Source organism: Barbus barbus (genome assembly GCF_936440315.1).
Source record: "Barbus barbus genome assembly, chromosome: 11".
Classification (NCBI taxonomy): domain Eukaryota; kingdom Metazoa; phylum Chordata; class Actinopteri; order Cypriniformes; family Cyprinidae; genus Barbus; species Barbus barbus.
Window position 1 is genome coordinate 3,517,049 of NC_136739.1, and position 124,832 is coordinate 3,641,880.

The 124,832-nt window shown below is 37.6% G+C and overlaps 2 protein-coding genes across 2 annotated transcripts; one reads left to right on the plus strand and one right to left on the minus strand.

Annotated features, from left to right (window-relative positions):
• Window positions 1-2,583: 2,583 nt before the first annotated feature.
• LOC306876898 (cytoplasmic protein NCK2-like) lies at window positions 2,584-58,462 on the plus strand. Its single transcript, XM_079428347.1, has 4 exons — window positions 2,584-2,795; window positions 45,415-45,656; window positions 53,182-53,972; window positions 56,916-58,462. The coding sequence occupies exons 2-4, from the start codon at window positions 45,431-45,433 to the stop codon at window positions 57,108-57,110; spliced, it is 1,212 nt and encodes a 403-aa protein (XP_079284473.1). The 5' UTR covers window positions 2,584-2,795; window positions 45,415-45,430; the 3' UTR covers window positions 57,111-58,462.
• A 5,840-nt stretch (window positions 58,463-64,302) lies between these two features.
• On the minus strand, window positions 64,303-118,494 carry LOC306877403 (UDP-glucuronic acid decarboxylase 1-like). Its single transcript, XM_079429173.1, has 15 exons — window positions 117,844-118,494; window positions 105,287-105,314; window positions 104,341-104,389; window positions 101,667-101,710; window positions 99,556-99,616; window positions 98,818-98,998; window positions 92,848-92,952; window positions 87,988-88,047; window positions 80,169-80,290; window positions 73,832-73,951; window positions 73,080-73,123; window positions 67,980-68,040; window positions 66,385-66,442; window positions 66,198-66,301; window positions 64,303-65,021 (listed from the first exon to the last, which is right to left on the minus strand). Exons 1-15 carry the CDS (start codon window positions 117,923-117,925, stop codon window positions 64,890-64,892), a joined length of 1,251 nt encoding a protein of 416 aa, XP_079285299.1. The 5' UTR covers window positions 117,926-118,494; the 3' UTR covers window positions 64,303-64,889.
• Window positions 118,495-124,832: the final 6,338 nt, after the last annotated feature.

Below are 124,832 nucleotides of genomic sequence, written 5' to 3' on the forward strand. Positions count from 1 at the left end.
TTGCCATCAGTTTTCTTAGACTCACCCATATTTGCTGAAACAGCACATATAAGCAGGCTAGTATAATAAATATGACTTGCAAAGCTGTTGTAGTTCTGATGCAGCTGTGCCCTACTACTTCTTTCTTTTTTCTTTTTTAAATACTAAGTGAAAGAGTAGGTATTATAAAATAGCAGTTATTTCAAACAGGCATTGTTACATGGCCTCAAATGATTTGTAATCATTTCTGTAATTTATAATGATCAGATTAGAATCTGAATAGGTCTTGTTGAGTCGGTTTTGCCATAGACTGTCTAAATTGATAATCTGAAATATTGTGATACACTGTGTGTAGCTTTACCATGTGAAATTATAATGTGCCAGGAACAAATCCATGATTGGAACGGGCCATTATCCATGTTTTCAGTCCATTACATGCAGAGGATCACAATGCTGTTCCTCAAACACCGGATTGGGCCTGATGCCCGTTGTGAGAATACAGAACACAGAAGGCCGGCTCAGTTCATGGAGATACTGAGACGTGGATACTGAATGTAAATACATTGGTTTAGATAGATGCCAATATGGACTACACTACACAGCACAATATGGACTGTCTAATTTGATTCTGCTAAACGGTAGATGATTTTGCATATCATTTTGACTAATTTTTGGATCACAATCCACCAGAACCACTGTGTAACTCGAGTATTAATTCCTGGATATTGCAATCATTTTAGTCAGTTCTCTAAATTTGTCTAAACTGTGTTGGCATCTGTGGTTCCATGAAGAACCTTTAACATCCATGCAGTTTTTCTATTGTTCAAGTTTCTTTACAGCAGAAAAAGGTTCTTTAGATTATTACAATGTTTTTCGTGGATCTTTTAAGAACTGTTCCCTGGCAGTTGTTTTAGGCCCAAAATGGTTCTTTAATGGCATTGCTGTGAAAACCCCCTTTTTGGAAACTTTATTTTAAGAGTGCAGTTTAAAATGCAATGAACTTTTGCCTTCTTAGCCCATTCTCACAGCAATCGCTTGTTTTATACATGATTTAATCCACTAAAGGGAAGAAGCATGATTAAATTACCGCAGTACTCTGTAGATAACTATTCAGATGAAAGCACTCTTGGTCATTGCATTGCATGCACTTATTGAGCCAATAAAACATCGTTCTTCAGCCTGAGAGAAACCTTCTTCAAAATCCAATAAATATGTGTGGGTTTTTTCCCCTTCATCTCCTGAAACTATAAAAATCTCAGTGGCAAATCAGATTTACTCTGTCTTTCATGTGACAACGACGGGATGACATTCTACAGTGTAGTCTGCAGTTCCAGTCAGGTTTTGGCAGCAGACACGATAGTCCCATGTGAATAAAAATGTTCAGTGCAGTGATACATTGCTGAAAACATTTACAGCTTTCACTAAAAGCTAGAAGGAAATCAGAAGAAGGATATGGCATATCTGGCATATAAAACGGGAATATTTGTAGCAATAGCCCACAATACATTGTATGGGTCAAAATGATTGCTTTTTTAATGCCAACACTCATCAGGATATTAAGTAAAGGTCATATTCCATGAAGGTATTTTATAAATTGCATACCGTAAATATATAAAAACATAATTTTTGATTAGTAATATGCATTGCTTAGAACTTCATTTGGACAACTTTAAAGGCGATTTTCACAATATTTTGATTTAGATTTTTTTTTTTTGCACCCTCAGATTCCAGATTTTTAAATAGTTGTATCTTGGCCAAATATTGTCCTTTCCTATACATCAATGGAAAGCTTATTTATTCGGCTTTCAGATGATGTAGAAATCTAAAAAAAAAAAAAAAAAAATTATCCTTATGACTGGTATACTACAATAAATCTGAGATTTCTGTTTTGCTTAGATAGCAAAATATATTTTTTCAAAATTGATAGTAGGCCTATTGCTGCAAATACAATATATACAGTTCCACTGTAGTACTGTTTCATAAAAAATGTATATTTATTTATTTTTTCATTAATTTAAAAATTAAACAAAACATTTATTACAACATTTAAAACTTTAATACTTTTTAATTAAATTAATTGCTTTAAAAATACTAATTTATTTAAGAAGATTATTAATATATATATATATATATATATATATATATATATATATATATATATTAAGATTTATTTTTGGCATTTTCGCCTTACTGAGGACTGATCAGAACAGACAGGAAGTGAAGTGGGAGAGAGATAGGGGCGGGATCAGGAAATTTCCTCGAGTTAGATTCGAACTCGGGACGGCGCTGACGGCTGTACTATATTTTTGTCAAATATTTTTGTATTATATAGTTGGGGAATAATTTATTTTTGTAGAGAAGATAATATAAGTCACGCCATTCAACTGTATTATTAATAATTTTTATTTAACTGTAGTAAGCATGCATCTTTCAGTTAAAATGTACTGCAATTTATTAGACAAGTGCATGAAGTAACTTACACATGTTTCTAAACTTTACCATACTTCATTAGTATATTATACACTCTAAAAAGTAGAAAGTGATTTAATATCTGAGAAGCCCCAACAACATCATCATCATCAGAGCTCTCGCGCGCGCTGTGCCATGGCAGCGGTGACGTCACCCGTGCATTGACTCGCGCTGGCTGAGAGCGAGAGCGTGAACAGACCGAGAGAGCAGCAGCTGCCTGGGCCCACGGACAAAAACTCGCCGAAAAGGATTTACATTCGCTACGTATCGTCCCACCAATCCAAGTCTGCAAAGAGAGTGTGTTTTTCTGCTTTCCTAAAGCCCGATCTGTCAGGAGTTACAGCAAGGTAAGAAGAACAACACAGTAAAATAGAGTAATAAAGGCTCGCTTAAAGTTGCCTTGGTGTGCTTTCCGAGCAAAAACTGTGATCACTATCGCGTCTGTATTCATTTAGCTTCTATATCGAGAGGATCTGTGTTCATGGTGCAATGCAAAATGAGAAAGAAACAGGAGCACTTTGAGTGATTGTCTCTCTCGCGTGCGCCTTTTGTCTTTAACAGCTCTGTTGATACAATAGAGACCACAGCCGCCTCCTTAAGTTGCTGGATTTGACACATATTCGTGTAACAGTGTCGATCGATATAGTTTAAATTCCGCTTTTGGTTTGTCTTTGTTTTAATGCATCTTATTAGAGAAAGAATGAGATGATGGCTGCTGAGAATATCCATTGTCATGGAGTCTGTACAACAACATATATCCAGTGCCAAGGGATAACTGTATGTAGCGGAGTTTACTGTTTATATAAAAATGTTTTTGACTGAGGTGAGAGTGTTATGCATGAATTAGCATGGCAAGAAGTGAATATTACTTTACTGGAAGTGAATGAAACTTGTATTTTGATGTAAAGTGAGATTGGCTTAAACGGTATTGAACCCTCATGTTGTATTTTAAATGCTCAAACATACTTCCCATTTACTTTATGACTTTTAATATCTTATGAGAACTGCAAACTAAATTTAGCTAAACTTAATGACATGCTTTACACATCCTCAATGGAAAAAAAAAAAAAAAAAAAAGACTTTCTGTTTTGGGTCCCAGAAATCCCTTGTTCAGGTGAATTGGTATACAGTATATTGCATTTTTATACAATATGTTTGTACTGGAATGAAATTGACACTAAACAGTGTTTTTTTGTTTTACTGTATTAAGTCACACTTTGTAGAATGTGTGGTTAAAGTTCAATAAAGTACTATCTGTTTTGGGTTTTTATTTGATGATTCTTATGCTTTCATCAGAACATGAAGACTTTAAATGATGGCAAATGAATGAGCTAAATACAGTTAAAGATACTCATCTGAAAAGTTGGGTCCCAGAGAAAGATTTATTGCATTTAATACACTGTCTGATTGCTGTTATTATTTTAAAATGGTTTCTTTCATGCTCAAAGTAAACATGGCACGTCTTGTGATTTACAGTTCTTGTGGTTTTTCTACATTTATGGTCAGGTTGATACTATTCCTTTCCATCTCCCTTTCACAGACTCTTGGTTGTTGCATACTTCCCAGCATTATGATAATTGAATTTTACACCAGTCGGGATTTCGCCTGCTTGGCTTAGTAAGTGGCTCATGGGCTACTTTGAAGACAATAATCCTATTTTTATAGTTTCTCATAAAACGTCCTTGGAGGATTGGAAAAGCTAACCTGCTTATACTTACTACACAACGCTGGCACTTGTATTCCCATCACATTTACAAAACTCCCAAACCCATATGCATTTCAACATATTTTGGATTTCTTGTTTGAGTTATGTATCGATTAGAATGCGTGATATGTCTAATTTCAGTTTCGATTGATTTAAAGTTTCACTCTGAGCACACCCATTACTGACATTTCTTTCATGAGTCGTGATCTGGAGCATTTCTGCCTTACTTTGACAGGTATGTGGAATCTTAGGCATGATGACTGAACATGGTAACAACTCACTTGCACTTTTTGTTATGAAACTCGTATGTAAGTGTCTGTCATTGCACACAAGACAACATAACTGAGTTTACGTAATGCACCAGGCACATTCTGCCATAAACAGGATCCCAGTGGCAAGGAAAACCTGGAAATGTTAGGGAATTTTAAAAGTGTGATTTTTCAGGAATGCAGATGTTATGGAAATTTTCTAGATGTTTCTAAAGCTTTTTATCGGTGCAAATTTTATAAAATGATCTTTAAAGCGATAGTTTGCACAAAATTGTCATTTACTTACCCTCATGTTGTTCCAAACTAGTATGAGTTTTTTTCTTCTGTTGAACACAAAAGAAGATATTTTGAAGAATGTGTTGGTAACCAAACAGTTGCTAGTAGTCATTTATTCCATAATAGGGAAAATGACTATTATGGAAGACCAGCAACTGTTTGGTTACCAACATTCTTCAAAAAATATTCTTTTGTGTTCAACAGAAGAAAGAAATTCATACAGGTTTGGAACAATTTGAGAAGCATTCAATGCTGACGGAATTTTCATTTTGGGGTGAATTATCTCATTTACTAACAATTGTAAAAGGTTTTGAAATGTACTTATTACGTTAAATTTGAATACAACACTGCCATCACAGTGTGCTCCTCCTTTTATCCCTGTGGCATAAGAAAGGAATCTGAAGACTCCTTTAGTCCTGAAATAATCCAAAAATGTCCCGAGTGCTCTTGTTACTGATCTCATTTACAAATGTGCTGTTTTCTGGACCAGGGCTCTGTAATGTGCTGTGCACACGGTGCTCTCCCAGTACCAGCCACCAGTCCACAAACAAAAGACTGTTCAGTCAAAGTGTTTCTCTCCGTTTGAGCTTTGCCATCTCTAGCACATGGCCAAAACTTTCAGTGTAAGCTCACTGGTATGTCCACAGTCTCCGAATGACGGAATCTTCTATCTTTTATGCAGTTTTTGTGTGTTATTAAGTTATAGTCTGTAAAGATTTAAATCTATTAGTGCTGTCATCCCTCTTTCAGAAATGCTGTATTTGGTGATTTACAGATGAGTCAGTCAATTAGAGACATGTTTGGTTTTGCAGTTCCAGACATGATTTGTTTGAAATTATAGTGCAAGTTTGTTGATAATTGTGTCCGGCTTAGAAATCTTGCAAGGCATGTGTTTTCTGCATCTCTCAGCTGGTTTACGCCAACATCTCTGCAACTGGCTCCCTCAGAACTTTGACCTAAATGTATTTTAACTTTTCTATAAAAGGCTGTAATTATAGCGTTTATGGATTTGGCAGGGTCATGCAAGTATTCAGCATCACCGCAGATAGTTTGTGGTTTAGTATTTTGTAAATGTATTGATTTATCACATACTGGTGGTTATAGCTACCCGTTTTCCCTCGCTGGGTGGATGTCCACTAAAAATGTTGTCAGTTTGTATAGTTGATGTTCATGGTGCTCATATTTTTGTGAAATTACTCTATTTTAAACTCTTGATGTAAAATGGATTTTTGGATGGTATGAACAAACATCCCACGTATCATCGTCCCATAAATTTAGATCGTGTGGGGAGAGAAAGGCTCGCATCTGCAACATCACGTCACAGTGGAGTTTGTGGCTTGGAGCTGGAAATTGCTTTTTTTGTGACGTGCCATCTTGCAGCAAATTTTAATCTTTCCCAACATAAGAGAGAGAAGGCCCAGATTGCCAGCCCCTGAGACAGACGTCCCTGTCTAATAGAGCGCACAGATGACGGTTAAAGGTCAGGCCGGAGTTTTGTTATTTTTACCATAATCATTTGTAATCTGGAGCGGCCATTATGCATGCAGCTGATTTAGCAGTGATGGAACTGAATTGGTCAACGTGCCTCTGGTGAGAAAAAGGATTTGTCCTGTGCAGCACGCGGCGCTCCTGAAATGTGTTATTCCTCTGGTTGGATGGGATTGAAAGGCCATGTTTGTTTTTTTTTCTCTTTAGTACTGTTTTTTTATAGGTCATATGTGGAGAGATTTGCTTCATTTCCAGCGATATCGTCGACCTGATTGCAAAGACACTATTTAAACTTATTGACACATTATTTTCCTTTTTTGATATTGTGCAGTTGCTTTGACACAATTTGCATTGTAAAAAGCGCTATATAAATAAAGGTGACTTGACTGTGAAAGTGATCATGGACCAATACATGGACCTTACATGACAGTGTATGAAGATCTCATATAGGCATGATTTCAACTCCATCTTACAGAAAAAGATAACTATTTTATGAGATGGAGATTTGGTATGAATTTGTACAATGTAAATGGTGTGAAAATTAACTATTTTTAGAAACACCCCTAAACATAATGGTCACTGGAGTGTAAGCAGATCGTATGAAAACAAATTCATACGAATTAGCCTCCAATTCTTCAAAACATAAAATAATTTTGAATTACCATGAGGTTGTGTTAGATTTTTAGAACATTTAGTGTAGAATGCACAATATTGGATTTTTGCCGATATCCGATATGCCGATATTTTTCAACTCTTTTTGGCCGTTATCGATACTGATATATGTGACCCGTGCTGGCAAAATGAGTTGGAATGCGCAAATTTATATTTTTGTTTATATTTTTATATTTTCACATTCTCCATTAAAATACCTTCAAAATTATATATGACTTGTTGGAATCGGACAAAAAAAAATGACTGAGCTACAGCCGTTTGAAGGCAATGGAGGCAGCAGATCTGATTTTGAGGAAAATCGAGTTAAAGATTCCAAAGCAAAATCCCATGCGTTCTCTGGATCATCCAGATGGTCTTTGGCAAACTTCAAACTTCAGACGGGCCTGGACATGGGCTGGCTTGATCAGGGGGAGCTTGCGCGCAGGATTTTAATCCATGACGGTGTAGTGTGTTACTAATGGTAACCGTTGAGACTGTGGTCCCAGCTCTCTTCAGGTCATTGAACAGGTCCTCCCGTGTAGTCCTAGGCTGATCCCTCACCTTTCTCAGGATCATTGATACTCCTAGGTGAGATCTTGCATGGAGCCCCAGTCCGAGGGAGATTGACAGTCATCTTGAATTTCTTCCATTTTCTAATAATTGCGCCAACAGTTGTTGCCTTCTCACCAAGCTGTTTGCTTATTGTCCTGTAGCCCATCCCAGCCTTGTGCAGGTCTACAATTTTGTCCCTAGTGTCCTTGGACAGCTCTTTGGTCTTGCCCATAGTGGAGAGGTTGGAGTCTGATTGATTGAGTGTGTGAACAGGTGTCTTTTAAACAGGTAATGAGTGGAGGATAGGAGGGCTTCTTAAAGACAAACTAACAGGTCTGTGAGAGCCAGAATTTTTGCTGGTTGGTAGGTGATCAAATGCTTAATTAACTTCCATTTCATTGCATATTTATTTTAGCAGTCTCGGTCCGCTTGTTTGGTTCGGATTGGCTCTGTGTATTAAATGCCGCTACATCTGAAAGCACGTGATGGAGATTACTTACTGACAAGATGCGCATGACAATCGCATGCGATTTATTGTGCAGCCCTAGTTTGGATGGTAGTGTTCATACTTACTCAAATGAACCGCACTAACAGGGCAATCGCACTAGAGTTTGTTTTAATCGAACCAAACAAGTGTGTACACACCCTTAGACTGTGGTTTTCTGGCTTGTAGACATGACAATATGATTATGACAAGATGTTAAATGTGATAAAATATCTCAACAAAAGACAAAGTTTATGGCTCATCGTCAGTCTTTTATTCATGTTTGCACAAAAGCCTCCTTTAGCTTTGTTTTCCATGCAGACTTTGTTTGTGTGGGTTACGATCTGGGCGTTCAGTGCCGTTGCGGTGGCATCCGTTTAGAAAGGGCAATTTATTTAACGAGGGCATTGCTTTCTTAATTGTGTTTTTCATTAAGAGAACAAGGTTTGTTGACCATGGGGAATGTTCTCATGAGTAACTATTAGCAGTTAAGGAGATTTTTACAGAGGCGCTCTACATCGTGTGAAAACTCACTGGGAAATTGAACTAGACTTTGTCCCTTGGCTGAACCTCTTTCTTTCACAAGCTTTCCAGGGACTATCACAGACTTATATAGCTGCATAGAGCATCTTTCTCTTTCTGACTTTGTTCTGTCTTGGATTACAGTCCTGGCTGCTTCTTCCATCCATCCTCTGATCACTCTTTTTACTGTCAGACCTCCTCTAGCCAGATCTATGACCTACAAGTACCTACAAAGTATGTATCTATGACCTACAAGACCTATAAAGTTTGGTTTTTAATGCAGGTTTTTGTAAACCCCCCCCCCCCCCCCCCCCCCCCCCACTTAGACAGGAAGAAACTATTTTGACTGATAAGATGGCAAATCACGGTTTTGTTTATTAATTTCAATACTTTTTTTTTTTCATGACGCTACAACCTGGGCTAACCTTGCCAATAAAACTTAATGACCTTGAGACAAAGTCATGAGGATCTACAGTGGTCCTCTCCATGTTATTTTCTCTATTAGACCTATATAATTTGATAACTATAATTAATTAATAAAAAATATATTAGTTGAGAGATTTTTTGTTTTGTTTGTTTTTTAGAAAATTTGGCATGCACTGTACCTGAGAGAGAGAGAGATATATATATATATATATATATATATATATATATATATATATATATATATATCTCCAAAATAATTGATATAGAATCAAATCAAATTGATATCCGAATCGCAAGCTTGTGAATGAGAATCGAATTGTGAAATTTGTCAAAACCCAGCCCTAATTGACATTCTATTGTTTCCTGGCAGACCGATAAATCATTCTGCACCCTGGCTTTCGGAAATTCTAGTGCTGTCCAATCTGATTGGAACCTGCGATCTTTGCAAGTGCTTTCCAGTTTTCTGAGCAATATGCGTCAGGAAGCCAGTGAACCGAATCCGTGGCCATGCCAACTAAGACTAACTCTTCTCTATTTGTTCTGTCTATAACCTCTATCATGTCGCTCCATCAGCTGGTCTAGCAAGGTGATTGTGTTTTCTCATACTAGCAGATATCAGACCTAATCTTCCTTATGAAAGGTTCTGTCATCTCCCTGTGAAATATATATGCTCTTTCTTCTGCACACACACACATACGCATTCTTAAAGGTTCACAGACACATCCCTTCTGCTTGGGAAAAGGATAATCAGACACAATATGTTTAGCCTTTCTCTTTAGCACCCTATTGCCATTTACACCGAATGGATCATTAATTCATTTCCCAGTCATAAACACCCTAGGAAGGGCTTCTTGAGCTGTAATTAAGGGTCGCCTGCTCTTAACTGCATTGCTGGTTTTGAATTTCCTCAGCGAAATGGCCATTCTGGACTGTGGTGCAGGACAGGAGTGTGAAATTCAACACCACCTCTAAGTGCTTCATTGCAGCTCGGAGTGAGCAGCAGATTTGGGCCCTGCTGGCCCCTCTCCTCTGCTGATTCAGAGCCTTCTCCTGCCCTCCCCCTCGGTCACACAGGCCCATGCTGAAGAACAGAACACAGCCTCAGGTGTAGCTAGAAGTCATGGGAATTTGAGTTTCTTTGTCGTTCTAATGAAGATAGCTGTTGCATAACTGATATAAGATCTGCATACTTCCAACAATAAAATAAAAATTGTGCCATCATTCACTCACTCTCATGCCATTCCAAACCTGTATGTGACTTTGTTTCTTCAGTGGAACACAAAGTAACATCTTTTAAAGCAAATATCTTGTTTTTGTTCATGCGGTGAAAGCCAATGGGCTCCAAAAGTTTCAAGCGCCATTAAAGTAATCCATACAAATTCAGTGGTTTAATCCACATCTTCTGAAGTGATATGATTACTTTGTATGATGAATATAAATGTTTATTAAAAACATATAAATACACTGATCAGCTCATGTATACTACCCTGACAGACATCTTTGTATATCAAGTGTTTTAGGAGCTAGTCTTGAAATGGATGTGTTGACCACAGCCATATGTTGGAGACAGTGAGGCTAATTGTCTGTGAATAGGTAACCAGGGGCTGTGTGTGTGTTTGTGTGTGAATATCTGTGACTGCTTCAGAGCTCCACAGCCCAAGGCCTGACCACTTGCAGTCAGCCTCTGAGATAAAGGTCATGACCACAAATTTGCGCTGTCAACCACATAGAAGAAGAGACAGGAGATTGAGCTAGAGGGAGGGGAGGAAGAAACAGAGGAAGAACGGAGGAGTTCACATAAGAAATTCACACACCAAACAAAGATGTACCAGAGGGACGGAGCGCGAGAGGCAGGAAGTTGAGCTCTATGTGCTGTCACTGTCAAGTTTGATTCTGTTGGTGCGGTAAATGTTTGCTGCTTTGTTTTGTCAGAGGGTTTGTTTGGAGAGGTGTGCTGATGGCTGTTGCTCCAGTTATTTGAGTTAACTTGGTTTTCTGCTTGTTTGAATCCAATTGTGTAAAAGTGTTTGGCATCTCTAAATCAGTGGTTCCCAACCTGGGGGGCGCCAGAGATCTCAGCTGGGGCGTAGTTTGCTGACAAGCTACGCAATATAGCGTTCATAATCGCAGATGAATCACATTCCATTATGAACACGATATTGCGTAGCTTGTCAGCGAACTACGGCTCTGTGTATTAAATGCCGCTACATCTGAAAGCACGTGATGGAGATTACTTACTGACAAGATGCGCATGACAATCGCATGCGATTTTATTGTGCAGCCCTAGTTTGGATGGTAGTGTTCATACTTACTCAAATGAACCGCACTAACAGGGCAATCGCACTAGAGTTCGTTTTAAAACGAAAACCATAGTAAACTTTCTGAGGATACCTGAATCCCTTCTGGGAAGCCAGAGTAAATGAATTTGATACCCTGAAATCTTTCCTTATGTGCATTTTTCTCTCAGTTCAGGGAACGGATGTAGAGTAGGACCCAGTGTAAGTTATCATTAAGCTGTGTTTATATCGAGAGTTATGTGATCCTACCTGCTCTCCATCTCCAGACCTGTTCCCTCTCGTAAATGAACTTTGAGGTTGTAATCGCTTCAGCAGTGCCACCAGTTTCAGTGAAATTTCTCCTTTCTTTAGGAAGACAAAACAGCTTGAACTCTTACCCAGTTTCTTAGAAACTGTGACAGGGTCAACTGTGATAGACAATCCCTTTATCCCTTCTTTTATCTTTCTTCTCCCCCACTGCTTTTTTTTTCTTCACTCCTTTTCCCCTCTTTCCCTTTATATCTTTTTACCTTCTGGGAGCCTGTCATAAATCTCTGTTCTGACCAAACCACATTCATGCCGTAATCTGCAGGGTCACTCTTGCTTGGAAACTGCTTTTTAAAGCTTAACATTGTTGACCCAGCAGTAGAATTTAGATATACTTTTTTGATGCTCCAGATTGTACCATCAGAACCTCTGTTTATTATGTGAAGTTTAGTTGGCTGCTTCTAGCTTATCAGCATGTATCCAAAAATCCCTCATGCATGACCTTTGTAGTCAGACTTTGACTATTGGCATAAGGGTTGGTCCACTTTGCAACATATTCTGCAAACCATCGATTTACACTTTAATCAAGTTCATAGCTCATCAATGATACCACAATTATAGACAGTGGAAAAAAACTTCCTACAAAACTCAGATTAAGGCCCTGATATACTAATGGCAAAGTTCTTTTTTGTTTTTCACATATGGAAGTGCTCTCAATAAAAGAAATAAACAACAAAAATGACAGCGGTGAGAAAACAGCAGTTAAGAAAGCATGTGATCATAATGTGGAAATGTTATGCGTGCGATGGATTGCTTTACAGTATAAAACATGGTAAAAAGTCTTAGTGCCCTTTTCAATGCGAATTATAACATTAATTTCTACTATAAAGCAGCTCTTCGGTGTGTTCATGTTTGTATTTTCCGATGACCTCGACAGACTGTACAGCATGAATGAACTGGAGAAGATTTCCACCTCAAAGAAGGAGGAGCCTCAGAGCCACACCCACCTGTTACGTAATCACCAGGGACCAATGACAGTTCGAAGGTGTTTACCAGCCAGAGTCAACTTTTCCGGAAAGCCATTTCAAACTCAAAAGGCATTAGTTAATTCTTTGATTTTCCTAGAAGTTTATCGGGCCTTTAAAGATTTAGCCTGGCAAATTTTTATTTTTAATTTTTTCCTCAGAAGCCCTGCTAGATGAAATTTAGTTTCCAGAGTATTTGTAGTAATTCAGGCAGCTCTTTCCATTTTGTGTGCAGTATGCATCAGTTACCGGACTGCGTGTGGTCCATAAGTGTGCTGTCTTAGAATGTCTGGAGATTGTGTGTGTCTGATCTGGGCTAAACTGTTAAGACTCCCCTTCGTCCATGTCCCAGTGGTAGATCCCATCAGCCCACCGCTTTGTGTAAGTACCCTGCACTCTCTCTCTGGTGTGTTCACTGGCCTTGCCCTGCGTGTGCTGCAGTGTGAATTGCATGTCGGCTGAGTGTGCAAAACACTTCTTCTTTATTCATGAAGGGAATGGAGTCCTACAGAGAAAGAGAACACACACACACTTTCCCTTTCACGGCACTCTCTCATGAAAGCACATGAAGGTATTTGCTGATGAAGCTGTGGCTTGTGTTTGTTGGGTCGATGCCACGAATGTGCCTCTAGGCATAGGTCAGGCTAGTTGACTAGTTGTCCATCAACCAGTCGACTAAGAGAATAAAAGCACTCAAGAGAGTCCTCAGATTTTAGGCAGTTAGCATGGTATAAAACCCTTTCTGAAAGTCATCAAAGGACCTTTTTTGTAATCAGAGAAATTATATAGACAGGACCCCTGTAGACCCTCATGACTGTGTTTTTATGACGAAGCCAGATCAGTTTAGGTTGTTCAAAAAGTCATGTGGTGCGACTCTCTAAAGATGTAATAATATTTCCAAATTTATAAATTGTAAATTGTGCCTAAACTTAAAGTATACACTACAGTTCAAAAGTTCAGGGCCAGTAAAGTTAAGTTAAGCAACACCCATTAAATGAAAATGAAAGCAAAGACATTTATTATTTTACAAAATATTTCTGTTTCAAATAAATGCTATAGATTTTTTTAACTCTCTATTCAGAAATGTACCACAAAAATATTAAGCAGCTCAACTTGTTTCATGAAATTGATTACTGGAGCAATGGCTACTGAAAATTCAGCTTTGCCATCACAGGAATAAATAATAAAATAAAATAAAAATAATTACTTTTTAAAAACAATTACTTTATATTGAAGTAATATTTGACAGTATTACTGTCTTACTGTATTTTTATTCAAATAAATGCAGTCTTGGTGAGCATAAGACACTTTTCATAAATATTTAAAAATCTTACCAAACCCAAACTTTAATATTGTAGTTTATTTTTAAATCTGTACACTAACCTTAATCAAGATATAAGGGTAATATGTGATTACGTTTTACATAATGTTACACCACATGACATTTTCACAATAATAAATTGACTTTTTTTTTTTCTTTAAATGCTGTAAAAGTTTTTAAAAATCATTTGAAACCAAAAGATTGAATATCTAGAAACTTGGGACATGTTTTTTAAGTGAGATTTTTAAAAGATGTTATCTTTTCTTTATCATGGACACACTTGTACTGTATTTCATTGAACCGTGTAGATTTGCACAACTGTAATTTCCTCACACTCTGGCCTTTTGCCTCAAATGGAGAATCCAGCTTGTGTTGTTGTTGGTGGGAATTTTCTTTGATATTCTACAAGGGGAAAAAGACATGCATCAGTGCTGTTTATAGATTTATGATGAGAAGTTTTCCTATGGTGTTTTCAGACAGCTTAGCACTGCAGTTCTAGTCTTGGAGATTAAACAGCACAGCATCAAACCTGGATCTGTTCAGCTGTGAATGTGAGGATGGGCCGCAGCTTTGATGGATGTAACAGATTGGAAGCCGAGGGGTTAATCTCTGTGAACCTTGGTGCTGTACGTATAAATGAGAATGGAAAAAATGAGTGTGAATGGGACAGAAATGACCTGACCTGAACCTGCACTTTGGAGACGAGAGTCTTGGGCTGTTGCCAACTCTCCTGTTGTTTTGTTTGACTGGAGCCTGTGCGGTGTGGTATGTTAGCGTATTATTTATTTGTACACGCAGTCGTGGCTTAGTGGATAGAGAGTTGGACTTGTAACCTGAAGGTCATGGGTTTGAGTCTCAGGTCCGGCAGGGATTGTAGGTGGGGGAGTGAATAACCAACACACTCTCCACCCCTCAATACCACGACTGAGATGAGACCCTTGAGCAAGGCACCGAACTCCCAACTGCTCCCCGGGCGCCCTAGCAATTGCTGCCCACTGCTCCGGGTGTATGTTCACTACTGTGTGTACACTTGGATGAGTTAAATGCAGAGCACAAATTGGTGTACAAAAATGCAGAGCACAAATTGGCAACACACCACTTCCCCCTTTCCCTTTAAAAGTGTGGACAAGCACAGGTTAATCAGTAAAGCTTGTATGGCAAACATAGGCATGCTGCCATTTATTAAGCATTGTTGCTAACATGCCTTAGCTTTTGTATTAGATTTTTTTGTGCTTATATGATGCAAATTACATGTCACATTGTTTCTGAACTATTCATTTTTTCCTTTTCAGTCAGCCAACCAATACACGTAACCCTGATTATGCATTTACATTTATTCATTTAGCTGATGCTTTTATCCAAAGCGACTTGCAATTGCTATATATGTCAGAGGTCGCACGCCTCTGGAGCAACTAGGGGTTAAGTGTCTTGCTCAGGGACACATTGGTGTCTCACAGTGGATTCGAACCCGGGTCTCTCACACCAAAGGCATGTGTCTTATCCACTGCGCCATCACCACCCCCATTATGCATTATTCACTCCATCAGAAAATATTATTACAACATACATTCATAACATTGCATATTCTGACTGCAGGTTACATCATTTTCAGGGCTCACACTCATTTTGCACCATAAAGTTGAACAACTAATTATTCAATATACATTGTTTAGGTTATGCCAGTCTTTCCATAGCTGTGGACATTGGTTTTGGTCAATGACATCAGAGTTAGGTCCACAGTATGTAATATGCACCAAGGGACCATTGAAAACAAAACTAGCCATTTGAAGAGAAAGATCTGAAGAAAAAGTCTCCAGTACAAATCAGCATTCAAAATCATAATTAATAATTCCATGATGCAGTTTTTTCGAGGCTGTGGTAATATTATCCCACACAATTAATATCCCCATTAATATCAAATTGCATAAGTTCATGGTCTTACATAAGCTGCCAATTAAGAAAGGTTTGTATAAGAACATTCCAGTATTTCATCTTATAATTTGGAGACCGTTGACCTTTTGTTTATTTTGAGTAAAGACTTCATAAAGCAGACGGAGAGCTAGTTTGGTTCCCCAAGGTGAAATATTTTCTTCTGAGACATGATAGACTAAAGAAACTGGGCTGATTTTCAGGCTGCATCATTAGATTTGTTTGCCAGAAAGAATCCCCTTTGCAAATCACAAACCTACTTTTTCCAATTGCTCTCCATCACATTCTGTAAGCCATTGCTGAAATGCATCCCTCTGTTTACAGAGGAAATGATGTGCGCTCTGACCTCACCATTTCCTGTACAAGAGTGTGTTTGTCCATTTGCTTGAGTGTGGCATTCCCGTGCTGGATTTGGCAGTGTGAGCGTGAGCTGTAATTATTTCCCCAGGTCTTTAATCTCTTTTCTTGCCCTTTTATATTATGTTGTTGTCAGACTCCAAAATGAAATATTACATTCACATTAATGCTTTGGCAGGTAAAAAAAAAGTAGAAGGTAATTTTATTAGGAAGTGTGACATAATTCACACTTTACATGAAACTGTAAGGATGAAAGTCTGATCCTCACTAATGTAAGCGACACAAGCAATTAAAATAAAAAACAAACAGACCATACCACAAAAATCTGCTGTGAATCACATATTCTTTAATAATGTTTCCTATTGTTTTTTTTATTCTCCAGAATTCCATGTGACAACACATTTGGAATGCTCTTTGTGTGAAGCACAATATACAGTATGTGTTTATGACAGAAGCAGATTTACAGAGACTGAGACTAGCTTGTGTATGATGCAATGACACCGTGAAATACACTTTTCGACACAGATAAAAAGGTTAAATAATTCCATTGTCAAAAAAGAACTAAAATATACTTCCGTTCAAAGGTTTGGAGTTGATAAGATTTTTTTTTTATGTTTTTTGAAAAAAAGAAAAGAGAAAATCTTAATTGAATTTGAAGTGATGTGTGACCAAGTATGGTGACCCATACTCGGAATTTGTGCTCTGCATTGAACCCATCCAAGTGCGCACACAGTAGTGAACATACACCCAGAGCAGTGGGCAGCCAATGCTGCGGTGCCCGGGGAGCAGTTGGGGGGTCGGTGCCTTGCTCAAGGGTCTCACCTCGTGGTATTGAAGGGGGAGAGAGAGCGCTTGTTATTCACACAATTCCTGCCGGACCCGAGACTCAAACCCGCAACCTCGGGTTACAAGTCCGATGCTCGATCCATTAGGCCACGACTGCCCTTAAACTTACAGTAAAAAAACAGTAATATTTAGAAATATCATTAAAATGTGAAATATTTGCTTTCTATTTAAATATATTTTAAAAAGTAATTTATTCCTGTGATGCAAAGCAGTCTTTACTCCATTCTTCAGTGTCACATGATTCTTCAGATTCAGGCTATGCTGATTCTTTGCTCAAGAAACATTTTATTGCCTTATTTTTATTTTTTAAAACTGTGGTACATACAATTTTAGGAAACATTTTAAATGTTTTATGTTACTTTGGATCAATTTAATGGGTCTTCCTGAATAAGGGTATTCATTTCTTAAGAAAAAAAACCAAACATCGTACTGACCCAAAACATTTGAACGCTAGTATATCATTTTAATAATAATGCAAAATATAATTTCATGGCTGTTAAATTTCCCTAAGTCATTGACCTTGTTCCAAGGCAAAACACATTTGGATGCTGATGATAGTGTTTTAAAACTGAAGAGGTGGCTCTTTAACTTTTATTGAAAGCACCCTGAAATGAGTGTTTTGTGTTAAGTTAATAAACTGTGATGCATATATTAAGTTTTAGGCTAACCTAAGCTTGCAAATGTTGAGCGTCACCTGGGTTTGAGTCATCTGCATGCTAACAATGGTGGGCTCTTTACAGATCTCCTGGTGGGCTAATTGGATGACACATTAATTGCTCGGGCCGGTACTCAGTGAAGTGGAATGGTAATTATGGGGTGCTGCTTTTAATAAAAAGACTCCCTCACCCATCACAGACATTTGGTTGGCAGAGGGTTTTTTATATAGAGATTTTTGCATTACTGGCTTATTAGGCAATGGGAATAGAGGCCTGTGACAGCTGCAATGCGCCCCCAAGCTGAGCGGGAAATGTTGAAGGGGGGGCACAGCGAATAATCATAGAGCGAGTGTCCTCGCTGCCCCAGAACCTCTCGGGCCAAACCAGATGAGTGTGTAATTGAAGTTCTGTTTCATTGGCTAAGCCATGGCTGTGCTGAGTGTATGTCAACAGAAGAGGACATACAGGGAACAGAGGGATGTGTGAATACTTGTTAGTGCTCCATGTTCCAAAATCCCACAATCCTGTCCCTTGCCAGCCCTTGTTTAGCTGGCACATGGCTTTACAATGACATCATCTTCGGGGAGATAAAGATGGAAATTGAGACCCAGAAGGAGAGCCAGCATAAACCAAGGACAGACTCTCATACTGATAGACAGAGAGAGCGAGGGATGAGCGATAGATGAAGTTGGATGAATATTTTTGCGAGGCTCTAGACTGCAACAGAAATCCCAGAAGGGAAAATCAAAACAAAATGAAGTTAAAACTTGTTTTGAACAACTTCTTTGTCATCGGCAGATTGATTTTAAGTAGGGGAGAAAAAATTGATTTAAATCGTAAATCGGATTTTTTGTAAAGCACTGAGTGAGTCACGTAATTTGCAAACAAATGCCTCTTATAAAACATTCAGAGCTGTTTCTGAGTTATAATCTGTCTGGACCATTAATATATATTATATATGAATTGAATACATACTATAATTTATTATCTCCTTCAGAAAATAATAAGACACATAACTAATATTTAGTGCTGAAACCAATGATTATTTTTCAGTTGATTAATCTATCAGTTATTTTTCAGATAAATCTAGTAATTATTTTATGATTTTGCATTTACATTTGCATTTATGCATTTAGCAGACGCTTTTATCCAAAGCGACTTACATTGCATTCAAGTTACATTTTTTACATTTTATCAGCTTTTGCTTTCCCTGAGAATCGAACCCTTGACCTTGGCGTTGCTAGCGCCATGCTCTACTATTTGAGCTACAGGAAAGCCTTCTATGATTAGTTGATTAATCAATAACTTTTGCCATTTTAATGTTTTATTCAATGAGAATGAGGCTGTGAGTCCTGAACATTTACAGGTGTCAGTTTTGTTGTATACTGTATGAGCACATCTGTATTAAACAAAATTTTGGGAAAAGATCTCAATTTTTAGCATGCCGGGCCGGGAGCCAGAGCCACCAAAATCATGGATGAGCATAAACGGTGCAGCGCAATGACGCATTCCAGGCAGATGTATTATTTCGTAATCAGTGTCATTTATTATGTTTATTACACTACAAATAACTACATAAATATTTTGTGTAGTTTATAAAATCTATGTCCTGGAATTGGTTATTGTCTGTTAATATTGAAAGGATTAACTAAGAAGCACTTCCGAACAACTTTTTTGACTCGTAGAAGTTGGTCATTTATTTTAGTTTGCAGCTCTGTTCTGGTTGAGTTATTGAGTGATGGATGGATGGAAAGGTAGATGGATGGCGGAGGAGGTAGAGGGAGGTGCAGGATGTGTTTTCTGCTGTCTCAGCCGTAAGTTGTGTTTTGACTCGCCGTGACATATGCTGTGCATGGACACGCTGCCAGGCTCTGCCCTTCAGGAGCCCAGAACACGATCTGCTCTTAGGGAGAAGCTTCCTGTCTTTCCTCTGGACCCTAACCTCTCTCTCCAGAACCGCCTGCTCTGTCACGATAACGCATAAGGCTTACGTAATGAACCACCACCCCTTTAAGCTTGTCCCCCGTCGGTCAGTGTGGAAGGGCCAGAGTGACACACAAATGCACTGTTGCATTGTGGGATGCAGTAGTCCCCCGCCAGCTTCTGTGATTTAGCCTTTTCTCTGCCACTGTGCTAAATGCATTGCCAATGCGTTGACCTTCAAGCATTAGCTAGACGACACCATTAACTTTTGCCCTCTGCCCCCTCACTTTCCTGACTGCTCATATTGTGGACTAATTTACCTTGGAAACATCAAGCTCTTGTGATCTGAAACTGTAGTGCTCTGTAGGGCCAAAATGAATAGTTGGCCATGTCAACAATAATAAAAGATGTATAAATAATAGTTTTAGTAGAGTTATTGGTTGGGGGCAGTCAGGCTTAAAAAATGACAAAAAGTAGCATGACTCTTCTGAAGTCATGCTATAGCTTACTATTTCAATATTTTTTTATTTTTTTTATATAATTTTATACTGTAAAAACTATTATTTGGGCAAAAACTTTAAATTGTTAACTGTAAGCTCCTTTGTTCGATATGAAAAAAAAATACATCTAATACATTTCATGTAATTTGAGTTTTTGGAAGTGAAAAAGATGTCGTCATATTATTTTCAGTAGAAAAATTGGTTTCAATTAGTCTTTTATAGCTTGCACATGCCTAATACAACTTAAACTCAAGGCAAACGCCGAATATTTGGATATAGAATACAATAAATATGATGCACTGTAAAAAGAAATGATTAGGTACAGGTGCAAACAAAAATAACTCAATAACTCTGATTTGTGTGCAATGCATGCACAAATAAGTACAATTTATACTCTAAAATGATGCAGTGTGCAAAACAGCAGAAATCTCTTTGCACTAGTGAAAATATTAAAAATAGGCTGTGATGATACTGATATGCACGTAAACATAGGCCTTAAAGTGCACCAGGGGAGGAATATGCTTACTCTACAGATGTTTATTGAGCAGCTGGACAGCTGTTGGGAAGAAACTGTTCTTTAATCAGGAAGTTTTAGCTTTATTGCTCCCAGGTGTCTGAGGAGAGCAGCTGAAACCAGTTATGCGCTGGGTGAGATGGTTCCTCAGTGATCTGCTGAACACGTGTGATGCTGCTGCAGAAGATGAAAAAGATGCTTTAAGAGCCGCTGATTATTCCTTGTGTTAAATAGTTGATTAATTACTCTAGAAGGCATTCTTATCAGAAGATCAATATGATTGTTAGTTACAGTCTTTGTCCTTTGTAGATAAGCATTATGGCTCTTTACCAAGTGATGTCTTATTTAGGACAGACACTCGCTGCATCTGTCACCGTGAATGCTTCTCACTGATGGCTACTGGGTAAGTGCTGCGTTATTCACTTAACGGCATCTCATCTCTGACAAGTGCACATATCTCAGCTGTGCTTTTTGAAGTCCTATCTTCTTTGTCACAGTGGAGCTTAGAAAACAGATTTCATTTAAGACTGTTTATCTCTGTGATAACTTCACAGTACTTCGGTTTCTAAATATACCTCTGCATTCTTTCACTGGTGTCTCTGGTTCATATTTAAATGCGTTTTTTAGCGCACCTTCTCTTGTTTTAGATCTAATTGCCTCATTCCCTTTGCAGCATGCTGTCATCCTAGTTCTTGTAAAAAGGAACTGTTCTATTTTTGGACGAGGGCTGTATTGTAGTGGAGGTAGCGGAGAGAAGATACGCTGGGCAGGTGAGGAGGGGTTCGCTTTTAAAAGGTTTGTGAATGCCAGTAATTTTTTCACGAGTTGCCGTTTCACTGGGTGAGTGAGTTTTCCGAGTCTCTGCCTACTTCCCCTGTGATTTGCTCAATCAAGGAAAAATGAAGGGGAAAAACTCTATTTCGTTCAGAGCGGAGCTGTCATGTAGCCGATAGCTGTAAATGGAGGAATATGTGCCTTCTGTCTGCTTTTGAGGAGACTAAAGACTCTTTTATTTGTCTACTCATACTTGCTACTGATTTCAATTAGTTTTTTTACGTAATGTGATAATCATTAGCATTAAACAGCACAACGTCGAAAGCTTGTCATGAAAGAAATCACCCATTCACACTGTTTGCAAATATTTGCATGCATCTGCTTGTGTTGGAAGGTGTGGTAGAGCTTTGATGGAGTCAAGTGAAAAGGACTTGATGGGATAGTTCAGAAAAAAACAAAAGTTCTGTCATTTACTCACCCTCATGTTATCCAAACCCATATGACTTTATTTCTTCCATGTTGGAGATGTCTAAAGGAGATGTTTAGCACAGTGACAGCATTAGTCATCTTTCACTTTCATTATACTGATAAAAGGTGCAATGAATGTGAAGGTGACTGAAACTGTCAGATTCTAACCTTGTTACACAAAGGAAAGAAAGTCATCTGCTTTTGAAAAACGTGAGGGTAAGTTACTGACAACAAAATAAGAAATTATAATTAAGAAAAAAATAATTAACTTGCCACAAAACCTGCCAGTCCTAAATAATAATTCAAATTATTATATAATATATTATTATTATTTAATAAGATATTTTTGTAGTATATATTTTAAAAAATGTCTTTTCCTGAACATTCATCTCATCTGCCATTGGTCAAAAACATAAAAAAATTTTTTTCAAACCTTATGAATGGATTATTTTTAGTTGACTCTGCACATCAAATTGGGAGAAAAGTTTGTAAAGGGACTGGTTCACACAAAAATGGAAAATCATTTTGCTCACCTCATGTCATTACCAGTGTTGGGTGTAACGCGATACTAAGTAACGCGTTACTGTAATTAAATTACTTATCCACTGAAAAAGTAAAGTAAGGGATTACTGTTCATTTTTAGGTAATTTAATTACAGTTACTTATAAAGTACTTGCATTACATACAGTAAATAATTTCAACAGTTCTAAAAGCAATATTGAATTTGAAATCTAAATTTACCGTCTAAAGATATTGAATGCAGCGGCTTTAACCCTCCGCGTGCGGGTGCGTTCACTTTCAGATTTTCCTGATTCACAGAGAAACCTTAAATACTCAAATCAGGGCCGGCATCAAGAGGGGGCATTCGCGGGCAGAGTTACGGTGCCCCCCACTTTCCATCCTCTCCCCTTCTTGCTGAACCTGATCGTTTCGAAAGCGAAAGTGAAACCGGTAAAACAGCGCACATAAGAAAGCGATTGCACGCTTTAGCGAGCGTCAGAAACTGCACGCAATCACAGATTGCACGCTTCCCATCCCACCCTGACCCCCCCACCCCACACACACACAACGCGATCTGACATTATTCAGCAGAGAAGATCATTTCTGTAATTTATTCTTACCTACACTAGTTAACGTGTTATTTTGACATAAACCTGTACAGATTTTACTAGTTGGGCTTTTCCTGAACATCTTGCCAAACTGAAATGTATATATTGTTTAACTTTTAAGCCTTTTTGTTATTCAGATATTTTGCAGAGTATTTCTATTTGTTAACCAAAGGTGGTTACATTTTTTTCATAAAAATGTTTAAGTATTACAGTTGTTTTAAAGCTAAAAGGCTAAACTATTCTATGTTTGACTCGAATTGAAATAATATAGAGTTTAATTTCTATTAAGGTTTATAGGGATTTTAAGATAGCCTAATTAGCGATTTGAATAATTAAGTTACTTATTGAGTAACTAAGTTACTTTTCAGATAGAGTAATTAGTAAAGTAATTTAAATACAATATTGATTAAGTAATTAGTAACTGTAATTAATTACTTTTTGAAAGTAACTTACCCAACACTGGTCATTACAAACCTGTATTTCATCTGCAGAACACAAAAGAAGGAATTTCAGTTTTTTGTCCTTAAGAAAAAGTCAGTAATCACCAAAATGGTTTACATTTTTGGTTGACCTGTCTCTTAAATGGGTTGGGAATAAAAAAGGATCCTGCAATGCATCACAATTCTCTCTTCATCAATTCTGAATCGATTCAATGCTTAGTTTTTATTGGCATAAACACAATGACATTTATATGTGCTAGAGTTTTTGATTTATTCATTTTTATTTATTTTTAAAAGTACTCGTATATGTAATTTAATAAAAATGCACAAATTAAAAAAACGTGTATATCAAGACACATTTTAGAATCTTATTGGTTTGCAAGAGGCCTAAATATTCACACTCCTACCTTTAACATTACAAAAACACCACACTTCCACTTTAAAGCCGTTTGATGTCAGTTGTGATTTTTAGGAAGTATGTGCTCAAGACTGATCTAAAATACACATTGAGACTGTAAATGCCCTTGAAGGCTTGGTAAACATTAATCATGGTCAAGTGATGTGCTCATTCACTGATGTGAGCACATGATTCAGAGATGAGGACCCTGAGGTCTAACCGTGAAAAGGGAAGAGAGGCCCGTGGCAGGTCTGCAAACTCTATGTATATGTATGTGTGGGTGTTTAGGTGCATCAAAGAGAATAATTCAGCAGTGAACAGAGAGGGAGCTCTATAGTACAAAGGGAAGGTGAAGGACACACTCAGTGAGAGTAAACAGCAGTTCTCATCGGACGGCTCATTAAGGTCTGCTCCGTATGCACATCTGTAGAGAGTTGTGTTTGTACATGAGACCCTTACACTATTGACATTCTACTGTATCTACAAAAACTGTCCTGTGGTTATTTGCTGGTTTCTTTTTTGAGATCTTCCATCTGTATTAGTGTCCTAAGAATCTTTAGTAGTTTGTGCATTAACCACAGGCGAAGAAGAGCTCCTCCTTTTTTACTTTCCACCTGGGAAGAAACTCCCAATCGCCACAGAGTCAGGACATCTTTGGAATTCATCACTCTTCAACCCAGAAGAATGGGATTGCGAGTCCAAAACCTTGAAACCATTAAGACTTTCATCCGAGACTGCATCTGGGCACTCGTCAACGACAAAGGCAATGCAAGTATCGTACATTTAACTAAACGAAACAGAGGTTTAGTATGAGCTATATGCCCCATTATAAACGGCGCTAATGGTTTTACTCAGGTGGTTAACTGACTCTTTTCATAGCTTCATTCTCTGGTTTCCTGATGGTTTCATCCATCAACTCTCATTTGCCCTTTCCCTTTGTATGAGTGATTGTATGTTTGTTAGACTAGTTTGTGTTAGTGTTTAGTTAATAAAACTCTTGTGCACAAATTACATGAGTTTCTGTTAGTGCTGGCAGCTGATATAAATAATTGTAATTAATCATAATCAATTGTAATTATTTATATACAATTCCCTTTTGAGCTAATTTGCAGAAAAAAGAAAAAAGCATGCATGCAACGTTGCTTTGCATTTTTTAAAAGTAGTAATCTAGTGAACGGTAACAAAGTAAGAAAGTTGCTTGTTATTGTAACTGTTTTAAAGTAAAAAAGTTAAAATAAATTAATACTTCTGTATAGCATAAAAAAATACATGTTCTATAGATAAAAAATATAAAAGTGGTTTTATGAGCAAGAAAGCCACCAGAGTACTGTGCATCGCATACATTTACATTACATGCATTTTTTTCTAGCCAATAACCCGCGTTAAAGTGATCGCATTAATAAATTATAGAGTGATTTGATTAATCCTTCACATCCAGTTATTAGGAAAACATGAATATTCCATCGTCCTTGCCATCCTCTGGTTCAGTCTCTATGCATACTGATGATGTTTGAGGGTTATTGTGGTGGCTCTCTCTGGATTACCCTATGAGCGGGAGGGAGGTGTAAAACCCAGGCTAACCTATTAAAGAAATTACCCACATGTCTGCTTACACTCTGGGATTATGCCCGACACGCTCCAACGGGGGTGTTCGGTACATGGAATAATGAGGAAGAGAGGAAGACGGAGAGAGACCCTCCATATGGACGTCACAGAGGGACTGTGATGGAATGAAATCGAGCAGATATGTACTGCTGTCCATACTGTGTGCCATAAGAGACCTGCATATGGAGCGAAGATGAAGGGAGAGCCAAACCCAGCGGTTCAAGGGGGTTTATGGTACCACTGATCATATCACAAAGGGGTTTAATTGGGCAGAGGCCAAGCAGAACAGCTGCGGTACACCACACACAAGTCATCAGAAAGCTCATGCCTGAGTGCTTTATCTTGGAAATGGTAGATCTGAAGGGATTCCTCAACGCCTTTGAATTTCACACTGATTCTGGTTAAGCTTTATTTACTGTGAACTTAATAGGTTTTCAGAGGGGTGGGCGGTATGAAAATCTTACAGCATATGTCACAGCATTGCATATAACAATAGTTATTTTTGCTGAAATTTCAATTAAAAAAAATCAATCCAAAATGAAAATGGTCCATAATTACTCACCCTTGTGTTGTTCCAAACCCGTAAGACATTCATTTAGATATTTTTGATGAAATCCGAGAGCTTTCAGACCCTGCATAGACAGCAACGCAACCAACACATTCAAGGCCCAGAAAGGTAGTAAGGACATTGTTAAAATATTCCATGCGACTAGTTTAATTAATTATTTAAATAAAGTAAATTTTTGTTTTCTTTGTGCACAAAAAGTATTCTCGTAGCTTCAAGAAAATAAGGTTGAACCACTGATATCGAACATTTATCGAACTCTTGTTAATCAATGAAATTTATATTGTGCGATAATTATTGTTATATATTTATCGCCCAGCCCTACTTGACCGTGTAAGTTGCGTTGGTGGAGGGTCTACTAGGGAGGGTCTTGGCTCTTGGATTTCATCAAAAAAATATTAATTTGTGTTCCAAATATGAATTAAGGTCTTACGGGTTTGGAACGACATGAGGGTGAGTAATTAATAACCTAATTTTCATTTTGATGTGAACCATCCCTTTAAAAATGTTTCCTAATTTAGAAAATATCATTCCTAATGTGTTTATGCATATTTTTCAAAAATCCAATGAATTAAATACAAAATTAAAACATGCACTACTGTTCCAAATTTTGGGGTTAGATTTTTTTAAAGTCTCTTATACTCACCATGAAAGAATTTATTTGATCAGAAACGGTAAAACGGCAATATTGTGAAATATTATTGCAATTTATAATAATTATTTTCTATTTTAAAATTATTTTTTTTCCTGTTATGTTAAATCTAAATGTGTCATTCTTCAGTAATCAAGCTAATGTGCTGATTTGCTGCTCAAGATACATTTATCAATGTTGAAAATTGTACCGCCTAATATTTTTTTATAGTAGTAGGATTCTTTGATGAACAGAAAGGACAGCATTTATTTGACATAGAAATCTTTTGCAACATCATTAATGTCTTCACTGTCACTTCTGATTAATTGAATGTTTCCTTGCTGAACAAAAGTGTTAATTTCTTTCAAAAACTCTTTTGATCGATCAGCTACGTTCAGCTAAATGTACTCATGAGTGAGTAAAACAGGTGATTGGCTCTACTAATGGTACAGTACTTCAATTTCCTACAGCTGACATGTTAAGTGTTGTGCTTTCTCTCATTTATTTTAATACAAGTGGTCAATTTTCTCCTTTTTATAATTGGTTTGCAGATTTGCAGTATGCCCATGTCTTGCTTCCCGAAGACTCGCAGTGTAACGTAATGTAGATGTATCTGTGTGTGTGTATGTGTGTGTGTAGCGCTGCTGTTAGATATAGATTGAGATTTATGGCTGTAGGCCTATTACTGCACTGCCATGATCGCGCCAGGCTCTGGAAAACATCCTCTCCTCTCTTATTCCTGACAATCCCCTTTCAGCCAGAAGACTCATGTTCACAAGCCCTTTTTCATTACCTCAGCCAGAGAGAGATATGCCTTCAATCTTCGTGAATGAATTCTTCTCCGGCTCTCGCAGCTGCGGGCTCTCGTTCGTCTCCATCCCCAGAGCGTGTGCTCATAATCTTGTGCTCGATTTGAAGCCCCATGTTTGATCAGGACTGTCTGTTTAGCTGCCATCTCCCCGCTCGTCCGCACACAGAGAAATGAGATGGAATCTGTAGACATGTGTCTCTTTAGATGCTTGCTCCTGCTCCAGCTTTGGACCGTAGGTACGTATAATAGACCACAGGCCTTTTTAGTGTGTGTGGGTAGACTCACGTCTGTTCTGATTTAGAGCTGTGAGAGAGATATGTTTGTTTTAGCTTGTGTGTGGGAGCATATATTATCTGCGTATCCGTGAGAGCTGGATGTAAGCATGCAGTGGATACATCACCGCCGGGGCACAGAGTGAGTCATTAGTTGTCCCAGTGGAAGCAGCTGGATGACACACACACACACACACACACACACTGAGAGCCTGAAATATATTTTGGGCCAGTCTAGTTATGGCTGCCTGCCATACAGTTAGATTCATTAGCATCTCATTTGTGTCTGTCTAAGTCTTAGTTTGAAACTTGTTCTTGTAATCCCAAGATCATTGCAGTCTGGGGCCAAAGGTCATAGAGAATTCTGGGATTGGTGGTTTCTAAAGCTTCAGAGAAAAACATTGCTTCGATCCATTTCTGATGCTCATTTCCATCACATTAGATGTTGCAAAAAAGATAGATAGATAGATAGTTCCTGTACTCCACTGTAGATCTCAAATCAAACATTGTTTGGCAACTCACAACTGAAACTTGAGTATGTTCCCCACACAAGCTGTTGCATAGCTTCAGAATACTTTGAATATGACTTGCCATATGGACATTTTTACAATACTTTTATGGTGATTTATATATTTATATAATTTTTTTTTGTCAGTTTGGAGCTTGCCAGCAACCATTGACTCTCATTTTATATATAATTTTAAAATTGTTGAACAGACTGCAGAATCATTTGAAAAAGCCATACTATTAATCTATAGGGCCTTTCGCACCGCGGGAACCTTTTCATAGTACCCAAACTAATTGTGGAACTACCCACTTTCTGGCGTGTTCGCACCGCGGGAACTAGAAGAACATGCTACTTCAGAGTAGGGTCTAAAACAGTTCTAGGAACTATCCGTGACGTAAGTGTACGCTGATTGGCTAAACGTGTACGAAAACGCCCTCACCCGCCATGATTTAAAACACTGTGTAAACATATACTGTGTAAACATTATATCATACTCAGAGCATTTATAAACGGCATTTATCTGAAGACTTCGTCTACGGCGTTTTGTGCTTCTATCAGCCTCAATGAAATGTAACACTGCAAATTGTCGTTGGAGATTCTTTACGTATACGTCGAAATTCCATGTCCATTATTGTGAAACCCACGAGAAACAACAAAAACACAGCTCCGATCACCGCATCCTCAATCCTCCTGCTGTAAACGTTGTTCTTCTTTTTTTACGTTGTTGAATGCCGCGTCCAAATGACATCGCTGTCGACCGGCTTACGCCACCTCTTAGTACCCACTGTCGGTGCGAATTCAACCACCAAGTGTGTTCTGGTTAAATTATTTTTATTTATTTATTTTTTGCTAAGGTTTGCATATGGTGGTGTGTTCTTAATGACCGCTTTCCTAAAAAATATATATCTTATTCCTAAAATAAGACACATCCCAATATATCGCCTTGCTTACAGTATCGCAATGTATCGCAATATATCGTATCGCAACCCCTGTATCGTGATATGTATCGTATCGCCAGATTCTTGCCAATACACAGCCCTAATGTGCACTAGACACTTTACACACACTGCTGCGTGTACACAATCCCACAAAAGACTCAGCAATATATGCGTTTACATGCTCATGCACTACAAATCATCCTGCACTGTTCCCCAACCAGCTGCTTGACTCAAAATGTTTCTCTTTGCACATGTACAGTATTTATGTGAAGCATTCGTATAGTTTATTTTTTATCTTTTATTTTTTTAGTTTGTATAGGGTAAATATTTATAGTATACTTAGTTAAAATCTGTCAGTAGGTTAGTTGTGTATAGGTTTATAGTGTTTTTTTACTTCGTTGTTGTATGTCTGTATTTATGTAGCACCGTGGTCCTGCGAGGCACGCCATTTCGTTCCACTGTATGTCCCCACATGTAGCAGAATGACAATAAAGCTGAGAGTCAAGCTGAGCATTTGTGAACAGTAAAGTGGCCTAATTTGGTGGGCAGGCTTGAATGTCTCCTAAAAGAATTCATTGTGCTGCTTGACTGAGTTCTCTTTTGGTTTGACTCAGCGGACATGTGTGCCGGGCATGTTTGTTTTGACAGGTGCTGAAGCCCTTCTGTATAGCACTGCATTTGTGCATTGTAACTGTAGCTGAGAGCCATGCGAGTTAGCGAACGATGGTCAGCCTCGGTTTGCCTCTGGAGCAGTGGAAGTCACAAAGAGAGCTTGTCATAGGCCTGGCCTGTAGCAGAGGCAAGGTCAAACCCCTGCACAAGGGATATGAGCCCGTAATGAGACACCAGAAACCTGTGACATCCTGCCCTTTCCGTAAGTGGCTCACTTTGCTGAAGGGCTTTTTGTATTTTTGTCCGTACCTGTTTTGTGATGACAACGTATGTGAGTAAACGGTATGACTAGTACATGCGCTGTTCAACATGTCTGTTTATTATGCATGCCCTGCTGTAGGGCATTGTTGGCGTGCTTGGTGCCCCACATATACTTTTGATCACAGCAAGTTTACTTGGAGATTGTTTCTTGAATATTTGCAGCACTTCAGTTTGGTATGGTGTGATTTGCTGCAGGCGTATGATAAACAAAAGACCTTCCCAACTGTAACTGCTGAAGGATTTTGATCATTCTCTTAGAGAATTCATCAACCTAGGTATTGTGTGTGGTAGATACACACTAGACAAAACTCCCGTGGCGCATTTTACTGTAAAGAATGAGTAAGATTTGATTTGATGTGGAACGAAATGGAGCACTACTGAACCCGCATACAGTTCATCAGTGTATGCTTAAAGGAGTTCATTGCTTGCAAGATCTGTCTGTGCACTAGAAATGCAACCACAAAAAAAGGAAAATTAAAATAAACGTCTGTTACATGACAAGAGAAAACCCCATAACGCACTTTTGATTTTGGCGGCATCCCTCTGTAGATATGACTGTCCATTGGCGGAATAAAAAAAATGTGAAAATCTGTAGTTTAAAAAAAAAAAAAAAAATCAATTAGCCAATCAGCATCAAGTATTCACTTTCAGCGCTGAGGAGTGTTGAGAAAAAAACCTCGCAAGGGAGGTATATTAACCAATCATCACAGAGACGTAAATTACGTGATATTAGTTTGAACGTCTCCCGCCACGTTGAATGTACCAAGTACTTATGATGAGTAGCGATATTGAATACTTGATTGCCAACAGATTTACCAAGCTGTCATTCAAACCGTATATATACAAATTAAAAATAAAGGAAGAACACGTCTTAGCTGGATATAGGCTACAGCAGTCACGGCTTAATTGGCACAACAGGCAGTTAACAGACTTTTGAGAAGGGATGGAAGTTTGCTTCAAGTGATAGGCCAGGTAAGTGAAATTACATTATCTTGTTGTATGTGTGTCGTTTTCTGTCTAAAAGCAACCAAAATGTTTTTTTTAAAGTGGTTAAGCAAATAATAATTGGCAGGCATCCCTAGACCAATACAATTAGTGTGCCGCCTCTATTTTAAAACCCATGAGCCGCCACTGCTTCAAACTAAGAAAAAAAAGTAATTATTTTAAGAACTGTTCTCTGAAAGGTTTTTTGGGGAACCAAAAATGGTTCTTCTATGGCATCGCTGCAAAAAACTCCTTTGAAACATTTGTTTTTAAGAGTGTAAAACAGGAAATGATGTCATATAAAGAATACAGAGCCTCTCAAGGTTTTGTTGAAAATGATTAAAATGTTTATATTTGGTTACACCACATGACATTTTAGTGTCATTAAATTTAGTCTACAACAAATGTAAAGACAAAGAGTATATATTTCTGAGATATTTGTACATGTTTTTGAAACTACATTTTTGAAAGATTTTGTGTTGTCTTTTATCATGGATGGATTGTCAATAAGCCATAGTTCATTCTTAAAGTTATACCTGCCACTTCTTGGTCAATGGATTATTTTGTCTCTGCATGTTGCAGCAAGTTAGAATTTACTCAACATTGAGTCGCAGGCCTGAATGCTCACAAACTTCTTTTTTCCTCTGTCCTTGTAATGCACCATCCCCTTTGAAATCAATGGATTCTTAGTGTTCTTTGATGCAGTGTAAACTCTTAGCTTTGTACGTTAAACTATGATTTTAATTTTGTTTTGGCAGCACTTGTTTTTCACCCTTGTGAAATGTCTGTGTTCAACTTTGTCTTTGTCTAAGGCAACAGCTGTTCTCAGACTGATGGATTCCGTTCAGATTCACATGGAAAACACCCTGGGGCGATGCATCGGGATGAGATTTGATTAGCGACTTTAAACTACTGAGGAAACAAACACCACAGGGAGGGAAGAATCTCTGAGCTGAATTTGTAATACATGCCGAATGCTGTACTGAAAGCATGTTTAATGTAGCTTGAGCACAGTTGGTTTTCTAGATCAGTTAAAGCTAACTGAAGCAAATATCCAAACTATAGATTGTTAATTTGTTTTGTAGTTCACCCACATTTTATAATAGATAAAGAATGCATGTCAGCATTGAGTTGTAGAACAGGATGGTCTTGTAGATCTTAGACAATATCCAGTCTGTTGAGTGATATGTGACCCCAGTAGTGGAGCTGAAGGAGATGACGTGCCATAGAGCAAGTGTTCCCACAAATATGGGCTTTGACCTCTCTGTGACATTTTCTGTGAATAAGCCATACTTAAAGATACACAACTCTGTTTCTTTAGGGAGAACACAGACATCAGAATTGGGTTATTCAAAGCTTTTGTTCTCAATATATCACTGCTTTCTGAATTATTATTAGTATTGGGAATATTGCTGAGCTCACAAACAGGAAAAGAAAAGAAATAACCTCACTCTCAGGAGCAAACAAGCAGCATGAGAGAATTATGAGTCGTTTGAAGGAAGTGCAGGAATCTCAGAGCAAAACCAATAGAGCGTATTGAGACAAGAAGCAGAATAAGGGGAAGGGAGTGTAATCTTATCTTGTTTTAAAGCATGGTAGCCTATATACAACTTTTCTCAAATTTATTTTAGAAAATAATACTTATTTAGCAAGGATGCGTTAAATTGATTGAAAGTGACAAAGACATTTATAAGATTTCTATTTCAAATAAATGCTGTTATTTTAAATGTACTTTCTATTAAAATGTATCACTGTTTCTAAAGCAGTACAACTGTTTCTAACATTGGTAATAATTAGAGCAAATCAGCATATTAGAATGATTGCTGAAGGATCATGTGACACTGAAGAACTGGAGTGATGATGCTGAAAATTCAGCTTTGCATCAAAGGAATAAATTATATTTTACCATATATTAAAATAGAAAATGGTTCTTTGGGAAGTCGTGGTCTAATGGTTAGAGATTCAGACTCGTAGTCCAAAGGTTGCGGGTTCGAGTCTCAGGCCGGCAGGGATTGTAGGTGGGGGGAGTGAATGTCCAGCGCTCTCTCCACCCTCAATACCACGACTGAGGTGCCCTTGAGCAAGGCACCGAACCCCCAACTGCTCCCCGGGCGCTGCAGCATAAATGGCTGCCCACTGCTCCAGGTGTATGTTCACGGTGTGTGTGTGTTCACTGCTGTGTGTGTGCATTCTGGATGGGTTAAATGCAGAGCACAAATTCCGAGTATGGGTCACCATACTTGGCCGTATGTCACATCACGTATGACCAAATTGAAATAATATTTCAGATTATTACTGTTTTTTTTCTCCGTATTTGTGATCAAATAAATGCAGCCTTTGGGAGCATAAGAGACTTCTTTAAAAAAAATTCACTGACGCCAATATTTTGAACCGTAGAGTATATCTACCATTTAATTCAATTATACTGTGATCTATTGCCTGCCAATACTATCATATGAAATCACTTAATTTTTCAAGGCTCAGATAAGAAAATAAACAAGTAACAGTATTCCTCATTTTTACAGACTGAGCAATCTTTTTGCTCACACAAAAATGCGATTTGCCATTCTGGACCACCTGTTCAGTGCATCTCTGGTGTGCTGGGCATGGTAAACCCTTTTGTTTCAGTTTATGTAGGCTCAGACTCCTCTCTCTGTTCAGCTCCAAACACCCGTCTGCCTGTCTGTCCCTCGCTTCAGAGAGGGTTTGGCCACTGCAGCCATGGAAACCAGCAAACAATGGCCTTTACTCTTAAGGAAAGAGGGAAGAAAGGAAAAGGCTAAGTGAGAATGCTCAGCGCGGGAAAGGAGATCCGTGTTGCGTGGTAATCTGTTCTGGGGAGATGAGCGTGAGAGCTGTCAGACCTATGACATAGATGGAGGTTACCCACATTCCTGTGTGATGTAATAAAAGGCAGTGTTCACATGTTTCCCGGGAAACTAGTGATGGATGTTTAAATGTCATCGTAATCTTTCCAATTTCTCTATTAAGGTGCGGTCACGGTCCTTTACCTTTATTCAGCGTATTTTTGTGGGTAAAATCCAGTCATTCCAATAGGAATTCACACAGTCTGGAAATTTGTGTGCAGATTTTGCAGCGGATTCACATCGGTCATACGAACTCACCACACTTACCAACAGAAAGTTACTTGTACTGGACGTGACTTCTGTGTGAGGTCTGGTTGAAACATATTGTTTAGTAACAGTGATCAATGGACCTTTGCCCATGAAATTTCACCAATTCAGCAGCTTCATTGAGCCTTTATGTTTTTGTATCATAATCCTACATTTGCCACATGGGTCATACAAGCAGTTAGTATCATTATATTAGTCCAACATTTTTTGGCCATAAGGAATGGGTCAAGATCAACTAGTTGTCCAAAAACTGACTAGTTGATTTGTGAGGTTGATTAGTTTTAGATATTTTGGAGATGGGGCCTTAATTAGCATTGTTTATTAGCTTTTTACATATTTTAATTGCCTTGTCAAGTTTAAATTGTTTAATTTTGAATAAAAATTCATGTAGACCCTTACATTGTGAAAACTCTGTCTTCTCATTTGGGTCCTAATTGTTTAGTTTCTTTAGGACGTAGTAGTCAAGTGGTCATTCAGAAAACCCACCAGCTGGAAGGTATTGAAAAGGTCATTTTGTACACCCATTGCATAATATTTCTATCATGACAACTCTCTGAAGATTTTAGCTTGTAATGGATATGATAATGTGCGATACATAATACACACAGAGATACGGTGCTGTGAGTATTTCAGACATGCTGCTGCTGTACAAATAGCATTTATAATAACCTTTTTCAGATCTATACAGGTGGAGCTGGGGAAGGTGGAGGGTTTTTAGAGAAACTCTGAAAGCGTGCTGCGAACAGCTCTGCTGAATGCTAACCAGCCATTTAAATGTAAAGCAGCAAGCTCATTGGCTGCATATGCAACATGAACCAATCCACTTGTGCTGTGAATATCATCAGTTTAGGTTAAGTACCCATCAATCTGTGCCATCTAGAGTTTCATGACAGAACTTGGCTTCTTGGCTTCAGAATTAACTTCATTAATAGATGTTGAGTAAATGAGATGAATGACTTCAGTAGTATTCAAATGAAAATGAAGATTTTCTTTTGACTGGTGCATATTTGTGTGGGTTCTTTTCTTTATATGTCAGGGTTCAGGGGTCATTTCAGGATCAGGGGGTTCTTTAGATTATTACTCAGAGGTCTGAGATGCATGTTGAACAATGGGAATATTGTTTGCTGAACAATGCTGAATTGATTTGTGGAAAAGCACTGCTGGAATAACGTTGAGGACTGACATCAAAGACGAACTAGCTTTCCGTGTTTTTTCACTGCACTCAAAGTCTTAATTCAGATCGTTCTCATTATGCAAAGCGATGACAGAAACAGTCGTGATTTGCTTGACACAAACAAGGTTGTTGTTTGTAAGAAAAAATGTTGCATGCAATCACATCACCTCGGGATTTGCTGAAAGTCATTCGCGGTGGCTTTTTAAAGGTTTGCTCTGTAATGTGGTTCAATCAGTCACTGATTTTTTTTTTTTTTTTTTTTTTCCATTGTGATCAAATGTTTATAAGGAAAGCAGGACCTCAGTTGAAATCTGTTCACCATTAGCCATATGCTTTAATGCCAGTCATGTGAAGGCTTCTTGGGTGGCGTCACCAAGCAGTCAAACAGTCATTAATTTTTTTTTATTGCTTACTGAAGAGGAGCAACTGCTAACCTCATCAGAGACATTACAGGATGCGTCACCGCAAGCCCAGCCCACTGTACTGTAGTTTGGACTTTAGGACGCTGTTGTTTGCTTTGGATATCAGTTGATACAATAAATGTGACGTGTTTTTGGTGAGTCATAGATATTAATGTGGCACCAAGAAATGTGAGACCTTATATTGATCAGATCAACATGGAAATTTTTAACTATTTTACATTTTGGCAAATTGGATCATGTGTATACATACATTTTTGTACAATCTGCTTATGCCCCACTGAGATAGGGTTAGAGCTAGACCTTCATGTTTACTTTGTTCTAAAATATATATATTTTGTATAAATTGCAGCATATAAATTCACATGAAATAAACTTGTAAAATATTTTCTTTTCTCATGAGTTTTGAGCCCCTTGCATATCTTTATTGCCATGTTACAGCAAAATACCCTAAAATTACAGAAAAAAATCTATTTGGTAAAGTATTAGAAGTGGAATATATTGGCAGAAAACTCAATAATCATCGTGCTCCAATGGGAACTCGTCAACAGCATGAGGGATCAACTTCACTCAAAAACAGGATAAATATCTCCAAAAGTCTTACAGTGACAGATCATTGCAATGATTTATTTGCCATGATGTGTTGTCATCTCACAAATCAGTTATAATTAATATTGTGAGAAGGTTGTGTTCAGAGGTGGAAAGCCCAGGTTCAGAAAGTAAAAGTCCTCCTCAGTATTATGTTTCAATCACCTGGATTTGCTAATTAGCACAGTTTTTCAGCCAGGAGGTAGAACTAATTAGTGAAATAAGCTGGCTGAGTTCATGAGTGGAATAAACATATGGAAGGACTTTTACTTTCTGACGCCTGGACTTTCCACCTCTGGTTGTGTTGGTGTCATAGTCAAACTGTTATTGCCGTTACATGCTCATGTCATGATGAATGACTCTCATTAATGTTGTTTGTCACAGACTAGTTTTGGTGAGCAACACAAAGAGCATAAATTGGTATTTTATTAAACAAATTTATTAACCATAATTCTTTTGGTAAAATATGTAGCAATTGTTTATTTTATATGCTGTGTGCAGGGACCAGAGTCATTTTAATATCATTGATTTACTGTACAATTATTTTAATGAGATTTTATTTTATGCTTTTCATTTTCATTTAAATATTTTAAATATTTTGCTTTTGTCATTTTATTATTATTTTTTAAATGTCTGTATAGTTTCATTTAGTTTTAGCATTTATTTATTTATTTAAATACTTCAACTTGAGCTTAATGAAAATGAGAAATGTTGTTTTTTTTGAGTGGCCTTTTATTGTGGCCAGCCTAAGGCACACCTGTGCAATAATCATGCTGTCCAATCAGCATCTTGATATGCCACACCTGTGAGGTGGATGGATTGTCTCGGCAAAGGAGAAGTGCTCACTAACACAGATTTAGACAGATTTGTGAACAATATTTGAGAGAAATAGGCCTTTTGTGTACATAGAAAAAGTCTTAGATCTTAGCTCAGTTCATGAAAAATGGGGGCAAAAACAAGTGTTGCGTTTATAATTTTGTTCAGTGTGTGTATATATATATATATATATATATATATATATATATATATATATATATATATATATATATATATATATATATATATATATATATATATATATATATATATATATATATATATAATTTTTTTTTTTTCTAGATTTAGTTAGTGTACACAGTAAAGCTGATATTTAGCTTCTTAGATTGTGTAATTTAACAGGACAGCATTTATCAATCAGCATCAATGATTACATCTGTGTTTTATAATATTATTTATGAAAAGCACAATTCCTATAGCACACCGTGTGGATGTGTTCTTGGTGGCAGTTACTGTAAATCTCACAAATATTATACATTTTCACCTTTAATTCTTTGACATTTTGAACACAGATTCATGCAGTTGCTTTGTCCCTATGTAAAATGAGTAAAGCCATTCTTTAGTGTAACTGGTGTTGACAGTCCACCGCCATTTCATCATCTTCCTAGTCTCTCATTTTCACAAATAACCGGCTTGAAACCGGTCTCGCCATGTCACTGTCTAACTTGATTCCTTCTCCCCACTTTCGGTTTTCAGCTGCTTATCCATTTCTCAGTCTTGTATGATGTAATATCTTGTGTTTCTGAGATCAGAGCAGCCTGGTCGGCGTGTGTGAGAGTTCATTCGTGGGAGGCGTGCGATGGGTGGACTGCTAGTTTAGACTAATCATTAACACCAGCAATGGGAAAGTACATGTCTCTGTCTATTAAAGGCCCTGACCTGATTTCTCTAACGCTTTCACATTGGGCCAAATTTACTCTGTCCCCCTGCTCCACACTCCACCACATTAGCTTAATTCTCAAGCGTGTTTGAATGGTTCTGAATGCGTCTGTATTAGTGCCAGGAGATGTTTGCTGAATGGAGATGAATGTGGAAGTCCACTGTTGCTACAGACATGACAGAAATCCAAAAGAGGCCAGGAAAGCATAAAAGAGATGACTGGTAGATTCGTTCTTAACCTCTGTACTGAAGAATCTGGTGGGACCTCTGTATTCCTTTCTCTCTTTCTTTGTGCTCCCTCTTTTCCCCTCGTCCCGGTGTTTTTGTGCTGGGTAAGGAGCTCCAGAGAGGCTCTATAGAGTGCTGATGCAGCTGGAGAGAAGCCTTTCTTAAAGTCCCACTCAAAATTCCCACTTGAGGGGGAAGGCTAGACTATGCATTTTGGGGAAGCAAGGGTGCATCTTAAACCCAGTCTTTCTTGATTTATTTTGTGCTTGCTGGTTTCTTCTTTTCTTCTCAGGATCCTGTAGCAAATTACATTAAAGAGATTGAAGAGAAATGAATTTACTATGACTTTTATTTATTTGTATAGCAACAGTACAACAAGTTTTTAGTAAAAAAAAAAAAAAAAATGGATTGTACATAGAGATTATAGCACATGCTAATTCACATTATTACTAATAAATTAATTTGCCATTAATTCGTGTCACATGATGCTGCAGAAATCATTCTTTGCATATTTGGTGCTCAATTATTAATAATGGTTTTTACTGCTTAATATTTTTGTTGAATTTTAATTAATAGGAAGTTATGAGTTTTGATAAAGGAAATCTTTTGTGACATTATAAATGTCAATGTGTAATTTAATGTGACCTTGCTGAATAAAGTTTTTTTTTTTTTTTTTTTAATGGAAGTATATCACAGCTTCCATAAAAATATGTATCAGCTCTACTGTTATTTATCAACATTGATAAAAATATTTCTTGAGCAGCAAATCAGCATATTAGAATGATTTCTGAAGGATTATGCAACACTGAAGACTGAAGTAATGGATGCTGAAAAATTAAGCTTTGCGTCGCAAGAATAAATAAATCACATTTTAATAGAAATATATTCAAATAGAGAACAGTTCTTCTAAATGGTAATATTGTTTTTATTAAATACCGGTAAATGCAGCCCTGGTGAGCATTTGATTTGAAAACAATAAAAAAAAAAATCTCAATCTTCCAAACTTTTGACCAGTATTATATAAAGCATAATTAAAGTCAAAAGTGCAGATCTAATTGGTAAATTGTAAAAAAAAAAAAATGAGTGAGTACAATTCTGGTTTCTTTTAAACCAGCCCTTCACAATCACTAATAAAGAATGTAAATCTTGGATTCATTTAATTTAATTTGGAAACACATTAAGAGTTTATTTGAATGGAGTTACATTGATATAACACATGAATTGTTATGTAATCGGCACATTTAAGCAGATATTTGGCAACTGCTTTGCGTGCGAGACGTTTAGTTGGGTTAAGCGAATGTGAGCTGGACATTTGCCTAGCGGATGTATTAGTCGTATTAAATGCTTTTAGTCCCTCGAGAGCAGGGCTCAGAGTTCTAAGTGCATCTGGACTATGGGAGCACATCTTGGCCGAGGATAGATCAATTCAAGGTCAGAGAGTGGCTTCCTTCTGTTCTTGTCTTCACAAACATTGTAACACCAGTCATCATGGCCGCCGAATGTAAAACAGACTCTGTTTGCAAGTGTGAACCATTTATATGAAGTGGAGTAGGCCTACGACTGTGGTGAGAAATGTTTATAACCCGGCTAATTGTCTCGGTTAAAAGGCTTCTCCCATCGCACGTGTAAGTGAGCATAAGCTGACAGTGAGCCGGGTAAGATTGATCATTACCAAGCAGCTTTCCGGCGTCTGAGCGAACGCTGAGCCTTGAGGATTGATCTGCTTTCCCGCGGCAGAGCCATCGGTCTTCTTAACAGCCTTGACTATTAAGGAGGTGGGCTAAGCTGTGTGGATATTACAGGGGGCGGGGCTCCGATTAGCGAAATGAGTGTCATCTATCACCGCGCTGCCGGGACAGAAACCTCCTCGATTCTCTGAAGAGGACAGAGAGGAAGGAGATGGACGGCGACCTTTAACAGCGTCCTCTGACACAATGACCACGATTCTGTCCTGATCCGCTGAACCAATGAGTGATGATAGCAATGTAGTGCTTAATTAGTTGACGTACGATTATATCAGATGCTGATATCCATCATTGTTGATCTGATCTCAGCAGATTGTATTGCAAACATCATCTCAAGTTATCGTTCTCTGTGCTTAATTTTTCCATTTCAGTGCCGTTTTGAAGATGAATGTGGCAGTTGTTCTGATATCTGTTCTTACTGTAGTAGAAAATTGCATGCAGTGTCATTTAGTCTTGCACATTTAGTTTTTTCTAGACATTTAGTTTTTTTTCTTAGAATTTCTTCATAAAGTATTGAAAGATGGTTTGAGAATCGTGTATATATATATATATATATATATATATATATATATATATATATATATATATATATACATACACACACACACATATATACACTCTTCTTCAACAAAGTGTTCAGTGACAAGCTTTGGCCTGCTCTCCCCACCTTTTTCTCCCTTAGAGAATCTCATTTAGCAGCTCCTTGTTCTCCATGGCTCTCTTTCCCACCCTGTACCGAAACAGTGAGTGGGGTCACACGCTTCAGGTAATGAATGAACCCGAAGCTCGCAGCCAGCAGAGTGGAATGACTGATTTAAAGCACAGGAACATTTCTATCCAGCTGCTGCGCTGTCTTGGCCAGCCTCTTTCCTAATTGAACTGTCATTTAACGACTGCTTTTAAAGAAAACCAGCTCTGCCTTTGAGCTGCCATATTTGCATTTATGAAATACAGCCCAGCGTGGATACTCATCTCCCCAGAGGTAATGAAATCCTTTATGTGGTGTAATTGTGTGTGGGAGGCATCTCTTGAGTTGTGTGCTCCGGTGTGATGGATGTTAATATTAAAATTGTCGCCTCATTAAAGACATAAAACAGGCAAAAGATGCTGAAATGTGTCTGCTCTGTCCTCTGTAAATCAATTTATGGTGTGTTTATCTGCATTTGAGTTTAAAGCCCATAATTCACAGGTCAGATTAGTCTTTTGTAACCAGACGTAGACATAAGGTCTGGTCCACACTGCAGCTCATTCTGGCCAAGAAGCTCTTATTTAGATAGAAAGTGACCATCTTTCTATCTAAATAAGCCACAGTTAATCTGTAGATTTCAGTCCTGGCCACAGTTTTTGTTTTTATTTGCGTTTTGATAGTGCTTGCCAGTTTTATGTGCAATATGCATCGGTCAGTGGACATACAGTGGGCGGTCCGCTGGTGTACTGCCGGAGGCTGAGTCTAGGGTAATATTGCTTTCATGAAGACCCAGTAAAAGTTCCAAGAAAATAACATTAGCTGGGTTTCCATCCAAAGTTAAGAATTTAACTTGTGCCGTGCGCAAGATTGGAATGTCGTATAAAACATTTGCGAATAACCACCGTTTCCATCCAACTAGTCAAAGAGAATAAAATTGTCACTTCCTGATAAACCGCCACTAAATATGATATCACTAAGAAAAGTGGGAGAAGTCACTGAATATAATAATCTTCATATAGGCCTATAATAAATTGCTTGGAGACAATATTCCAGAAATCCCTTAATTTACAAAAAAAAGCTTTTACGCTTGCTTAAGGTGTTTTTTGTCATGTGCGAAGAAGGGTTAATGCGAATAATGGGAGATGGAAATGCATTTTCCAAATCAATTCCCCCATGCGTATCAAAAAGTCATGTGATTTGCACGATGGGACGGCATAACTTGACTATCCAGCAGACCTATCTCATTGCACAGCATCTGAAATGTTATGGTCATTCTTAAATGCCAGAGTAAAGTCTGTCATCAAGGTTTTTCTGTATAATTGCCTCTAGAGTTCTCTTACACGAATGTGTTCCCAAACAGCAGGCATCCACCTCCGAAAGCAATGACCATTTATCAAGCTTCGTCTTCTCACTCTGAGGTGCAAGTAGACTTTTTTGATGTGCATGGAGGAATTTATTTGGCAAATTCATTTCCATCTCCCATTATTCGCATTAACCCTTTTTCACCCAAGACAAAAACCACCAAATTCACTTTACAAGTTGTTTGAACATAAATGTGTGTTGGAAGTGTGTGTACACATCCATCCTATAATGATAAAAATCCACCCAGTGTTTTTTTTTTTTAAGTCCCTATTTTAAAAACCCCTTTCTCAAATCAGGCTGTTCTGAGATTCATGACGTAGCTCTGCACAGGCCGCTCCCATGATTGATTGACAAGGCCGTCTTACCTTAGACCCGCCCTGAGTGAGCTGTCATCATCAGTCCGCTATTGTATCGACTCCGGTGCAGGGGAAGACAACATGTCTCCAATTAAGTGATTGAGGTGCTTTGTTGTTGGATGTAATAATGAACATAGCAGTCGTCATTTACTCCCGATATCTGAGCTGCTGAAGATGCAGAGGATTAACGTTACTTTCATTCTGAAGGGAATGCGCTGATCCCCGATCTACATAAATGCGTCTGCTCGCGCAAATCATACGTGATCCAGCTTCATCTACAGAAGAAGTGAGTATAAGGGTTTTATTTTATGAATCTGTGCACATCGCCTTTCCTAATAATGAGCTAGTTAGCCAGTTTCACGGCTGAAATTTACAGTCTGCTCGTCACCCCACAGAAGAGAGGGGCGGGGTCAGCAGAGCTCATTAGCATTTAAAGCAACATCGACTAGAATGGCTTGCTGAAAACAGAGCTGATTTTGACGGGGTAAAAAAAGGTGTTTTTTACACTACCTTTGAGAAATTTTAACCAAAGTATGTTATATACTTTTCATTAAGACTCTAAAGAATCATATCAACTTGTAGAAAATAGGTATCCGATGACCCCTTTAAGGGATTTTTTTCCCACAATTTGGCATTTCCATCACTCGTTTCTCACTCGATACTTCAAAATGCGCATTAAAACAGAGTGATGGAAACAGCTACAGACACACAAACATAAGGAGTGGTAAAACAATTCTATTAAAAGTGTAGTAAAGAATAGAGTCACTACAACATTCAGAAACCAGAAATCTATGCATATGGGATCTGCAACACATGTGCATTGTAGGCAAAGTGTGAAATGAAAGCTGTTGCTCACGCATACACACCCACATGCGCATACCCTCTCAGACTCACTAGGTCTGCCCTTCTCTTCTAATGGCTGTGCATTTGACTTAGTAGCCATGCCTAAAGCCTCTCTCAGCAGGAGCACAGAGCTTTAAGTGCGCTTGCCTGAAACACCATCAATACTTAATCAGTCCATTACTATTCAGTGCATATTTAATCCTTCAGCAGCTTGCTCTCACATCTCGGGCTAGGCGTTTAAAATCGGCCATGCCAATAAACCCGCCTACTTACTCATTTATGGGTTTAGCAATTGCCTACTATCATTTCTGTCATTTTGCTCGGAGGAACAAGAGTGCTTCGTGTATTTTGAAAACTTCCGCTCAGCCTTTGACAGTCCCAGTCATTTTTAATGGCTTTTCTGTCCGAAGGTTTGGCTGTTTATTTAATGAGACCAGTGGCATGGATTAAGTGGCTTATCCATTGCGAAAATGCTTTTCTGCCTCAATTGCGTTTTATTGCTCATACTCTCTTACAAAATCTTCAGATTCATTGTTTGCTTTGTTTCTTAGGCTTGTTGGTGCTGTTGTCAGCTATATTTAGATGCATCCGGTCTCACTGTTTAATGGAATGAGGATGTTTATATCAGTTTTAGTGGTTAGCCAATATGGGTTTTTAATGGCCAGGACTGAAATCTACAGAACTGGTCGATATAATGTCATAATGCGATGTAATACAGATTAAATTGTTGGAACCAAATCAAAATTTACTCAAAAATGACACTAAAAATTAGGCAAGAGGAGCCAAATATCCAAGCAGATTATTGTCCACTGATCTAAATATGATCAAATATCGTCCTAAGCAACATATCAGTCTATCTCAGTTTATCAACATCATCATCTAATTTGCTTCGTTGTTAGTCAACTATGATTGCAGGCTCCATTAGTAGCAACAAAGTTCAACTATTTGTCATTTTCTGAAATCATAGTTCCAATGAACATTCGCAAACTGCATCTCAGTGTTGTGTGGTCAGAACTACAGCTCTTAATCTGTGGTTAGTTTCTTGTTAGTTTAACATGTAGGCTTAAACAGATCATGCTCTTGAGCAAAATAAGCAAGATAACACTCAGTGCAGTCTATAGGTGAGACCCAATTCACATTCTTGCATTCTGTTCTATTCAATGCCAATTTATAGTATAAATAGTATGAGCAGTGTGTTCTCACTAAAAATGCCAAAAGAAGCACACTTCAAATACCCAGGGAAAAAAAGACATCAATTAACAAAAAATGAAATTTGGAATGTTGGATATCTCATGCACTAAACTGTCAAAGCTTTCTTAATGTAGCAGAAGAAAAGGGATATCAAACTGTGATATTGGATGACAAACATAACCTTATAATTTTCATACACTTGACGGTAGAGTTCATAATGCAGGGGTTCTCAACTCTAGCTGTTGAGGTCCACTTTCCTGCAGAGTTTAGCTACAACCTTGATCAAACTCTCCTGTCTGTGACTTTCTAGTAATTCCCAAGACTTTGATTAGCTTGTTCAGGTGTATTTGATTAGGGTTGTTGCTAAACTCTGCAGGAAAGTGAACCTCGAGGGCCATAGTTTAAGTGCATCATTTGGAATGCAACATCTTTCATTCAATATAGATACAAATGTAATTTTACGTTTGAGAAGAGAACCTGGTTTAAATGGCTGGTTCAAAGTTACTGTGGTTTCAGTTACAGTTAATTTCACCAACGATACATTTAACATTATTGAGTTACATTATTGTACAGGGAACACACCTCTTCAGACAAACAGCAATGTTTTGATAGCACTACAGAGCCAAGTGTTTACATTTTTCTGGGAAATGAACCTGTGAATGGCTTACTATTATCACCTGTAAGCTGTTGAATGAAATATTACTGTATCATCCTCCAAACTTATTTTTGTTTCTTGACTCCTACAGAGTCACACATTCTCCTGCTATGTTCTTCCTCCCTCTGGTAAATGGGTTGGGTGGAGGGAGTGTGATCTCACCTGCCGATCAAGATGTGTTAAATAGAGCATATGTAATCATGTCTGTCTCTCGTCTGAGTCATGCATTTGTCATAGACGCTTGACTTAATGTCTTATTAAAGGAGAAGGTCCAGACCTTCATTTAAGGCAATTTTCAGTCTGATCTCTACACTTTCCTTGGAACTTAACAAATGATATAGTTGGTTAGTTTGTCATTTATTAAACTATTTAGGTTCTCTCCAATTTCTTAATGGAGATTATGTTCTTCTATTTCATATCATTTGTTCTTTCTCTCTTCTGACAGTGGGACTCGATGAAAGATGACAGAGGAGGTGATTGTTATAGCCAAGTGGGACTACACAGCTCAGCAAGACCAGGAACTGGACATCCGGAAGAACGAGCGCCTGTGGTTGCTGGATGATTCCAAGACCTGGTGGAGAGTCCGCAACACATCCAACCGCACGGGCTACGTCCCCTCTAATTATGTTGAGCGCAAAAACAGTCTGAAGAAAACCTCACTAGTGAAGAACCTGAAAGACACTCTCGGTAAGAAGTCTCACAGCTCAGTGAAGCATTCCACCAATTCACAGTCCTGCCAAACTAGAAAAGTCCTTTTAAGGCAAGTCGGTTTATTTAGCAGGCATCTTGGCAACACCATCGGGAAGCTAGTTGATATGTAGGCAAATAGAATATCTACTGGGGAGAAAAACTAAATCATGCCATGCTTGCTCTCCTTTTTCGTTCAATTTTCAATTTGACAACAGGCCTTTTCATGGCCTCAGCTTTTGCAAAGTAAACCAGTCAGATTTAAGGTTAAGAATAGTTGAGTCATTAAATAAATTGTGCTGTTTTGATCTAAATGTCATACTGAAGAATCTGTGCAGGTCTAGACCTCATCCTCCTTCAGTAGATGATGTGTATGAAACGCCCTCGCAGTTGCCATGCCCTACTTCCCCCATACGCCTCCGGAGCGGCATGCCTTTAGCGTTCAATCTGTCATCTCAAAGCACTAAGGAAGACTCTTGGGACTGTCGTTTTTTTGCAGCGAGTTGTATACAAGCCAATAACACAAAACAAACAGTGGGATTTAGGAAGGAGCTGAAGTTCCTTTGATTGCATGTGTTATGCTTTATAAAAAATGATTGAATTTATTGTTGAGATACTGACGTAAAGTCACCCTCCCTCATTCATTCATAATAAAACATCTTAATGTTACAGTATCTGTCAAAACACCAAAAGCAGGTGAAGCATATGAACACTTACGTTTTTGAGGGCATTGTTTTGTTAGGACGGGATTCATGGGATTTTTTTATTGAAAATGGATACTGTTTAAAAATGTATCTCATGTTCATAAGATTGGTGTGGCCCTGTGGACTGAAACTGGTAGTCAGGTGCCCCCTGCTGTTCATTAGCATATCCACCAATATCCTATATGTTGTACTGTTTGATGATTTTTATATTTTCTGTGGTCTCTTGCTAAACAGTTATTTATCCTTAAAAGAGTGCAGAATCACATTTGCCATAGCTGGCAAATAAATATGTTCCACAAGTGCAAGGTATCAGTCAGTTCTCCCACGGGCCGTCTCGGGACCTACAAGTAAGACACTACAGGTGTGAGGATTAATGGATTTCTAGCTCCAGTGCATCCCAATTTCTGACCTTTTCATGAAATGCCTACGTTCTAGGCCAGAGCGTTTCCATTTCCATGTGCAGCAGATGGAGAAAAAGAATCCATGGGTACTGGTTGAGAATGTAACCTGGAAAGTTTGGAAAGAGAATATGGAAACCTTAAAAAGATCTTGCATTGTCAGACCAGAATTTCATTGGATTCTGTTTTATCTAAAATGCTAACCACATCACACTGACCAATGTATTTTTAAATCTGTCTAAATCATTAGTATCCCTAGATGAGAGCATGCTTATCCCTGTTTATGTGTTTTTTTGTCCCATATGTGATTACCATGAGTTAATGAGCTCTAAATGACATTTTGTTATTTTGTTAATGAGCTCTGAACAACAGGAAGCAGTGAATCGAAAATGCCTCCTCTGCTGTGGGGGGTAGAGACATGGAGAGGTTTAATAGCTACTGAAGTTGTTAAATGCAAAGCATTTTCCCCATGCAGGTCCCTGAGACAGCCGATGAAATAAGAGTAGGCTTTCATTCAGATTTCATAAAAACGGTGTTACATTTTACCTGCTTCCTTTCCATTGTGTTCCATTGTTTGTGAGTGAATGTGTGTGAATTCCAAGCAGTTTAAGTGAAGCATTGTTAAAGCAGGTTAGACAGGTGTTGAAATGAGACTCCTCATTCAAATTTAATCTGTCCATCCACAGCAAAGCCTTCAGGTTTTGGGATAATGAACAGTAGGAATGGATCAGCGCAGTGTGGCTGACTTTTGTTTGTTGATTTTTAATTTGTGAAATTACTTGGAGTTCTAGTTATTCCCTAATAATATGTGGAACAAAGATAACAGAGGCCCATTTACTTTTATACCAAGAGGTAGGTCATGAATATACGTCAGTGACCTTCTAAACTAATTCTGGATTGGGAATTAATTCCCACTGAGAGGCCACAGGGGACCTCTGATTGGTGGTTGTCACGGATACCTGCACTCAAGCCCTCCCTCCATCCTGTTGAGCTCAAAAGCTGTCACTCTTTGAAGATCAGAGGATCTTGCAAAAGAACTGTCAGCGTATACACTTGCACACTTCTTCTTGGCATCTCTGAGCTCCAGTACTCTCACACACTTACTATCATTCCACTTGCATCTCACACGAGTTGGCATTTCCTTATAAGCCGTTCCATCAAGAGAACAAAAAAGTGCAAAGAATGTGGTTCTGTGGTGCTAGTAGCTGCTTATTTGGGTATCCCGACCAGCCCAATTAGCAAAATCAGCCTCACTGAGAAGGTCTATCCTTCAAAAGAAGTTCCTCCGCTTTTGAATGGCTGTCAATGGAGAAAGATGCTTTTAAACAAAGTACCTGTGATGGTGTCTGTACAACATCAATTTTGTCTTGTTGGTCTACTGTTTGTCAAACCAGTGGCAGATATTTTGAAACATAACTTTTGTTTAAGCGTCTCTTATTATTGACTTGTGCTTTGTCTACTGTGGAGTCCACAAAATGATGCATCAAGGGTGCAAAGTGGCCTCAAACAGGCACTTCATGACTGGCTTTATGACAAATGGGACACCCTATGGTCTCATGGATTTCAAATAGTAAAGTTCAGCATTTGAGCAACCAACTGTTTACATTAAAACCACATTAAAAAAGGCCATTTTGACACAAAAATACATTTGATTGTTTACACGTGCAATATGACAGCTTGATTGCTCTTCACATTATGTGCACACATACATGTGATTGTTCAAAAGCAAAAAAAAAAAAAAAATCCTAGTATTGATTTTATAATGTACTACTTTTGACATGAGTCCTGCCTTTTTTATTTTCCTATATTTATTTTATCTTGTTCCTTTGACTGATACTATTGGGGGTTTTGTCACCTTCTAAAATACAAGCACCTCAATATGTGGACCATGAGGTGTAGGATAGAAACAGTCTCCCTCTCTGAAAACGTTCGGAATGTGCAACATCGTATTTCCCTAATAGAGGCAGGGCTCAATGAAAGACAAATGGAGCCTTCAGCTTTACTGTGGGTTAAGTTCCAAGCTAATCATATAGATGGGGAGTTAACTGAATGAAGGGATATTTGGGTATTATTGTGGTATGGAGCTTAATGGACAGAATAATGGTGGGGGAGCGCCATTATTGTAGCTTTGATGGTTGGATGATTTTGCCTGTTAACAAGTCAGTTTTATATTTGACATAAGAAGACATAGGTAAACTGTAAGTGTAAAGGTTAAGGAGAAAGGACTGATTGCTTTCCGGAAATGTGAGCTAATGAACGGTTACATTGCCAGCTTGTGGGTGTGCAGTTGTGTGAGTGCCTTTGTGGAACTGTGTATGAAAATGAGTGTCTGGCTGCATTGGAATGAATGTGCCGGAACAGCCATGAGGGAGTTTCCGTTATTGTATTGCTTGTAGTAGTTTGGTGTGCCATGTTTTGGTCACTTGAGATGGGCCAAATCTCCTCTGCTCAAGTCAACAGCTTCATCCCTCTAAATGACAAAAAGAGGTAAAAGAGGCTTCACATTGTGTCATCTCAAAGACTTCTTGCACGTGGTTTTCATAGATGTTTCTATCTTCATTCTCCTTTTTAAAGCCTTCTCAGGCGTTCGTCTCACGTATTTGTCACTGGTGGTGGAACGTGCTTCTATTTCTAGATTTCCCAGAAGGTCTTTGTTCTGTTTGTGTTGCAGTGTTCAGTCCCTGTCAGCTGAGCCTCAGAAGTACACACCAGTTCCAGAATAGGGAAAAAGTTTCTGCTTCCGTTGAACTGGAAAATTGACTGTTAACTCTTTTTGTTTGCAGTCCAAGTCACTCCCACATCACAGAGTTTTGAGTGCTGGTACAACTCCAGACAACAAGTCGATGTGTAGAGCACTAATGCTAACATAGACCCACCGGCCACTTTATTAGGTATACCTGTTCAATTGCTTGGTAACACAAATTGCTAATCAGCCAATCACATAGCAGCAACTCAATGCATTTAGGCATCTAGATGTCGCGAAGACGACTTGCTGAAGTTCAAACCGAGCATCAGAATAGGGAAGAAAGGGGATTTAAGTGACTTTGAGTGTGGCATGGTTGTTGGTGCCAGACGGGCTGGTCTGAGTATTTCAAAAACTGTTGATCTACTGGGATTTTCACGCACAACCATCTCTAGGGTTTACAGAGAATGGTCCGAAAAAGAGAAAATATTCAGTGAGTGGCAGTAGTGTGGACGAAAATGCTTTGATGTCAGAGGGCAGAGGAGAATGGGCAGACTGGTTAGAGATGATAGAAAGGCAACAGTAACTCAAATAACCACTCGTTACAACCAAGGTATGCGGAATACCATCTCTGAACGCACAACACGTCGAACCCTGAAGCAGATGGGCTACAGCAGCAGAAGACCACACCGGGTGCCGCTCCTGTCAGCTAAGAACAGGAAACGGAGGCTACAATTCGCACAGGCTCACCAAAATTGGACAATAGAAGATTGGAAAAACATTGCCTGGTCTGATGAGTCTCGATTTCTGCTGTGACATTCAGATGGTAGGCTCAGAATTTGGCGTAAAGAACATGAAAGCATGGATCCAGCCTGCCTTGTCTCAACGGTTCAGGCTGGTGGTGGTGGTGGTGTAATGGTTTGGGGGATATTTTCTTGGCACACTTTGGGCCCCTTAGTACCAACTGAGCATCGTTTAAACGCCACAGCCTACCTGAGTATTGATGTTGACCATGTCCATCCCTTTATGACTACAGTGTACCCATCTTCTGATGGCTACTTCCAGCAGGATAATACACCATGTCACAAAGCTCAAATCATCTCAGACTGGTTTCTTGAACATGACAATGAGTTCACTTTAGTCAACTGGCCTCCACAGTCACCAGATCTCAATCCAATAGAGCACCTTTGGGATGTGGTGGAACGGGAGATTCGCATCATGGATGTGCAGCTGATAAATCTGCAGCAACTGCGTGATGCTATCATGTCAATATGGACCAGAATCTCTGAGGAATGTTTCCAACACTTTGTTGAATCTATGCCACGAAGAATTAAGGCCGTTCTGAAGGCAAAAGGGGGTCCAACCCAGTACTAGCAAGGTGTACCTAATAAAGTGGCCGGTGAGTGTATATATAATCACCTACATTTGCTTTATATCATGAATGATCATTGGAGTCACTTTGACTACTTCTTCAGGTACACAAGCCCATCCCTACCTTCCAGACTGCAAAGGGTCGATATCTTAGTCTGAAGTCAGGAATGGTTTCAGATTAATTCACACCTCAGAAAGCCTTAGAGGTATTTCCAGGTTAATGTGCAGTGTGGTGTGAGACTGACAATCCCTAGGGGAAGTACCTGTTAAGTGTACTTCAGTGATCAAGCACCCAGGAGTTGAAGACTGATGGAAAATGGCCTTCTTTTTTGTCTTCACACATATCTATTAGAGTCTAAGAATGCTGCTGGCATGCAAGAGATGCTTGTGTGTGCAAGCACACATGGATGCATGTGAGAAAGCTTTGCAGATCATTTGGTAGGCTCCTAGAGATTTGTGACAGACATCAAATGTTCTCTTGCATTCCCACAGCTCTGTTATTCTGTGCATCACTTCCCAAATTGACTTCTCTTTCTCCTGTCAGTTCATGTCAGATTGAGTTTTTTTTTTTTTTTTTAAACTTCTCATCCTTTTTTTTTAAACTTCTTCACCTCCCCTTGCACCTTTTCCATTCATATTAATATGAAGCAGCTCCAGCATACTGCCCCTGTTGCCTGGGAGGCCTACTGCGTTTGAATTGCTCACAGAGAGCTGGGGTTTGGAGTCAGCAAGGAGTTACCAGGCCTCAGCTCAATTTCCACACCTCACTACACTTTCTGTGTACTCTGTTCGCAGTGACAGCACACCGAGCGTGCATATGCACACATAAAGCATCTGATTGTGTGCTGTATGTGTCCACATGGGATCAGTACAGGAGGCAGGAACATTGGCAGTGGCAGATCTCCTCTGTTACCTGGGAACAAGTGAGAGGGCTTATTTTTGGCTGCCTGTCAAGACACTGAAATGCAAACTGGGGTCCTACTTAGGATACGACGAGGGTACCTGTCAGTTTTACTGGCATTTAGTTGAAGAATGTGTTTACATGTACAACGAAATGCTGGTAACTGTCAAAAATGCAGCTCATTATAAAAACCCACCAAGAAGATTTTGAAACATAAGGTTTTTCTCTGGTTTTGTTGCCAAAATGTGAAGAAGACATACATACATTGAATAAGCCACCAGAATGCTGGCAAAGGTCTTTTCATACATGACAAAATTGGAGTTATGGACAATGACATATGGATACTGAAGTCTTTGGCCTGTTTCCTATGTAAGAAAACCAGGTTTTTGTTTTTGACACTCATAAAGAATAATTTTTTACTATGTTTCTGTATTTATGATTTGGATGTTTCTGTGCTCAAACCATTGTATGTTCCTTTGTTAGATAACCAGATCAGAGTAATCCCACCTCTCTTTAAAGCTGAATTCGAAAGTCTTCAATCCTTAACCTCTCTTTTCTTCTCAGTTCCCAATGCACCCCTAGGACTCAAGTGTTTACTTTTTTGCCCTCTAACACAGTCTGCTCTGTCACATCACTAGTCTTGAGTAGATCAGCTTCTATTTGCCCAGAAGTGGTGGCAATTTTGTATAGTAGGAGAAAATGTAATGCTTTAAGACATCAGTGAACTTAAGGGTACTTTGCAGTCTGTTTCATTAAAGAGTGAATGGGAATCGAGAGGAATTTAGTGCGTCAAAACCGTCATTTCTGTGCCGCTTACATCACCAAATTTGTCCCCTTTGGCATTAAAGCAACAAATGTTGTTTCTGTCTTTTTTACCGATTCGTTAAAAAAGCATTGTGTCATTGTGGTCACACTGTATGTTTGTTGTTGCATGTGCAATCAGTGAGTACATTGCGATAGAAAGGCATGTCATCTATTTCTTGTCAGTGTATTAGTTTTTTGGTACCCAGTTTTTGCCTCTCCTTACATTCAGTTAAGACTACAACCTCACAACAGTTTTGCCGTGGCACTTTAGATTTAGTATTGAAAATATTATCATGAAGTATTTTATGGTTTTAGATATAGTGTGAGTATAGTGTTATTGTTATGACTATGCATTGACAGAAGAATGCAGATGTTCAAGAACAAATGAACACTGTTAAACGAACAGTGTCATAGAAAAATGATTCCCAAGGTTACCAACCCCCCAAAATCTTCTAATCTATGAAGCCTGGGCTCACCTATTTAATTTATACAACTATTAAGCACTGGTAAAAGCTCTTCCTTGGAAATGTTAGACTAATTGATTTAGTGATTCATTGGTTTAACGATCTATCAAGGCTCAATCAATCAGTCGTTATTTCTGTTTTGACAGCTTTCTTCCAGATTTCTACTTCCTTACTGTTTTGCGTCTCTCTATTCCACTTAGGCCTTGGAAAAACGAAAAGGAAGACTAGTGCTCGTGATCCATCTCCCACACCTAGCACAGAGGCAGAGTACCCATCCAATGGCAGCGCAGGAGGAGGTGGAGTGGGCGGGGCCGAGCGGATCTATGACCTGAACATTCCCGCACTGGTGAAGTTTTCTTATGCAGCTGAGCGTGAAGATGAACTAAGCCTCATAAAAGGGGAGAGGGTGGTCGTGATGGAAAAGTGCAGCGACGGCTGGTGGAGGGGTAGACATGCCGGCGGTGTCGGTTGGTTCCCATCCAACTATGTCCAAGAGGAGGTGGGATACGCAGACCATGATGCCGTTTTTGAGGACTCGTTGGAGGGCTTCCGCTCCTTGAAGGTGGGGCAAGGGGCGGCGACGACCAACGGCCGGCCGGGAGGCTCTGGGAGCTCCGTTCTGCATGTGGTCCAGACTCTGTACCCCTTCAGCTCAGTCACAGAGGAGGAACTGAACTTTGAGAAAGGGGAGACGATGGAAGTTTTGGAAAAGCCAGAGAATGACCCAGAGTGGTGGAGGTGTAAAAACAGTCGTGGCATGGTCGGTCTTGTGCCCAAGAACTATGTGGTAGTGCTCAGTGATGGGTCAATAGCGAAGGGTTTAGGGTCAAGTCACGGCTCCCCTCACATCAGTCACACAGTTCCCTCGCGTACAGGCAAATTTGCTGGAAAGGATTGGTACTATGGCAGTGTGACACGCCACCAAGCTGAGAGTGCACTTAATGAGAGAGGAGTGGAAGGGGACTTTCTGATACGGGACAGTGAGTCATCGGTAAGTTGAACTGACTTTCCTCACATCTGCATCAATGTTCCCTCTAAGCTGCGCGTGTGCGCAGCCACGTAGAAGAAATAATGTGCCGCGCACGCGCAAAAATGAGTTGAGAGAGCCATTCGATTAAATTCTAGTAAAAGCAAGTGAATTGCAATGCTCGGGTAAACCGCTATAGAGTTGGTGCCGCTATAGAATTAGACCCGGTGAATGCGGTTTACAGGTGTCATAGAAAGAGAATGATGTGCGCCAAATGAGTCGCTGTAGAAACCAAATATTTTAATGGTTGCAGACGAAATAGCTCAAATCGAGAGCCAATGCAAACGCAATGATATGTGAAATAAAACATCATCATGTATTAAAGAAGAGTGGCTTGATAAAGTGCTGGATGATGGACACAGAATGGTAACAAAACTCAGAGACATCACACACAGGTGTATTGTGCGCACTGTAGGCCTGGATGTTCAGATAACTATAGAAAAATTCACATGTTCACTTTTTTTAATATTTAACTTACAGATCTCCGTTTAAATGCTTCAGTTTGTTTTGATATTATATTATATTATGTTAGGCCTATATTATAAACCTAATAAATAATTGACCTTGTTTTAAACAGAGTCTCTTATGCTCATCAAGGATTTATTTATTTGATCAAAAAGCAGTAATAACGTGAAACATTATTGCAATTTCTAATGTTGGTTTCCTATTTTAATATACTTTAAAATAGAATTTATTCCTGTGAAGCAAAGCTGAATTTTCAACATCATTACTCCAGTCTTCAGTGTCACATGATCCTTTAGAAATCATTCTTATACGCTGATTTATTATCAATGTTGAAACTGTTGTTCTGCTTAATATTTTATTGGAACCTGTGATACTGTTTTCTCTGATTTAATAAAAAGTTCAAAAGAGCGTTTATTTTAAAGAGAAATCTTTTCTAACAATGTAAGTCTTTACTGTCACTTTTTATCCATTTACATTTACATTTATTCATTTAGCTGACGCTTTTATCCAAAGCGACTTACAATTGCTATATATGTCAGAGGTCGCACGCCTCTGGAGCAACTAGGGGTTAAGTGTCTTGCTCAGGGACACATTGGTGTCTCACAGTGGATTCGAACCCGGGTCTCTCACACCAAAGGCATGCGTCTTATCCACTGCGCCATCTCCACCCCTAGTAAAAGGAACACATCCTTGCTGAATAAAAGTATTGATTTCTTTAAAAAAACGAAGAAACAAATGACTGACCCCAAACATTTGAACAGTAGTGTATATTGTAACACAAAATTTCTATTTTGAATAAACACTGTTTTTTTTTACTTTTATCAAAGAATCCTGAAAAAATATCACACGTCCCAAAAAATATTAATCAGCACAACTGTTTCCAACATTGATAATAAATCAGCATATTAAAATGATTTCTGAATGATCATGTGAAGACTGAAGACAGGAGTAATGATTCAGAAAATTGCTTTGCTTCATAGGAATAAATATATTTAAAAAAGTATATTAAAATAGGAAAGTTTTATTTTAAATTGCAATATTTCACAATATTATTTTGTGAAATAATATTCAGGATTTTTGATCAAACAGATACAGCCTTGATGAGCAGAAGAAACTTATTTAATAAACTTTACTGATCCCAAACCTTTGAACAACAGTGTATTATACTGTAAAAAAATAAAAAATAAAGTTTTCTCAGGTAACCTAAAATGTACATCATTTAGTCAAGGGTCAAATCAAATATAAATAGCACATTAAAGTTAAAAGCTACACACTTTGTGTGTGTGCGCTGTACAGGTATGGTATAAAGAATGTTTCTGCTCAGGTGACCGAAATGTCTGCCCAATAGAGAAAAGTTTTGCTCAGCAAGAATAAGAATTAGAGGGAGCATTGATCTGCATGCCAGATTACCTACTGCAGCAACCTGCCCATATAGTTATGCAGCCCTTGTTGAGTTATGTAATGTACTGTATTGGAACCCAAAGTGGGTAGAAACTGCACTAGCCAACTGAACTGCACAGTGTGAACCAATTATTTGTGCAACCCACTGGATGGTGGATCAGTTTACATGCACAACCCACTGACTGTACTGTGTGACAGACTAATTTGGGCAGTGTTGAATAAACCATGAAACTTGCAAAACTTATTTGAATTGCAATGAGAATATGACTTCCCATAGTGCTGTTTAGAATGGGGCGGTATGGCCAAAATCGTCCAAAGGTAATGTTTTATCACATATTACATATACATAGTAATGCAATATATGCATGCTACGTATTACAAAATTTGGCTGGAAATTAATTCCAAAAATACTTAATATTACATAATTTCAATAATGGGGTGAAATACTTCAAGAATTAAAGGTACTTAATTTTGATATTATTATAATTTTTTGTGGAAGTTTGAATAGTTACAGAATATGTACCAATTATAATTAACCAGACAGTAAACTGCTTTCAATATTTGACATGTTTTTCTGAATAGTGTGGGATTTTTTAAATCATGCCGTGGTATATGGTAAAGTAGATTCTCCACTGGTTGACATTTCTACATCACGCAATATACGCTCATATCACCCACCCCTTTCGTCTTGTAGTCTTTACAGTTAAAAGAAAGATGGATATGATGCATGAAAAAGCTTGCAGACCCTCATGAAGGATCATAAGAATTCAATCAGAGATCTTAGAAGGATAAAACCTGAAAATAACAAAGAACAATTCTTGATTTTTTTTTTTCTTTAGTTCAACACAGAAATGTTGGATGAAGTTGTACTGCCCCAGAAGGCTATGTCCTCTCTTGGCTGCTGTGTGGCTTGGTGTCAGGCTTTATTTTGTTTGAGTCAATGCTGCCATCTGGTGGTTAGATATGGAAAAGCAGCAGCAACAACGTCCCATGCATTTATCTCTCCATGTCTTTTTTATTAATTTTTTTTTTTTTTTCCAGCCCAGCGATTTCTCAATTTCTCTGAAGGCTGTGGGGAAGAACAAGCACTTCAAGGTGCAGCAGCAGGACGGAGTATACTGCATCGGTCAGCGGCGTTTTAGCAGTATGGATGAGCTTGTAGAGCACTACAAGAAAGCACCCATCTTCACCAGTGAGCAAGGAGACAAACTCTATCTTGTCAAGCCCCTTGCCTGAATTTGTTGCAGGCGTTACCTCTCCACCTGTGCACCTCTGTTCCCTTCTTCCCTTCTTTTTTTCTCTTGCTCCTTTCAGAAGCAACTTCAAGGACTATTTGACATTTCAAAGCCCAACAATGCCTCCACTCCTGTAGAGAGCAGTAGCAACTTAACATTCTTTTAAACAGAGATGTCCGTCCTTGATGTACGTGCCCTGCTTTTTTTTTATTGATTTACAGTCATTTTGGAAGTTTTGGTAAAGAAAAACAGAATGGCATTTCACTGAGCAACATCTGTTGAACTCTCTCCCGGCCTTTGGACAGCTTTGGACAACCTGTTGCTGGTTAATCCACAACCTCAACCCACATTATATTGGTTTACGCTTCTCTGCACAAAAGAGCATTCCAGTATGTAAATTTGTAGCTCTTGTACTGAATTAGCAGAGGAGAATAGATTAATGTGCATGACTTAACCTTGATCCTTGATAAAGATTGAAGAGTGTGATTTGGTTCCCTACAGATGGTGTCTCCATTCATAAAGCTCATCCGAAGGCCATGCAACTTCTCTATTTATGTTCACACTGCAGCTGCCTATCACATAACACTGTCTGAATCTGAATCCAAACTGATAATTGAGATGACAGTCAGATTTAACCTGAAATAAAGCGGTGCTGTCCCATCCTCTGAGCCTTTACAAACACTGATTTTGCATCTACAGTCCCATCCCGCATACACTAAGGCTTGGACTTCTCTGTTCCTACAATGCGAACATTTACAGTTTTCCAGGTATTTCTCTTGGATCTGAGTCACTTCAGGGTTTCTTCAGAATCAGGGTACTTCATAAAGGGAGATAAATGCCACAGTTATGACAGGCGTTAAAATAAATGTGGGTAAAGAGAGATTGTAGCTATTAAGAGAGAGTAGATTCTGTAGACACGGAGAAAGTTTGAATGTGTGTCCTTTCAACCAAATGTGCCATCCACTTCCAGTTCTGCTACTATTGATGTCTTATTGCACCTCACCAACACGTCTGCTCTGTTACACATAGTTGATTGTGAACACTAATTCAAGAAAAACAAAATATGATTTTATTTCTTTACTTTTGTCAATTACTCCAAATCTGTTTACCAATAAGCGTGTTGGTCAAGGGGTTTTCAGAATTTTTTTTTTTATCTATTTGTCTGAATGTTATTGAGCAATGTTATTTAATTCCTCTTTCCACTGTATGTTCATATATATATATATAAAAAATAAAGATATGGTGCATATATGAATCGTTTAGATCCAGCATTATGGTACTGTATTGAGGACAGTGTGGTGAGAATTGAAATACTTTTGTTCAATAAAAGTTTTGCAAAATAACTTAAAATGACCTTCTATGTTGTTGCCTGTGCTTTCTTTTCTTCTGAAGAGAATGAATGTATCGGTTCATCACAACACCTCATGACTGACATTTTAAAATAAGTCATATTTTTACAAAATCTGCATGTTGTGAGTGCAGTTCACCAGTGGATGTCACTATCAGACAGCTCTAGAGTAAAACAGAAACCTTCCCAGGTTTTTCAGACCGTACTATTTAACCTATTGTCAACGATAATGTTAGATGAAGAGTCAAGCGCCATCTTATCAAAACAGTAATAAACAATCATATTACTTACTGCAATAAGCAATATGACAATACAATATCAACAACATAATACAAATTTGTCGAACTTAATCCGTTTGATACCCTTATAATTGGTGATCATCTATTCACAATATTTATGAGATATTTAAAAAGTCATTTTATTACAGTCAGTAATCTTTTTGGAATGCAAGATGATGGCATTTAGCCTAGCTATTGTGAATAGCCTAGATAAGAGAGTAAATGCACATTCAGGCCAAGAACGTCTTTTTTGCCTGATTTTTTGCCTGATCCTGTACAGAACAAAACAATGTAGTGCAAAAATAAAGGAACTTTTGTTCTTTTGAATTTGGATCAACCTTGGATTCTTTTTATCATATAAAAACTATCTGCAATCCTCATTCACATGCACTGTTTGTATAGATGTGTGATTGACAGTGTTTTCTCAGACAGGACGATCGTTGTGCTGATGAATGCAATGAGGATGTGAAGGTAAGACAAAGAAGGTTCAGTCTTTGTCTCTGTCTGCAGACGGCATATGGTTTTCACTCCCACTCCTGAAATCTGTCACGTCAATAAAATCTTGTATAAACATGAATGACATTGTGACCGGTAAATGTACCACTGAGCTGTTTTTCTTCTACTTCTGCTTGTCTACCTGGATGTTTCTTCTGTCGGTGCAATCACAAACGGTCCCTCACCGCTGAAGTAACATGGACATGTTGATTCTGGCTTAGAGGGAGAATGTGATGGCATCTTTTCTGGCAAAAAGCAAAGCACTCTTCATGTTATTTTGCTGGTCAGTAGCACTTATTTGAGAAGGACAGACAAGCTCAGTTTTCAGAGTTTAGACTCACTCTTGCAGGCTTTTCTCTGCTTCTAGGTAAGTTTCCTCTCATGGATCTGACAGCATCATTTCAAAAACTGATATTTTTATACAGCAAGATTGATTACAATTACAGTAAAGATGTTTATAGCCATTTCTATTTCTAATAAATGCTTTCTAGCAGTCACATTAAGATAGGAATCTGGTGTTTTTACTTGGTTTCTGCTGAAGGTCCATTAGGTGTGACTGGCTTGTAGCTCAACACCTCAAAGTGATTCAGCCATCCATTAAATTAGTTTCAAATATACAGTTCAGTCTTTGTTTGTTTGCCCATTCTACACTTTAACAGTTCAATAAAGCTCCCAGTTGAGTCTGTTAAACTAGAGAAGAGTCTCTGTTTTTGTCCACAGGGTTTGCATTATTAGATGAATTTTGCTTTTTTCTTTCAAAAAAAGGAACCACTAGCCTTCGCCTGTCAAAAGAATATTAGACTAGAGACCTTAGAAAAAGTCATATTGAAAAAGTTTTTTGGAAACCAAAATTGGAGAGCTGAAAAAGTACACTTACTGTAGGTTTTGCCTGCAGAGCCTATTTAGCTAATAGGAGCTTATTCGTTTTGTTGTGTGATGCTTATCATAAACCTAATTGAGTATAGTTTTTGCAATTATTCTGTCCCATGATCAGGGTGACGTGATGTCTCATATTCGTGTGTTTGCGCTTCTCTGCACCTTTTTGCTGATTTGTTTCTGTGAAGCAGGTAAGATCTTAGTTCTCTCCCATCTGTTGATGGGATTAACTGTTCTTAAGTATTTATTTTATTGCTGCTTATTTAGCATGTCCTGGTCTGTTTCAGCTTTAGCCAGACCCATTAACACCACCAGACTAAACGGTCCAAACATTTGGCCAGCAAGTCTGGCTCAGTAGCATTATAGTCGCTAATTACACAGGCTTTTTGCCAATAAAGACTTTAAAAACGAACCGTGGAACTTATCGAACGTTATGTAAGAGTGCTCTATCAGTCATAACAGCACATACTTCACTGCATTGAAATGGTTTCTTGTCTGTTCCACTGTAGTTGAGAAAGAGGGAGATATCTTCTATCAGATGAGTGATATTCTTGTGGAATTATTTGCTTTGTTTGCCAAGGGTCTTAAATATTTGAGATTCTCTCACTGATGAGAAATGTCTAATAAGCATCTTGATATGCCACACCTGTGAGGTGGATGGATCATCTCGGCAAAGGAGAAGTGCTCACTAACACAGATTTAGACAGATTTGTGAACAATATTTGAGAGAAATAGGCCTTTTGTGTACATAGAAAAAGTCTTAGATCTTTGAGTTCAGCTCATGAAAAATGGGGACAAAAACAAAAGTGTTGCGTTTATAATTTTATTCAGTGTATATTATATGAATGAGGCACACCATTGTAATTATTAAACATGCTTGTTTTAAATAATATCCATTTTCAAGTTTTCAGCTATAACTGAAACGTACTGTGCTTCAAGGAAATACAGTAAGATAGCACTAATAGCTTTAAAACGTCAAACGCACAGCACTTAAGGCAAAAGGAACTAAGACTTCTTTAGATGATTTGCCATTACTGTAATACAAAATTGTCTCCTCACAAGCCTGTAGTCTCAAATTGTGATTTACACCCATGCTGAGGGAAGAGCTTATTTGTGGAGGATTTAAATGACATCGTTTTACATGGTGTGCTCTGCTGACTGATTTCATGTTTCTTCAGCTCCATGTTTGTAGGTTTGATTTCTTTTTCTCGTCAGGCTCTGAACATCCGGCTCAGAGTTCTTTCCAGTGAGTCAGCTTTTAATCACTTTCTCACCATTTAGTCATCAACTGCAAAATATCATCATTTAAATCAAACATTCCTGAGGTTTAGATGGACATGAGGGTGAGTAAATGATGACACTATTAGCATGTCATGTGTGTGCTTTTTCCCCTCAAAATAAAAAAATCAGTTTTGGCATGAAGCAACACAAATCTAAGACTGTTATTTGAAATTAGTGAAATATTCTAAATATCACGCTTTGCTTCACTCGGTTTCTCAGAAAAACTGTTTCATTGTGAAAATAGAATGCCGGACATTTTTTGGAATATTTCACAAAAAATGTGAGCAAGTCAGAACTGTTTCTCACTCAAAAATGTGTTCTGTTACTCGGTTTAACCCTTCATACATAAGATTCAATGGAGTATACAGTTCTTTAAAAGTCATTTTTGGGTGGGCAATGATCTGTCCCAATATTCAGTATGACTTTCCTCTTTATACGTTATTGTTTTCTTTGATTATTTTTACTGAACAGACAAATTTGACATGGCTGATGAAAGTAAATTCTGTTGTGTACTTTTTCTTTATTCAAATTATTTCTGTTATCCTTGTGGACTGGACTATTTTCCTTCATTCAATCATGTAACGCCTAATAGCCAAAGCAAATCTCTGGTAAATACTACTGAAAACTACTGGTTTTTACAGGAATGTCAGCACTGAATACATTTTCGTCAATCTGCACAAACTCTTTGTGCAAAATAAGGCAACCTTGCACACCAGAAATAGACTGATGAATATCTATTGGAATGTTGTCCATGCTGTGAAGTGCAGGCAATTCAGTTTGTGAAATAAAAATGATTACTTTTCCTTCTGAGCAGAGTGGTGCTCTTTCTGCCCATCCGGAATTCGTGTTTCCGTTTATTGGACTGATGCTATTCTGAAAGTCACAAAGTAAACCCTGCATGGACACAAAGATTTAAACGATTTACATTCTGAGAATAACCGACTATGAACCAACCAAACATTCACTTATGCAGAGTTCGAGTCTTTCTAATTTGAATAAGTAGTTTGCGTCTGCCAGTGAAGCATTGAAGCAACAGCTCTGCTCATCTCTTCTCAAAAAAAAGTACACGGCAGTTGCTTGATATTACATTTCTAACATTAATTTTCAAGTGTAACAATCCTGTAATACTATACTCACTATGGCAATATTTCATATGAAACATCATCATGTCAAAGTACAAATGCCGAATAGATGGCCTCAAAATAGAGTGCTAGAAGGAAGACAACAGCTTTGAGAAGGAAATTATAATAAAAACAGGCAGTATTACACTCCAAATTATCAAAATCCAAATTTCAACCATTTTATCTTTTAATTTAAAAAGCGTTGGAAGGAAATGACTAACAGTGATTCATCAGATACACAATACTCATAAATCCATGCATATTCACAATCACTTATGTAAGCACTCAAACAGAGCAAGAGCACTCCATGATGCCAAATACTCTTCACTGCATCAAAATCATCAGGAATAACAATACTATGAAAGTGTTTGCCCAATCACAAACTCTAGCTTGTCTTTCCTTTGATCTGCTGGAAGGTGAACATCAGTAAAGCAGAGCCAAATACATACGAGCATCATCACTGTGTCTGGCACACGACTCTGTTCCCCTTTTGGGATAAAGGAAAATTATCTTTAAATATAACAATAAATAACTCAATACGTTTGATGCTCAGATATCAGTTACTGAAATATAAGTAATATGCTATTTTAACTTAAGTTGAAACAATTTCCATAAAGATATGGTTTATACAACACTGTATATTTCACTTTTCTATTTTCACGGATCTGGCCTACTGGATGGACCCCTACCGATCCAGCGATCAGGGTCGCCAGCATCTATGATGAAAACTCTCCCATGGGGCCTCACAGCGCCGGCTCATATAGGCACGGGGCAAATGTCAATTATGACTATAAACACCAAAGACATAACCGCTCTTATTTACCACACAGTGATGTCAGCTTGCTTCTTCCTTCCGTAGCTTGTACTCATTTTGTGCTTTCTTTTGTAAATGGAAATAACAGAAAAAATCTATTTCAATACTTCACACATAAATGAAGAATGTTCATCATTTAATTGAAAATGACAACTTATTAGAAAAATATCATAAAGGTAGTCTATAGAGATAAGAACCACTGCTATATACAGTTGAAGTCAAAAGTTTACACCCCCCTTTCAGAATCTGCAAAATGTTAATTATTTTACCAAAATAAGAGGGATCATACAAAATGCATGTTATTGTTTATTTAGTACTGACTAGTATAGTCCACAAGAGAAAATAATAGTTGAATTTATAAAAAAATGACCCCGTTCAAAAGTTTACATAGCTTTGGATCGTTAGGGTAATCAAGTGTGTTTTTTTGTTTAGTGATAGTTGTTCACGAGTCCCTTGTTTCTCCTGAACAGTTAAACTGCCTGCTGTTCTTCAGAAAAATCCTTCAGGCCCCACAAATTTTCCAGCATTTTTGTGTATTTGAACCCTTTCCAACAATGACTGTATGATTTTGAGATTAATCTTTCCACACTGAGGACGACTGAGGGACTCATTTGCAACTATTACAGAAGGTTCAAGCGCTCACTGATGCTCCAGAAGGAAAATCTATGAATTAAGAGCCGGGGCGTGAACAGAATGAAGATGAGTAATATTGAGTTAAATTTACCTTGATCTTCAAATTCAAAATGTTTTCACGCCCCGGCTCTTAATGTATGGCTTTTCCTTCTGGAGCATCAGTGAGCGCTTGAACTTTCTGTAATAGTTGCAAATGAGTGAATGAAAAATCAGTGGCGAACAGAGAAAATAAAAAAAGAGAGAACTGGATTTATAAATGGGAATGCAGAGATAAAAGCACAAAAAAATGTGAAATTCAGCCATTAAGCAGAAGGACAGAGAAAGTGAGATTAAAAATAGAATACAGTCAAAGTCACAGTAAACATTTTATTAAAATATCCTTTTCACCTGAAATAAATTATAGGTTCAAAGTTCTGTATGAAGTTTCACAAAGGTAACAACAGATTTTGCTCAAAATCATCACAAAGTTTAAATCAGAAAGAATTTTCCAAAGCTTTTCCTTGTCCTCAAACATCTTGGCAGAGCTGGATGTGGTTTCCTGCTCCAGACCAGACATTCAAGAAGATCTTTAAATAGTTAGCAATTGCTAATTTCCATAATTTTCTGCAGGTGTCCATTTAACAATAACACACCGCTAGCTTTAACAAATATAAAAAAATAGATCACATCAATTAAAACGGCACAGAATGTAAACACACAACAAAAAATGCACATGAAGACCTAAGCTTAAATAACAAACAGACGACTGACAAACCAAAGTGCAAGGCAAAGTCTGTAAATCGGATATCTTTGAGGCACATTTGACTGAAAACAAACTCTTTAGAGACAGCTCTCTGCTTGAGCTGCTTTTCAAAGGGGAACCCACTCCATAAAACGGCTGCTGGATGTCTAGGGTCTTTCAGTATCCCAGCATCCCTGAGGTCAACACAATTCATCAGTTGTGTCTGGGTCTTCCTTTTTTCATCCGTGCAGCCTTGGGTTTGGGTATATACTGATTGTTGGCTTGATGCTCCAGCTCTCTGCTGAAGTACTGGATGGTTTTGTTCAAGCCTTCCTCCAGTGGCACCTGCAAACATACAAATCACATCTTATTAAAACAGACTGTTCTAAATACTGAATCAACAATAACTGAGACTGTCGTCAAAAATAACTAAACACACACCAGTGACTGCACACATACTATGTAAATGTGCCTACAGATTAGGGATGCTCATTTCGGTTCATTTTCCTGACCGACAACCGCTGCTCGTTATCTGAACAATAACCGTTTACTGATAAAATAGAAATACAATGGACAAGCATCTGTGATGATACATTAAAAATACTAAAATTTTAACGTGCAAACGGCAGCATATAGTTCAACCGCAAAACCCGGAATCACACATCCTCAAATGATCATGCACAAGCGGCGCTTCTGAGAAAAATTCATTCAATAAAGATGACAAAACTAAAACACACACTGAATCCTTCTATACGCTCGTGGTGATTTCAGCGTCTGCCGTACATAAACACATGAACAACATCTCCAGAACTGCTCTGAGAGTCACTTCATAAGCATTTTACCGTTTGATTTGAGTAAACCTAGCTTCATATCATATACACACAGAACTGTAAGGTATTCACGGCAACCCGTCAAAATAAAAGTTCAGTTTAACTTGGAAGACACTGCGGCAGAATTATATTACTATTGTAATACAATTTAAAGATAAATGAAATTAATGTTTTATGCCTTCTTTTGAAAACCAGATACAGAACACATAATTTCAGATTTTTGGGGAAAAATAAAACTAAGGCTATTTTAAGAATAAATCTGAATAAACTAAGTTGTTTTTATGCATTCAAATAATTAGACCTACTACACCAGAATTTAATAACAATAAAACATATGGTGAAAGAAAATAAAACACCCACTTATGAAAGTGGATAAAGATTTGTAATTTCTTGAAGTCTTTAACAGCCTAGAATAAATGAATAGAAATGATTCTGTCTGAGCTATGCTGTTTAAAACAAACACACATTAGTGTAAATGTAGCCTAACAGATGTATAAACTGAAAACTATTTGAACTTTATTAAAATTATTTGCGCTGATTTATTGTGTTGGATATATTTTGTTCCTTTGTGCAGTGGCTTTAATCTATTTTTAAAACCTATAAACGAAAAGTCTATACATGCATACAGTTTTATGCTTCAGGATTTTGAATAGATGGCCCTAATATTCATGATGCTCAGATCATAACTCACCACAGGTTCCCAGCCCAGAAGCATTTTGGCCTTGCGGATGTCTGGCCGTCTTCTCTGTGGATCATCTTGTGCTTCTGGAAGGAATTGAATATGACTGCGGCTCACTGAGGAGAAAATCAGCGGTGAGCTGTTAATTTAATCATAGTTAATATACCTCATCTGAAATTTTATAGAATTTTCTCCTTACCAACTAGACTCTTAATAAGCTGCGCAAACTCTAGTATGGTGTGTTCCTCTGGATTGCCCTAGAAGAGAAGAGGAGAGGAGAGGAGAGGAGAGGAGAGGAGGAGAAGAGGAGAGGAGGAGGAGGAGAAGAGGAGAGGAGAGGAGGAGAAGAGGAGGAGGAGGAGAGGAGAGGAGAGGAGAGGAGAGGAGAGGAGGAGAGGCGAGGAGAGAGGAGAGGAGAGGAGGAGGAGGAGAGGCGAGGAGAGGAGGAGGAGGAGGAGGAGGAGGAGGAGAGGCGAGGAGAGGAGAGGAGGAGGAGAGGCGAGGAGAGGAGAGGAGGAGGAGAGGCGAGGAGAGGAGAGGAGGAGGAGAGGCGAGGAGAGGGGGAGGAGGAGAAGAGGCGAGGAGAGGAGGAGGAGAGGAGAGGCGAGGAGAGGAGGAGGAGGAGGAGAGGAGAGGCGAGGAGAGGAGGAGGAGGAGGAGAGGAGAGGAGGAGGAGAAGAGGAGAAGAGGAGGAGGAGAGAAGAGGAGAGGAGGAGGAGAGGAGGAGGAGAGGCGGAGGAGGAGGAGAGGCGAGGAGAGGAGGGGCGAGGCGGAGGAGGAGGAGAGGAGAGGAGAGGAGAGGAGAGGAGAGGAGAGGAGAGGCGAGGCGAGGAGAGGAGAGGAGAGGCGAGGAGAGGAGAGGAGGATGAGAAGAGGAGGAGGAGAAGAGAAGAGGAGGAGGAGAAGAGAAGAGGAGGAGGAGAAGAGGAGAGGAGGAGAAGAGAAGAGGAGAGGAGGAGGAGAGGAGGAGAGGAGGAGGAGGAGGAGAGGAGGAGGAGAGGCGAGGCGAGGAGAGGAGGAGGAGGAGGAGAAGAGGAGAGGAGGAGGAGAGGCGAGGAGAGGAGAGGAGGAGGAGAGGAGAGGAGAGAAAAAATAGTCTGTTTTTGTGTTTTGGTTAATATTACTTACTACATATACATATGCTAATATATTTTTAACATTTCAAGTTGAATGATTTATTAATATATCATAAACAAACATTAACTGACAATGATCAATAGTGTATGTGTAAATCAACACTAGATTATTAAATACTGTAAAAAAAAATCTAGTGGTGAATCGTTTAAAACGATTTGCACAGGTTTCTGTAAATTGATCGATTATGATTCATTTTAAAGTTCTAGAAATTTTATTGATTTTCACCTTTTTAAATAAATTATTTAATTTTATTATATAATTATTTCAGTTTTTGTTTTATTTATTTTAGCACATCAAGCTAAACTAAATGAAAATTAGAAATGTTTCCTTGCTAGCTAGCTGGAAAAAAGCTATTTTTTATTTCACTTTATTTTAAATAAAATCTTTTTGTTTTCTGGTTTGTTTTAGTTAACTATAATAAACCTGTACTGATGCATCAGTTTGTATTATTTTCCTCAATTTCTCAGGATAAAACGATAACGAGCCATTCAACATTACAGTACAATTGAAAGCCAGGCCTAAACTGCAAAGTACTGAATTGTTTCTATTTAACATTTATTAACAGAGTTTTATTACAGAGTATTTAAAAATATATATACAGTATATTATAAAAACTCGATGTGTGAATAGCGCCTGAAGGCAAAATGCTAAACTCACCAGGTTAACTGGACTACTGATGTTACTGTTCATCAGGGACACCAGGCCGTTCACCAGATCACTGGGAAGAAAAGAAAGAACTAAACCAGAGTATGTGGCATCTTGACCAAGCACAGTGAAAGAACGATGCAGATGCGATCATCTGAAGGGACGAGCAAATGAACTAAACAGAAATAAAATGATAAACCTATTTACACTAATAGAGGCCTTTGGCAAAATGCAAATCTGGCTGTATGAATAAGTCACAGTTCATTTTCTCTTCAGGGTGTTCAGGCATATGTGAATTCCTTCAGTGTGTGTGGGCATGAACACAGCGGGGCAGCAGAGATGTGTGCAACATTCAAACATTCAGACATTCATTCAGTAACAGATTTTCAATTCAAAGTAAGATTTTCAGAACACATCCAGTCCATTCAGTCTCAGAGGTGACGGCATAATTTTACTGTTACTTACTTTTAGTCATTTAGCAGACGCTTTTATCCAAAGCGACTTACAAATAAGAAAAAGTAACTAAAACTAAAAATTAACCCTCTGTAAATACTCTATACACACCCATTTAAGAAAATACAGAAATGAAATAAAATTGACAAATGCATACAACAACATTTCAATAGTAAACATATAAAGGAAAAAAAATGATGGTAAGACCATTAATAACAGCCTCAAGTGCTGTCATCTACACCTCCACAAGGACAAAAGAACCAAACCAACCCTGCTAGTGTTGTTCAGGCTTAAGAGCTTTTCATTTTATAGGCTTGTAATTGGACATAATTCAGACTGTAAATAATGAGGAAGCTTTATAAAAAAAAAAAAAAAAGTGTGCAATCTCCCTTACGTTCAGCTGTCTGCCTCCACCAACTTCTATAATAACTATCCAACACACATGAGAAATGATAAAGCCTTTATTCGATTATTTCTATAGACCCTTTTCACGTTTCCAAGCAGTCAAAGTTGGGTAAGATTCTATTGTGGTGAACTGAAACTGTAACAAATATCATTTTTGTATGGCAAAAACAATAAAAAAACAAAACAGATGGTGTTTCTATGACTTTCCAAAAGAAGGAAAAAATATAGAGACTGATTATTGTCAAGTTTGCGTTCACTCGCTCAGCCGTTTTATTTCAAACACTAATGCAGCAGCATTAACTAGTTTTCTGTAATTTAATGCCAAGGTAATACAACACGAAATATAGTTATAAATGTACATTATATTTAAAAAAAAAATATATATATAAAAAACTAGATTTATGATGGTAATACTGTAACTAGGGTTGGGAGATGTCTACCAAATTGGCATCGGATGATGTCTACAGAGAAACATCGTGATGGACGATGACATCGGGGGGCGGGGTTAGGGATGTCCCTGAAGCATGAATCCGTATGCAGAAAGGCATGGAAAACAAATAACGAGTTCTACGGAGCCACTAAAGGGACATTAGCCACTAGCTAGCGGTTGCCCGCTACATTACAGCACATGAAAGTTACTTACCACACACATAGTAAGGATAGATGACTGATAGGACAAATACTGAGCACCACTGACAAATCCCAGTTTTACATTAATAGAAGGGCTTGAGCAGCATAGTTTGAAATTCGTGATTTTCCTGTTCACATGCAATTTGAAGAAATGGACCGTTATGCATGGTTGGAGTATATGCATTTTTATGCAGACTACTATTTCACACTTCAGATGATCTACCAACTAAATTCATCAAGTTTGCCAGGTTTGTAAAATTATATGCAAGACTTGTTGAAATGATATAGGTGTCTATTTGCTGAATGCCGTCGTTATATGGGGAAGCATTATAGCATTTGCCTTTGTATTGCTAATAATAGAAAGGCAAACACTATAATACTTTCATTTAGTTTTTTTCGCCAAAATATTTTTAAAGACAGAACTGTTCAGAGAATAAGAGCTCTTTGAGAATACCAGCGGCTAAGGTCAGATGCTCAGTGCAGTCAAAATAACTAATCTCATGCGTCACAAGCTTGTGATTTGATTAGATTTAATTTGATTTGATTCAAGATTATTTTGGATAAAAATCAGGTACAGTACATGGCAAATTTTCTCAAGGAAAATAAAAATCGTTCAACTAATGCTGTAAAATATACATGAGAGTCAGTTGATACTACATTACTATATTTTTAAGGTTAAAATGAGCTGATTTGTTTACAAACACTCGATTATCTTTGTATGACATTAAAGTTAGAAAAGTAAAAAAAGCAAATATTTGCTGAAATATTCTTGACAACTAATTGTAACACCACCAATGGCAGGTTTTTTGGATTTAGAATCCCACCACTTCCTGTCTCTCTTTGTACTAACGAATAAAAGCAAAATGACTAAAAATATAATAAAAAAATAAAAAAAGTCAGTTCATGGTTCACCCAATAATTATAATTCTGTCACAATTTTCTGACAAAACTTCTTGTGTTCCATGGTTAAAGAAAACAAACAAAATGTTTAGAATAACATAAGTGGGAATAATTCAGAGTTTTTATTTTTGAGGTGAACTATTCCTTTTAGATGTGCGCCAAACACGAGCCACAAGAGCTGCCTTTGATTTGTCAATACAGCTGGAATTGCTAGATGTGAATTGGTCTCTTTCGCTTTAATAACACTATGAGCTCAATCATACAGGTCCATCTTCTCTTCACTGAGTGCACACTGCTTATTTGAGATAACACTTCTGTATTTATCTTTAGGATGAGTCAGACCAGAGCTGCGGCAAGATCTCTTGGTGTGGGCTCTGACCCTGGGAGGGGCATCAAAGCCTGTAAAAACCCACGTTTATATAAGAGTTCACTTTACCTCTGATCATCTCACATTGTAGTAAAGTGTCATTTCTTCAGTGTTGTCACATGAAAAGATATAATAAACTATTTCAAAAAATGTGAGGGGTGTACTCACTTCTGTGAGATACTGTATATATATATAGAGCTGTTGGGGCTAAAGGCGCACAGTAATTAACATGATAATTAATAGATGGCTGACTTTTCCATTTGTTGACATGACATGGTTAGATTCAGATGGTAAATTATATATTATGTTGGATGTCCATATTAGAGATAATCACCATGTTTAGAATTAAACTATCATATTTAGAAACATGATCTTAATCATATCATATAATAAAAAATCGGTTGTTGTTACTACTGTAAATATATATTCAATTATTGTTGGATCTCCTTCAATACTTTCAGAATCTTTACTTCTTAAAATGATTTTGTTTCTATATTTTAAAATATTTTTTTTATTAACATTTTAATGACAGTATATTTATTGAACAAAAATTATTTTATTTTTCAAAATAAGCAGAAAATACTACAAACTTTGCTAAAGTGGTTGTTTGTAACAAGTATTAACTTAGACATTATTTTAAAAACCATTATTTTAGCTGAAGTTTTTGTATCAATACCATGTGCCTTTTACCCCATGCTGGTGGGACTTTTACCCCGTGTGTGGGGTAAAAGGCCCCCATTGCCACCTCATACATATACAAGATTTTTAAACAAAATAAACAACTTGAATGATTTATTTGTTGCTCCATTAATGTTCAAAACAACGTATATATTTTTTTTCTGAAATTATACATTGTAGGCACAGTGAATAGCACATTTTTTCTTAAGGTGGGCCTTTAGCCCTGTTGTACCCCACACACACACACACACACACACACACACACACACATATACATACACACATATACACACACACACACACACACACACATACACACACACACACACACACACATACACACACACACACACACACATATACATACACACACACATACACACACATATACATACACACACACACACACATACACACACACACACACACATATACATACACACACACACACACACACACACACACATACATACACGCATATACACACACACACACACACACACACACACACACACACACACACACACACACACACATACATACATACATACATACACACACACACACACATATATACACACACATGCATACACGCATATACACACACACACACACACATATACACACATACATACACACACACACACACACACACACACATATACATACACACACACACACACACACACACACATATACATACACACACACACACACACACACGCATACACACACACATATACATACACACACACACACACACACACACATATATATACACACACACACATACATACACGCATATACACACACACACACACACACACACACACAATGATAAACACGTACATTTATCACCCAAGTCCAAATCCCATTAATAACTGATAAATTTGCTTCCACCAAAGCACCGCTACATTATCAGTCTGTACACAAACTCTGCAGCCTTTGAAATACTTTCAACGCAATTACCAGAAAGCACCAGTAATCCCATCAAAAGCAGACCTCCGTCCTCGAAAATGCCATGGAGCAATCTGTCAGGAAGATCAGTTTTTTTCCCAAAGGTTCATTTCATTAAGACAAAACATGGGACTGTGCTAATGCTGTCAGACTCATGTTAATACTTTTGTTTATTCACGCATTTCATTTGTGCTGTTCTTTTGATATTACAGAGACCAGATGGGCTTTATTCTCTGCTCTTATCATTCAGATGCACAAAAACATTAAAAAGGAATAATACAGAAGTAACATTAAAACAGATGGAAATGGGGAAAAAGGGACAGATGAATGTGTTATGTAAATCTTTGTTCATGGCTGTAGCTTTTTCCCCTCAAATTTGTAACATAGCCTATTTACATATGTAGTATTTACATAGAACATGCCAATTAAATATTTTATTTTGTTTTGTTTAAATGCTGACTTTAAACATCTTTCAAAGATCATTTTCTCTTTCAGTCCACTTGTGGACACTTTATACATTCAACGTTCATTTGAACAACATCAGAATGATGGGAAAATCAGCCAATCATAGTATTATGCTCCCATATTTTGTTGTTTTTATATTTTCATAGTATTTTTCATCCTATTTACTTTTGCATCTGTGTTCTCTTTTTGCTGCAGATAGATACAAAACAAATGAAAACCCACCCATACATTTCTTTTTTTTTTTTATCATTACTTACCTCACATACTGGAAAGCTCTTGTTTGAGAACCTGAACCGTAAACCTGAAAAAGGCAAAACAAACAGAATCATAATTATACACCAGAGCACGCAGCAAGAGAAGAAGCTGCTACAAGGCGACTGAGGAACCTTAAATCAGTATTTAAAATCCTCAAGTGAGCTGAAGCGTTCACAATAAGGAAGCGTTCACATTTAAGAGTGATTCTACACCAAGACACTTTTATGTTCCAAAGGCCGATTTCTGTATTAAAATTTAAGTTTTTCTTTTTGGTATATGAAGGTCACATTAAAACTGGTTTAAATTTTCTTTGCTATTTTTCAATGCATTTTATGATTGGTTAGAAAAAACATGGTTAGTTATGGTTAATTACAAAAACCATGACATTATGCAAATGTGAAAATATTAGCGTGCATTTAAAATTAGCCATAGGAAAAAAATATATATTTTATTGCAAAATCAATGTCATTTCCACAACAATCTGTTTAGCATAATAATAACGAAAAACAAATATTGTGATTTGAGATGGTAAGGAAAAATATCAGCATTCTGTATGGATGCCCACTCTTAGACACTTTTTGTAAAAAAAAAAAAAAAAAAAAAAAAAAAAAAAAAAAAAAAAAGGTACATTCAAGTGTTTTATAGGAGATTACAAATTTAAGTAACAAATTGAGTCAAAGCAGGATTTAAGAGTGAGGAGGTATAATTAACGCTGAATATGGTTCATTATTTTAACGAGGTGAATGGGTCTTACCGTCAGCGGCTCTCCCTGTAAAGCCTGCAGAATGAAATTACTGACCACTCTGCCATCATTCATGTGCATGCGAGACCCGAAGGTGTTGAAGATCCGAGCCACTCTCACCTCCACTCCTTCCTGTGAGACAGACACACGCAAACCTTGTCTTGACAATACTGCATTCATACATGAGATCCTGATAGCGATATCTTCAAATTTTCATCTAGTAAAGCCACAAGTTAAATTGCTTCCATTCGTTCCTAATTTAAAAAATAAGCAGCAGCATAGCAACTGGACTGAAAAATGTGCATGCATTTCAGAAAGCGTTAGTATTTGGTCTGTTTGCCCTTTTGCTTTATTGACAAGAGCACTTGAGCGTCACAAATATTAGTGGGCCCATCTATGAACACACTCACATTAAGTATGGATGACATTTGGGATTAACAGTGTGTCTCACAGCATCTCATTTCAAGCAAATGTGACATTAATCATCAAGTTTCCTCGCCCCACCTGTCCAAATGGTAGAAACTCTCTTACTAAACAGCATGTGGCTCACACATATTTCAGAGGTGCTGGTCATTGATGGAGGGCCTGTAGCTGTGTCAGCATCACAGAGAAAGACATGCAACTCTTTCATGCTTTTGCATCATGCCAATGCTTTTATATTTCTAGCATTTCATCTCACAATTTACTCTGTGCTGAAAAGACAGCAAACAGTATGGGTAATAATTAACCATTACCCATCAACACCCTCAGCTTAAGGTCCTTGGACTACTATTTCGGACCATAAACCTTAATAGACCATAATCGATTATAGCCTACTGATGTCAATAGGATTATAAGAGATCATTTTTTTGCACACTTATGTTTTGCTTCATATTTCTCTAAATGCTGTCATGTTAATATGTTGCATTTTAGGAAAAATAATTATTTTGAAACGTATATCTAGAGCTTAAAACAAATGTCCACTAAAAAGAGAAGTGATGTGAGGGAGTATTTTGACTGAGATTAAAACAGAAAAGGTTATGAGAGAAAACACGTATGACATTTTATAATGTTTAAACGGGAAACATTACAAATTACAAACGACAACAGACCCGATATAAATATCCACACAAATAAAATACCCTAAAATAAGTTGGTGTAAGTACACGTCAAGCTTTTCTTGAGATTTTGCCACCTGACATGGTGGATATTTGTCATACACAAGCAATGCATTCAAACCCAGACACTTAAACAGTTGCCGTGGTAATGAACTCTGACTTCTGACCAACTTATACAAACAAACTTTGATTTGATTCGGTTTATAAGAGCCTATAAATAGAGAAACTGCTGACGTACATGAGGACTCCATCTAATTACTCATGACTCATGCCTGTTTTTAATCCAGAAGACGACACTACAAATAAATCTAAATTAAAACTTCAAAATTCATACAGGTTTGGAACAACATGAGGATGAGAATATGGTTTTTGTTGAACTATCACTTTAATGTATGTTAATAACGAAAGTAATGATACAGTGTCAATCTGTCATGTCATTTGATGGCATCCCTGGGATGGTTGGGTGTCTCATGGGGCATCTCTGGGACAGAAAAGGTTGAAAACTACTCTAAAACACTGCACCATCATAATGTAACCCATCACTATTCTCCACATTGCTCCAAGCTTGCCAAACTAACAATTCCAATCAAAACTGGATGAAAAGGCCGGAAGACATGGTCCCATCAATTTAAAAAATAAAATCAAAATCAAAAGAAAGATCACAGGGAAGAAGCAAAGCAAAGAAAAAGTCAATGATTAAAGCTATACATTACCATTTAAACAGCATCCCCATTCAATGGAACTGCAAATATAATGATGTTTGCAAACATGCTTCCAAAAGACCCCTATATGTACAGAACTTCTGCATCACAGAGCCACAGTGTTGACAGTCTCCAGGGAATTTAAAATATGGATGGCTTACTTATGATCTCTGCATAATAAAATGGGACAGGTCAAAATATTGTATATCTTTTATATCTACGTATTTGTATTTATACCACTGTCCTCTTGAGCAGTGCAAAAACTAGAAGAATGTCCATGTAGTTGATATGTCCATCAAAATGGACAATTTTTAATGAATGTTGAAGTGTTTATTATAAATTATTTATCGGTGAACTGAATTAACAGCTCTAACATGAGGCATGAAAATAATACTGCTCATAACTGGAAAATATTTCAAATGATATGAGCTACATAAATTTTTAAAGACAGGCCATGTCATGGTAAAATCTGTACTTGCGCCTGCATCAAATACTGGTCTTGAGAACCTGGGAGTTTAACAGGAAGAGTTGGATTTTTAGGTCCAGTTGTTCTATAATTAACTCTATGAATAAAAACATGAAAACTCTCATGAATAGCATTATAAATGAAGGATAGCCAGGTAAAATGCCAGACTATACAACGAGGACAAAACAAGGACAGCCTACTCATGTGGCATTTTTAGCAAGGAAAAGCACTCGCCTGATTGCAAGCCTATTATGTGATTATACAAACACCGTGTGTGCGAGCATGACACATTTCAGCTGCGATGACAAGGCTGTGTGTTACTGTGATTTTACCGCCGGTACGACAGAATGCTTAAAGCAAGGATGTGCAGGTACAAAAAAATGTGAGATAACTTGAGTTACCTTGGTTCTCTGATGACATGAACAATCTCCGATGACAATAAAAATGCAGAAACCTTAAAAATTTAATAAATAGATAAAATCATCACATGCACAAAACCAAGTTCAAATCTTTTCCTGATCTCAGATCTCAGTTTATGCACCCCTTTTAAATACTAAACAAACAACAACAACAACAAAAAGATGATTTGATTTGAAAAATATAAAAGAACAGACCCCATTTGTGTTTACTCTAAAATCTCAATGCGTGTGTTGAAGCTCATTACATTGCGACCTAAAGTGTCACTTTCAAAATGGCCTGGAGCAAAACGGTAGGGAATAGTTTGCAGTGCAAGAGCATGCAGCAACGCTATCGTCAGGGAAAGAAGCCTAAAATCAATGCTTTCCATTAGTTCAAAAGGGGACTGAGAAAGCATTTTCAGAGCAATGATGGGTCTCAACAATGCCAGAAAGCAGCAATTCAGGCTGAGCAACCAGTCTCCTGATGACTGAGGTGACAGTAGAGGCAGAGCTGAATTATGGATAACGCCAGAGCCATAAGGCCCAGCAGATAAAGGAAGCTAGCAGATAAAGGCGATGTAAGGGGATGGGGAGACAGCGTGGACTGAAGTGGACTAATTAAGTCAATTGGAGGAATTATTTAAGTTATTGCATATCATATTTGTCTTCAATATTGTGTAGCCCTAGCAAAATAGCTTACGAAATATGCTATTAAGAAATAACAAATATGCTAAATTAATCCAGCAAGATTAATCTTTAATGAGCTGAAAAGAATGCATGTCACTCCTCTGTTTATCAATTTGCACTGGCTACCAATAGCTGCTCGCATAAAATTCAAGACATTAATGTTTTCCTACAAAACCACCACTGGCTCTGCACCCCTTTACCTAAATTCATTACTTCAGACTTGTGCGCCCTCTAGAAGCTTGCGTTCTGCAAGTGAACGTTGCTGTATTGTCGCATCCCAAAGAGGCACAAAATCACTTTCACAGACTTTTACATTAACTGTTCCCTCCTGGTGGAATGACCTGCCCAAATCAATCCATATTGGCTAAAAACACATCTCTTCCATCTTTATTTGACCCTCTAACTCTAGCACTCTCTATTCTAATTCTATTCTTAAAATAAAAAAAGTCCCTTTTAGACTTGCACTATTAATTTACTAACTGCTTATTTTCTTTAAAAAACAAACAAAAAACAAACACTAGCTTTTCTAGTCTTTTTGTATTCTATTTGATTTCTTTTGATTTATTATACCATTAACAAAAGAAAGAAGGCCTCAAACACTAGCTTGCTCTATTCTTTTTGTATTCTATCTGTTTTCTTTTTATTTATTATATAATAAAAAAACAACCTTGCTACGTGTACTGCGTTAAGCAAACTGAGACTTGTTATATCACTTGCGTATCATTGCTTCCATCGTCCTCATTTTTAAGTCACTTTGGATAAAAGCGTCTGCTAAATGACTAAATGTAAATGAAATAAGTACCGCTCTCATACTACATGTCCTCTGAGCATTCACATAGTATCCAGATCAATATTTAAATGGATTTATTCATCCATTTAAACAATGTATATCAAGAACTTTAATAAGTATTGCTTTTGACATTGTAAAAGTAGATATTGTATCTGTAAATGTAACTTATTCAATCACAAAGGAGTAATAATGTGAGGTCAAAGAAGAACAGAGTCTGTCCAGAGTCGAAGCAAAGCTAAATTAGATGAATAGGAAAGTCAATTGCTATGGATGGAAGGAAGTGCATGAATGGAAGAGTAAATCTAATTGAGAATAAATGAATGGAGGGGACTGATGAAGCACCTCCACCAGCCAAATGATCACATCTCAGACACGGAGATTAGGATGGGTGGACTGATACATATGAAAAGGAGAGTCCCCTTGAGTAGGAAAGCCATAAAAAGAAATGGCATAGCAAAAAAGCTGGCGTGGGACAGAAGAGAGAACAGTCCAGGAAGTCCTGGATTTTATGATTTTTTATGATTACAGCCTTTTATCACTACAACCTCATGCTTTCATCAAACATGAATATACACCTAGCTTTATAGGGATAGTTCACCCAAAAATTAAAACTGACTTACTTTCTTCTGAGGAACACAAAACAGGATATTTTGAAGAATTTTGGTAACCAAACCATTTTGGTGATCACCGACTCTCATTGTATTGAAAAACAAAACATTTAGACATTTATACTCCAATGTATCTTATTATGTGCTCTACAACCAAAACGAAAGTCATACAGGTTTGACAAGAGGTTGACAAGTGGTAAACGGGGAAAAAAATCCTTCTGAACAAACAAGAACCGACTTATTTTTTTCTCTGCATGGTCAAACAGCCTTTATCTTTCTCAAATGTCAGTGAATTTCATTTTAAAAGGACATGCCAGATGCCAGATGTCACTGATGATATTCAAATCAAACTTGTGAGGGAGCATTTCTCATGTGGTGACACATAGAGCGACGACGTATGTATTGGAGGAACAATGAATATGATAATGACAATCTGAGAGTGACATCAACTGAAGAAATACAGATAAAATCAAGTGCACCAAAGGCTGGTGCCAATCAATCACATCACAGTGTTTAACAAGAAGACAGACAGGAAATTAATGTGTCACAAAGAACCAGAGAGCCAGATGATCATTGTGATCTTGCCTGTGTGTCAACCAAACACAGCCCAATATTATCAACCTTTAGGTAACACCGAGGTTCTTAACAGGTGGCCTGATAGATTTTATTTTGTCAGAAAAACGAATTGTATTTAGCCACTAAAAGTGAGAATTAGGTACTGTTTTTTTAATTTTGCATTTAATACAATATGGTTTTAACTGACAATGTAAAACTATTAAAAAATGCATCAGTCAAAAGGCCATAGTATTTGGTACCTTAAATAACGACAGAACAATATATTCAAAATAACTACTTTCTGATTATTTAACGACCTCTGGAAATCATCCTGCGCTCTACCAAGGAACTTAATCTTAATCTATATAAAACTTAATTTACATATTCATAAAGCCACCCGAAGTATTTTATTTTTACTACATGTGTGTGTGTGTTTTTAGAATACAGATTAGTATGAAAGAAATTGGTGAAACATGATTTGTTCATGAAAATATTTGTATGCAGATTTCATAAATTCGTGCACATGCATGCTTAGGGAATGAGACTCATTGTTTACATTTAAAAAGCCTGCTAATGGTTTGGCTCACCATTTCAGTTTCACATTCAGTTTCTCATCAAACCGTGCATCCAGCCATGCTGCTTTGAGGTTGCCAAGCTGCCTTGGGTTTTTTTTTTCCATATAATTTTTTTTGTCACTCCCCCTAGTATAAACATTTTAGCCCTTTGATGCATAAACAATTTCTGAGATTCTTGCAACATTCTTTCAAGTGGAGGTCTAAGTTCAGTTTGTGACTTTACATTATACGCATTCTTTGCTTCATCATCCAATTATAATTGGCTCTCACACAATACGTCTTTTATGTTATGTTGTTTGGATAACAAAGTGACAGCAAAGAATATGGTGTAGACTGGAAAAATAATGACGGCACATTTCTGAGCTCAAACACCCACGTGGATAGTTCTATGTGGATAGGATGTGTCAATACACCTCGAGAGCTGTATGAAAAAATTCAACTACAGAAATCCAGCTGCTAATTTCACTCTTACCTGTTTCATATACGCGTAACACATCGTCTCAGCAACACGTTTTCCTTCATCATAACAGGCCCGGGGGCCAATAGGGTTCACATGACCCCAGTAGTTCTCATTCTGGGGGTGCACCTCTGGGTCTAGTTGAAGACACAAACACACAAATATGTGACCCTGGACCACAAAACCAGTCTTAAGTGTCAATTTTTCAAAATTGAGATTTATACATCATCTGAAAGCTGAATAAATAAGACCATTGACGTATGGTTTGTAAGGATCGGACAATATTTAAAAAAAAATCTATATATTGAGAAAATTGCCTTTAAAGTCATCCAAATGAAGTTCTTAGCAATGCAAATTACTAATCAAAAATGAAGTTTTTATATATTTATGATAAGAAATTTACAAAATATCTTCATGAGACACGATCTTTACTTAATATCCTACTTAATATGGGGTGGTGATGGCGCAGTGGATAAGACACATGCCTTTGGTGTGAGAGACCCGGGTTCGAATCCACTGTGAGACACCAATGTGTCCCTGAGCAAGACACTTAACCCCTAGTTGCTCCAGAGGCGTGCGACCTCTGACATATATAGCAATTGTAAGTCGCTTTGGATAAAAGTGTCAGCTAAATGAATAAATGTAAATGTAATGATTTTTGGCATAAAAGAAAAATCGATAATTTTGACCCATACAATGTATTTTTGGCTATTGCTACAAATATACCCCAGTGACTTAAGACTGGTTTTGTGGTCCAGGGTCACATATGAATTTCGGTCACACATGAAATTGTGGTGGTGTGAATTCCTGATGGACTTCAGAGATGACAATAAGCACTTATATATAATAACTGCACCACCCAGGCAGCTCAAGCAAATATACTGTAGGCTGAACAAATGAAAGGCAGCTGTGAAAGGGATTTAATTTCTGTAAACTGTATGGATGACTCCTTAAATCAAAACTGTACAGTTGCAATCAAAATTATTCAACCCCTTGGAATGGAAGACATTCTGCTAGTATGAATTTTTTTGTTACAAAAACAATTAAAACCAAGGTAGCAGCACTATTATATAAAATGTATTAATGTACATTTGACTGATTCTGAGAATGATGAAAAATGAAGTAGATGGGGAAAAAAAATACTCTAAACATTCATGTCATGTCATTCATGTTAAATGACCCTTGAAAGCCATATTTATTCTTTACAACATCCAGGTGCTTTCAAAGCTACGGTCACCTGCAATCCTGGCCCATTCCTCACATGGAAAAGATTCCAGATCACTGATAATTAGTGCTGTCAAACAATTAATCGCGATTATTCGTATCCAAAATAAAAGTTTGTGTTTATGTAATATGTGTGTGTGTACTGTGTATATTTATTATCTATATTGAAATACACACACATACAATATATATTTTGAATATTTTTACATGTATTTATTTATATGTAATTTATATTATATACAAATCTATTTAAAATACATATATACTAACATTTTTCTTAAATATATACATGCATGTGTGTGTGTTTATATGTAGATAAATATACACAGCACCCACATATATACTAACATTTTTCTTAAATATATACATGCATGTGTGTGTGTTTATATGTAGATAAATATACACAGCACCCACATATATACTAACATTTTTCTTAAATATATACATGCATGTGTGTGTGTTTATATGTAGATAAATATACACAGCACCCACATATATACTAACATTTTTCTTAAATATATACATGCATGTGTGTGTGTTTATATGTAGATAAATATACACAGCACCCACATATATAATGTAAACAAAAACTTATTTTGGATGCGATGAATCGTTTGACAGCACTACTGATAATCTTTGATTGTCATGTTGCAAATGCTTTTTTTTTTTAAATCCCACCCAATATTTTTGATGAGATTGAAAAGGCCACTCAAGAATAATCTTCAGTAGATTTGGATGTACACTATCTCACAGAAGTGAGTATACCCCTCACATTTTAGTAAATATTTTATTATATCTGTTCATGTGACAACACTGAAGAAATTACACTTCGCTACAATGTAAAGTAGCGAGTGTACAGCAGTGTTAATTTCGTTGACTAAGACGACGACGAAAAATATTTGTCAACGAACCTTTTTGCTGTGACTAAGACGAGACGTTGACGAGCTAAAACTAATATCTGATGATAAAAACTATGACGAAATTTATGCGCGTCTTCGTTAACAAGACGAGACGGGACTAAAATGTTATTTGAGGACTACCGGACATTCAAAATACATCCTATAGGCTAAGTTAACTGACTTGTCTTTCAAAATGTGCGTCTCTGTCATTGGATAAGGAGCGTTTGCATATCTAGTCTCAGTATGGCAGCCGCAGTGGATGGACAGGCTACCAAAACGCGAACTATAGCGATCTGAAACAATGGCCTCAGCAACCGAAGGGTTAGGGAGTGGGTGACCAGACGTCCTGTTTTTCCCGGGAGTCACAATTCATTGTCGATTAACTTAAAAGTCAGTGAAGGTGCGATAGGCGGAAACGCGCTGATAGAAGTGCTCTCTCTCGCGCACGCTCCACTTCTTCAGTTCTCATACAGCGCGCGATCAGTTCTCAGCGCTCAAATACACACACAGCAGTCCAAATGTCTCTCATGTAGAGTATCTCACGGAAATACAGTCCGTTATGGTTTAAGTGAGCTTAAACAGGTGGGTGAAAACTGAATGTATGTCAGTAGGCTATTACATGCATACCTTCCGTCTTAAATGGACAGCATTCCTAATTATCTGTCATAAATGTTAACCACCAAAAGATGTTAAATAAATGTATACTTGTTAAGTAAACCTACTGTATCTGAAAAATGAGTTTCATTTATATTTCTACCAAAAAATGAAAATTTATTCCAGTTTTTCCAAATTCAATCCTTGATTCAAATTTCTCATAACTAAGCTTAATTGATTTGGTCTAAAGAGAGAAGAATTGATGACTGTTTTTGTTTAAATACTACATATAAAATAGCTACCAAAATAAATGTTGGTAACTGCAGTTTGACTAAAAGTTGACAAAAATGCAATGACTTTTCGTTGACTAAAACTAGACTAAAACTATGAAAGACTCAAATGACTAAAACTAGACTAAAACTATGATAGTTTTAGTTTTAGTTTTAGACTCAAACTATGGTCTGATGAGACCAAGATAAAAGTGATAGTTTTAGACTCAAATGACTAAAATGTGACTAAGACTATTAAGCATTTTCGTCTCAAGATAAAGACTAAGACTAAATCAAAAATGCCTGCCAAAATTAACACTGGTGTACAGCTTGTATAACAGTGTAAATTTGCTTTCCCCTCAAAATATCTCAACACACAGCCATTAATGTTGGGCATGGAGTTCACCAGAGCTTCACAGGTTGCCACTGGAGTCCTCTTCCACTCCTCCATGACGACATCACGGAGCTGGTGGATGTTAGAGACCTTGCGCTCCTCCACCTTTTGTTTGAGGATGCCCCACAGATGCTCAATAGGGTTTAGGTCTGGAGACATACTTATCCAGTCCATCACCTTTACCCTCAGCTTCTTTAGCAAGGCAGTGGTTGTCTTGGAGGTGTGTTTGGGGTCGTTATCATGTTGGAATACTGCCCTACGGCCCAGTCTCTGCTTCAGTATGTTACAGTACATGTTGACATTCATGGTTCCCTCAATGAACTGTAGCTCCCCAGTGCCGGCAGCACTCATGCAGCCCCAGACCATGACACTCCCACCACCATGCTTGACTGTAGGCAAGACACACTTGTCTTTGCACTCCTCACCTGGTTGCCGCTACACGCTTGACATCATCTGAACCAAATAAGTTTATCTTGGTCTCATCAGACCACAGGACATGGTTCCAGTAATCCATGTCCTTAGTCTGCTTGTCTTCAGCAAACTGGCTTTCTTGTGCATCATCTTTAGAAGAGGCTTCCTTCTGGGACGACAGCCATGCAGACCAATTTGATGCAGTGTGCGGCGTATGGTCTGAGCACTGACAGGCTGACCCCCCACCCCTTCAACCTCTGCAGCAATGCTGGCAGCACTCTATGGCTGCAGCAAATGATTATTTTTATTGTCTAAAACTAATCTATCGATTATATTTTCGATTCGTCGACTAATCTATCGATTATTTTTCAATTAATCTATTTATTATTTTCTTATCAGTTGATGAATTCTTTAGTTAAACTATCAATAAATAATAACAGTAGCTTCTATTAATCTTAATATTTTTCAAACGTTTTCTCATAACACTTTACAAAAATAAACAACAAAAAATAAAGAAAATAAAGAAAAATAAGAAAAGAGAAAAAGAAATAATAACAATAATTAATAATTAATAATAAAAATGAAAATAAAAAAATAAGAAAACGAAAAATAATAGCATTAAATAATTAATAAAAAATAAATAAAAAAAGCAAGGACGCAAAAAAAAAAAAATAGGCTAACAATAACAAGAAAGAAAAAAAGAGAAAGAAAAAGGAAAGAAGGAAAGAATTACAGGGCAGTGATACAATCAATAGAAATGCACATTATGGCTCCATTCACAGTTGCTGTTAGGGACTGACAGCAGTTGCTTACAGGTGAGAGACTTGAAATGTTTCATTTACTCAGCAGATTAAAAAATCTGCTTGAACACATCTGGTATGAATGAACAGCTGAAGTCACAACCGCATTCAGGACACTAGAGCGACAGAATAAAAAATGGCATCATAACACTGGGGAGTTTTATCACAGTTGACAGCTCGTTTTTAATAAAGGAGCCCAGTCGAGGCTTTTCCAATCCAACACAGATTTAAACAACTAACTACGACTTTAAATACTTTGTTTGTGAGTGCAGAGTGCGCGTTTGGCACGCACGTCTCAAAGAGCTTGTGCGATCGCACTGACGGCAGCTCCAGTGGATCTTAAGATGAATGCAAATAATTTCTCCGTCTCTGTGGGTGAGTTAAACCCGTCATGATTATATAGGTAACTCGATGTCCCGTGCTGTTCCGTTCTTTCAGCACAGCTTTGAATGCGGTTGTGAATCTGTGAATAATTGTGGTATGGACTTATTCTTAGAGAAGTAGAACAATTATTAAAACTTCACTGTAACATTTATCGTCCTGTGTGTGAACAGCCCTTAACAATGAGTTCAACAACTCAGCTAGACAGAGCGGTCACTGGCAATAATACTATAGTGGAAACAAGCTACCATTTTTTGAGCTTCGATAGGAATCAACACCGAATATTCGAAGCTTCGGAGGGAGGGGCTGAACATATTCTTCTCTCTAATAAAGGCAGGAATCTCTGTGCGTCTGTCTGCCTGTTTGCATTTTTATTGTGTCGAGAAACGTTCATCCAATGACTTCACACGCGGCAGGTGTGTTGCTGCGGACCCAAGGGAGTGCAGTGTTGCATTTTGGTGCAATATGGACATGCGACATGTTCATAATTAATAAACATTTAATAAACTAACAGAGCGAGCCGGAAGCGAACAGCCATTTCTAGGCCTGGAAAAGTTTAGTAAAAGTCATGGAATTTTATTTTACAAAACTCTGTATAATACAATTATATTTAATCAGATCCTGAATTTGTGTGTAGGCCTATATCGCATAGTTTTACTCATTCCCACAGCTTTCGAGTTTATAATGAGGGAAATTCTTGCAAACATTTATTAAATATAGCATGTAGGTTAGAGGAGTAAATAAATCCACACAAAATATCAGATTAAATCAGTCATTTGAAAACAGCACGAGTGATTCAGCTGGACCGCGTCTTCTCTCTTTCACTCTCGTTGTGGTCTCAAAGCGGCTTCATATGGGCGCATCTCATCTGCACTACATGAGCTACAGCACGCTGACCCAAGACTTTCGCTCGCATCTCGGGACAGTTGACAGAAAGAAAACGCATGCATCGCATTCGGTTTTGTGATAGAAGAGGGTCCGTTCACATGTCGCGTCTTTTGCGCGCTTAAGTTTATAATTTCAAATGTAGATGTACAGCAAGCGCGCTCATAATATAAGCGGGCTCATATATGCTATAGGTCAGCACGAACGTCTTTCATTGGCTGGTGCAGATGTTCAGCCAGGCGGACAAGTTGAGAACCGTTTTGCGGGGGATCCAGGTGTTCTCGAAAAAAAAAAAAAAGGATATTCGAATCTCAAAATTGAAGATCGAATGCCAACCCACCCAACGAATATTCGAATAATCGAATATTCTGGTTCAGCCCTAAAACAAGGATCATTAAGGAAAATCTTGAAAATTCTGAATTTTCAAGCATGATAGGCAAAGATCATGTCCATAATCAGGGAGAATAATATTTGGACACAGTCAGCAGCTTTGGCAGAAACCCAGTGGTAGGAATGATGTGAGCCATAATCAAGCTGTTTAATGAACACCCTTGGACACAACCATAAAGCATAAAAACTGCAATAATCTAAAGTAAAACTGGGAAAAGTAATATACTGCAAACAACTTTGATCAGATCAAATTATAAGGTAAGGTAATGCAGCCATTCATCACAATTATTTGTTTGAAAGTAAATGCTTTTCCTTTAAGAAAGGTATTTGAGAAAAAAAAAAAAAGAGTTGACCAATATTATTAAAGTTTACTTTCAAATGATATAATTCCCTCACTTACACAAGTCTAGCACAGGGCTTACACAAGTCATTACTTATGTTTATCCTCTCAAACCTACTGTGCTATTCAGTGTACAAAAGTGGTTATTGGATTTCATTGCAATTCAATATTCTTGGCTCATTAAGCATAATGTAAAAAGGCTGATTTTAACGGCTGGAGCAGAAGCTAGGGTGAAAGCAGGATTGATTTTTTTATGCACATTCAGATAAACAATCTTTTAAAGCAACCATTATGAAGAATAGTAGCTCTTACTTTGAAGGCAATGAATGGCCCAACAGCTGAATTGATGGAATTGTCATTTTCTAGTGACAATAGTTTCTTTTCATGCATGCAATGAATGCCATTTGTCCAGTTTACTAGTCCAGATACTAAAGAGAAGAGCAAACAAAAATAAACCTAAAAAACGAACAAGAAAACCTTTTCTCTCTTGATGGACAGAGATCTGTGTTCATTCCCAAATCCCAGATGAGCTGATTATCTAACATCAAACTGCAGAGGATCAATTGCAGCTCCTTTTCAGTCAAAAATAAATGAATATAAACATCTCAAAGACATGTGGGATTAACCAGAAAAAGGTGTTGAGTCGTTGTGAGTCAGGTGCCACAACCTCTCAGCAGTGTAATTATTGCGTATTTACCAATTTACCTCCAAATTGCATATACTACAGGTTTTGACATGGCTACAATATTTCATTTCCTTTTAGGCCACATTATTTGTGTGGTAATTCAAGATGAACTCAAAGCAGCCTCCACTACATCACTTGCACCGCCACTCTTCACAATTGGGATAAGGTTCTTTATAATTACATAGAACAGTCACAAAGTTCAACCTCTACCAAAATCTATACAGATACCACACTGATGCACTCTCACACTGCCATTGAAACACGTCTTCCCTCTCCCTTATAGCCTTTGAGCTCAACTCAAAATGTGATACGTATATCTAAAGTGTTAAAGCTTCATGACTGCAAGTCTCTTATGTAAAAAAAAAACAGGTGTACATTGATAGATTTGTCTGAAATTCCGGGTCACTGCTCTGCTAAGTGACTACTTAATGAAGCACCAATAGGATCATAGCAATTTATGTGTGTACATGAGAGATATAAATATCAATGCTAGTTTGTCTCGTTATTCAGCGGCCCCTGTCCATCAGTGCAAGCCTTAAAATGGAGACATTTATACACGTACCTCCATACACTTCTGAAGTGGAGGCAAGGAGCAGACGAGCTCCGACTCGCTTGGCCAATCCTGTGAACAGAGAGAGACATGAACAAGTCATTTGTTAAATTGTATCTAACCAGACAGAGTCTGACTCAATCAATATGTGACTCCCATTGGATGAGACAGAAATACCTAAACCAGACATCAATCAGAAAAAGCCACAAGTAAGAAACAAAAATACTGCGATCAGAATATCAAAGAAAAAATATGTGCAACAATCCACCATTCACAATGTTTAATGTTTGTGCTTAAGTGCTAAATTCTCATTATTTTCATGAAATGTTTTGACTTAAATAATATGTTGATAGCATGCTATTACAACAGGACATGCACAGGATTGCATTGATGCATTGAGATTTGATTTGAGGTTATTTCTCTGACACACACGTAGAACATTTTTTTTTTTTTACATCAGTTAATGCATATATCACAGCAGTTTGGAAATGAAATGTCAGGAAAGTGGTTCTAAAAGGTTAATGCTCTTTCACATTTGAAAATAGCGTACCGCCTACACTAAACCTAACCGATAGTGTGAAGAAAAACAAACGTATTTGCAGAAGCAACCATGCCATTTTAACTTGCTTCTTTTACGTGACTTGTGTTTCTTGGGACTTGTATTCAAGCAGTGCAGTGGTCTATTGGTTAAGCTACTGAGCAAGTTTACTACATTAGAAAAGCCACACATATGGAGCTGGTTACTGATGAAAACATCAAAATGTATTAGTTTACATGTCACACACTAAAGTGTTTTGAGGTCATAACATTGTATTGTGCAAGGAACTGTGCAAACAAAAAGACTTTAAATTTTAAAAAATATATCCACCTGGAAACTGCAGTGAAATATATGTATTGGTATATATTTTTTTCCAATTTCGCATGGGTTGCTTAATAGGGGTGCACTGCTTTATTTATCCAGGTTGTCTTGACCATATATTTTTAAACTGTGGCTGGTCAGTTTTTTTAATATGGTATGTCAAGTTTAAAATAAAAACCCTGTCTCAAGAGCCTGTAATCTGTTTCTTTCCTACTTTCACCAATCCCAACTGCGCTTTAACTGGCAGCTGAAAGAAAATTCTAAATATTTAATTAAACCCACAAGCCTGTTAAGAAAGACAGCCTGGAACCGAGTCCATGCGGACCTGGAAGTAACCTGCAGAAGCAATTATATATAATTGCAAGAATGAGACGGAAAACACATTTCATGTCAACACAGAAATGACAACTCAGAAAACTCTACCACCAAAAAAAACATTTGGTCTTTTACTGCTGTATTTACAGATAGTGGACATCTGATTGAAGACTGAAAAGAAGGTGCAATGTGGATGATTGAAAAGATGCTAACCTTTCCAAAATGGACAAGCAGAACTGGTAATGGACAAACATAAATGGTTTGCATACCTGCTGCAAATTTCTCTCTTTGCTCTAAAAATTCTAATCACCAAAGTAGGGCTGCACAATTAATCGAATTTCTAATCGCGATTACGATTATGGAAGCCACGATTACATAATCGTTCAAAGCCACGATTACAAAAATAAATAAACAATTAAAAATGCCTACTTGCATTATTCTGTGTGCTTAAGAGGTGTTTGCAGCGCGGGGTTTAACAAACTAAAAAACACTGGATAAAATACATTTTGTCTAACTGACAGTCGTTGTCACACTGTTGTGCATGATAGATATATTAAACGCCAAACGTGTCAAAAGCGGAACAAAATAGGTGAATAGTTTGAAATGTGCGTCACACTGACCTTTTATCTGCTTGCCTCAAAAGAAAACAGCGTATGCATATATTACAGTGACCAGTCGCGATCACGTGCTAAAAAAACGCTGTGAAATCCAGTAAGAAGCACTCGAGTTCAGCGCAGAGTTCTTCAGAACAAATCACACCTCTTTAATTTAAACTAGTTTAAAGCCAAATAAATCGGAGCTGTTATTCTCATCAACACTGATGCAGAAAGCAGCAGAAACAGTGCAACCACGATCCAGTTAGAAGACGTTTCAATCCACAAATCACCCACATTTACCATAGTTTTATTGTAGTAACACTAATGGTAACAATGGTACGGTGGCAGAAAAGTAGGATATTCATATTGAGTATTATTAATAATATACTAATTATGTTATAAGAGTAATGGAATATAATTACATTATTTTGTTAATTATTCTATCATTTGATGTGGATTTGTAATTGACAATGTTTTTAGGCTACTGTTTTTCAATGCAAACTCCATAGAAAGTTAGGCTACATTTTTACCATGGTAATGAAGTGCTGTACTTTTGGTTATGTATAAAAGATAAGGCTGTTTCAGTTTTCACAATGGTACCGATCTGCATCCCAACTCAAGCTCCTGCTACTCTGAACTCAAGATCCTGTTCTAATGTGCATTTCTAAGAGACAAAACTTGTAATATTACATGTTCAGCGCTACCAAATCAGATGCTGGTGCCACTGCTCTCAAATGTTAGTCTGGAGCCCTCATAATATAAATTGTACTGTAAAATGTTACTGTAATTTGAAATATGGCATGCGGCTTCAAAGAATGGCATGAATCAGTTCAAAATAATCGTTATTAATAATCGCAATTACAATCTCAAGGGAATAATCGACAATTATGATGTCGGTCATAATCGTGCAGCCCTACACCAAAGCCATAGTCTGAGTTACAGCTTTTTGCCTGGTAAACAGTACTGGGAAGCCTCGTTAGTTTGTCTGTCAGTTTAAATATGTTTCATAATTACTGTTGTAGCTCCAGTCTGAATTGATACTGTTCAACCACAAGCAGCAAAACAAAATTGTTTTTACAAATTGTTAACTCCAGATTTTTTAGATGGCCATCACAGCTATCCTCTGAAATCTCTGATGTGCAAGATTAGAGCTACGATACAAAATAAATCTTAAAACAGGTCATACTTCACGCTGAACTAATTTTTCTGTGATTTCAGGGAGTCAAATTTACAGTCATGGCCAAAAATATTGGCACCCTTGGTAAATATGATCAAAGGCGGCTGTGAAAATTAATCTGCACTGTTAATCCTTTTGATCTTTTATTTAAAAAAAACAAAAAAAAAAACAAAAAAAAAAATCTAACCTTTCATTGGATAATAAGAATTTAAAATGGGGGGGAAATATCATTATGAAAAATGTTTTTCTCAAATATACGTTGGACACAATTATTGGCACCCCTAGAAATTCTTATGAGTAAAATATCTCTGAAGTATATTCCCATTCATATTCACAATTTTGAGCACTCCAGGGTGATCTAGCCATGGCTTCCTGTTTCACAGAAATATAAATAGGAGGGAAAACAAAGCCCAAATTCCCTTAATCATCCATCACAATGATAAAAACCAAAGAATATATTTCTGATGTGCAGCAAAAGATAATTGAGCTTCACAAATTAGTGAAATGGCTTTTAGAAAAGAGCTAGAGCAGTGAAAATTCCCATTTCCACCATCAGGGCAATAATTAAGAATTTCCAATCAACATAAAATGTTACGAAACTGCCTGGAAGAGGACATGTGTCCATATATCATCCTAATGCACGGTGAGGAGGAGAGTTTGAGTGGCTAAAGACTCTCCAAGGACCACAGCTGGAGAACTGCAGAAAATAGTTGAGTCTCGGGGTCAGAAAAAAAAAAAAAAAAAAATTGTCAAACAATACCTACATCACCACGTTGTTTGGGAGGGTCTCAAGAAAAATTCTCCAGCTCATCCAAAAACAAACTCCAGCATATTCAGTTATCAGACACGACTGGAACTTCAAATGGGACTGGCTTCTATGGTCAGATGAAGCTAAAAAAATTAGCTTTTTAGCAGCAAACACTCCAGATGGGCATAAAAAGTACCCCATGTGTACAATGAAATATACTGCTGTATTTTTTATGTTGTGGGCCTATATTTCTGCTGGAGGTCCTGGACATCTTGTTTAGACACATGGCATCATGCATTCTATCAAATACCAACAGATAAAAAAATCAATAAGTGACTGACTCTGTTAGAAATCTTATAATGGACCATGTTTGTATCTTCCAACCGGACAATAATCCAAACACAAATCTCAAAAACAACACAAAAATGGGTCACTGAGCACAAAACCTAGGTTCTGCTATGTCCATTCCAGTCATCTGACCTGAACCCTGTAGAAAATGAGTGAGGTGAACTGAAGAGAAGAAGCACCAACATGGAGCTGGGAATCTAAAGGGTCTGGAGTGATTCTGGATGAAGGAATGGTCTCTGATCTCTTGTCAGGTGTTCTCTAACCTCATCAGGCATTATAGGAGAACATTTAGAGCTGTTAAACTGGCAAATGGAGGTTTCAAAAAGTATTGAATAAAAGGGTGCCGTTAATTGTGGCCAATGTGTATTAGAGAAAAACAGTTATTTCATAATGATATTTCCCCTCATTTTAAATTCTTATTATCCAATGAAACGTTAGATTTTTGTGAATTTTTAAAATAAAAGATCAAAAGGATTAACAATGCAGATAAATTTTCACAGCCTTCTTTGATCATATTTACCAAGGGTGCCGATATTTTTGGCCATGACTGTATACTAAACAACAAAGACACTGGTAGTATCTTTGTCTGATCTCTTCCTGGTTTTCCAGCCACAGAAAATGGACGTCGATAGTAGAGACAGTCTAATGACAACAGCCAATGGAATTGCTAACAGCTGCAACTAGAAGACTTGGATTAAAAAGCTCTGTTTCATATGGATTCTGTATCATGGATCCTGAACTTTCTAAAGCATCATAGTTTTAGCGGAACAGATTTTCAATGGAGGGACAGAAATCTCAGACAGACTTTTAATTTTGTAGTGACACTTACCTAGCATGTTGAGAGTACCAATAGTATTAGTCTTCAGTGTCTTGATAGGGTTATACATGTAGTTGGGTGGCGATGCAGGTGAGGCCAAATGATATATCTGGTCAACTGGGGTACAAAAAACAACAGAAAAGGAAAAGTGAGAGGGGAACTGTTTATTGAGCCGTTTTCCAGTCAGCACCAATCCTCTTGCTAAGAGGACAGATTGGACCGATAATAATAAATAAAAACACTTCCACTCATACCAATATATATATATATATATATATATATATATATATATATATATATATATATATATATATATATATATATATACACACACACACACCGTCCAGCTGCACAATGATTACAGATACTGATTTAGGCCTGAAGCAAATCCAAAACAAAAGCCTAAATACATGCTAACCATCTGCCCATTCATATGCCCAACCAAACAAGCAGTCTTGTTAATGCAAATGATTGTTTTGAGGGTATTATATCTAAAGACAGTTAATGCAAGATCTTAATCATTCCCAGAATCTATAATTGATCACCATCATCAAACTGCATGAAAATGCATCATTATTTTGCACGGACACACATACAAGGCAGAAAGGTCATGTTCTACAATATCTGCCATTCACATCACCATTATTCAATGCTCTATCTATATTTAGTCTGATGTACAGAAAGATGAATATTAGTAAAGGGAGGATGTAACTCAGACAGACAAAGCATATGAGTCAATCTAATGGATGTAACAAACACAATAAACAGACAAGTTTTATTTCACCCTCAGTTAAAGAGTCAGTTAAAGAGGGCTGAGGAAAGAGATGAGTCAAAAGAGTTGCTGACTGAGGTTGAATAGGAATGAAAAATCAAAGTGCGGAGACATGCTGGTGCTATGCTTTAGCTGGCATGGAGGAGCAGAGCAAGAATTCTTTAAGGTCCACCCCATGAGTCTTCAAACTTTTTCAGGCCAAGGACTCATTGGTAGATATAGAGAAATGAAGCGGAGACCCTGTTACATACATTGAGTGCTGCCATTTTTGCTTGCCCTTTCATAATGTGTGTACCATATTAATGTTTTTGCCTACTTTAATATGCTTTAAAGCAAAGCTTGCATGCTTAATAAATCATAAACAATGAGTAATTTTCCTGTATATTAAAATAAATGAGACGATGAACATTCAAATGAGCTTTAAATCTATTTTTCTATGCTGAAATTAACTTAAATTTATAAAAATATGTTTGAGAAAAAAAAGATGATTTACAAAAAAAAGAAGTTTCTTAAATTCTAAAGAATTTTGTAAGAATGTTCAGTTGTTAAGAAAAAAAATTGAAAACTTAATTAACCATTAATTATCTGACAGTATGACATTTCTTTTTGACAACTTGTTTATCAACTCAATGAAAACCCATCCAATAAGTTAATTTAACCTCTTACATTTGGGGATTTAAGACAACTTTATCATAACTTTAAGAGGTTATTTACAATGTACAATTTGTAAGAACATTCTTTTCAAGAATTCAACATCTTCTTAAGTTTTTTTTTTCTTTAGAACAATCTCAAGATTAAAATGACAATATTCTTGTGTTGAAATACACAATTTCATTTTTAAGGTAGAAACATAGAAGCATAGCAGTTAAGAACAACACAATTTCATTAAAAATGTTTTATTAATTCTGGCCCCATGGTCTACCCAAACAGCCTTAGTTGAGGATAGGGTTGTGCATGCGTTGTGGTACTCTCATGAACGTGATACATGATACACAGGCATACTGTCTGAGGCTGAGAGGGAGACTATGTACAAAGTGTATATAAAATTTGTATATAAAATCAGTCTTAAAAATAAAGAAAATAAAGAACAAGAATATAAACATGTTCGATTTCTTTTGTTACCATTGTTATCATAACAATAACATTTTACTGTGTTACCGTTCTGGTTGTGATGCCACAGACTACTACCCAAAATAAAAATGCTTGTCAGAAAACAAAAGTGCTTTAGCCTACACCACCAAAAGAGTATTCTTCCAGTTTAGAGGTCATGTGTGTACTGGGCCTGCTGAGCCAGCTTATGAAATTGTATCACTGCCAGAGAAGTTCAGAAAAGCTGTAAGATTAATGGTTTGAGCATGTACAAGGTTAGAACGCTGTGATGTCAGAAGTCTGCAGTCAAAACTCTTAATAACTGTTTTGTTTTGGCAAATTGGTATCCCTTTTGTCCGTTTTTGCACCATCTGTTTATGCCCCACTGATGCACTGATGCTTGGGTTCAAGGTTGAGCTTCATGTGTACTTTTTTTCTTCTAAAAACCAAACAATTTCTTTAAAAAAAATAATCACGTTTTAAGAAAATAAAAATTCCTTTTATTCATGAGACTGTATTGGCCAAGTTACTCCATGCCATTTTGTTTTAGACCTGTACTGTGGAAGTTGAAAATCATGACTATCTCCTGTAATGTTGTCATTGGACAAATGCTGAATGAAGCAGCTGTTAATGTCATTTCTAGCAAATGACATTACCAGGGTTTCTGAAGACTTTATTAAGGTAAAGTTTAAGACATTTTCAAGCCTTTTTTTTTTTTAAAACCAAGTAAAGAATTCAAGGAATGAATGGAAGGGAACAGAATTTTCTCTAAATGTAAATGTCTGCGGGCCCACAATGAGCTGTATTAGGAACACTTCCAACAGATCTCCATTACTTTTTAATAACATTCACAAAAAATAGCTTACGGCTGCAATACCTCTGCTTCCAACAACTAGAATATGAAAATAACTTTTACTGTACCTTCTGAAAACATTGCAAAAAGCGCTGTTCTTCCTCAGTATTACTCTCGTTTTCCAGTAAACGTCTAAACATTCCTAATCTACAAACATTTACTTGAGAAGCAAAATGTTGTGAAAAGCACGTGTTTTGTGAGAAATTGATAAAAATGTGACTGATTAAACTAAGAACAAATATCTGTCAATGCGGTTAGAAAAATGAACAAAAATCAAAAGGAAGACATGTTCACTTAATTTCTCAGAAAACAAGACTTTATATCTCCATTTTGCATCTTAAAGGGGACCTATTATGCAAAAATCACTTTTATAAGCTGTTTGAACACAGTTGTGTGGCCGCAGTTTGTGAAAACAACCAGCCTATAAATGTTAAAAATCCACCAACTCATTTTTTTATAAAACCAATAAATCATAAACAGTCTCTCCAGATGAGCCGTTTCAGATTCTCCCTCTGTTCACGTCATCGAGGGGAAAAGTCCCACCCCATTTGTGAAGCTCTCTGCCCTATTAGCATAAACACAGCCCTGAGTGAGAAGCTGCGGTCTGCCATTACTGGAGATATATACAATGTCAACACCAAAGAGGCTTTACAAGTGTTGTGTTTTGGGATGCACTAATGAACATAGGAGCATCTGAGCAGAGGACACTGTGGTTAAATTTCATTTTCGAAGGAAATATCCTGGAAAAAAAAAAAAGGTAACATCCCCTATATGTTTAGGAATTAATACCAACGCTTCGTGCGCGAACATCAGCTCCAGACAAAGTATCACGCGCTTGTTTTTCAAATTGCTTTTCTGAAAGAGCTTCTTGTCACTCTGTAAGGCTTATTGCTAAAGCATTGTCTCGCGTTTTCACTGATGCTGCCTTCAAGTGCTATCAGAATGATCGTGAATAGGAATGTGGTAGTTAAAAGTTGCATATCAAAGCAATGTGAGTTGATTGATTGAAGTTGTCGAGCTCATAATCAGAAGTGGGTCTTATAAAGTTTGTGATAGCATGAGACCAGCTATGTTGTTATTTTTATCTCGCAGTGCTCCCCGTCTGTGTAATTCATAAACATAAATTTATTATGCACAGTATAATCAGATGACTGACTTTGAAACCGAGTAGTTTTCTGTAAAGATAACAGGCTTGAATTAATAGTGGAGCTCTTGAAGCTCCGCCCTATTCTCCGGGAGCAACAGCTCACTCGCATTTAAAGCAACATACTCAAAACAGCGCATTTTGGCTCACACCCTAAAAGTGGCAATTTTAACAAGCTGTAAAAATTTATCTGTGGGGAATATTGAGCTAAAACTTCACATATACGCTCTGGGGACATCAGAGACGTATTTTACATCTTGTAAAAAGGGGCATAATAGGTCCCCATTAAATAAATGTATCTTTAAGGATGTTAAGATATTTGAAGTGGAAAACAAGACAAAAATTATGAGGAAACTGGTATGTTTTTGCACATTTGTGATAGGAAAAAAAAGAAAGTCTTTGTGTTTGTGAATAGCTGTGGTACATTTACTGAAAAATTCTGAGATTTGACTAATTTAACAGGTTTCTTGTGTGAATGTGGCTAATGTCACAGTGTATCACCCTGTACTCATCAGGGGTTGATGCCAGCTGCTGAGATTTTCCATTACAAAGATAGCTGACATTGTTTTTACCTAGCTGCCCTCTCACTTCTCCTGTTTTGATTAGCAGGAGTGGTGGGAGGTGTGATGGCTGACAAAGAGGGGCAAAAAGTCTCACACCTGGGCCAAAATAATGACCTGAAACTCCTCTTAGCACTTTATCACTTCATTCAACCACTCACTGTTGGGTCTTAGACATTGAATGTCCTCAAACCAGATTATATTTACGAAAGCCGCCTTCCTTCAATACTAGATGTTTCTGTCCATCTCCACTTCTTGAACTTTCAAAACTTAAATCTTACAAAGTAAACTGAATCTAAATCATTTCGTCTTTCTCTAAAAGTCTTTTCAGTTGCTATAACAATGCCCGTTTGAACCATCCCACCCTAAATAGTAGGACCTTGCAATCAGCAAATGTATTTTACAGATGCAAACAGACATAACTGTTGGTGAGTGAAGCGGGATTTATGCTCTGCAGTGCGAGCCTCCGCTGACTGCGTGTGCACCTCCCCAAACGGATGAGGCTTTTATACTTGTCGCGTTCGCCGTTGTACCATTCTTTGAAACAACAGGGGGCGGCGAGGAGTTATTGTCTTCTAAAACCATCGGGGAATCGCTGGTGAGAAGTCATCATTTGCCGGTACAAGAATTCTCGCGTGATGAATGAGATGATGAATTAATAATTTCTTTATGTACAAACTGATTAAAATAATCTTAAGATTTTGGGTTTATTTCACATCAAACACAAGACAACTTCTAATTTTATGCATTAAAAATAAAAAGTACTTCAATTATAAAGCCTTGGACAAACTATGCAAAAAACTTGCCTTGAAGTCGTGCATCTTCGGAAGCGGAGCTGTGCGGAAAGTTACAAAAAAATGCCATGCACACGCGAAAAGTCGCACGCACTAAAAGTGAACTTCCGCCAACACCGCGATGACGTCATATTTGCCGCACGCACCCAAGTGAACACAAATCAACCCTGACAAGTGCACAGAAGTAAAGAGATTTCTTAAACTTTCTATGATTTTGTATTATTAATATTTTAAAGGAATAGTTCACCTAAAAAGGAAAATTCTGTTATTAATTATTAACCCTCATATCATTCCAAATGTGTAAGACCTTCACTCTTCTTCAGAACACAAATGAAGATATTTTTAATGAAATCCGAGAGCTTTCTGAGCCTACACAGACGGCAACACAACTACCATCTACACAACTATGTTCAAAGCCCAGAAAGGTAGTAAGGACATCATTAAAATAGTCCATGTGACATCAGTGGTTCAACCTTAATTTTATGAAGCTACAAGAATACTTTGAGTGCAAAGAAAACAAAAATAACAACTTTATTCAACAATTCAGAAAGCTCTCAGATTTCATAAAAAATATCTTCACTTGTGTTCCGAAGATTTTGGGTGAACTATCCCTTTAACTCACTATGCATCTACTTTGTATCTTTGTGGCATTTTGTGCAGATAAAGGAGGTATAAATTGTGTGGCTAGTTTTGGATATCAGACAAAACAGATACCTTGTGTTTTGTGGCGAGATACCTCGCTAAGTGATGAATCACGTGAATGTGCCCACCTTCAATATAGAGAGGCTCCACCACATCATGGTTGATCAGCTCAAAGTTCTCATGGCCGAGCCAGTGCTCTACATTGCGCTTGCGTCCAGTGAAGAAATTATCCACCACTGTCACTTCATGACCATCCATCATCAGCTTATCAGTGAGGTGCGAGCCCACAAATCCTGCCCCACCGGTGATCTACCAGAGAAACCATTGTATCAGTCACATGCCAAGATTATTGAAGTACATAGAGTCATAAATTACTTAAGTTTGAGAAACATTTTAATAAAGCTGCAGTCACATGGGATTGAAGAACAACATGAGGTTAAATCAGCACTGTGAGTAATCAGAAGAATAGAGCAGTGTTCCTACTCCCTGCTGTTTCTCGTTTCCTCATTACTTCTACGTACTTCCAGCCTCAATCATCTGGGTGCAACACAGCCTACTGAAAGACGTCCTCTGAAATAACTATAGTTACTTCACTGTGACACATCTGTCAAATTGGTTATGCTTCAATCTGTCACTGTAACCTTATAAATGCAGATGTTGTTATTTAATAACATTTCAGTTGAAGGAAGAAAAATGCCACTAATCTGTCAAACAGTGGATAACGAACAACGAAACGTCAATAAACTATGATGACCAGCATTAATTTAGCGAGGAGCAAGGGATGCTATGTATAACTGACAGATAGATGTACATGTATTATTGAAGCTATAGTTTTAAAAACTGAAGAAGATTGAAAAGATCTTCACCAAAATCCTCTTTCGGTCCTTCTCGGATAAGAATTTCACAGGCGGGTACTTCTGGGTAAAACTGTAAAATGAAAGAACATTTTAATTAAGCACATGTCAAGACAAATTTTATTTTATATGTCCACTAGGGATGGTAAGGTTCACCGATTCTCATCGGCATAAAAGTTAGCGATGAGATGCATCGATTTAAAAAAGGTGCATCGGATACAAGTTGGCATTTGTATCGCGATCTATCGTTTCTAAAATATTTGCATCGGCGAAAACCAATTTATTTATACAGAATTATTAGTAGACACGCTATACTTTTATTATTTAGAAAGTGACCAATAATTTAATTGGATTGATTTAAGATTTGCTGTCTGTCTGAACCAAAGAAATAAAAGCAAACTATCTGTACCATATTGAACTGCATAGCATCATATTTTTTTTCCCACTGCATCATATTGCATTAAATCGCATTGAGTTGAATCGAATCAAAATCGGATCGCACTGCATATGCATTGAGATGTGTATCGTATTGGCCTCAGTCATGGAGACCCACACCCCTAATATTAATATTCTTAAGAACTGTGTTTTAAGCACATTACATTTTCCTTGCTTCCCTTTCAAAATATTTCAGCACAAATTCACTTGTCAGGCTCAAATATGTCAGTATCTGAGCACAGAAACTCAATAACATTTCATGAATCCAGGGGGATGTTTCAGTGCTTGTGATTTTCTCAGCCAATTATTCTTGTGTCTCAGTTCTGAGATACTCAATACTGACAAATGGATTTGTAGATACAGATAACCCTGCTCTCCTAGTCCCCTGACTTCACTGATAACTTCATCACTGATCATTTCAACTGTTGAACTGGTCCCAAAGAGGACACTTTTTTTTTAGATAACCCTGATCGCATGGGTTCTGTATGCATTCCAGTGAAGCCTCATAATAAGTTTTATAAGAACAAACATCAATTCGGCCATTAGAAAAATCTGTACCACGGCCATTCTGAAAAGCTGCATTTACAAAATAAGAATTTTTAATAGGATCAGTTTTCATTTACTATTTCCTGTAAACCTGATTTCATGTCTGTAGATTTTATTGCTGACTGCTATAAGGTCTTGCATGTAGAGCAGCATTATATTTGTGCTATCTGTTATGTTCAAACAAGTGTCACTTTGAACTTAACTGCAGAGTGCTCTCTCTCCACATGTTCACTCTTTTAGTTCAGGTTATCAGGAATTGACATTTTTGTTGAGAGATGCCAGAATGAACAAGTGGAAGAAAAAAAATGAGGGATATAAAGTTGTCACTGCCTTACTGGAGAAAGAAAATCATAAATCCTTCCTCCCACATGTGTTTTCCCACAGAAGCAGTAAAAATAGTATTTTAGGAGCACAGCCCATGCTGATAATGCACCTTAAAAAGAGAAAAAAAGTATATCCAAGATCTGTTTTTGTTATTTTGGCCAAACTGATATAGCTTTAGTAGAAACCAGATGACTTGACACTTCAGCTTGTTTGATGAATCTTCTAAACACCGTTAATTTACACTAAGCATCAAGTAATCTCCTTTAGGCCTGGCTGAGATACAGCGAAGTGAAGAAAAAGAGACCGTTACAATCTCCAGAGGCTTCACATCTCATCAACAAAAAAAAAAAGAGGGACTGAGGAGTGAATGTGGAGCAATTTTGACCCCATTTTGTCCATGTCAGTCAAAGCTTGGTGCACATTATGCTTCAATTCATCCACTTCATTTCTTCATGCATTCAGTCCTGCTTATGCTTCTCCAAATCAGCACATGTCACTTAACGAGTGCTCACAGTGCAATTTCAGGAAATCTATGCTAACAACATTTCTATCCTACTCAAATGATTACTTTCTTATATCAGAGCTTTTTTCCTTACTACTGCACAACGTTTATCAAGTTTGGCCACATTCAAAAGCAGCAGGTATATAAAGTAAAATAAATCAAACAAAACAGAAATGAACTAAATGTATTTTGAAATGATTGTATTATATGAATAATAATCATTTACATCTATAAAAGGCCATGGCGTGATACGAAGCACAGCGAGACATGAAGCTTGCATAGTGTAGGTATTTTTGGGTGTCAAATAAAAACATACCTAAGCTCAAGTTCCCGTATCTTCTCCCTGAGAGGTGCCACTGCCTGTGAGAAACACAGTGAGAGATGACAGTAAAGAACAAGACAGGATGGGCAAAGAGAAGATATATGAGACAGAGTACGAAACAAAGAGAACAGGAAAAGAGGCAATCAGAGAAAAATATAGAGTGATGGGGGCTATATCAATAACTCAGGTGAGACAGGGACAGTTAAAGCTTTCTAAAGAAAACAAAATGGACAGAATGGTAGAAAATGATCCCTGACTGAGACGGTCATCAAGCACTATCAGCCCTCAAACCGATTTACATGAATCTGAGAGCAGTTGTAACATTACATAATAAACATAAATACATAATAAAGCTGACTACATGTCAATGTAGACGAACAATTTAAAAAAAAAATAGTACAGTTAAAAACTTTATTTAGTGGCTTTTCTCAGCAAGGTCTGATACATACAATTAACTAGGATTAATTTAACCAATCAGCATAACATGCAATAAATGTAAAGACTTTATCTGATTTAAGCACACATCCATGAGTATTAATTAGGTTCATTAAGTATTCCTAACTTTATGAATATGCCAAATGAGAGTCAAAATGACAAACATTTGCCTTAGAACAGCAAGAGTTAAGATCTGGGCCAAAGAACATCTCCAAACGGTAACACCTCTTTAAATGAAATATCAAACATCAGGCAGGGGAATAAATGTCAGCGTTTCTAAAAGCTATCACAGATGCTGACAAATAAGCTTTAGCAGGTGTTGACACACTTTGAACCTTAAGGTCAGGCAGATAGGGGAAACGTTTTCTAATGAGCTTTCTCAAGGTGATAAGCAGACATTTGGGATCTATAATGAGATGATAGAGATCACAGTTATAGCACTGACTTTTAATGTGAATGTACGTGTACAAAACCCAGCATGAGATAAATTAAATGGGTTTCAAACAAGACGTGTGTGAACTTGCGGTACAAAGTACACTTTCTTAAAAATGGTGCATGGGAAGAACAAATATGGCAAATTAAAAATTTAGCAGTTTTCCAGTGGGTTGCTTTGAGGGTTCTGGGTGGTTTCTTACTGGCCCACGTCTGATATTCTGGTTTCTAGGTTCTGCTTCTTACCTAGACTTTAAACCAACTCAATATTTTCACCTGTTTTGCCATCCATCGGGTGGAAATGGTACATCCAAATGCTAAGAAATGTAACAGGTAACTTCACCTTCACAGGCCGCTTGATTTGATTTATCATTCATGTCTATGACAACATAGTACAGGTTGAGTTAAGTGTTGCATTTTAAAAGTAACATGAAGAGTTGCATTTTATTACGTGAATCAGCATAATATATATAATGTTGGATAGTACTTGATCTGGAACTAATTAGGTAGTGAAAAGTTGTTTTTGCATTCACTGACAGGTAGAGGCAAATAACTGGGCTTGGTTGCATCAGTACAAAAACAGCTCATTAAGTTGAAAATTAGAAGTTTTTTTATTTCATTGGAATTCTGGATATGATTAGATGGCTGCCATATGAACACTTAAAAACATATACATAGGCCTATAAAAGCATCTAGTGGTTCAACTTCCATGCAGTGCATTTAACAAACACTGTAATAAATGAAAACAATACGAAATGAGTTATTTTGCATTATTTTATATAGAAAATGGCACATAATTTAGAGGTGAATACTGTCTAGTACCATAATATTCCCTCAAAATATAAAATTCCAAAGAAAAATATTGACAAAACAAAATACAGTATATTCATTTCACTGTTTATCAAGTTAAACTCGTTGACTTTGGGCTGAAGATATTTAATGAGAATATTAATGCTCCAGGTGTGAAATCAAGCACCAGGCTTTACATCACACACAATACGACTTTTTTTTGCGTGTATGCATGTATACCTTTTGTTTATACAAAACAGCTTAATGCTAGAATACACAGCATGACATTTGCTCAGATTTGTGCCCAATTTGCAGTCAATGCTAGCTGCTGAAAGTCAGAGCCAGCCAGCAGATTTTGGCCAGGATATCAAATGCATTTAAGATTTTCAGCCGATTTCAGAACACACATTGGTTTCATTTGTTTCTGTGTGAGGTTGTTTTGTTGGAAATGACTTGAAAGTCTGGTAGTGTGTGATGCCCAGTTTTTTATAACCATTTACAACATTGGCAAGTGTTTGAAAATCTGTTCAAATTTTAAATGTTGTGTAGTTTATTCCAGCCTTTACTGGTTACCCTTAGCAAACCATCAATGCCAAAATGGACCAAAATGACTAAAATTAACACTTTTCAAACAACAAAGACTGGGCAACATCACACTAGCAATCATCACACACAGAGAAAAAGTATTTGGGGTTTCCAAGCAGAACATACAGATCAGCACTGCTTGTTACTTGCCCCCTGACTAGGACATTTAATTGCTATCAAAGGCACGAGTAATTAAAATCTGAATTATTTAGCGCTCTTGGGTAGCAGCACAATATTTCCTGAGAGTTTGAAGTGTGGATATCAGCTGTTAGGTACAGATGGTTTCCAGTGAAAATGAGGCAGGTGCTGACACTAATAAAAATGTGAAAATTGTGAACTAAAAAAAAAAAAAAAAAAAAAGTTAAAATGTAAAAAAAAAAAAAAAAAAAGCTTGAAAATTGAATGTGAACAGCTTGTGCTAACAAACCTCATCTATCCTCTCCTCGATCTTCATTTCTCCATGTTCCTGTATAGACCTGTGGGAAACAACAGCAGACTGCTTCATCACAGATACATAAGTACACAAAGATTCACAATCGCACAGCAGATTACTGAAGCACACAATACTCTTCCTCAGCTCAATCTGGACATGGTGAAGATGCTCAGAGTCATCAGCACCGCATGACAGCAGATGATCTATACCAAAGCTCGTTTCCACAGCCCAGTGAGTAAGTCTAATCTCTGTTTCTGATTAATGCACAGTGCAGCAGTCAGTCACCCGGGGATGAGCTACATGGGTTTCGATCACAATCAATGAACACTAGAACATTTCAAACACCAACCTCCCACAATATACACACCAAAAGTCATGCTTGAATGACATTAATCGGAGTAAAAAAGGATATTAAAAAATAAAGAAATACAGAGTGGGAATTTATTTTTTAATCTGGAAATTATTTAATTGTGAAAAGTGGGCATTGTATTAAATATCATTAATTTGATTCCACAGGATTCCACAAGATTTCATTTTTTTTTATATCACAGTTAATGTTAATACTACACATATGATAATACTGCAAAAAATCCACTATCAGTCTGGTTGACATTCTAGGATAGTATTGTATATAGCATATAGCTTAATATTGCACTGTCATCAAACAAAAGGACTCATATTTTGTGTGTGATACATTGGCCAAAAAAACAGAAAACACAAATTTGAACACACAAAAGCCCAACACGATAAAAAGGTCTTCTAATGATGGTAGCTTTGAACAGCCCATCTGAGCAGAATGACTGTAAATCTGACATCTACTAGTTTTTCCACCATTTACAGAAAAGCTGGGGGGTTTTCTTCTTCTTCTTCTTTTGCAGTAGGCTGAGCTGGCAAACTGTCTGAAACATCTTCTAGTGCTACAAAAATAAATTATAATTACCTCATATTTGCGTAGGTTCCCCAGACAGCTAAAAGAAGAAAAAGAGTCATCAGTACCAAACCAAATATCACACAATAAATGCAAGTTGATTCTTAAACAATTTTACAACATTATTAATTAAAAAAATATATAATCAAGCTGTTAGATCGTTATGTTAATAAGATGTTAATAGTCTGTTCAGTTAAAAATGGAAAATATATGTTATCAGTTCAAATACACTTCATGCCCAATATAAAATAAAGGAGAAAGAAAATGTTTGTATCCATATTTTATTCTTTCACATTTGTGAATGAGTTTGGTCATGTGGCCTTTGAGATGGAAGCAGTCTGGACTTAATTCAATTTAGTACTGTAGTATCAGCAAAATCACAGCCCAGAATTCAACCATTCCACTCACCTTTCAGTTACATCCTTACTGGAGTTTTAATATAAGACTATACTATACTGTACTACTATACTAAACTGTATACGACGCTTCTCTTTATTCACAGCAGCTTAGACACTTCAAACGGTGAGATCAGTAGCTGAGACTCGTTCATGGATCACGAGTGTTTGTTTTTCACTTTGTAGTTTCTGCGTGGCATCTTTAGAGCTCATTGATATACGATCAAACAGCATCGCAAAAATAAGACAAAAATATATATATATATATATATATATATTTAAAAAAAAAATGTAACATGATAAAATAATAATCTTAGACACATACGGTCTCTATCAAGTATGTCTTCAATCAATTGATTTTATGATCAAAGCCCACATATGTAGAAAATATGAATCTGTCTTGGGAGTGTGAGGTTGAACCTTCATATATAAATCATTAATAATGTAAACAGGCACCTTTTACTTTTTAATAAAGATGTTGTGAAATATAATTTCTCTCTATAACAGGGGGCACCAAACTTGGTCCTGGAGGGCCGGTGTCCTGCAGAGTTTAGCTCCTCCAACCCTAATCAATCGCACCTGAACTAGAGGTGAGAGGAGAACTAGAGAGGTTATTATGCAAATCCCTCTGTAGCCTGTTCTTTCCCAGTGGCCTTGCTGCTGTCGCCACAATTTCCTGGGTGCCGCATGATTTTCAGCATGAATGGCCAGCTAGGCATGTGCCACCTGATGCCATGTCAATGTAAATATGTGAGGAGATGCAATTTGATGCGGCCCATTTGAGGGCGACAGAACCAGGTACCCAAAGGAATAAAGTATTTTTTAGAGAAATGTCTCCGTTTGTTTTTTTTTACCAAAACTGTTACCGACATTCTACAAAATATCTTATTTTTTCCCAGAAGAGTAATATTAGGTTTGGAACGACATGAGGGTGAGTAAATGATGACATAATTTTCATATTTTAATTGAACTATCCCTTTAGGCTTCGACCAAGACACACATATAACACTGTGTTGATTTCAACCTTTCGAAATGCAATTTAGTCTGATAAATCAATTCTTGTTTGATTTGGGCAAAGCACAGAAGAACTGGCACTTTTAGAAATAAAGCTTCTGGAAAAGCTCAAGTGAACATGACAGCTAATGATACAGACTTCAAAACATGCCCAGTTACATCTGGTCAAGTTCTCAGTGGCTAAATTATTTTTAGCGCTGCCTCTCGTGAAAATTGTGTTTTGGGGCAGGTGGGAGGCAATGGTAGACTGGTTTGTCAAGGTCACTCTCTTGGTGAACAACTCTGTTGGGTCCCTCTTTAGGGACCCAAAAGAACTGGAGCAGTCATTTCTCAAAGTAGCATACCCTATGACCCAAATTCATCTGTCTGAATTTCTCCATCCTGGTTTTAGGGTCTCCACTGAGTTAAAACTCAAGACTGTGCAATATGTGTAAGTGGTTGCAGTTGTATCTCTAGAGTCTTGGCAGAGTATTATCCAAAGCTTAAATTAATAAAATATTATGCAAGGACACATTGTGTACCTTTGAATAAGGCTTGCTAAGAAAACAGTATTATAAAATGTACAGCACAGTTTCCAAGCAATGTGTACAATACAGAAGCTTTGCAAGAATATATTAAAAATACATGGTGAGTGTGAAGTGAATGACACACTGCACAATCAGAAGGTTACAAAATCAACCAATCACTCTTACATGCATATAAATCAACATTTTTCCACCAAGAAATTTCAGAAGTAGGTCGCCCACTCAGTGCATTTCACATAATTTTTTAAATAATGTGACTCGTGGGGGTTTCACTAAACCTGGAAGAGAAGCCTTATGCTCTTTGGCTACCACCTAAATACACTATAGCGTAGTGTTGTTTGGTCTTGTGAAGAACGAGAATTAGACAATGAAACGCACTATTTATTGTGCTTTACCAGTGGAAACAACAGGAGAATCACTACCTGTATGGAAAAAGAAGCAGAAAAGATAAATAAATAAGAGCGTAAACATCGGTATGGTATCAGTAAGATAGAAATATCTGATGACTCAGTTGCTTCTTTTGTTGTTAGGGAATTCATTAAGGGAATTAATTAGTGTGTAGATCAATCTCTGGGTTGGGTATTGTTCAGGGCTCTAGACAAAAAAATAAAATAAAGAGCTACTGGCTTCTATAAAAAAAACAAAAACAATTAGGTGCCAAATTATTTTTTAGGTGAGACAGAATAAATGTATTTTATTTTTTTAACACTTCAACATTACAGTCATACGGTCATGTGTTTGTCTCATTTTTTCTTGTCTTTATCAGCATTTTAATCCATTTCGTAGATGTCCCGAGAACTAAGGCTTACTTAAAGTGGGAACTAAACATCACAACTATATACAGTCACAACGAATTGTTAATTACACAGAATCTGTGCCAATATCACAGCCCATAACTATGCCAGCATCACTCGGCCATTGAGTGTAGTTTGGGCTCCTCTTCAATGCATCCTATAAATGTTGTTATATGTTGTTATATGTCTTCATTAGTAACATGTAATTTTATAGGAGGTGTTCAATTTTATCTTTAGCTCCTTGCATTGTTTCTTATCATGTAGACAACAGGTTAAATAAAAATATGAATAAGCAAAATAGTAGTCCGAATACCATTTTTTAAGCTTCGAAGCTTCAGAGGGAGGGGGCTGAACATATTGTTCTCTCTAATAAAGGCAGGAATCTCTGTGTGTCTGTTTGCATTTTTATTATGTTGAGAACAGTTCATCCAATCGACTTCACGTGTGGCGGGTGTGTTGCTGCGGACCCAAGGGAGTGCAGTGTCGCATGTTGGTGCAATATGGACACGCGACACGTTCAGAATTAATCAACTTTTAATAAACTACTGAACAGCGTGAGCCGGAAGCGGCGCGCCTCACATATGCTCCGAGAACGGACACTGCACTAGTAGTGATAAAAAACACACGTCTGTTAAGAGCAATCCTTTTAATAAGGTAGCCTAAGATTTTTCTAACCAACAAATCACTCCCAAATCAGAAATTAGCAGCACATTAATTACTGACACCATAAAGGGTAGGCTATTTAAATAAAAGAACGAGAAACAAATGAATGAAGTTCAACAAACTATAATAAATAAAGAACACGGTAGCATACTTTTAATAACAGCATCACACATTTTAATTAACGAACAGCTTAAATAAAATTTAATTAACTCCCTTATATAGAATAAAACAAAAAGTAATAGGCTAAATAGAACAAGGTAACGTTAGGCTGGATAGACAGCTCACATTTCTAAATGAATGGGTCTCATATCCATAGCGAAGAACTCCACTATGGCATCTGTTATCTCTCTCATCCTTTCTCCGTTATTCGCAAGTATTTTCCAAGCAAATTAAGTGCACGTTTTTATTATGTGTAAAATTACTGATTAACATGGCGGATAAAAGTAGCTCGGTTTTTTTTACACCAACAATATAGGCTACTATAATAGGCGTAGGCCTACTACTTTTTCAAACTTGATGTGCTGTTGTGGTAACTTAGGCCAGGTTCAAACTACATATTTGTCCTCACTCAATTTAAAGTGCTCCCACACAGCTGAGGTCTTCGGCATTTTTGTCTTCTCTTCCAGACGAACTGAATCATGACGTTCACTCATGGGCGATTCATATTCAAGCGCGAATGAGAACCGTTTCGCGGGGGATGCCAGGTGTTGATTTTACGATTTTTAGAAGAAAAAAAGAATATTCGATTCTCAATTTAAAATTGAATGCCAACCCACCGAATGAATATTCGAATAATCAAATATTCTGGTCCAGGCCTACAAAATAGTGCATAAATTTAGCAAAATGTCTCTTGATAGTTATTTTTCTAGCTGACTGATGAGCTTATGGACGTCGAATAGTTCTTCTGAGGTAAATGTATTGTTGCGTGGCATTGTTTAAGCTTTACACAATTTCCGCAGAAAACAGCATTAACATTAAGACTACTAAATTCCTGTCAAACAAAAGATTTAATGAATATTCCGTAAGCGGGATGATCACACAGAGGACCAGAAGAAACCATCTGCAGCCCTCAGGGGCAAATCTGATGCTCTGAATGACAGGAGAAAAAAACATCCTTTTGTTACATTCAGATTAAACAATGCACTATAGCGCTACAATATACAATATGACGAGGCTGAATAAGAGTGATTTTTAGGGGTGTAACGATCCATTGATATGGATCAATTCATCAATCAAATGTCTAACAATACGGTCTATGTGAGGAATGTTCTGCGTGCAGTGCCGCACACGCACATCTGAAGCACACGCACACAGACAGCGCGAATACTGAATGAGTTCTCTTCCGCTTTCCTGCGCAAATACACACAATTACATCAAAATGCGCATCCTAGCAAATATCCTATAGGCCCATTATATATATTTATGAAAAATACCCATGTATGAGTTTTTACGTTTTTATATTAATTGCACAAACAATGTACTTTTCTGTTAATCAGCACATGTGCGCGAGGCCGCAAGCACAAATGTGCTATTAGTATTACACAACAGTGCATAGCAACACGGTGTTTCATTCCCTGAATTAGTTTTTGAACGAATCGAGTGAGCCAGTGATTCAACGGTCCATTCAGATGGTCTCACTTGTTTCGATTCTATTGAATCAACCGTTTTGAACAAATCGTTTGATATGAATGAATCAGTTAAATCATTTATTAAATGTGTCCTATTATGCTTTTTTCACATTTTGAATTTTAGTCAGTGTGTATGTTTGGGCATAAAACGATCTACAAAGTTACAAATCTTAAAGTCCACTCCAAAGGGAGATTTTTCGTTTTTAAAAAATCCCTTTTCAAGAACTACAGCGAACGGCTCGTTTGGACTACAAAGTTGCTTTCCTGTATTTATGACATCACAAACCGTAAATTCCACCTACAGAAATTTGAATGGTTGGGGGCTGAGGAGCACTGCACGATTCAAAATCGAAACCCAGTGCGGGTGTTTTTATATCACTGCATTTCTGATGGAAACCAACTATTTTCAGAAAATTTTGGATGTCATTTTCATTTAATCTTGCATGCAATGTCTGATAAAGCGCTGCTTTGTGTACAGCGTTACCAGGGAAACCTCGCTCTCTCCCGCTCCAACCCCAGCGCCTCCTGCTGGCAGAGAATTAATTTGCATATATATATGCGGCCACAAATAGTATAAATAAATTCAACTGTATAACAGTTTCAGTGCAATTCATGTTATAATGTTAGAATTAAAGAACAATAAACAATACATATTACCGTTGCACTTATCTGTACGTATAGTCAATGCAGTTATTTTTAAGCTGTTGTTGACATCCCTTTTAAAACGGGATTTAGCTAAAAAACAACAACAACTATAACATTACCACTTTAATATGTCTTGCAATATCCGTGCATGCAAAGGTTCTGCACGATCCTCTTGTTCAATATTCTCGGGGTCTGAACTGATATGACAATATTGAAGAACTTGCTGTTCTGGCAAGGGGCGGGGCAATACTGAAACGCCGTCTAAGCTGTTAACCAATCACAACGCACTGGGACAGCTAACCAATCACGACACAATTAGTTTTTCGTAAGGCGGGCCTTCATCAAACCCGGAAGTACTCGAGCCGTTTGTGCCTGTCTGGGAGAAAGGTATTGTAATAATGTAAATGTGAAAAATAATGCGATTTTCGAACCACCAAGCATGAGAGCATGTTCTAGTACACCCCAAAACAAAATCAAGACTTTGTAAAAGAGCATAATAGGACCCCTTTAAAACAGGGACTTGCTGCCACCATGACAAACCTAAACCAGCCAAGGTGCCAGCACAAAAACTCATTCAGCAAAATATTGTTTAATTACCAACATTGACCAAAATTCCTCTATTTCAGGCCCCAGAAGAAACAAAAACTTATAAATAGTTCATTTACATAATAAGGGTAATTTTTCATTAAATAGAAACCCTTTTAAAAATGAGACAAATTTTGTAATCATTGTGCAAAATTAGCCCCCCCACCCAGTTTCTGAAATGTGCTATTCCATAACTAGATCAAATCAACTGCCTTCCTTAACAGGCGGGAAACTAGGTTACAAGTTCTTGTGACAATTTCAGTATGGCCAGTGGCAGCTCAAATGGGCTTTATCCAAGTCAATGAAAACTCTAGAAGTCACAGGAGGGGCTAAATATAGCAATGTTCAGTTAGCAGTGTTCATTTAGCACAGAGAACATGAATGAATTGCATTAGTGAAGAGGAAATTGTCAGAGGGAATGTGCGAGTATTACCAAAAATAGCGGTGCATGACGTCTCTTTCATGTTTCTCCAGATATATGCACACAGCAAAGGAAACATTCCTATCTAGTGAAAAAGCTTTATTGTTTTAGACACAAAGTTGTGTGGCCTTTTGGTGACTTTGTGCTATGTGGTGCAGAATAATGTTTAAAGCTACACGTCCTGGTGCTGCGCGCTCATGCTGTCTGTCTGACTAAGAGACGGCCGGAGCACTGACCATTAGCCGATTGATTTTCACTGATCCTCTGTAATCTCCTGCTTTAAATCTCCATCTCTGGGGCTTTAGACACATAAACCAACACTTCACAGCACTGACCCCCATAAAGCCTACTGGAAACCTCAGATGCTAACTGGTCTCCTTCTCTGTCAGACATCAATCTAACCCAGGATTTACATGCAAATAATTAGCGGCCGAATGTGTGTGTGTTTATATATACACACACACACATTCATTATTTTATTTATTTTTTTAGAAAAAATTAATTGTGTTTTCATTTGAATATTTTACATTTGAAATATTTAATTAATCCTCTGATTTTTATCAACTCATAAACCCCCTGCAGTTCCCTCATGAACCCCCATATAAATATAAAGAACCGCTTGATTTTTCAATCAAGACACACTCCAATTTGAAAGACTCACCAGCAGAGAGCAAAATTAAAGAGATAATCTCTGCTCCATCTATTAGCATCACATTGACAGTGTGATGAATAGCCTTCTACACACAGCATAATCTGCAAATGTATCTGTTCTCACACAGGTCTTATCAACAGAAGAGCATCTAATGAGCAAAGAATACAGAGTAATGACTCGCTAAAGCAAATATAAATGCAGACTGATGCAAGCAAACACAAGCTAGTGCCCGATATCCATTATGAGCTGGCCTCAACAGCATATCTTTTCAAATTATTTGCACTTTTTTGTGAAACAGCAATAATACATAATACACGGGGGAAGGGAATGAGCTGAATGACAGTTCTGCCGGCACAATCAATGCATAATTACCATTATGACCAATAATAATTACGCTGGATTGCCTTGGATATTTTTATACAAAATGGAAGTTGATTTCTAGTGTTTAGCACTATTAAGTCAGCAGGGAGACGCTGCAGGTGGTAATGCTCCCTGCGCTCAGTGACACTCTCCGATTCTCCAGTGACAACGTGAATGAGACTTACAAGGGAAACTGGCTAGTGAGACGTGCATGAGATAGTGCTTTTAAAGTAAATACAGGCTACAAATGAAGAGTTTATTTGCCAAAATTGATAACTCAGTTTTTTTACATTTTCAAAAATGATGTTATGTTTTTATTGTGTTAGTTAGCTGTATTGTTTTTTTTGTTATTTATTTTGACCTAATCAAATTGAGATTAATTGGAATGCACAATGAAAAAACATGATTTTTGAAAATTGTTAAAAACGGAGTTTTGTGGTTTTGCAAATTAACTCTTCGAATTGAGTTACAGAACAGCCCAATACATATTCTATTTCAAATTATAAATACGTTATTTGTCATTATTATATATACACACACATTTCAGTATAATATTTCCAAAATCTGACATTAACATAAAATAGGACTGCATGATTATTAAAAAAAAAAAACGTACTCGGTTACTCACGTAACCTCGGTTCCCTTAGATACGGGAACGAGTACTGCGTCGCTAGACGCTATGGGGAAAACTCCTTTTTCTCCGAGGACCGAAGACTTTTTCAATCACGCAGTGTGACTGCACGGCCATTGGTTCGTGCAGTAAATAAAAACGAACCAATGGCTCGTCAGCGGCACTGCACGAGCCTATGGCGGCAAAGCCCGCCAGAGCCCGCCAAATGGGGCGGGGTCATCTGGCTATATAAGCGGGCGCTTCGCCATAGGAAAACAGGCCAATTCGACTGAAGCGACGACCTGAGTCGTGCAGCTGCATGGCATGGCATAGTATGAGATCGAGGATGGGCCGGAGGCCGCCACCCTTTTGGGGACGAGGAAATAATGGCTGTAGAAGCCTGACTCGCTCTGAGCTGGAGGAACTGTTTCTACAGCCCCCTTTTTCCAGCAATTTATTCACCTCAGCTCGCAGGACGTGAGCGTTGCTGCTTAGCGCTGAGGTGGAGACCACACCGCTGAACCGCAGGGGTCTCTGAGCGAATCTAAGTGAATAACCTCATTCTATAATCCCCAGAACTCAACGAGACACTCCGGGGATGGCCCGCCAGGCCTCTGCCCGTGTGGCAAGGGTGTTGGAATTAATTCGGGTGGTGAGTCGCCATGTGGGGACTCGACACACCTGTTAAGAGGAAGAGAAGATTACTCCTTTGAAAATGTTTGTTTTATTTTTCCTCACTATAGTAGTGATCGGCTGTGTGGGCGCTATTTGAACAGGCCCAGTTCACAATATTATGTACACAAACACATTGCCGTCGACACGCCGAGCTAAACGGGGTGTTTGGAGGCGTGACAGAGGCTGTTTCGCGACGCTAGACTCAATGCTTCCATCAGGAGAGCAGTTAACCCCCCGTGGGCGGGGTCTAGAGTCTGAACCTGACAGAGATAATCATAATGACAGCCCTTATTATCGATCTGCCTAAAAAGATCAAACCACTCATTAGAAGAGGGGTTCTGATGATCTTTGTGTGTGAACACCCTGGCAGATCAAAAACTGATGCGCGCATCCCATCAGATCCGTTCGTAGCGGACGAGGAGAGGCAGGGCAAGACACAGACTGTCACACTGTCAGATCAAAGCTGTATGGAGAGTGAGAAACGGGGCTTTGGCCAGCGTAAATTCACTCAAGCTTGAACGCTCAAACCCGCGATTTGATATTTCTTCTCCGAGGTAACTGGGAGAGGAGAAACATGAGAGCAGGGGAGGCGGGGCCAACTTCGTTGAAGTAGGATAACCGCGAGCGCAACAAGGACAGCTTAATAGTGAAAATAGCGCGAGCAGATCAAAGAGCTGCGAGAGGCGCTAATCCTTAGTGCAAACACCGGCAGATCAAAGCGTTGTGTGCAGAGTGAAACACGCGGGGCTACAGCGCGCAAAAATCACTCGAGCCTGCCCGCTCAGCCCCGCGATCCCTCAGTTTCCAGAAAGTGAGAGCGGGGAAGGCGGGGCCAACCAGCACAGTATTGCAAGATCTGTATAAAAGGATTGTGCCACTCAGTGCGATGAGGAGCGCTGATCCTCGCGTGTTAACACACTCTAGCAGATTAAAGTGAGCACACAAGATAAACCGGCGTGCAATCACTCAAGCCTGATCGCAGTTAAGTGTTCCTTCCTCCGAGGTGTCTGGGAGAAGAGGAACATGAAAGCGGGGAAGGCGGTGGGCACCTTATAGTGAGCGAATCAAAGGCGGCTTTCGACGAAAGCAGTCTGTTTGTGAGGGAGCAGATAGCTTTCTACTCTGGTCCGCCCAAGAGGATATAGCCGCTCATGTAACGAGGGGCGGTGATTCTCACGTGTAAAAACACCGGTGGATCAGAGCGCTGCTGTAAGAGTGAGCACGCGGGCTCTTGAGCCGGCGTGGGATCACTCAAAACCGGGTACTTAGCCCCGTGGCTTTATCGTTTCATTATCCGAGCTTGCTGAGAGAGGAGAAACGGAAGAGCGGAGCTGCCTTGCTAGAAGGCCAGCGAGTGGAGAAGAGCGAGACTCATACTCGAGTGAGCATTCTGTCTCAGTGAACGCGCAGTCTGTCTCACCGCCCTTCTGCATCGTGCAGAATTCCCTGCGCAAGCCACACTCACAGTGCGACATTTGCAACAACGTCGCTTGAAATTTGCTCTTTCAGAGAAATTTGATTTTAGACTCACCGGATGGCCACAGGGGATGAGGCTGGCGGCGAGAGGGCACAGAGGAAAAGGCAGCTTCTATCCGCAGCGAGGCGTTTCTACGGCGAACGTCTTTCAGTCTCGAGTGTCAGCGAAGGGATGATCGTCGTTGCTGAAGGAGAATTGATCTGTTTTCCTATGGCGAAGCGCCCGCTTATATAGCCAGATGACCCCGCCCCTTTTGGCGGGCTCTGGCGGGCTTTGCCGCCATAGGCTCGTGCAGTACCGCTGACGAGCCATTGGTTCGTTTTTATTTACTGCACGAACCAATGGCCGTGCAGTCACACTGCGTGATTGAAAAAGTCTTCAGTCCTCGGAGAAAAAGGAGTTTTCCCCATAGCGTCTAGCGATGCAGTACGAGTGAAGTATCGACAGGGAACTAAATCATGATATGACTTAGTGCAATTAATATTAATAATTGTAATGCACAGTAATGTACAGATGCAATGGTAAAAAAAAATTACATTATTTTTCTTTAATTTTTATAGATTAATATAGATTTTATAATTAAATAACTTACTATTTTAACTTACTAGCAATCACAATTTTTATCAGACATATCATAGTTCGATTTCTTTTCTCCCCAAATTGTGAACATTTATTCAAGCCAAAAACGGACACAAACCTATTTCTAATCAGAACTGAATTAATTCATAAAGAAACCGCTTCACACACTGAAATGTTCCAATCTCATTTTTAATTTATTATGTTTGCCCTCCATCTAGGGCTAATAAAGACTGTCAGACTCCTTTTCTAACTGTGGGTCTGCTAGACTAAGGTCATAGAAATAATTGGAAAATGTTTTTATTGCATTAATATTGGCGTAGTGGAACAGGGAAGCTTATCTGCTCTTGCCCTAGAGCTGTCACATAACACAAAGTTGACCATTTCACATTACAGTTCTAAAAATAGGTTAACAGCAACACTCTCAGGGAGCCAAACAGACAAACACAACAGCAAACACATTAACTAAACAGTTCAGATTTAATTAAAGGGCTTGACTAAATGGGTTCAATATCCTCAAACTGATAAAGAATAAGAATGAGCTGCAAATGGATCACATTTTGAATACCGTACATATAGCAGCTGCAGGCATATCTATACACCTATCCAAACTCTGTTGCACTGTCCAGTAACATGTAATTATGACACTGCCAAAATGTTATAAACATTTACCAAGACACAGGGGGTCAAACAGAGACAGAGAGAGACCTAGACAGACAGACAGAGAACTAACACAAAGGTGCCAAGGTCAGAGTCCCACACTTTCTGACCAATTAATTTTCCTGATTATTCCAGTTATTTTGTCATGCAAATGAGGGAGACTGCTCTAAACTTAATAATTTAAAAAAAAAAAAAAAAAACAACTAAACATTACTAAAAAATTAAACCAGTTTAAGTTTAAATATTTTATTTTATCTCAGCTAGAAATATTTTTCATTTTCGTTTGGTTTAACTTGATGTACTATAATAAAATGCACTATAATAAATATAAAATCAATACATAACTATAAAATATTATTAATTTACTTTAACAATATTATAAATATGCAAAATTAATAAAAAAAAAAATAAATGAATCAAAACTATAATACCATCTCAATAATAACACTGGAGTCACAATGAGCGATTAATTAAATGATTTAAACTTTCATTTTTGAGCATTAACGTTCATGAAAGAGGGACGCTAATTATTCTATGATTTCTAAAGGCCTGAAGATGACACTGAAAATGTCCTGATTTTTGCAGTTTTTCTGTGACTGTGGAACCCCTGCATGGTACTACCATAGTATTTAGGGATAGAACCACAGGTCTTTGGCCATGTACCTTAATAAACCATGAGTGATGCACCATGGTGTTACCATCTGTTATCATAGCTGAACCATGGTACTGACACAGTACTCTTCTGAGGGACGAGAGAGTTGTGATGAATTTCCATAACTTTCCATTATTAAAATTCATGACTTTTGGAGTTATTAAATTCCAACATCCAAGTTTAACATGATCATAGAAAAAAACTGCAGCACAGCTGTGTGTTAGTGTCATGTACTCACAGGCGATGTAGGCGATGAGAGCGAGGGCGATCAGGATCTTCATCATTCTTCTGTTAATGACTTTGATCATCCAGCTCATCATCCTCCAGCTCTTCCTCAGCACCACTGCATCTCACTCTCATCTATCACACACTCATACAGCTTACATGAGACTCAAGCCTGCTACTTACTAACTAACGGAGTTATAACCGACCAAAGCGAAGAAATGCGAAAGTTTCTGTGTAAACAGCTGCTGTATGTGAAGTAACACAAGCGCCTGCCCAAAGCTAACCAGGCTAACTACTTCTCAAAACAATTTCTGCGTCAAAACAACATCTGACAGTTCGGGTAGTACAGCGTGGTTATGTTCAGCAAGCATCCAGGTGAATCCAGTTCATCGGTTAAAGAAAGTAAAACGGCATTTTGTTTGTTAGTTATTTCTCTGAGGTCAGTTAGCCATGTAGCGTCACGACTATAGACCTGCAGCTAAAGATGCTAACTAACTAACTACTGCAATATGGTGCAATATCACCGGTATCTGGTTAAATCCTCCGTTTAGTCCAAGGATCGCGGTTTATTGATGATCCAATGTCATTCATCAAGAGTTCAGCGATAAAGCGACTTCACATCAAATTCTCAAAGAGCAGGATAACATAAGCGATGCTTTCTGTTATCGATTAAGCGTCCTGCCGCGATAGCAATAAATTAAAACTCTTTTGTTTTCGGTTCAAACAGATGCAAACTATATGACTAAGCATTTTGATGTTTTATTTCTGGTATACTTGAATATAAAAAAGGCACAGGCTTTATCGGTGTGCTTTCTTGTGCGTTGTCAGAGGAGAGTAATCAAGCACAGAATTATTCACCATGAGAACAGTAGCCCATTCATGAATAACGTGGAGCGACGTTAAACTGCAGTGATTTTCCACGTTGAGTCATACCTCTGTGCTTCATTTGACTATTTCTTGGTCTTTGGACAACCAAAGAGGAAAACAGCATAATGATTTCCTTGGATAAGCTATAAAGCATTATTATTTTGCAACATGTTTACCTAATTCATTAGGCTACACTATGAGTATGGTAGTTCCCAAATGGCAACTTTTGTTGCAGGACATAGATTTAAGATCAGACACTGGGCCAAAATGTTTGTTGTACAAAAAAATATTTAAAATAAACACTGACATCCATTGAATTTACCATGAACAGTATAGATCCAACAATATGCACAAATAGCTTATTTATTTGAAATATACTGTACTGTTTTGTAAATGTATATGAATTACCAGCCAAACACTTGGCTAAAAATTAATTCGTATTAGTATTACATGGCAGGTAAATTGCACACACCTTCTTCATTTGCCTTTGACTGTAGAATTTGTATTGGCATTTTTTTTTCTTGCTCTCTGTTCATGATGGTGAGTGGGGGGAGAGCAGGGGGGTTTCTCCTGAAGTCCACGATCATCTCCACAGTTTTGAGCGTGTTAAGCTCCAGGTTGTTAAGACTGCACCAGACAGCCAGCTCCTTAACCTCCTATCTGTAAGTAGACTCGTTACCGTCCTGGATGAGCCCGATGACTGTGATGTAATTACAAACTTCAGGAGCTTGACAGAGGGGTCTTTAGATGTGCAGTCGTTGGTGTAGAGGGAGAAGAGCAGTGGAGAGAGTACGCAGCCCTGAGGAGCTCCAGTGCTAATCGTACGGGTGCTGGATGTGTATTTTCCCAGCCTTACTAGCTGCTGCCTGTCTGTCAGGAAGCTGTTGATCCACTGACAGATGGGGGTGGGTACAGAGAACTGAGTTAGTTTGGGCTGAAGGAGTGATGGGATGATGGTGTTAAAAGCGGAGCTGAAGTCTACAAACAGGATCCTCACAAGTCCCTGTTCTGTCCAGATGCTACAGGATGAAGTGCAGTCCCATGTTGACTGCATCATCCACAGACCTGTTTGCTCTGTAGATATACACAAACATAAAGAAATAGCTAAAGACTGTCCACAGAACCGCTAAACATTAAATTAAACCTCATTGAAAATGTATTCTAAACTTTTCACTGGTGTTTGCTCTAAATATATGTCTGCTTCCTTCCATGAGCTTTACAAAGCGCTTTATCCTAGCTAATGGCAATACCTGAGGATACACAGGCTGTAAATCAATTTATGGATTATGAGGTTATTTCACATCCGGTTGTTGTGCTTCAGGTTAGCGAACAAAATATGTCTGTGTCTGATGTGACTGCTACTAATTTTGCACATATAGAGAAGATTCAATGTATGTCAAGTGACTTGAAATCTCTCCAATGTATGCGTATATATTTGTGTGCATGTTTTAATATTTAAATGATCAATTAAAACATAAATTACTACATAAATTAAACATTAAAACATAAATTAATTTTCTTTTGCAGAAATTTCAACTACAGAGAATTCTCACATGTGCAGAACAGAGTTCAAGCTTTCCAAGCTCAACACCAATCTTAGTTTTTGACATTTCAAAATCAATAAATCAGTGTTTGCTTCATCTTGTTTGTGAGTATATATCGCTATATCACCTTATCCTGGTGTTGTCAGGACAATGATTCACCCTACACCTTTTGCCCTTAATTCTCTATGTTCTGTTGCAATAAGAGAGAGCTAGAAATATGATTTTGGAAGGGTTTCTTCCCTTTAGAGAAGGTGAAAGGCAGATCATAGCAATACCTACCCACCAGAGCTTTGCTTACATTGTCAGGAATGACTTATCTACTGACATTCATATAAATGAATGAATAAATAAATAAATGGCAGACTTTTAAAACTGACCATTTTAAAAGCTATTTAAAAAAATAAGATTTAGTTCTTTGGGAAATTATTAGATGGTTAGCGTGAAATTTGACTGAAAATTATTAGTTGAACAGGTTATGAAACTAGATTTGAAGCAGTAAAATTATTGACTGGCATTAAAACAGGTTATTAATAACCATGTTTACACTATTCTCAGAAATCCATGGGAACACAGTATGACTAATTAAGTCTTTGAGCTTATGAAGGATCAAATTAATTTGTGCATTGGTTAAGCACATTATATCATATCAAATTAATTAAACACAGCTCCTCTAACTGCTGGAAAACCTTTGAACATCAAATATCCTAGTGACATGTAACTGACTGTGTTGATTTATTTTTTTACTAATGCACTACCCTACCCATCAGCTCCCTCTGATGTCTTATGCCGTTTTCCAGAGCTGTGGTGTTTTTGAACTCTGATGCGCTGATAGTGTCACTTATTTATTTATGCATTTACTTGTGCTCCATTTGGACGTGTTTATATGTCTCTGAGAAATATTCCCTGAATTATTCCTTCTGATTTAATACCATAACATACACTCACCGGCCACTTTATTAGGTACACCTGTTCAATTGCTTGGTAACACAAATTGCTAATCACATGGCAGCAACTCAATGCATTCTAGATGTTGTGAAGACGACTTGCTGAAGTTCAAACCGAGCATCAGAATTGGGAAGAAAGGGGATTTAAGTGACTTTGAATGTGGATTGGTTGTTGGTGCCAGATGGGCTAGTCTGAGTATTTCAAAAACTGTATACTGAGATTTTCACGCACAACCATCTCTAGGGTTTACAGAGAATGGTCCGAAAAAGAGAAAATATCCAGTGAGCGGCAGTTGTGTGGACAAAAATGCTTTGTTGATGTCAGAGGAGAATGGGCAGACTGGTTAGAGATGATAGAAAGGCAACAGTAACTCAAATAACCACTCGTTACAATTCATATGACTATACAGTTCACTCCAGTTTAAACCATTGCTTCCAGCTAAAATCCATAATATTGCTCTCTCCTGTCAAAAAAAGTGTCTTCATCTAAATCTGTAGCAAAATCAAGATCAACCACTGTTTTCAAGGGAAAAAAAGTTATAAAAATATGTCAGTGAGATATGTTTGGTGTGAGATGAAACCAGGGGTGGGCTTTTTCACCAAATGAGGCTCATAGACTCATATTTTGGCTAGAATCAACAGTTTAGTTAAAACGACTTGATGGATTTGTTTCTTACAAACACACAGCCTTTCACGTCACAAGATGTTAATTGATGGACTGGAGTTGTGTTGATTACTTGTGGATTATTGTGATGTTTTTATCAGTTTGGCACCCATTCACTGCAGAGGATTCATTGGTGAGCAAGTGATGTAATGTAAAATTTCTCCAAACTCATCTACATCTCGGAAAGCCAGAGGGCGAATACATTTTCAGCAAAATTACATTTTTGGGGGGTGAAAAAAAAGACAGCAAATTCTTCATAGCACAAAAAGCACATTTTTTATAAGGGTGGATGGCATGTTTGTTTATTTATAAGCAGTGGTCGAGTCCATTTTATTCTGCTGTATGGCTGTAATACTATATTGAAGTGGCATGCACAATTTCAAGATGATATGTTATTGACAACAGGATTGACCTAAAAACCCCATCCATAAAGTGTGAATAGAGCAAATAAGCATGACAGCAAGGCAAACAATTCACCTCAAAGCAATAGAATGAAAGGCAGAAACCATTGTAATTGAAAATAATATACTTCCAGTGTTAGAAAATGTTGTTCTGTCTAATGGTACAGGAACAGGCTGAGAAAGGCGCCCAGACAGTTTATAGAAAATATATACTGTTCACTAATACACTCTCTGTTACAGAGCTGTTTCTGACATGATTGTGATTCAGTCCTTTAAATCCACAGCAAAAAGCAACTCAGCAGAACGCCTGTGTGACTAAAAGACTTTCAAGAAGAATAAACTGAAATGCTTAAAGATTATTTTCAGGGGACATTTATAAAATCTATCCCTGACGAAACACTTACAGGTGGCTGATTCGATTTGTTGAGAAAAAACGTAGTCGGACCGATCTCACGGCAAATCATACATATTTTACAAGGTGGATAATTCGTACGTAGTTTTTTTTTCTCAAATTGGAGTGGAAATTGTCTCAATGATTGTTGAAGATTTCACTTGATGTAATAAAACGTTTTAAAATGTTTGACTCTCAAGAATGTAAAAAGATTCACTTTTTTTTTTTTTTTTATCCAAACAGTAATTCAATAACATTTAACACCGTAAAACTACATTCTAAAGGTGATGAAATTGGTTAATATGTACAATTTAGATTTGAATTTTTGGATATTTGATATAAAAACATGTAAAAAATTAATCCAAAAAGATTTAGATAATTTGTGATATAATCATGTAAAAAATATATTTGGTTGAAAGTGAATTTTTAGTTTCAGTCGACTATAGAAATTTGATTTGGTCACACATTTATTTTAAAGGGATAGTTAATCCAAAAATGAAAATTAGTAAGATTTACTCATCCTCAGGGCATCCTAAGCATGTCTGACATTCCTCTTTCAGACTAATATATTCGGAGTTATATTCAACATTATGTCCTGTCTGTTCCAATCTGTATAATTGCAGTGAATGGTTGCACCTTTCATTACACCTATGTCATACGCTTGACCGCCTTTGTCGTGAGCGCACCTGCTTGAGCGACCGGAAGCTGGACATTACAGTTTATAAAGTTTTAAGAATCTATATTTTTCTTAAACTAACTCATCGTTTCGCTTCAGAAGGCCTTTATTAACACCATGGAGCCATGTGGAGTAGTTTTATGATGGATGGAAACTTTCACTGCAGTTATACAGATTGGAGCGAACAGACAAGACAATTTCGAATATAACTCTGAATGTGTTCATCTGAAAGAGGAATGTCAGACATGCCTAGGATGCCCTGAGGATGAGTAAATCTTTGGCTAATTTTCATTTTTGGGTGAACTATCCCTTTAAGTTGAGATAAAGTAAACTGATTACTTGTAACAAGTTGAAGCAATTTTTTTTTTCTTTGGTCCAATGAAACATTTTTTTTTTCCAGTGCAATTTGTCTCTTGGGTTGATTCAGCTCAAGAGAATGCTATAAAATTCTGTGAGTTGAAAAAGAAAGGAAGAAAAGCTTTTCCTTCAGACAGTGTTTGACACATTTGAGGCTTCCAGTGCAGCTTAGATACATGCCTGTCAAAGAAAGACTATATTTTTATAAACTGCCCACGTATGTGATTCAAGCTCAAGCTGAAAATTTGGAAATTCTAGGAAAGAAAATTGTAGGTAAATGTGACAATTAATATTAGATATGGATGAAGTGAATGTATTGCACAAAAGGTTAGAAGATAAGGTTCACTTGATGTAAAGTATTAATTTCGAAGGCAGTGCTTATTAAAGATGATTAATTCGCCTTTATGTTTAGTTGAATTGATTTGTTTCAGGTGGCTAATTCCTTTTTAAACAGTTTTAATATCTCCGTTTTAGATAGACTTAATTCCAGTATTTTTCTATTAAATGCTTTGCTAGACTGTGGGACAAGTCAAAACAAGTTGATATTTCTTTACACCTCTACAAGAACCTAATTTGCACACCCCATGCATCATGCCTCATGGATTGATGAGAAGATGAAAGTCATGGGAAAGTGTCAGCATAATGTACCTGGACAAGGCTGACCTACGCCTCTCCTCAAATAAAATCAACCTATGATCTTCTCTGTAAAAGGACAAAACCATTGTTCTGAGCCAAACAGTCAGAGATGTGTGAGGTGCTGCATAATTTTCTCAATTTTAAAAATGCCCAAATGACTCAGGGAGTTTCAAGTCCTTGAGGTCTATCTGTTTGTCTGTCCATCAATCCGTCCATCTGTTGTCCATTCTGTGAATAATTACTTAGTACCTTACAATCGAGCTCCAGCATATAATATATATATATATATATATAGCCAACTGTTGTCGTTTAATCTTGTGAATGCAATGAAACATCTGTTATTTTGGTATGCAAGCTAATTTTGATAGCCCATGTTTATACTGTCTGACAAGATACATAATAATCAATAAAGACAAAGGCATATAGCGATTATGTTAACTGCAATCTAAAGATTATGTTATTACAATATAATTCAATGCTTGCAATAAACATATAAATATGCATTTGAATATGATGCATTGG

Bases quoted from the DNA above. Each gene is read 5' to 3' on its own strand.
- LOC306876898 (XM_079428347.1), top strand. From the start codon at position 45,431: ATGACAGAGGAGGTGATTGTTATAGCCAAGTGGGACTACACAGCTCAG. The intron at 45,657-53,181 runs GTAAGAAGTCTC...TATTCCACTTAG, and splicing joins GAACCTGAAAGACACTCTCG to GCCTTGGAAAAACGAAAAGG. The intron at 53,973-56,915 runs GTAAGTTGAACT...TTTTTTTTCCAG, and splicing joins TACGGGACAGTGAGTCATCG to CCCAGCGATTTCTCAATTTC.
- LOC306877403 (XM_079429173.1), bottom strand. From the start codon at position 117,925: ATGATGAGCTGGATGATCAAAGTCATTAACAGAAGAATGATGAAGATC. The intron at 101,711-104,340 runs GTTTGTTAGCAC...TGTTTCTCACAG, and splicing joins TCGAGGAGAGGATAGATGAG to GCAGTGGCACCTCTCAGGGA. The intron at 73,952-80,168 runs GTAAGAGTGAAA...TCTGTCTCACAG, and splicing joins GTTACGCGTATATGAAACAG to GAAGGAGTGGAGGTGAGAGT.